At 45.2% G+C, this 144,179-nt stretch overlaps 3 protein-coding genes across 3 annotated transcripts; 1 reads left to right on the top strand and 2 right to left on the bottom strand.

The window, feature by feature from the left end:
• Nucleotides 1-4,935: 4,935 nt before the first annotated feature.
• LOC306752825 (FERM and PDZ domain-containing protein 4-like) lies at nt 4,936-39,091 on the bottom strand (the record flags this gene model as incomplete). Its single annotated transcript, XM_079236632.1, has 16 exons — nt 4,936-8,318; nt 8,759-9,769; nt 10,134-10,272; nt 10,405-10,587; nt 10,696-10,785; nt 13,239-13,365; nt 13,624-13,760; nt 14,132-14,251; nt 15,233-15,364; nt 16,383-16,490; nt 16,754-16,858; nt 17,513-17,558; nt 18,108-18,210; nt 19,033-19,184; nt 23,117-23,239; nt 39,051-39,091. The coding sequence occupies 16 exons, from the start codon at nt 39,089-39,091 to the stop codon at nt 4,936-4,938; spliced, it is 6,000 nt and encodes a 1,999-aa protein (XP_079092758.1).
• Nucleotides 39,092-60,552: 21,461 nt separating this feature from the next.
• Nucleotides 60,553-68,523, bottom strand: LOC306752728 (MSL complex subunit 3-like; the record flags this gene model as incomplete). The annotated part of the gene is made up of 14 exons (XM_079236522.1): nt 60,553-60,798; nt 63,480-63,564; nt 63,698-63,797; nt 64,030-64,139; nt 64,483-64,572; nt 64,742-64,977; nt 65,082-65,240; nt 65,365-65,522; nt 65,660-65,788; nt 65,965-66,062; nt 66,153-66,247; nt 66,576-66,671; nt 66,847-66,929; nt 68,425-68,523. 14 exons carry the CDS (start codon nt 68,521-68,523, stop codon nt 60,699-60,701), a joined length of 1,638 nt encoding a protein of 545 aa, XP_079092648.1. The 3' UTR covers nt 60,553-60,698.
• A 2,742-nt stretch (nt 68,524-71,265) lies between these two features.
• LOC306752774 (rho GTPase-activating protein 6-like) lies at nt 71,266-122,001 on the top strand (the record flags this gene model as incomplete). Its single annotated transcript, XM_079236579.1, has 14 exons — nt 71,266-71,742; nt 110,651-110,810; nt 113,836-113,907; nt 116,163-116,311; nt 116,439-116,567; nt 116,665-116,860; nt 116,957-117,012; nt 117,865-118,015; nt 118,129-118,277; nt 119,262-119,441; nt 120,305-120,396; nt 120,480-120,730; nt 120,832-120,915; nt 121,427-122,001. 14 exons carry the CDS (start codon nt 71,266-71,268, stop codon nt 121,999-122,001), a joined length of 2,721 nt encoding a protein of 906 aa, XP_079092705.1.
• Between the last annotated feature and the right edge of the window lie 22,178 nt (nt 122,002-144,179).

Raw genomic sequence — 144,179 nt, 5'->3', positions numbered from 1 at the left:
AATTGTAGTTACTCATATTGACAAGGCTGACTGGTGACTTACCTGTTTGATGTTTGCAGTTACTGTACATCTAAAAGCAACCATGAAACAAACTACTAGGATCCGAGTACATCAGCATCTGCTGTAAACACAGGACTTTGTCACGTTTGTTGGACTACGTGGAGAAAAATACATGATTAAATACAGAAACCCAAAATACAGCGAGACAAAACAGATGAGTAGTACAAAGTAACATCTTTATTGAAATTAGGAGTCCATTTTATCAAAAAATTCAAGTTTTCAGGATAAATGGCAACAGTGCAATCAGTCACAGACTGTTCTGTCAAGACGTACATATAAAACCACGATAGTCAAAGACGGCAAAGGCCACAGCTTCAAGTATTGGGAACGGTAACACATACATATATACATATATATACATATATATATATATATATATATATATATATATATATATATATATATATATATATATATATATATATATATATATACATACACACACACACACACACACACACACACACACACACACACACACACATCCTGATAAAGCAACAAGAAAGGTAATTTCTTACTTTCAACATGTCAATTCAAAAGTGATTATTTACAAAGTTCTAAAAATATACAAACATTTTAAATATATATTGCTGGCAGCACCAACTGATCGCAACCTCTCAGGATGTGAACGTTCCTCTAAAAAGGAGACTGTTTTTTGGAAGGCAATATATGAAGATAACATTCACCGAGAATAAATACATGTTGAGGTGCTGTGCCACAAACGTTACACTGCAATACTTTCCAGTTGACAGAAAGTTGCGTTGTGATTAAAGTAAGAGGTTTTGTTCCATTGTCAACCACTTAGATGGTGGTTTTCATAACCATTTGAAAACCGTCACATTTCATTTGCTACTCGGTCCTTTGGGCGAATACTGAAGTGGTTTTTCCAAACAAACAGTACCACGAACAAGGTTTTTGGCCCCGTACCACATAAATTATTTATCTACAAAGCACACGTTCAGCTGGTTGGATAGCACGCCTCGTACTATTTTGTGTCCATGGAGTCATCGGCACATCCCATAATCCTCTGCAACTCCTGAATACAAGGCACAATTGACTGGCTGTGCAACTGCGCCATATTCAACCTAGAAATAGAAAACAAAAAAACAAGTCTTCAGTATGACAATTAAAAACACTGTGCACAAGTAAGTAAATTAGGAATATGAACCAATGCATATGATAACATCTTTGCTTCAGAGCTCATCAAGAGGCCAGGTAGTTGGCACCAACAGAGAGCGTAGCTAGCTAGCAGCTAAACTGAGCCGTTTATATGATCATTTCCTTGTTGAGTATTCCCATAATCTAACCAAGCTGCACTGACCGTGCGTCACAAGGCACCATGTTTATATACGTATTGTTTAGGATCTGTACGTGGTACCTTCTGAGCAGCTCGCGTCCTCTGTTGGGGTCGGGATGGTGGTGCTGGAGGGCGGCGAGGCTGTGCGCTGCCAAGATGCCGTAACACTGTTCTCGGAGAGCGTTGTGGTTCGCCGTGTCCCACTGCGGCAGCTCGCTGGTGTAGCGCCACGCCATCAACGTGTGCTCCAACACGGCGTCCCACTCTTTGTTCCTCAGGAGAACTTGGCCCCACTCCTGACAGGAAACCTGAGGTGATGGGATAAGGAGGTAATGGTTTAGGACGACATAATGAAACGCCAAGCTCTCAGAGCCAGGAAAATTATGGAGCACACTTTAATATATCAGTGACAAAGACTTCCCTTTATGAAACCATAACACACAATGAGAGAAGAGTAAGTCCCGAATAAAATACATCACTTAACAGTTAATTTAAATGGGACAGTGTACTAGTAAATTCAATATGTAGTTCTCCCAAAAAAGTGCCTTTATGCAAACAAGTCCCAACCACGATACTCACTTTGAAGGCCACCAGGTGAGGATATGCTTTTCTGTAGCAGCGAGCGTCCCTGTTGGAGCCGAGTCGCGAGTAGGGTATGGACCGGTACACATTCGCTTTCTTTAGTTGCAGGTCTTCCTGGAGGTACTTCAGGTCGGACGCCAGGATCCTGGGCTCTTGGCTCTGGAACGCAACACATCGATATTTCAGATCACACTGTATGTAGCAACGGGCTCAGAGTTGGGTCAAATTTATATCTTTTTTTTTTAATCTCTGCAACTAAAACCGCATCATTGCGCTCAAGTGAAACGGCCAGGATGGGTACCTGCTCAACCAAGATGAGGGATCGGATCAGCTGGACCAGCTGCTGTTTGGAGAGAGGGGTGTGGTGCTCATCCATCTTCTCACATTGCTCCTCTATCCTCCCGCTCCACACACCGCCAATGGACAAGTCCACTGCAAAAAGAATTAGACGATTAGAAAAATGACAAAAAGCATTTGGACTCGTCACAAGGCCGGGAATGTAGTGTCAATATTATAGAAGGACAGGTGAACGCTGCTTTTAAACATCACTTTTAATGGCATTGTTCTCCAAGCTGTTCTGTTAAGTTTCCGCCCAGCATTACAACACAGTAACACCCAGAACCGGCAGTTCTTCCCAGTTATCATACAGGGATTCATTTTGATTCCCAAGTCAAGTCCAAGTACTGGTACTTACGTGAGTGACCCCGCTTTACGTTTGCAGTTGAGTTTCTCCCTCTTGGAAGTGGAGCTGGAGCCAACCGAGCACTCAGGATCTCCAGATAGGACCTCCTCATTCGAGCTGTTAAAGAAAGTCAAGTGGCGGATATTAGATGTAAAAAAAAAAAAAATGAAAGTATGCCATCGTAATTTTAGAAGGTTGACGCAGTTGTCCCGCGTCAAAATGTGTGGAGCACACACACCGCAAACTATACACCGGCCAACCCGAGTGTTTATCCTGTGGGCGCGCGCGCGCTTGCGATGATATTAGCGCGATAGCAAAGCGGCGCGTCCCGCTCAAAAGAACAAAAGTTACAGCGTCAGTTTGAAAAGCCGTCCTGGTTTCGGACTTACCTGCAATTTTGGGTTGTGGAGCGGGTATCTCCACCAAGGCCCGTCGTGGCTGGCACACAGCTGCCATTGTGACCCGGGGGGTCGCGGAGCTAACGACCTGCTAGTAGCTGGTGACGCTGCTGCTAGCTGCACTTTAAACCCAGCGGGGTGCCCAAACAGAAACCTTTACTTTTTTTCCCACGCTAATAATGTTAGTTGGCTTCAGCTGTTGGACTCTGTGGCTCCTTCAAAGGCGTCAGGGAAGCTTTTGAGCTTGCTAATGTCTCCGATAAATACACACTAGCTTTGAATAACTAACTATAACAAGTCCACGCTCGCGCTGGGCATGCAACAGCAGCGGCGGCAAAAAAAAGAGAGACTGACAACTTTTGTCTGCCCCGCGCCGCCAGTACAATGCTGATGAGGCGCGCGCGCGCGACACGAGTTGCCGCGCAGGCGTGGTTTGCTGCATGTGTCGTCCTGATTGGTAAACGTCACCGCACGTGTGGGACAGGCGCCCAATATGCAAATTAGCTGGTCACTGGTCCTCCCCCAACTACTATGCTTAGAGAAGTGGGGGTCACGTGACGACACAAGCTCGTGCACGCATGGACAAAGGTGCACGTCCACCACACACCATACATGAGGTTTAAAAAGGGTATTATTAGTTATGCTTATTAAAATCGGTCACTTGACATGGATAGAGTACTTTTCATACAGATGAACCAACTTTATTAGAAACTGGAGGTTGCTGAAATTTAGTTTCATTCACTTAATGGCTGTTCTAAGATGAATCAACAGCTTATTTATTGTTACAGTGAACAATTCAAACCAAGAGACACATGGTAGGAGACGCAAACATATCTGTAAAATGTTTTTAATACATTGGTGGATTATTGAAAAACAAAAAAAACAGGAATTTAATTTCTTCTCAAGAGACATGACTGCATCTTGATACATGGTGTGGAATAACAAGTCCTTCAAGCACAGAAATAAGTCCAAAACAGATGATAATAAAACACAAAAGCTAAAAAAAAAAAGATTAGATATCATTAACACAGTGGTCAATCTGACATGTTTCATATTAAAACTTTTTTTTCCTCTAAATGATCAATGTTACAGTATTATTATAGATCTATTATAGATATTATTTTTTTCGGGGATAGTTTATTATTGACTGTGTATTACTTTTATCTGAAAATAACCTAGATGGTAAATTATGAAGCAGTGGTAAATGCAGTGCAATGATAGTGTCCCTGTATTTCTCAACATCTCAAACAAACATGTTGTAATACAACAGTGTTATAATCAGTTCACCTTGACACAGTCATTCAGAAATCCAACCCAACAGGTTGAATCATGTGGATAAAATGATGCAACAACTTCCTCACTTGACAGACAGTGACACATTTTTGCTTACATTTCTAAAGGTAAATTCTAAATATCTGTAGTAAAACTGCACTTAATGAACTGATTGAACTGAATGTGAATTCACTCCAGCCCTGTACAATATTGGAGCATATTATGCTGAACACTCAATGGCTTCTTGAAACTGCTACGGCAAATAATATATTTATATTGTATTTATGTACATTATATACACTTTTATTTTGTTAAATAAGTTACATAATGCACAGGTAAAAGGATATCTATTAGGTGCATATCACATTACAAAGGTCTGTGACAGTATGGCTTTGTAAATATACATTACAATATTGTCATCAGAAAAAGCAAGTGCAGTCAGATGGGACTACCTTTCAGCATCATTCTCACTGTTTTCGTTCTGAGTTTTGTGTCTTACACTCCTTTGATTTTGATATGAAGACTGTTCAGACCTTATATGAAAAATATACGACTTCTTCAGCAGAGCCAAAAATAACGAGATGCTTTTAAGACAGACTAATACTGACTGCGTAGGCCACACTATAAAGCATAAAGAGTAGCCTCTACTTGCTAAGCAGCGTTTTAAGGGAGCGGGTGAGTGCGTTAGCAATGGCCGACATGGTGCTGGAGTGGCGGACCAGGGCCTTCACGCTGTGCTCCCCTGGTGCTCCCACGGTGGCAGTCTCGGCCGCCTTGAGCAAACAGATATAGTTCATGACGACCTCGTCGACCTTTGCCACGACCTCTCTCTGTTGGTGCGAGGCTGAGGCTCCGAGCCCCCTGACCAGACACATGCAGGCTTCGCAGAGACAGCATAGCACCTGGAAGCTACATGTTACGGCTAGCAGCATCTCCTCGGGACTTCCGTGGGCCTGCGCCATCCTCCGGCATGCCCGGCCCAATTCTTTGGACTCGACCGAGAGGAGCTGCTTGAACTGCGACACGTCTTGGAGAGGCATCTGGCCTCCACGATCGCAGCGACCAACGCTGGACCTCACCAGGGCAATGAGCTCGCTGGCGTCGCGGCGGACGTCAAAGAAGCCGGAAGGGAAGCAGTACATGCGGTCCTTGAGTGCGTTGATTCGCGCGAGGCGGTCGCTAAAGCTCATGTTATTGAGGACCTCACCGTACAGTTGCTCCCCAGCCACATCCACGGTTGAGCCACAAGGCAATATGGCTGACGCATCCGCACAGCCATTATCCATTTCGTTCCCGCCACGGCTTCGTCGGGGTCTCTCCCACTCAATCTCATCCTCCTCTGCCTCGCTCTTACGTTTGAAGAAACAGTAGCTAAAAGGCCCGTTGCATCTCCAGGGACTGGTGTCCAGTTTTTGGGAGCCCTTCATGTGTTTAGCGTCTTTCTGCAACGGGAATGCCACCGACGCCCTTCTGCTGTCTGCCCGGCAGCCTGTAGACCAGCATGTGTGGGAAGACACAGAGCCTTGGGAGTAGCTCTTGGAGAGCCGCTTCCTTGTCGGCCTCCTTTGGACTTTGGTCTCACCTTGCAGGGGCACAGATGGTGACAAGGGCTGCTGGCTCCGGCACCGAGTGGGCTTATCAAACAGAACCTCCACACTCCCGGAATTGGCGGTCACGTTGCTGGAGCTGCGTTTGAGCTCCCTGCCCCGTTGCAGGCTATTGCAGAAGGGATCTGGGAGCGTCTGGGGTTGGGTTGGGGCAACAGCTTGAATGTGGTTGTGATTTGGCCGGGACTGGATGGAATGGATGGCATCCTGTGTGCATCCTGAGTTGCTGAAGCTAGAGTTGGCTTGCGAGGGAAGAGACAGAGGAGGCGGAGGAGGCGGGGGAGGTGGTGGAGGAGGTGGAGATTGTGGGTTGGGAGTTGGAGATGTAATGCAAGACCTACTACCAGCACATGTCTGCCTGACAAAAGCTGAAGGGTGGTCTCCCCTTCCTAGTGAGATGGTGTTGAGGTCTGCTCGTTGACCACTTACACTGGGGGCGGCAGAGAAACAAAGAGAATCATTAGGACGAGAATGTGGAGACTGACGGACTGCATGCTTTGCCCTCGGGTCTGATCTGAACCAGTCCTCAGTGCTGCTACTAGGCTGGCTTCTTGACCGAGGCGGGAGGCGGATAGAGTTAACCCCACCCTCTCGGTTTCCGCTTGAAATGAATCCCCCGTCACGACTGATACAGCCCTCTCTCTTATACAGTGACAGGAAGTGCTCTGGGTCCATACCACTCCTCTCTAGTTCGCTTTCCAGACCAGAAAAGGAGCTTCTCCTGTCGGCAGTGAAATCTAGACTGTCATTCAGTTTCTGAGCATGCATGTCAGAACTTCTCTTCAGTTTGGCAGGAAGTGTGGCAGAATGGTATGAGTTAGGATTTCTATTTGCCAGCTGCATGGTGTTCGTGTTAGGGGTTACTACATTTGGGCTGAGGAATGGGGATGAAATGGAGGAAGGCATACATGGGCAGCGAGCAATGGTGTTCCCCCTATTCTTTACCATTTCGACAAGCTGAGGGTTACTCGTGATAAAGCGCCTGGAGTCCTTTTTTACTGCCCCTCCCATGCCTGCACTGTGCAGCTTCCCTCCCTGATGCATCTGGCTGACTGTTAGATAGTTAATCAGTTGTCTGTAGGCCTCACTGCCCTCCTTCTGGTTCAGCCCCTTAAAACAGGCCTGTTGTTTAGCATGCAGATCATTGTGGGGCCTCTTGCTCCCAGTACCTGTTGTCTCTTTATGCTTAGACGTTGTGGCTGAGGAGGGACGGCCTGGTTCTGCCCCAGCCGCAGGAGGGTGAATGTTGGGCAGCATTTTCCGAAGGAGGGCAGGGTCTGCATGAGGGTGGAGGTCCTTTCCCTGAGTGCTCTGGCTAGGGGTGCCGCGAGGGTTTCCGGGTTTGTTATCCTCATAGTTTAGCACCCTGAGTAATGAGGAAGAGGAATTGGAGAGTGGGTGCCTTTGCAAATGGTGGTGTTTTAATTCAACTGCACCGGGGCCAAGGGGTGAGTCATTTGGGGTGGCACAGGCACTACTGTTCGTGCTGCCACCAGCATCCAGCGATGAGCACAGGGAACCCTGTAGTGAACTGTGGGCTTCCCCTTGCAAATTTGAAATCCGTTTGGCGAGATGGTACTCACACAACCGTGCGACACTCTGCTGTCTAGATATTGGCTGATGGTCATTTTGTATGTCCGATGTCTGGTCGGGCCCCCCTGATCTGGATTTTTGGGTTGAGGACAGCAATGACGCTACGACCAGATGCTCGTCTTGCTCAACAGCTGTAGCTCCATTATCTGCACCGCATTCCCCCAAGTTGACAACGCCTAACAGGCGCTCAGAGTTAATAGAAGGAGGACGGGGGATTCTGGGATGGTCACGGGGGAGGCTGTTCATTTCAACGGCCTCGGCCGCAGCATTTTCTGCCAAAAAAGAATTCTGTCTTGTTTGACTTTCCCCTCGCTCAGAGAACGAAGTGCGCTGGTCCATTTCAAAATGGCCGTGGCTCCCACTGCTCTCACCTCGATGCCCTTCCCTTGTGCTGAAGGTGTTGTACTTCCCATTGGAATCCGCAGACTTTTTGTGATGCTTGCCTCCTGGTGTGGTCGAACTCGGGCGCTGGAGAGTGGACGAGAGTTGTGTCTGGGATCTCACCACCAAGCTGTCGGACCCTGACGTCGAAGCGGTGTCCAAAAGGGGGCTCCGTCTCGGGGGAACAGCTGGAGGCTGAAGGTGCCGTGATGGACTGCGGGGTTTCTTCTGTATCGTTCCTACGGTGCTGGGCGAGACGGGGAATTCTGTTTTCTCCTCAAGTAAAGGCTGGTACCCTTCCCTTGTGGCCATCAGGAGACGCATGTGGCTCTCATTGAGCCTGTGAGAAGCAGCCAGTTCAGAGATTTCCGTCATCTCTGAGGAGTTGGTCTCATTGCCAGAATCTGAGGACGACTCGGGGCTGAAGCCTCGAGACGTGTAAACACCTAGAAGATAAGAGATAAAAAGTTAAATATGGGTCAATTAGCGAACTAAGCTAGCTGTTGAAGCTGCTACATGGTACAGAATATTACACAGAGCTATGTCCATATTTGCAATTGAGAAGGCCTATTATACAAATAGTTTCTGTTCTGGTGTCATGTAACTGTTTTGAGAGTTTAAAGAAAATGCACCAGAGACAAACAAATATCTACAAAAAGGGCAAATGCTTACAACCCAATAATTGTTTAACTGTTTTAACATGAATAAAATCCCACACATTTGAGTGGTCTGAATGATAAAATGACAGAGACTGAAGACCATAGACAGGGACACTAGATTTATTTGGGGCGTCATTCGGAGCAAGTAAAAAAGGTCTGGAAACCAATGTTAAACAAAGAAATAAATGAAGGTGACGTTACTGTACAAGCATTCATTTTCAACAGACCTGGATTTCTACTGGGTGGTGGCGGGGGAGGCCTCTGTTCAGAGACGGACAGAGCCTCCAGTGCTTGTAGGGTATGCATGACTGCATTCTCCAGCCTGCTCCCTTCCCCTTCTCCCTCCCCATGCGCCAGGACGGCATCGATTAACGACACCGGCATGTCGTCGTTGTCGCACGTGCTTAGCGGCCTTCCCTCGGGCGCCGCGTCCTCGTCTGAACTGTCCCGGAAGCCCGGCGGAGGAGCCGCGATCGCCAGGTTGAGCGTCTGCAGCAGCGAGTCGTCTTCATCCTCGTCGACGCTGTCGTCTCCCTCAGGAGGGGGCAGCGACGTCAGGTCGATGATGTCGTCGGTGGAACTGGAAAACGCAAGGAAGGAAGCCTTGCCGGACGCCGTGGCCAACCCGCCTCCCTGGTTGCCACGGCTTTCATCTCCGCCTCCTCCGTCGTCACCCACCGGTGTCCCCCCGGTGGAGTCTTCCTCGCAGGAAGCATCGTCATCGTCCTCTGCGTCGTCCGTCGTGTCGCGATAAAACAGATCCCTTAGCAGTGGCTCCTCACCACCTTCCTCAGTGATAATGTTACTATAGACGTGCGTCAGATCACCAAACTGAAACGGCAGCCTGTCCTGTGGCCGAAAGTCTGTGTTGTTGTGCATGTAGGGCGGTCTGTGCTCGGGGCCCTCAGGGCTCTCCGACAGTCTTTCATATCCCAAGTTCTTCGGCTGGTTCAAGGGTGGGTCTCCCCCAAATATGAACGACACTTTGGCGCTCCGAGGAGAGTCTTGAGGTTTGTGTCTGGTGGCGGGAGGAAGAGGAGGGGGAATCGGACTCCTCCGTGTCCCGATGTCTCTGTCAGGGTTTGGGGGTTCATGGATGTAAGGAGAGACGCTGTTTTCTCTCTGCCCATTGTTGGAATACTCAGAGGCCCTGTTGTAGACCTCTCCTTGGCCGGGTGACGGCTCCTCGTTGTCCCCCAAAGATGTGCTGTATGGCCATTCCAGGACACGATCCTGACCTGCAGACAGCAGCAGAAATACACGGTCTTATTATTTTATGTGTTTTATATTTCATGTTGATTGAATCTCAAAGTGGCTGCCTTCTCCAGACCTTTGAGTGCTCCACTTCAGGCTTTTTGGTTTTAATGCTGCACCGTGAAGCTTAAATTTTTAAGCTTCAAGCTTTTTTTTCTCGACTTGTTTTAATAATTTCATGTGGAGAGTCGTGCCAGGACAAATATCTTGCCACTTCACTGTGCTGGAAAACGCACATTTTTTACTGTAAACTTTTAACCGTGAATGACAATTTCTACAAAATAAATAAGTAGGTAAATACATACTATTCTGACCGCACACACATGCACGCTCACAATCATGGCTCACCAGTGTCCTCCCCTCCAGTGCTGTTGCTGTGGGGCATGCAGAAGATAGATCTCCTCGAGTCCACTAGGAGGCGGTAGTAGCCTGCTGTTAGACAGGCCAGGTTCATTGCATCACTGGCTTCCATGATCAGTGTGATGGGCTGTGAAAAAAAAGCGAAGGAAAAAAAGGGCGGAAGGAGGGAAGAAAGAAAGAACAAACAACAGATATATCATTCATGCGGGACGAAACGATGCTCACTAGTGCGTCTAGTGTTTTTTTCTCCCGTGCTCACCCTGACATCCAGAACATGCAGCTCCAGTCGGACGTTGGTCTCATCCTCAGTGAGGATCTCGATGCGGTTCACATGGCTGAAGTCGGCCAACAGGGCCACTAGGTTGGTCCGGATGTTGATGACGTGACTGATGCCGTAACGCGGGCCCACTAGCAGCGTCACCTCGGTCTGTTTCTCCCCTTGCTACAGAAAGTAGTGCGGACGCATAGGACAGTTAGAAGTACTTCAAAAACAAGGCATCATGTTTTTTTTAAACTTGTCCAAACCCTTTTACGGATCTAACGTCCTTACCAAAAGTATAGAACAGAACTCCCTCCCTCCATAGAGCCGGAGTTCGCTGAGGTACCTCAGGTAATGCACCTTGGCCTGCAACCCAGTCAGCTGCAGAGACAGAAGAAAAACACATTAGCATTAGAAACCAAATCACCTCAACATGTACGGACACATTTGTCTTCCATAATGTCAGGATGTAAAGCACTCTCAAGCCATTTTGATCTAGACCAGTGATTTTCTATTATGTCCCATCACGTTATCTCAAATCTGATCAACGTCTGAAGCGCCGTTCTCTCCGTGGCTCGCTAGTGCGGATGTGTTTCTCTCCAACCACTTAGCGTCTGTGAGATTTTCAACAATCAATCTTATTAAAGGGACCCGAATTGTATTTTAGCATTAAGAAATAACGCTGCCGAGACTGTAATGAGACATATATATCTACGGCCTGATATGTTTCATGCATCCATTGTTTCTTCGAGCAGATTATGTGTTTTCTTATTCACCTTTTCTACATAACTGCCGTGAGTGTCCTTATATTTCAGCAACATTTTCTCAGGGAGGGTAATTCATCTGTAACGCAGAGGATGCTGAATACAAATGGCAGCAGTTTGTGTATATGTGTCGTACATCAAGCTGCCTTCATCGCCACTTACAATACATCTTCAGACTATCTATCGTACATCCATCTGATGTTGCACCCTAATTTAAAAAGAGCATCAGTCTCAGAAACAAAAGGCTAATGGAGACGTCTGACCTTGACAGACATCCCTATTAAAAATAATTCCGCTTGGATGAAACTCCCACTCCGTCTTAACCACCAAACCGGAGTGAGCAGCCTGTTTTGGTGAAGGGCTAAGCGCTAACTGCAAAGGAATGCTAATTTGGAGCATCGTTTTTTTTAACCGCACGTCAGTTCGCCGGTGTTCCTTGGCCGTATATTTCTCACTAATGAGTTGAGTGGATAGCAACTGTGAATGCAAATGATTAGCCAGCACATTGCAATGCTGGCGGCTGCGAAGGGAAGAGATCGATATGCCTCTAGCACGCCGCACAATTCAAAGACTTTACACACACATACATGGAGTTCAGGGGTGTTTAACGTAAACCACAATCCTTCATCCACAACATGAAGCTGTGTCTGCTGATGAGGAATGTTGCTTTTCAGATTGTACATACACTACTACAGTGGTTCACTCCTGGGGGTACGTGAGATTTTTTAAGAAATATATTTGAAATTAGCATAAATTAAAAAATGCTTAGAAAATAGTTTTTTAATGAACATTCAAGAAAATATAAGTGTATGTTCATAAACTTAATTGTATATATTCTATATTAAATCAGACACTGTTGGCACAGCGCTTTGTGTTACATCTTTTTTTCAACCAAAAAGGGTTTATGCTGGTACTTGGCTGAAAACATAATTCCACAGGGGGTACATCAAAAAAGGTTGAGAACCACTGCACTATTACATCATTTTTTTTTCTGTCATTCTTCTAAACATGTAAACGCTTCGCCCCAATCACAGAGGAACCTGACATCTACAAACATACTCTCTGATGTTACACTGTGTTTGTCAGATGTGAGACGAAAAACTGATATGGGTACCCTGGAAGAAAAAAAAGACTAGATTTACCCAAACTAGATTGCCTAAAGATCCATAAACATATTGTTCTCAATCTTTTTTTACTGTGACAAATAAATCCCTCCCCCTCTCTGCAGCACTCAGCCCCGAGCTCACCCATTACCGCTGAAGATGTAGATCTTAAAAAACGGGCCCAAAAATATATCGTCATTTTAAAAAAGAAAAAGAAAAAAGAGGCCAAGTCATTTCCTAAAACAGCTGGGCTCTGCAGTTCTTAGATTTAAGGAGTCATAACATTCGGCCAGGATGAATCCATATTCGGAGGGAGTATTTATGGCGTAACAGGGATCGACTGGAGATGAACTACAGGGTCCGTGTGCATCGCTGGGAAGCGACACATCTGTGTTTTTAATCACGGCACAGCGCTTTCTTTCCCCTCGTCCACATGCACTGATAATACAGTTTGTGTCTTCTCTGAGATTAACCCCCCCTCCATGTATTCCAACTGTCTAACTGAGATGCACTTGCAGCTAACCGTGTTTGCATGACAGCTGATAGTAAATCAATCGCTTCAAATAGAACTGTTGCACGGGCTAATATTGCTGGTTTATCCCCACATGAACGCCTGCATCATTGAAAGAGCTAAAAAAAGTTGAGCTGAAGTTGTCCGGCGGCCCCTGACCTGTGGAACATGTGCGCGTGAATATGAATATCTCATTATGCACACAGTTTGACGAAGCGCTTCGCTTTTTTTTTTTTTTTATCACATTAGCATTCACAGTCTGGCCCGACTGAGGGTCTTAGGTTGACAAGGGTGAGAACCTTCGCAAGGTCGAGCATGCTATTTTAGGATGTGGCGTCAGAAAAAGAAAAAGAAAGCAGACTGTGCTCGTGCACATGCGTGTGCGTGTGTGTGTGTGTGTGTGTGTGTGTGTTTGTGTCAGAAGTTTGTTTACAAGGGCAGAGGAACACTGCTTACTTTTTTCCCCGGAGGCACGAGGTTCTGGTTGGTTTTGAGGATGTGCGTCAGAGCCTTCTTGATGTTTTTCTCCTTCATGCTGGACAGCACGACGGGAGGCAGGAACAGCGGCAGACCCCACTCCTTTCTGTGGAGAGCAGATTGATGATCAGCGGGCACAGTCACTCCACCGGACCCGGGTTCAATACTGGCAGTCGGAAGCCAGAAATCGGACGCCGTTTACTCTAAAAACCTTTTAGAGGAAAACAGCCCAAACTGTCTCAGTCAAGTCTATTATTTATAACTGATGGAGCCGCTCCGGGCTGTACAACAGTTTTAACATTACAGCTCATGTTGGTAGTGTCAAAAAGCACACGCCACAATGTCCTTTCACACCAAAACTCACTGGATGTATTTCAGGGACACCTTCTGGCTCTGTCTGGTTGTCATGGTGAGGATGTACATCTGCAGAGCAGCCAGTCGCAGCGCGGCGTCGTACTTCAGCTCCGTGCCGAAGCGCTCCAACACCACGTCGTTACAACTCTACGGCAAAAAAAGCAGGAAGCAGCGTTACGCGAGAATCCCAAACTCAGGCCGAGCTTTGTGACTTGAGCTTCCTTCAGAAGGGAGACAGTCCCTGGTGAAGGACTCGGAAGTACAACATGTTCAACTGAAGATTAGCTTTCCTTCTCTCAGGCTATTTCACTTGACTAATTCATCAAAGGAATCCTGTAGGGAGGCAATTTATTATTTGAGGACGTTATTTGCAAATGAAGATTTTGTCTTGACAGGACCCACTCTGTCACTTTGTTAGTTACCATTAGTCATTTCCACGGGAAAAATCGATGCCGTATCGCATCCCGCTCAAAGATGACAAACAATGTCGCGGAATCAGTTTCGGGGATCTCGCTCACCTGCACGTAGAGGTATTCAAATGCCACGGCGTCTCTCCGGAGCAGCTCCACGGGGTCCCGGGGCACAAAGCTGAGCCGGAAGAAACACTTCATCTTGTCACAGCCGGGCCTCTGGGTCACCTGGGGTCACCGAGAGAGAGAGAGAGAGAGAGAGAGAGAGAGAGAGAGAGAGAGAGAGAGAGAGAGAGAGAGAGAGAGAACGCAGTGAACAAACACAAGGTCGGAAACCTGTGTGACACTTTGTTGCCAAAAATGTTCTGTTTGTTTGTTTTTGCTTGCTTTGTCTTTTCATTTTTGTTCTGTTCCACTTGTCTTTGTGTCTCTCGTCCCCAATGTGTATTTAGAAAAGCGCTATAAAAGTTTGAATTATTATTATTATTATAGTAATGGGATTTGTAGGGATTTTTCTGTGAGTCATTCTAAAAAAAAAACATATACACTGATCATAGTACAATCACGATCACAGCTATTGCGCAACAATAGCTGTCAAACTAATACAATGGAGTGAAAAGTACAATATTTCCCTCTGAAATGTATAAATACAATAAAAATGCCATTAAAGTAAAGTACCTCAAAGTAATACTTTAGGGTTAAGTAAATGTACTTGCATTTGATTCCATTTCTTATTGGGGACAACCACGAGACCAGCCCCATCATTCAAATATTGATTAAATCTTATGAAGGATTTACCGTGGTAGTGTGGAGAGGGCGAGGGAGTTTTGTTTTCTATTTCAAGGACTACCCGCCTCCTCCCCTACACCTGTCACGTAAGATTGACGCTCAGCTGAATCAGAGTGTATGTTTCAATGAATCTAGCGACTCTTAAAACTGCCACTGTGCCACGTGCAGAGCTCCACATCTGAATATTAAAGTTGCCCTCATGTGATCCTGCAAACCTGTGCGACACTATGGATGAGTGTGTGTGTGTGTGTGTGTGTGTGGGAGTGTAGGTGTAATGTGAGCTGTCACCCCTTCTGTGCCAGGGCTGATAAATGGTACCAGGCTCCAAATGCTGTGTGAATACTGAGCAGGGATGTGTGTGTGTGTGTGTGTGTGTGCCCATCAGACTAAGGGAGTGACCGAAGAGGAAGCATCTCCTACCTGAGTAAGCATCTCCTGTTCGTGCAGGAGAAGCAGTTTGCTTCCAGAGCCTTCCGTCCTGTGCTCCAACACCAGGGAGAAGTGCTCGATGCCTTTGATGGACAGCTTCTCTTGCAGGGTCAGGATCACGTCCTGGAGGAAATGCACCACATGCTGGTTTAGTTAGAGCAGTCGCTTAAAAAAAGGGATTTATATTTCATTTCGTAAAAAAAAAGAAAGTTGTGCAGCGGAGACAATCCGTATAAATTTAGACGCGTCTCCTCGATTCAGATGGACATTTCTCAGGTGACAAACATGATAGAATCGAGGTCAAAATAAAAAGGTGTTTCGCATTACTTCACACGTTTCGAATTAATGTTTCCCTTTTTGTTTCTCGTACACCTCTTCAAAATGATCTGCCCGTTCGCCTCATATATTTACATATTCTCCTTTTAAAGAGAAATAAATGTTTTAGTAGCTCTACCTTGGAAGAGAAGAGAAAACACGTGTTCTTATTATGTGTATGGCAAGCAAGGTAATTTACAAGGTTGATAGCATATATTTAATATAACAAATTCATTCTAATACAGGTCTTTTTTTCTGCGCTCTTTCTACCATTTATCAGACACTGACATATATGGACGTAAGCAATCATTTCATGAAGGTCATCTTTGACCCACCTATGGAGTAGTGTGTGTTCCAGTGACCTGTGCATCCACGGTTTAAGAGGATAAAGTAAAGGTTTTATTAATCACTACAGAGTGGATCGCTCCAGCCGCGCATGCACGCGTGCACATGTGTGTGTGTGTGTGTGTGTGTGTGTGCGGGAGCTCGTCAGGTGAAGACAACACCAGCCACTCAAGGGAGTGAAGGAGTGACTCAGCTCTCCTTGCATCCTTCCTAGACGACACGCTGGGAGCCGCACTGAATCATACAAACATGAAACATAACAAAATCTACAAGTCAAGCAGATTGAAACGCTCTCTGCCACCTCGCCCAGTGATTGAATTCCGTAGCCTGTGTGTGTGTGTGTGTGTGTGTGTGCAACCGAGACGCCGCACTCATTTGCACTCTGAATGAATTTCTCCCTTTGTAATAATAGATGCAGCAGAGACTGCTAATCTCGCAAAGTGTGCTTGGAGAAAGGGAGGGCCGCGGGGCGAGCACGCACCTTGATGGAAGTGCTGCTGTCGAAGCGAAAAGACTTGGTCTGCCCGTTCTCCAGGTAGACCTTCAGGACATTTGGCATGAACAGGAGAGAGTTGTCCTTCACCGCGTTCTGCAACAGAGGAATATGATCGGCCTTTGTTTCATCCCGCCTGCTAACAGAATGCAGGTGAGGTGTCGTACGTGAGTGGGTTTCATGAGCGTGTCTCCATGTCATAACACATTCTTGTGACTGTCTTCTATCTGGCATCCACTCAACTGTCTGTCTTACGTGGTAACCATCTGTCATTGCCTATATAGGTCATACATAAGTGTGTGTGTGTGTGTGTGTGTGTGTGTGTGTGTGTGTGTGTGTGTGTGTGTGGTAGTACTGACTGGAACCTGGCCGTTTATAATGACCTCCTCTGCAAAGCGCACTTTGACCGGATTGGACTTGAGCATGGCTTTTTTGGCTGCACTGATGAACGCTGATTTAGGGGACTAGGAGGCAACGGTCCAAAGAGAGAGAGAGAGAGAGAGAGAGAGAGACAAGGGAGGGAAAGAGGGAGACAGACAGATGGAGGGGGAGAGATAAAGAGAAGCATGAACAAACACAAGCACAAATAAAGAGGAAAAAAATAAGGTTTCCACATTAGCTGCACATGTAACGCTGGAAAGAGAAAATCAATAAAACTTTAACATAATAACCTCAAGTTTACTGAAATTGGGAAAAGCAATTTTCTAGAAACACGACTCTGTCGCAACACACCCCAAACTTAGGAGACGGATGAATGCATTTAGTCGGAGGAAGACGAGATTATTTCATTCACTTGAAAGGAAAACAGGTTTAACGGGCCTGGAGGAGAGCCACGCAGCGAACCTCCCCAAATATGATCACAAGGACACACAATGTCGATCAAGGGCAGAGTATTTTTTAGAAGAAAGGTGAAGAGAATTCAGTGGAATGCTGGCAGCAACTCTGGACACTAAATCACCAGGTAGTTATGTAAAGGTCTCAATTAGTTGATCAACACATTGCACATACAGAGCAATCCTTTCCCTGGATTTTAATGTTTTAATTTTGTATAAATACATCCGATACAGACACCTTGTAGTGCTTTTTTGTTTGTTCTTTGCAAGAGCTGATCTACTCACGGGATACGGTTGGACGACAGTCAACACGATGGATTCTTTGCAGCTCCTGAAGCGAGAGAATCACAAAGTCAACAGAAACATCAGGAAACCACAATCAGCAGCGAGCAGCGATGGCAGATAAGCGACAGGGAACTTGATCAGCTTTGCTGAAATGGAGTGAGAGTCCTCTGGGAAGTCACCACTTACAAGCAGGCACAGTTAAAACAGACATTTAGTCTCCCATTAAAAGAAAAAAAATGCTTCTTTCTTCTTATTAATTCTAAATATGTATTTATCTGAATGGTTATGTGGTAAGCAAATGGTTTTAAGATTTTAAAAATGGTAATGACTTGGTTTCACTGTGACTGTGCTATGATAAGTGTTCAACCTGCCATTTAGTAGCTTATGACAGGGGCGGTTCCCAAAACGCAGTCTGTTAAAGGGAACTGGCCCTTTAAATTTAGGGTATCCTTAACCTTCAGAATGATTTATTTTTCTTTTTGGGGTGTGCTATTCTTGTATTTCTTTACAAAACCCTCCACAGGATTAACCTGAACTGCCACCATCTTGGATTCTGACAGATCACAGTGGTTGTCCCAGAGGCGTCTGTAGTCACCTGACGAGGTCGATGACTCGCTCCCTGGGAGCCGAGCTGACGGGTTCGTCGTTGATCATGATGATCTCATCGCCTGGCAACAGCTTCCCCTCCGATGGACCACCTACGTGCACAAATGCAAATATTTGTCCGAAATTGAATCACTGCGTACAAAATGTGCCCACTAACAGGTAACGTGGGCGTGTCCCGTCCCTAAGCACATCCTGTGTATTCCTTTCCTTGGCCAACAACTCTGAATAGAATATTCATTGGTTCAATTGTCTGCTTAGAATTCAGCGCTGATTGATTAATCGAGATAATCCCTGTGTGTGTCGTTGCAGCCAGACGGCTGTGAGCAGTGGTTTGGCAGTAATTTGGCAATTGGCCAATTAACCAAAAGCAATCGATACTACCAGGAGAATTCAATTTTATTTACTTTCTTGGTTATCCGGGGTCAATTAAAATGACTGGAGAAGCCAGCAGTCTGCATGGCTTCCTCCTATATAATCTTTAAGGCAACTGTTTGCACTGATAAGCATTCTGCAAACAAGTAAGTAGTAGTACTATGCAAACCCCTCCGGAGGTGTCAGGTCTTGCTTTCCACGCTTTGTTTTGTGATTGTTATTTTATTTTCTCTCGGCCCTTCAGTGGCACCGTATCCCACTGCTGTTCTGCGTCGCTGCTGCAGGCAGCGGATACAGCTCCTCTAGCTGTCAATCATGCAAAAATAATCCCTTTGATTTTCCCTTGAAACCTGATTCACGTGTTGCTCTTTGGTAAAATGCATGCAGTTAAAGGCAGTGTTTGTCACGTGACTCACACAGGAAGCGAGGCTGAATTGAACTACTTGATTTAAAATGTGTTGGATTCAACCATTTCTTCATGACTTTGGCGACTCCTTGTGGTGACACCGTTGCAGCTAGCCAGCGCCGCGATAAACGCCTACCTGGTGTGACCGAGCGGACCACCACCGGTTTCTCGCTGCCCGCCACGAAGCCGAAGCCCAGGACCGGGTCCCGTCTCATCTCCACCAGGCGGGGGGCGGGTGGGACCGCGTCCAGGTGAACCTCCTCCAGGGAGCTGCACTGGGACACTTGGCTGGGAGAAAATAAATAAAAGCAGAGCGGGGGGGATGAGTCAGCAGATCGTTCCACTTCGAGAAGAGATGTAGCAGGTAATGGACTCAATGACTGTCCTGCATATTAAGGGAGAATCTCTTAGAGATTATGATTCAGTATACATTAAAATCCAATCAATTAATTTGCTCCTTCATTAGAAATTAGTTTTAGCTCCCAAAGAAAACATTAAACGCGGAGTGAATGATTTGAGCTATTCGATCAGCTGCTCATAAATCAGAGCCCTGGCTCAGGTCTGGTCATTAAGCACAACATTTTATGCTTAAGAGCTATTTATAAAAGAGAGCATAGGTCCCGCATTCATAAAATACCAAAGATATGCAATCTGGAACCAATTTGCTTCCTGCATCCATTTAAAAGTCTGCGGACTGTTCCAAATTAAAGTGTACTGATCATTTAATCAAGTCACAATCGTTTAAAAAATGAATGTGTAAAGGTCAAAAAAAGGATTGATCTCTTCTTAACGGCTGCTCTTGTAAGCTTTTATCGTCCTGTCATCACAATGTCACGTATGCACAGAAACCTTGAAACCTTGAAAAAAAACAAAAAAACAAAGCAATGTTCATGTGGGTCAACATTGGTGAAGTATCCTTTTCTTTGATTTATTGCAAGTCACTCAGGATGAAAGCTCCACTTAAATGTGAATGCCCCGTATTAAATTAAACCTCCCTGCTTGCCGGACCCCAGGCGTCTGTCCGACCGGGAACGCAGAGTGCCTGTTAATTATGAGGTGATATACGCTTTTCAGTGGGGCTCACTCATTCTCCAAGTCTCAATTTCCACCTCCCTTCCTCTTTCACAGCTTAAAACGCTCCCTTGGCAGCCGTTGCTTCCTTCGCTGCACATTAAGTCCAGTCCGGGCCAGGGTGGGCATTGTTTCCTTGCCAGCATCCATTCCATATTGGCTGCCTCTGCTGTCCATATAGATAAATGTGGGCCTAGTCCATCCTAACCTTTGCATAGTCACGTATGTTTCATTTGTTACTAAACTAACGTCTGTCTTTTAATTCATCAGGTAATATTGATAGTATATATATATATATATATATATATATATATATATATATATATATATACTATATATATATATACTGTATATACCTGCAGCTTTGCCTCAATCTTCCCTGATGATAAAGAAACGTCCCAACAGACTTCATCTCCGACCGATCCGGATCAGTCTCAATCCCCGCCACCTTCTTTCCCCTCTTGCGCTTTCTCATTCTCGCTCTCATTATCACATTGATCTGTACTGTGCATAAGAAGAGGGAGGCTAAATCTGTCTGTAATAAAGCATGTTCCAATCTGCGATGTGGGCCTATGTTCCCTGTCAGGGTCAGAGGGGGTGGGGGTTTAATCCCGCAGGAGGGCAGAGCCGGGATGTCAGGGGGTCAGGGGAAAGCTGAATAAATAAAAAAGGTCAAATCATTGGAAGGATGGGGGAAAGCGTGCAACTCACGGGGGAAACCAATGCAACTCACTCTGACGCTCCTGGTCCTCGTTCGTTGCAATAAAAGGTTTGTATCACTTACCCATAACTGAAATTGTTCTTTAATGTTAACCCAGTGGTGTTAGATGCCCACAACCATCTTTGGTGCAGACTAAGATTATACATAAAAAGGGATAGAAGTGGAAGTTGTCACCGTGAGGTCAACCATTGGTTTATGGACTGCTGTTTTGAAGCCAATTTGGCTGTGGCCATCTTGGTTTTTGGGCGAGGCCATCTTGGTTTTTGGGCGAGGCCATCTTGGTTTTTGGGAGAGGCCATCTTGGTTTTTGGGCGAGGCCATCTTGTTGTTTTGCAACCAGAAGGGACGCAAGAGGGTGGAGCTACGTACAACTGAATGCTGAATTATTATTTTTTTGCCGATTTCTTTAGGCAAGAGCTTCCTTATTTATTGAGATGGTATAAATGCAAAGAATGTGTTCCTATGGGGGTTGAATGCACTCATTGAAAGTGACTTTGAATAAAGGCGCTTGCTAAACGTCTTGATATATGAATGATGTGAGATAATTGCATTCCTACCCCCCCACCTGCACATCCATCCATAGCAATGTAACACCAACACAAAAGGGGAAAAAGAGGACCAGTATAAGGTGTCAGCGGGGAATACTGCACCCAAACAGTTGGCAGGGTTTATAAAGCACACACAAATAAGCCTATGAGCACACACCACAACCAATCCATGGTAATGAGCATCCACACAGGAAGGCATATGCCTACTCTACACACACTGGGAAATCACTCCGGAAATTCTTCAGATAAGGGAAAATATGCTCGATGCAAATGTATAAAAAATTATTTGTTGAGAATAAAACCCAAGCCTAAAAAACAATCGCATTCATCTCATGACAGACACAATAAGACTAAACACACACTACTGTATGAGTTCACGTGTATTTATATCCACATAAATACAGCTCAGTTGCCATTTCACAGGGACTTCAAATCCACTGACACTTGGCAAACCTGCTCAATCATGTTAGGTAAGGTTATTAGGAGATATCTGTCCAATATAGTTAAATCAACTATTGGCTTGAGTCGCTCTCTCTTTCTGTCTCGCTGAAATCCAATCGGGATACTCAATCTGTGTCACCTCCACTAAAGCCACCAGCTTTTCTCTGGGAACAAAGCCACATGACTAGATATGTCTCCCTTGTCATATTTCACTTTCCCATCATGAGGAGAGGAGATGGGGGGGAAGAGGAGTAAAGGGAAGATGCAAGAAAATACAAATATAAGAAGGTATAATAGGATGGAGAGGGTATATGGTAGAGAGGGCAAGAGATGAAATGGAAACAAGAACAAACAATAATGAAATTAATCTTAGTGTGCAAGTGTTGAACGAGTTACTGTTATCAGTGCTGCATTTGTTCACCGAAGCCCTGAAAACCAGCGTTTGAAAAGCACAGACCAAGGGTTGGGAATTGATGTCAAAGGGTCAAAGCGAAGAGGAGGTCGAGAGAGAAGGAAAGGTCGAAAGAGACAAAGGAGGAGGCCAAAGAGAATAGATAAATAGATTGAAGAAAAAAAGATCAAGAGAGGAGATATGAGGAAGGAGGTAAAGTTCAAAAAGTTCGAGAAGAAAATCATCAGAGAGAAGTAGAAGTGCAACCAAGGGGGAAAAGAAAGAAAACATGATGACAAGTGGCAAAGAGATGGAACAAGGAGAGAGAGGTAACCAACCAACAAGACGAACGCAGCCATCAATTAATTCACAGAGCAGTTTTCACCGCCACACATAGCAATTTGTGCATCGAAAAAGTTAATTGGATCACAGCTTATCAGAATCAGACATGTCTGTCTAACAGAGTCTGTTCCGCGGCGCTTGCATAGCGCTGGATTCATCGTGCAGAACGCTCCTGGATGCCAAGGTCTCAACGGCAGTCCAACTGCAGGATTTGTTTACCATGGCTTCCTATTTCTTTCTGCAAAACAAATTTCCACAGGCAGTATCACATTGAACTATCCATTCCTCCATCCACTATCTTGGGCCGCGGGGACAGCAGGCTTGGCAGCCTCTCACCAGCAACGTTTTCCAACTCTTCCTGGGGATCCTAGGCCAGATATAGATCTACCCTGGGGGGTCTCTTACCAGTTGGACGTGCAAAGAAACCCTACCAACCGCCTTACGCGATGGCTGCAAACCGCCCAAGTGCGTGCTGATGGTTACGGCCCAATGGAGCCAATAGAACCACATCATCTGCGTAGTAATTAAACTAGGTGATGCTCTTGGGAATAGGAGCAATTACTCAGCAATACCACTGCTGCTGCTTCTCCATTGAACCTTCTGGATGCAATCATAAGCAACCGCGGGGTCTCTACGGCGGTGATTGTACATCATACAAACATGTGCGCACACGGCGTGCTGCTGTTTATGATCACGCTGTACATACTTGGTGAGGAAGTCCCGTCCGTCCCTGGTGCTGTTCATGCTGTCCCAGCTGTATGGAGGCCCCTGCAGTCCGGTCCAGGAGCCTGGGCCAGGGGGCGGCCAGCCCGACATTTTGTTCTTGTGGCTGAAACACAAAGGACGGGGAAAGTGAGCATTTGATCGCCACATGTGAATCAAAAGTGTGCTTTCATCTGTTGTGGAAGATAGTTGAAGTAAGTGAAGTAAAACCACTATTCATACTTCCTTAGTTGCACTTTTGTTGGAAGGAAATAGAGATAAACAAGGGCCATTATCTTGAGTCATGGCAGAGTGAACCCGGTAAGAGTTTCTCATTCCCGGTGCACTATAGTCACGTCTAAGAAAGTTATTGTCAATATTTCAATGAAACTGTTTTTGACTGTTAATAGCTGCAACACATCTTTAGATTGGAGGTCTTTGACGAAGGGAGAAGATCCACAGAGAACGGAACTCATACATAATCATCATGGCATATGCATCTACTTATTTCAAGAGGTCATCGTTTAACAAAAGCAAGAAAAGGTGAATTTATAACCCCCCCCCTACCCCTCTCTGGATAAAAAACACTCAGAGCTACTCCGTTAAGATCCCTCTCAGCCCAATTAGTGTGACCTCTGGTCTCTCCGTGTGTGGCTTTGCGATGTGACATCGCACTGCTTAGAGCAATCAGCTGCAGTCAAGTAACGGCCCATCGGGTCTGTAAATAGGCGATCGATGGCTGCATGCACGGGCCTGCGGTAGCTGCTCGGCAAAATTGCGCACGTGCGGCGAGGAGAAGCACTGATGTGACGGGCTTGATTCGGTTAGCGCAGATTACTCAAACGATGTCTTTGAGGATCGAGGGAGGCGGTCGGAGGAGAAAGAGCGGTTCTGAAGGGTCACTTAGCTTAAGTTAAAAGCTCTACCTATAAATGAGGATTGAACAGACCGCCCTTCTGAATCAATTGTGGCAAAATAATCCACGCCCTAATCATGCATTATAAACAAACGCACCACGGACATGATCACAAGTGCAATGAAAGGTCATAAAGCCACTGAATCCAAGCGTCTATGCACTTCAGATGTATATTTTATCTATTTTGGAGAACATTCCCTCCCACAGCCATGAACCACGAAGACAAGTTTGGTCGTTCTGACCTCAAATCTATGGCAGCAAACGGATGCATAGCCACAGTAATGATGAATTGAATTTATGGCCTTTCTGTGACAGGACTCGGACTGACATTCTGTCACACAGCATGTTCTCCGCTGTGCGCTTCACATCCCAGTTTCAGCCCTTTCCCCATTGAAAAGCAAAGGCGCCAATGGATCGGGGATGTGCTTAAAATAGAAGAAGACGCGTACTAGAGGAGGACGTCATCGGCGTAACAATCCAGCTGATCGATTCCCATGTTGTGCTGTTGACGGGTGGAATACATCAGTCAGTCATGTCATAGCTTGCGGCGCGTGGGAAAGAGAAAATTGGCCTTGAGATGAGAAGCTCCAAAAACAAGCTCCACTGGTGCTGGTGGAAGTGTCAGAGCCGATCAGTCATCCCGCTGATCAGCTGTCATGCCGTAGTGGACTCGTCGTCTCTCGCTTTTGTTGCCACGCACGCATTTCAGATTTCAGTCAGACGCCTGCGCTTCTGCTGATCCCCAGTCATCCGAAAGGGAAACAACACCCCATCCACCGCCTTCAGAATCCCAATCAGAGGCTCTTGTGCTCAAAACACACAGAGGCCGCGGCGCCGACGGCCGTGCAGATCTCCAGCGGCTGCAGCCAGACATGCATCCGTGCTTGTCGCCGCGCTGCTGCTGGGAGCAGCTCCAAACTGAACTAAACTGCCGTGGACTCGCCTCCTTTATCCCATAATCCCTCTCATCACAGAGAAAACAAATCCATGCTGTGTGTGTGTGTGTGTGTGAGAGAGCGAGAGAGTATGAGTATTTCAGCGTGCGTGTGTGTGTGAGAGAGAAAAAAAGAGAGGGAGAGAGAGTGTATGCAACCGTGTGTGTGTGTGCGGAGTAAGAGGCTTTTCTGAGAGCAACAACGTGTATGGAAACATCGCTCCATCTCCGAGCTGCAGGAAACTGACTCTTAAAGTTCACCTGGATGGCATTAATATTTTACTCTTCACTTTTGGTCCTCTTCCAGCAAAAAATAAGTCCTGTTTTATGTCCATATGAGACAGAAAAGGGCAAATGGTTCTGGCAGCGAGACGGAAAATGATAGTTGAGCGACCGGCCCGGCCGTTATTGCCATCCCTGGCGGAATAAAATACTCTTTAAGGCCCGATTGTAAATGAAATAAGGCATTTAGGGATGGATTTTTTTCTACGCGGTCAAGGTCCTTTGCCTCCATATTATCCAGCATCGCCTCCTGAATGCAAAACGCCGGGATTACAGAGCAGATTCAAGGCCAAATCTCTGTCATTTGCAAGCACAAAATCAGGTAGTTGTGTTTGCCATTCTACAACAGTGACAGTCGCACTGAATTCACAGCTGCACGTTGAAAGAGAAACCCCACGAGTGGCGTTGAAAGCCGCACTCTCTACCCTTTGTTTCTACTTCTCCCGCTTTACTTCCTCCTCCCTCGTGTTTTTCTAAAAGTGCAAAAGGTTACCGGATAAAGAATTCCATAGCGCAGATACTCACCAAAAAAACATCGACAGATCACAACACAAAGAGACGTAACTCATCATGAAAGTCGCCTCCTCGATGAACTACGCTGCAGAGTTTTTTGTCCAACTCAAACTTGCCGTCTTGACACGAGGCCCCCAAAACTAGATGCATTTTCCCTTCAATGAACCAACCAGGGATCTGACTATATGAATTCAAAAGAAGCCGCAGGGAGCTTCGATCTTTGGGCTGCTTTTGCTGAAAAGGCCACTGTATTGACTTCAAAGAGTACTTTTTCTTCCAAACTGATCAATTCATGCCCCCTCTCTTTACCGCCAGGGATTGATCTCTCGCTCTCAACGTCTGTCTGTCATCCGCACTCAAAAGCTGAACTTCATGACACAAACTCAATCAATGTTTTTGTCCCTTGACATAAATGGACCGATGAGAACCATCTTTCTGGAAACGTGTAGCACAGGACTTGAGGGAAATTGGAATTTAAACAAATAAATAAAGAACGTAGTAAATCAGGTTGAAGAAATGAAGACGGTTGTATCTAATTGGCTGAGACAGATTTCTGAGATTTAATTACACATAACTGATTGATTTGACAGGTTGTTGTAGAAGGAGGCGCCGGCCAGTGGTTTCGACCAAATTGGACTCCTGCTGCTCGTTTCCCCCGTTGAAACCTCCCCTGCCTAATTTGATTTTCACAGCCTGTCCCTTATCGACGGCCATTACATGTATTGATGTATTGATCGCCTGTCTTTTTATTATCGTCTGAAACACTATAGGACAAGGGCCCGGATATGTTTTACCACATCGCTCTCATCCTGCTATACGAACAAAGATGGTGGTTACTGGAGCGTTTTTTTTTTTTTTTTTTTGCTGCATCATATGTCAGACCTCCCTCTCACAGAAAGCAGTCGTGCCAGCTGGCACGGACCTCCCCTCTGCTTAGCCGGCGCATGCTCCAGTCAGCAAGAACGCACACAGCCCCCAAACATATGGTCTCTGGGTGCATCGCAACAAATGTTTCCCCTCCCATGCGCTGCAGCTCCGGATTCGGGTCGCTCTCGACCCGGGAGAGTAATCCATCGCATGGGTTCAGCCGAGGAAATGCCTACACTACCACATACATATGAGCCTAATATGTAGGAGTCCATCCACGCAGATTATAATCCCCTCTTTCTCTGACATTTGTTCCATGTCATCAGGAAGTATGATTGCTTTCATAGAGAATTCTGCAACTCAAGTTTTTTTTCCCCGTGTCCAATGATGAGTCTTGTAGTCACAAAATGAATAAGTCATGCTCTCAATTATTCCTTTATATTAATGTCATTAGGTGATCGCATTCATGAAGTCTGCCCTTTTGACCCCCTTATACATGCAGCTGACCACACACACACACACACACACGCACACACGCACACACGCACACACACGCATGCAATGCCTCAAGATCTTTATTCAGACTGACCGGGTTTGCACAAAAAGCGAAGAGCTCTCTTAGCCTACATTATGACAATGCTCACTCCAGCCAGTAGCACAAAGTCCCCTCCCTGCCAATTCTCACCACTTTACACTCTTTTTTTATTTTTCTTCCCCCACATCTTGTTAAAAGCTCAGCCGCTGAGTGTCCTGCATGCTGCTGGAGCTGAGGACGCCTCTCAGCACACAAGGACATGTAGGTTAAGTGGTGTGTGGAGCAGTGAAATATACATCAGGGTTTAGGTCTCTTCTTTCGCCGTTTATTCATTTCAACATGTCAGCTGAGTCTGCAGTAAACAGAAACGTATTCAGTCCCGGGTCTCTCTTTTATAAAGCACGCAGATATATTGACTTTAAGAAAATGGACTCGAATAAAAAAATGGTGTTTCGTCTCCAGAGACTTGAAATAAGAGGCAAAGAGACAACTTTCTGCTGTCATTTCACACTACTGAACATGGAAAGCTCAGAAAAAAAAGTGACTCCATTAAAAAGCCCCCCCAGGTTCTGGTTTAAAAGGCCAAAAAGAAGAAGGAGATAAAAAAAAAAGTACACAATGAATGCAGGGTGTTTTTCCCCTCCGGTTGCAGTTGAAAGACGCTATACAAAAACATCTAGCGCACGGTGGAACTGACTTAAACCCGATAAACACTGCCAGATTACAGCTCACAGGTTAATTGCGTGTCGCACCGTGCGCTAATACAATGTCAGCTGCAATCTGTGTCAGACGGGCGACACACGTTTTTGAAGACGCATTCGATCGGGTGAATCACTGCGCTACGACGCTAGCAGAGGCACATCATCAACTCGTGTCATGAACAGATGGCGCTACAGCGCCAATGATAAATGTATACCAATGTGGCGCTTAAAATGTTGGTGGGCCGGTGTGTATTCTGTATTTGACGGCGCACTCCAATAGCATAGATATCTCAAATGTGGGAAGAAACAATTTAGAAGGCGTGGCCTCGGGCGCCGAGGATTCGTAGCTCGCCGAGGAAAGAATCGGCGGATGAATCTGAAGCTGAAGTAAGTGGATTTGAGATGTTGTCACTACTGTTGTCCAATTTGGCATTGATCTGCCACTAGGGATGTCCTAATTTGCTCGCTAATGGACCTTCTTTCCTCCCAGTCTTCCTCGTTATGCTCATTAATGTTCCAACTTAACACGCTCATAGCTCCTAGCAAGACAACTGCAGCCATCGCACCGACCTTCCTCTTTTCGTCCCCACCCTCGTTCCATTTGTTGGCTTTTCCACTCTCTCAACCTCCCTCAGCCTTTTCTCCGGCTCATAAATGAAACATTGGTGCACGCTGTTCAAAAAGTTGCCCTGGAAGTGCTGTTACTTTATATATAGCTTTACTATCCGAAGACGACATGCTTTGGCTCTCAACAAGCGGGGCACGTGGAAACACGCAAGTACACACTTTGTTTTTTATGTAACACACTTGAAGATTATGCTCCGCTCTGCACGCTCTCTGAACATCTTGCAGAGTGCAGATGTTTGCTAAACAAGCATAAAGAAAAGAGGGGAGAAAAACCAAAACTGCAAGAGTTTCACAAAGTTGCTAATTTGCAAGCAGAGGCTTCTGAAACACTTCGGGAAACAAACAATCTGGAGAACTATCACGTTCGCTCGTGAGCCCCCCATTTGGATGATTCATGCCTGCTTGTCCAGCCGTCTGAAAGTGAGCGTCTACCATTTAAAGACCACTTTGGGGTTTCCTTTCACGAGCACAGCTCCATCGCGGGTCCATCAAGACTTTTGACGGGAGCCGTCATTTACAAATGGACGCATTCGAGATGATTGCACGTCTGAAAATCTGACTGAACTGCCATTTCGCTTCACTTCATTACTCAGACGGACTCATTTCAGCCAATTTCTATCTGCGAGGAGAGTTGCTTTGGTTCATTAGGGCAAAATCAAGTCATGCCAATGGAGTTGGAGCAATCAGTGAATCCACACCATCTTGACAGCCATCTTGACAGCGCTGCAGCTGGAGACCAAAATGGACGCAGCGATCGTAGCTTGTGCGGCACCATCCTTCACTTTTATTTGACCGTCTCCGTTGGGGCATAAGCGGCTCGGCAAAAAGAGGCCGTTTTGAGACACGAATCAGCGGTTTAAATACGCGTTTTGAATTTAACCAGTGAGCTTAATGTCCCATTTAGTTGTTGTCCTTTAAAGTGTCATTCAGTAAAGTGTCACTTCCCAAGGTCGTTGGCTGATAGAGCTTTTTGTACCTCTTCATTCGGTCTTTGTTGAACGAAATGATGAGAACAAATGGCCAGTTAGCCGTTAGCTCACCAGCAACAGTAACCAGCATTTACTAGAGTAGTAGAAAAATGCAACAGTTTTCCACAAGTGTATTTTTAGGCTGAGTCACAGGAAGATAACGTCTCCGCCCCTTTATTCCACGAACAAAGCTCTGAATGGTTGTTGCTTCCTCACCCTGGGACGTCAGCGAGCTCAACACCACAACTATTTGATTTGCTGAAAAGACATCTGCAGTGATTCAGAGGTCTGGAAATCATCTAGCATTCATACTCAGCATGTCATGAAACAAAAAAAAAAGCTGAATATTTCAAAAGGACATTTTGTTAAAGAAAAACTAAAAATTTGCTCACATCTGGTTCAGTCTGCGGTACTCCACCATATGCAATCATTTGTATTTCCCCGTCAGCCAACGAGTTACTAAATCCACAGCCTATCAGCACCGACTGCAGAGCCAGTGAGTCACCGCTATTCTGCTCTTTTATGATTGCGGTTAAATGTTTGTCATGTTGCACTGTGCTGCACTGAGTGTAATAAAGTCTCACCGGCCCTCGGAGATCATAATAAAGGCCAATCCGACTCCTTTCCTTTCAAACGCTGGCTGGTCTCATTGATGTGGAAACGCGCCAACGGCATGCGATGATGGAATCAATTAAAAGCTTACATAAAAAAAAGCTATACTCCGCCCAAAGACATTAAAGTAGGTGAGCAGGGCGAGCTGCTGCATTGAAGCTTTCGTTGAGCTTTGGTTTCAGGACCACGGACAGCTCCCCTTCTATTCTCCAGCGCTGATCAGGGATAAACTGATTGTCTAGTTAACGCTGTGAAATAAAAGGATTTTAATACAAACACTCATTCTTCATCACTTCTTCCTCTTGACTTTTCTCTCGTCCTCTCGCTCTGGTACACTCACTATGGGTGTACCAGACTAGAACCAGCAGGCACACCCTGTCCTTTCCCAATGTGAGGATTTGGACTCCTCCACAGGCTGCCGGCCAGACCCCTTGACCTTGGCAAAACACACACATCTCCGCTCAACGACTGTCCTCAACAGCACTACGAATGGCCTTTAACAGCTTGAGACCAGTTGTGAAGTGTATCTGCAGGGGGGGCAGCCTATGGTTGCAGGACAGCAGATGCAGCTACCAGTATGTTCCTTTATAGGATGAGATCACATCAGATGAAAGCTCAACGTTTGCCAATGGGAGAGTTCAGAATATATAGGATCTGGCGTTGGGATGTAAGCACACAAAGACAGAATATAAATAAGCTGAATACCATAAAAGATTTAAATCGATTAAACAGACGTTCAAAGATTCATGGAGTTACCTGCATGTGTGCACTTACATTGATTGACACTGGAAGACATTAAGATATACATAGAATATAAGGGGAAAAGAGTGTTACATGTTCACCCACGGATGATATAAAGAAGTATTGGACGTAGTCACCGTGAGTGACGTCACAAGTTGCGGACTTCCCTTTTGAAGCCTTTTGAGTTTCTCATTTTGCTGAAGCATACCCTGCTCTAAATGGGACCATCATTTATGAGATGAACATCATGCTGTATTGAAAAATACTTGAAACTAGGGAACGAGACCATAAACTCATGTGTACAATGTTTACTGAAGTAATAAATCAAGTGAGAAGTAGATTCATTGTCTCATAGACTTCTATACAATAAGACTTTATTGCCCCCTGACGTCACACTTTTTCCCAACCGGAGGTTGCCGCCTGCTAAAGACTTACTTGCCATTTCTTCAATCCACTAATTACTTAATACACTTTTTTCATAAATCTGTTTGCAAATGGAAAGTTGCTCTTTTGGGGGACAAGAAAGTCAAAGCTGTGTGGTGAAAACGGGGAAGTGATGATGATGAATGAGTAGCATGGCCCCTCACAATGTCAATGGTTTGTTCAGCTAATAGTATTGTATTAGGTAGTAAATATTTTTACCCTCTAATAATTCGTAATGAAAGGAGTTACAAGGACGGGTCGCAAACATGAGCTGAATGAGGATGAACGTGGTGGAGCATATTTTGCCAAAAGAATAATTTTTCCGGCTTGTAGGTCAGTTCTGTCTACGACCCGTCTCTGGGCACACTGCGTCTGCGTCTGCAGCAGCGGACCTCAACACTGTACGCCGTTGCTTTTCAACCTTTGGCAGCGCAGCAGTACGTCTCTGTTGGACAACACAGTCCACAGCACAACAGCCCATTGATTCTCTGTAAATGTCACGCGAGGCGCAGTGTAACCAGAGGGGCCAGAAAACACAAAAGGGCCGCGGAGCAGAGTTTTAAATTGTGTTTAAAAAAAAAAAAGAAATGTCATAAATAAATCTGACGATCGTCTGTTTGAATTATGTTTACGCTGTTGTCGAATCAACGATTTTTGTATGTGGCCTCGAGCCCCACAGGAACCCACCAGTTGGAATTAATACTAACATTTCTGCGCCTTTGCGCGCTCCATTAATGGATCCAAGAGTAAGCTCTGAGATTCAACTTGAAGACCAGGATCAAACAGATTGATCCGCAGGGACAACCGAAGGCAATTACTCACCAGTCACCGTACTGTCAGTCTGTCATGAAGAAGTCAAGGCTTAGATTTTCCCTTTTACTATTGTTTTCATAAGTATGTACTGCGGTGTCAAAGCCCTTTAATGTTGTTCATACTTGGACTTAAGGTAACACTGTCATGTCAGCTTCTGGTCGGTTGACTGTACTCGCGTGATGTAATGGCGACCGAGCATCGACTACCTCTAGTCCACTCGCCCGAGTCAATTCTAAAGGTTAGAGATAGATAGTAGACGAGTGTGCATGCGTATCTGCTTGCAGCGTGTGAGAGAATCCAGTGTGCGATTTAAACGCCACTTGCCACGTGACTTTATACGAGCCACTTGAAAATCACCACAGCGAGGAGCTGAACATCTGCGCCGCACGTCGAGCGGCGGGTTAAAAATACCACGGCGGGAAACGGACGTCACTGAACGCCCCCCCCCCCCCCTTCTCAATAAGATCACGCAGGAGGATGGTGATCATTCAGTGAATGAGAAACACTCGTGTCTGGATTCTTCAGTCGCAATGGAATGGAGAAGAGTGCAGCAGGGTAGGATATGCCACAGATAGGCAAGTGTTTTGTGAAGCACTTTGAGAAATGATGCACTCACAATTAGTGGAAGTGAAAGCCATGCTCCATCAGGTAGGAATATATATATATATGAATATGCATGTGCGAGTATGCGTGCTGCACTGTATGCAGGTTTGCAGGCTTTGAGAATACACGGCAGCGCATCAGTATTATGCGATAGTATTTGGAGCAGAACTAATCACTCAACTCTTTGGCAAACACACGTATCAGCGACAACGGGACGTCCGTGTGAGCTCGCCAATCCCGTGCCTCGTCACTCAGTAGTCTGGACGCGTCGTTTTTTCGTTGTATTTAGTCCCCTCTTATGTGTCAATTCCAGAAATGTGCAGCGGTGGACGAATGTGTTAGTTAAAAGCTAAAAGTCAATACAAAACGCGAAACAAGCACAATACATTATGCAATGTCAGCACTTGAACAAGAGCCAGTAAAGATAAATGACATGGATTCATCATATACATCTCCCAGAATACCAGTGTGTGTGTGTGAGCGAGAGAGACTATGGTATGCAAGATATTTTTAACTTTCCTTCTGTCCTACAAGGACAGACTTGCCCACTGTATGTAGTAAAAACCAGCCAAAGTGATCCATTATTGAGTATGCACTTCCCTGAGAGTACGACAGTGAAACATCCTCATACACCGGTTCAAATCTGTGGAGACTTCTACGCATTTTAAGCTTGGCCGTCACTTAGAGGAATAGATAAGATATTTAAGCAACATGCTCGTTATATAATGAGAACACAGATGCCAGAATCCCCCATGTGTCCGTGGCATTTCGACACTTCGGCCGTGAGCGTTTATCCGAAAAGGGAACAGCTGTAAAGGGTAAAACGGTGCACCTCGAGACTCGCACTTCATTCTGTAAATGCACACTGGAAGTGTTATGTGTCGGCCATTGTGATTAAAAAGAGTATTTTCTTTTTTTTCTGCACGGATCCTGCCAAACAGAGGCTCAAGACGGACGTGATGCAATCATATGGGGACAAATCTCCAGGCGGTTCCTCTACCTACAGTGTACACGTGTAGGCTTTTTACACTTCACATACTATTGTTTACATTTAATTTGCTTAATTAACGAATACACTGCAGCTGTATATATATTTCATTCCAGTTATTTGTATTCTATGTTATTGTGTATATTTATATATTTTTATTATTTTGTATATATCCTTCATCCCTGTTGCTTCTTTATATAATTTATCTTGTGTGTTTATTTGTATCTTCAAGTTGTAAGCCGCTACTACGACAACAAATTTCCCCTTGGGGATTAATAAAGTATCTATCTATCTATCTATCTATCTATCTATCTATCTATCTATCTATCTATCTATCTATCTATCTATCTATCTATCTATCCCATTCCCAAAGAGGACCCTGAACACACCGGCGACACAGTATACGTTCAGTCAAAAACCCGCTGACTCTGCAAAGTGTGAGGAGGTAGTGAAAACTTCAGAGAGAAGATCAGTCACTCGAGTGAGTCATCTAGGGACGCATCTGTGGGTTTTTCTTTCTTTTTTGATCCCTTTGTTCTCAGGGACTGCTATGGGGTTCAAAGGAGAGGCGAACGCCATTACATGCTTGGTTAGGATGGGCGTCGGAGAGAAGAGAGGTTTGTCTCATCAAAAAAAGAGAAACAAGAACAACTCCAGTTGAACAGCCGTGTTTTTTTTCCTTCATTCATGAAGCAAGAAAAGCCTCTTAAATAATGCACTGAGCAGGTTCCATGCAGAATGCATGAGACGTAAAAGAGGCAAACAGAGAAACACATGCTGCACGTCGAGCTCACTAAAAACTCACAGAACACGTGACGCCTCCCCTCCCCGCGGGCAAGAACTCAACAAGAGCGTGGCTTTTTTTTTGCATCACTGATCAGCTGGCAAATTGTGTCTGAATTCCACCACGCTCGCTGGGGTTGAGAATTAAAGCATAATTGGGAGACGGCACTTGTTCTCACAGTTATTTGCTTTGTCGGAAAGGCGCGGGAAGGAAGCTCAGATGCGAACGGAGCAAAGGAAGAACATGTTTTTTTTTTTTTTTTGCTTTATTTGCATAATTGATGAAATTTGGTCTCTCTTCAAAAAAAAAAAAGGGGAGCGGGAAGCGCGTCGCTCCTGTCTTTCAGTATTATCTTGTGTGAGAGATGATTGTGTGAGGAGAGAAATATGGCAATCGTAACATAAGAGAATATTAGCGCTCACCAGGAAATGAATCGCTGCAGTGAGAAGGGAAGGATTGATTAAAGTATTCCATTTCAGAGCGGATGCGTTTTATCAAATGAGCATCAGGAGATAACAAACGTGTTATTCTGCCGGGCTTAAAGTAAAGTTGCATCTGTGGCTCCAGTGCACATTTATAAACATGTATTTAAATGCTTTTAAACCCGCCTTAAAATCAATTTCTACATCCTTAAACAATCAAAAGTTATAGATGCATCACATCCACGAGGTCGACAGGCAGGGATCGATACACATGGAAGTATGGATGTGCCGCCATATTAAGTGGATGGATAGGTGAGGGGGGAGAGAGAGAGAGAGAGAGAGAGAGAGAGAGAGAGAGAGAGAGAGAGAGAGAGAGAGAGAGAGAGATGTTGTGATGTGATTTCAGATACTGAAGCAGCCGTGTGTTCACCCTGCCAGCCCCTCCTGCAGTGATCACCGACCAAATCCCTTAGGAGGATTATCCAGACGGAAATCAAGAAAATGGTCCAACTTTAAGGGTTACGGGCAGGGAGTGAGAAAGTGAGAGTGGGGTGATTGAGGGTGGGGTGCTTGAGGTTGGGGGGGTGTAGCGCTGCAGCCCTGGTGTTATTTTTCCCCGCCTCTGATTCGTGTTTTCGACACGTGCTCAAAAAAAGTAACTGCAGATTAAAGGTAAAGGGATTTCATGTGTTCATTCATGAGCATTAGTGGTGCATTGGCTCGCTGCCCCGCCCCACCTGATTCTAGTCTATATGCTAAGCTAAGCTAACTGTGCCCCGACTGTAGCTTCGTACTTGGCATACAGACATGCGAGTCATACTCAAGCGTCTCATCTAACTAGCAAGAGAGTGAATAATTGTATTTTCCACATCCGCCTGTGTTTGCAGAAGCCCCTCCCCCACCGTGGGCTCTTTTAGAAAGGTCGATCGCGTGGCCCAGGCTGCTTCCAGAAAACTGTTCTGTACGCCGTGGGTTATATCCGAGGCACCCAAACCCACACACAGAACGACGCTACAATCGTCTGAGATGATCATCGAGCGATTACAGGTGATTTGAAGTAACGAGTGATTCAAATTTTGAAAATTATATATATTTGGTTTTTCAGGACGTCGTGGCTTGTCAGATGGTTCCCGGTAGAGTGGAACTTTGCCATCCGAAGTAGCAGCATGCGTTTGGCAAAAAGCACTAGGCAATTTGGCATGCACTGCTGTATATGCAGAACACAAACAAGCCCTGCTGGCTAGTTTCACTGCCAAATTCCGACACACACGGGGGGAAAAAAACAACCACGCTGACGATTCGCAAAGACAGGACCGTCTTTGCGAATGCAAATGCGTGGATAACAGAGACTCGCCTCCTGGGAAAAGAAAAAAAGGCCAGATGTGTGATAACAAAACTCCCATTAGCCCACAGTCAGAATAAAAACACACAAACACAACAGGAAGGATCGCATACACCCCTCCTCCCCTTACCTGCAGCAGCTGTTTTATTTCCCATCCGACAATGAATGATTCATTACGAGCATTACGAGGTGATAAATTAACCACAACTCCTCATTACAGTTCATGAGGCAAACTTGGCTCGTTGCGGCGTGTGCAAACAGACGGCTGTGAAACTGTATTGTGACAGCTCGTGGAAACACACACCGGCCATCTGGGAACAGGGCAAAGCGCCGCTAACTTGCCAGCAAAGGAAGAAAAAAAAACACTCTCATGGCGCCGGTTAGCGCGACGCCATTATTAATTTTTCCGCCCATTTCACAGTATGTCAACAACGAGGCGGGGCCAAGCGAGTAGAAGTGGGCGTGGCGGACATTTTTCATCAAGCTAACAAGTGGCGTCCGGGGAGGGTAAACAAAGAAAAACTCTTCTTATGACAAATGGAAGCTATTTATTCAAATCAGAAGTCAAATAAAGACAAGACGTGTGAGTATTAGCGACACATGCACACCTGGCTCTGGGACTCACCCGTCTCCGTTTTTTTGTTTTTTTTGGGAGTGCACATTGAAATGATGTTCCCGGGGAGAAACTCATTCAAAGAACACTGACTGTTTATCTCTCAATTTACGATGTGCATGCACGGGTTTTCGAAAGATTAACACCGTGCTTCCCAGGGATCAAAAGCACCGGAGAGCACAGTGTGCTGCTTTTTGGTTTCCTCATATATTTGCATAATTTGGTCATAAAACAGCAGCCTGGCTTTAATTTTTTTGTGAAAAGTGCTTCTTTAAAGCGCAGCGAAGTGAAGATAAGGACAGAAGGATGTAGTGATGCTAACGGAACCACAGATCCGCAATATTCATGAGACGACTGTGATGAGCCAGCGCCAACGAAATGTTCGTTTCGCAGCAGGAGGAAACCCCATCGAAGTGAACAAAGAATGGTACCGATGCCATCGTTCTCACTGGGGGGCGGGGACAGTCTCACCATAGCCAGCTGAACCCTATCAGTTGGTTATTGTTCCACTTCATGTAAATTCTTTATGTGGTTTTAAAGAAAAATATGACCTTTTGCTGAAAAGTCCCTACATGATTGAGCCTAATACAAAGTTCGGAGCAGATTGCCGAGTTTGGAAATAATGTTCAGGAAAAGTAAAAGTTCAAAAACACAAAGGGTTATAACCAAATGTTAAAAAGTTTAGAACATCTATGCACACTAATAGTTATTCAAAATGTACGTCAATGCCTTCCGAGTAGCACGCTAAAATCCCACCTGAAAACCATTTAAACTTTGGTAAAACATGGTTTGTACGAACGTCTTTCCGCGGCACGGAAATGTCGCAAAACGATCGCGGGTTAAAGTCGGGACCCGCCGCGGTTGGCGGTCCCCGGTTTGCGTTCCCCGGTTGGCGGTCCCTGGTTGGCGGTCCCCGGTTGGCGGTCCCCGGTTGGCGGTCCCCGGTTGGCGGTCCCCGGTTGGCGGTCCCCAGCTGGCGGTCCCCGGCTGGCGGTCCCCGGTTGGCGGTCCACGGTTGGCGGTCCCCAGCTGGGGGTCCCCGGTTGGCGGTCCCCTGTTCGGCGGTCCCCGGTCCCCGGTTGGCGGTCCTCTTCCGTTCCTCAGTGGAGAAGCGGAGGATAACGCTCCAGATGCCAACCTCTGGAGTGTGTAGGTTTAAGAGATTTGTCATGAGCCACGTTTAGAGGGCTTAAAGATGTGACCACGCATGAGTCAGGGATCATGCAAACATGTGTCTACATACGCATGTGTGGTGTGCGAAAAAAAGACCTTGCACGGCGCGGCGGGTGATTGTTGTGCGCTGAGCCCTTCATCATTGCTGCCGCTCCGACGTCTTAAAGACTTTTCAGTGTGCCTTCTCATCCCGGGGCGTGTGGTGTTATTCTACCCGAATCAAAGTAATCCTGATTCAAGCGTTTGTGTAAATATTGTTGCCTCTATTGGGTAATTGTAGTACGCGGGCTAGGTTGAGCATCATGGAGGCTGGATGGTGTTGCTCAGGGTAAACCTCCTTCTCTAGACCTCTTGTCTTTTCAAGTACTTAGTAGTCCACTGTGCTCTCCACTGGCTCCCTCTGTGTTTCCCATCCTCTTCAGCAACCATTGTCCGTCCTCTCTCTTTTCTTTATCTCTCCCCTTCATCACCGGCGCTCTCCGGATGCTCCTTGGACTCTCGCGATTGTGCTTCGCCTTTTTTATTTGCCCACATTCGCTGTTCTCGGTGTAGACCAATGTTTCTCCATTCAATGAAATAACACAAATAACAGGACGGGAAAACCACGACGAGGCCTCTACCTGCTCACGTGCAATGCAACGAAGTAGATTTTTACTTCGTATCTGTAGGAAGCGGGTGGTGATTTCTGGGAAGAGTTTTTCAAATGCAAAAATATATTCTTTTTTTATGATCTTATGTGCATGATATATCTGTTTTTTTGTGCATCTTTCTGGATAATTAAACACTGCTGGTTGGTCACAGTGTGATATCGTTACTTTTACTTCAGTAAAGGACCACTGACCACAGGTCACATATACATCTGGTTTTGTGCAACAATCAGACCCTTGATCAAACACTCTTTCGAGCCTCGTCACTGAAGTTTTCTCAATCGAAACCCTTTCACTTCATTCATCGTGAGAGTCATAACACTGTTTGGGTGAAACACGTTCATACCACTTCACCTGGAAAAATCTCTGATGTCTTATCTCGTCTTTCTTCACGAGGAAAGTGGCATGAAGGCCAGAAATAAAAGAGCACTCACCCTGACAGCTTTGCCATCTTGGAGAAACCAAACATGTCCATGTGGTCCTGCTACAGCGCTTTATATCCCAAAGCTCAGCTGCTCCACATCAGTATTCTAATCCACATCCAAAGCCCAGACAATCCAGTGTTCAACCCGGATCCATATCAAGAGTCAACAAAAGCCTTTTGCACACATAATTCAGATTCTCTGAGATCACACTTGGACGGCGTGGCGAAAGTATCGCCCTTGTTGAATGCCCCGTCCGGTGCGCAGACAATCCAATACCTTGTCTGTCCGCAACGCTGCGTCCCGAAGTGATGACATGGACAGTGCGGGTCACCCCCCAGCCCCCTTCCCCTTCGGCTCTCTCTGGGACGAGTCAGCCCTTGCTGCCGCTCTCCACCTGGCTTAGTTGGGCTGCGATAAGCCGCCTGTGTGTGCTCTCCATCGCGGCGCACGGAGTAGTGCGGTGATCCTAGCCGCGGCAAGCAGGGTAGCGGAGGGGAGGGGGGAGGGAGGGAGAGTGAATGGAAGAGGGATGGGATGGGGAGGGGAGGGACAACAAAGCAAACGGATGACGGATGCGCTCTGTCTCCGGTTTTGCCCTCCGTCCGTTCATCTGGGCTGCGAGTCCCTTCGCAGGGCGGAGGAGAGGATGCAGAAGAAGAAGAAGAAGAAGAAGAAGAAGAAGAAGAAGAAGAAGAAGAAGAAGAAAGGAGGGGTACCTGGATGAAAGACGGAGGAGGGACGGAAAGGAGGGTAAAAGTGCTTTGGTTGTAAAGAGGAAGCAACTGAGAGGAGACAGAGAAAGGGGAGAGAGAGAGAGCGGTGATGGGCAGAGGAAAGCTGACTCGGCAGAATGGAAGCGCTGGTGGGAGGCAAGACCCCGGCCCCCCCCCCCCCCCCCCCCCCCCCTCCTAGGCTTGGTTTTACTAAGTGAAAACACACTCGCACGCCATCGGCCCCCAAGATATTTCTTTACACATGACGTCTTCATCCTGTATTTTAATTCGGACAAGAACGTTCAAGGACTCGTATTTTAATTTGATTTTTTGTTGTTGTGCATGTTCACACACACACACACACACATTCCTGTCATCAAACCCCCGACAACAAGTCAGAGCCTCGGGTGTGTGTGTGTGTGTGTGTGTGTGTGTGTGTGTGTGTGTGTGTGTGTGGGCGCACACAGATGGCTCAGCGTCACAAACGGACCTCTGCGACGACAATGAACTTTAATTGAACGCAAAAGGAAGTAAAGTATGTTTGGCATCCGACATATTTCAACTCGACTGGGACGTGCAACGAAAGGAGGTGTGTGTTGTTTTTCTTCATTTGTCTTATGAATGAAGGGAGGACATTATTCTTCCCCTCATTAGTGCGGTGTTATCAAACAGGTAAACAGCACGAGGTAATGGGAAACCCCGTTCAGCACAGCGAGCGGGTTGCTTCATCAACTGGGCCCGTTGTCCCCGACGGCAACAGACAGTCTTACGTGACAAGCACCACTAATTTGGTATCCAGGGCTTTTTCCTTAAATGCGTGGTTACGCCGCTGTCAGATCAGGACAGCGGAGCGGGAGACTTAATGTTAAGCGACATGAGAAATGAGAGGAATGGAGGCAGCTATCAGCCAGTTGAGCACCACTAGAGTTAAGGATTCATAAAAAAAAAAGAAAGAACAAAAAAAGTTATTCTGATGGTTGGGGACAGCCTAATCATTATTTATGAGCACGGGCATTTCTCCAGAGAGCAATGAAAGACTGCACACTACGATCACATTAAAAGTTTCAGACTTTTTTTCAAGAATAGTGCTCAGGCTAGTTATCACCTAGAAACAGGCAGGTCGCCATCCAAAGCCTTAGACACCAGATTTTTCATTGTTTTTGTCAGAGCATCTGATTAAATGAAAGACAATACCAACAACTGGAATCAACCAGTTTGAATGAAATTCAAAACCCGCTGCTAATGAGCTCGCAAAAACATATTTGGAGATCGCGTTTAGGCTCCGTCAGCGACGGCGGAAAGCAGCGGATTTGTGTCAGGCAGCTTCGGCGCGAAGGCTCTTTGATGACCCTCGTCTTCCCCTCAGGCGCACGCTAAAGCGCATGCATCCGCATGCATCAAACGCACTTTGTGAGCGCCAACGTATGAAAGGCCTCGTTGCCCTCTTCCATACTGACTTGCTCACATCCCATCTCATGGCGAGACAAAAGAACGGAGAACCCTTTCATCCGTCAGTACATTCAATTTCCTGTCAGAACTTATTACAGTTGGAAGCTATTTTGGGGTATCTGATTTATACTGCATCACTGGGCTTTTGGATAATAGTTTCCAATCCTCTTTGTTGAGCTTTTGGAAACTAGGCAACTTCCATTTTAATGAGTCATGTTGATGTAAGAACGGTGATATCGAAGTGGGCGGTTCTTAGATGAGTGGTCATCTATAAAGGTAGGGGGACAACATAAAACAACCAAATTGGCTGGAATGAATGAATATTATACTCGATCTAAAACACACCAATTGTATTTAGTTCTTGTTTGAAATATCAAATGTAAAAGTCAGCCTTCATCCCACGGACTAGGAAAACAAAGCCTCCGAACACAAGGAAGAATAATGTAGTCGGCGGCTGGAGGAGCGGGAAGCAGTGCACTTCAGGAGGAGCTGATTGGATTGGCGAAGGAAGCGGTGACTAACGATTGGTCCCTGCGTGAGTAAATGAGCGGGAGTGGTACCTTTAGGTTTAAGAGATTGGATGAAGTGATTGAGGAAGGGAGTTTCCTCGTTTCAAATTGACAGGGTAATAAAGGGAAGCAGGGATCCATGAGAATGGATCGGGGCCAAGAGGCGTGAGGGCCGGGACTGAGTGAGAGTCAGTGACCTTTCGCCAGGGTCCACAAACTCCCATTGTATCTTTATGACTTGTTTCACTAAGGGATGTAAAGGACGGGACACAGAGGGAGTAGAACATGCGGGACTAGCGCCTCCTAAACCGGTTATTTACTTCCACACGTCACTGATTCCACCTGCATGACTTGGCCAGAAATTCAACTTGAACTCATTTCCGTCTCAGTTGGGGACTCAAACAAAGCCAACTTTGGAAAACGGCGAGATAAACGAAAGCTCTACAACAACGGGCAAGAAAAAGAAACACGTGTTTTCTTTCGACAGCTTCTGCGAAGACCGGTGACTTCATCCTTTTGGAATAACTTCCACAGCCCCAAAAGTAAGTTAGAAGTGTCCTTAACTGATGATCAATCCAACAGCACTCACTCATGTGCACTCATGTGAGCAGAAGGGAAAGGTTCAGCCCAGGCTGCAGACTCCAGATGGTACCTAAGATCCTCACTTGGAAAGACTGCCAGTCAAACAGTCTGATTATGACACAGGAACGTATTCATATTGCTTTTAAATATTCACATTTTCTTTCAAAAGGAATGCAAGCCAAATCTAAAAGCATTCATTATTTCTGTACATCTTCTACATCAACTTTTCCCGTGTTAAGAAATTTGAAATGGCAATAGGTTCGGCGGGAAGGTGCACTCTCTCGTTGTAATCCACACAAAGCAAAGCAATAACAGTGGTTATACATTTTTCCACAGAGCAGCGACTGACTGAGGAGTCGGCAGGCGGCCAATGGCACTATAAAGCAGGCGATACACGTTTATTTTGAGAGAGCGTGAGTCACCGCAATCACAACAGGTCCTTGAGCATGCGGCTATAACTGGCCACCCAAAATATGATGCAGTTAGCTGCAGCAGAGTGCGAGCAGTGGACCGACAGAGGCGCTCACACACTCACTCACACACTGCCTCACACACGCGAGTGCATGGTTCTCCTGATGGAGATGACAGTTCCGCAAAAGCATGTATTGTGTTCGGCGTATCGTCGATAAAGAAGTTTATATATTAGCCTTCGGTCTTGTATCCATCACAGCACAAGCATGCATCGCAACAGTCTGTGGGTGTTATCGCTGGGTGCTGGAGGGATTAGGGTGTCGGAGATTGCGAAGCAACAATTCACAGATGTTATTTGAATAGAAAGGTTCACTACTAGAGAAATTACCGTCATTTTTTCTTCTTCTCTATGGGCGATATATAAATCCAGCCCACCAACTGTTTTCCTTTCCCAAATTCTGAGTTAAAATGGTATTTGAAAATGTTGTAATCTTTACACTCCATGAGCACCTGAACAGCAGGACCTTTTTATTTTATCATCTGTTAAGGTGTTCTGCCTGATCTCTCCACTCTTCTTATACAGTGAGGATAGATAGAGACGCGGCTGGTTTGTGTCCCATAGAGATAAGCCTCTGTCCACTAATGAATAACAATACAGCCCAAGGTCGGCGTTTAAGAGAGCGAGAACATGCGCGCTGCTTTGCTACGCGTCTCATTGGCATTCAGCGCTCCTTCGCCCTCTCTATGATGGTTGTCATTAACCTGCCGGTGTGCGTATCTCTTTTGTTTAAAAAGAGCGGGATGTGGCATGTCAATACCCCGTCACAAAAGTGTCCCATAATGGGATTTCCACCAGAGGCTGCTTCAAGAACAAGAAAGTTCATCACGCAGTCAAAACGTGCGGCTGATCAGCCGATAAGATGATGTCTCTTTTTCGCAGGACCGTGATGACTTTGACGTTTCCCCCTGAGTCGCCGAGTGGTGGAGCTCATACATAAATCACTGCCATCTTTGCAACAGCCACTCACACCTTCCCTACTTGTTCTGGATTTCGCAGGCCACTGACGGGTATCCAGAGGTGGCCCATCGGCTACAGCAGTGATTCTTAATCTTTTTCCAGGGATGTTCCCCCTGTAAAATATTTTTCCAGCCAAGTACCTTCTAACCAGCGCAAAGCCTTCTTGGTTGGAAAAAAATGTAATACACAGCGCTGTGCCATCAGTGGCTGATTTAATATAGAATATATACAATTCTGTTTAAGAACTTTATTGAATATTTATTAAATAACAATTTTTAAAGGATTTAAAAAAATTGATGTTTCAATACCATGAAGAAAGAATAAAAAAAGCCAAATTGACCCATGCTATATGAAAGCAACTTAAAACAGATTTCATGTTCACAAATAATATACATTTCACTTAAAGCTTCCTCATGGAGTTTTCCACCACTAGATGTGCTGTGACGCTTTCAACAATGCAACAATAAAAAAAAAGAGAAGAAGAAGACTACACTGTGTGCAAAGAACATAACGACCATAATGTAATTGTTACAGCTGGTGATGTTTTAAACAAATAAATAAATCATACTCTGCTGCACTTTGTCGCAGGACAGGCGTTCAGTATAGGAATATTACCTGATTAATGTTCAAATGAATACGCGATTGCCCAATCCATCACCATATAGTCATTTTACACGGTCACATGCATGACATCCCAGCATGCAACAGCGCGGGGCCAGGCGTTCCCGGCCAGCTCCCTGTCATTACAGGGGATAAAGCATGCACACACACACACACACACACACACACACACACACACACACACACACACACACACACACACACACACACAGCAACTTTATGTGACTCGTCTAAACAACGAGATCATAGAATTTCATTCCTGTCCTCCTTTAATCCAACCGGCAATCTCTCTCTCTCTCTTTCTCTCTTTTCCTTATGAGACAGGCTTAATCTGATAGGGCAGACTACCCTAAAGCAAGGGGGGGAGGAGGGAGGAAGGGAGGGAGGAAGAGGAGAGACGGACTAGATTGATAAAACAAGGGGGGACGAGGGAGGTGTATGTAGGGAGAGATGGGTTTTTTGGGAGAGGCGGGGGTTGGAAGAAAGGTCAAGGAGGATAAATGGATGGAGGGAGAAGATGGATATTTAAAATTGAGGGTTTTTGGAGCAGAAGGTGTGATGTGGGAGTTGATGATGGATCGGGAGAGAAGGAGACTGAAGGATGAAAGAGATGGGAAAGGGCAGAGGGGAGGGGATAAAACGGAGAGAGGAGGCGACGGGACGAGAGAAACGAGGAGGAGGGGGATAAGAGGAGGAGTGAGAAGGCTATTACGAATACAACATTTATGCTATTTGAGATTTGAGTCGAGATTGCTTGCTGGATAATATCTAATCCACCGTGCCAGACATGGATCAAGTACGATTCTTTTAAAAGCGTCCCTTGCTTTTAAACATTATAGACACACAGGTTGAGAGGTTTACAGTGTGAACTTTAACAGAAAAAAAGTCAACGCACAAAAGGGGATTTTGTTCCCCGTGAGTTCGTCTCCAGACAAACACAAAACTGCAAACTTCAGGATATGGCTGATGGATGCTGGCGGCAGTTTGATTAAAAAGGTTGCGCACATAAATAAATCAAATAAATCAATACAAAAAAAAAGGCGGTCTTCCTCAAGATGCTATCCTGTAAAACGTTTCCACACACCGACAATGACTTAAATTAAAATATATATTCATGTACGTTTTTCTAATATTCTCACAGAGCTTTTCATCTGCGACCTGTTGAGTCCTCCACGTGGGGTTTAAACAAACATTTGCCCTGGCTTTTTTTTATTTCGTGCGTCCCTTTTTTCCTCTCGCCTCCTCCTCTGTCGACCCCGCTAAATGTCCCTCATCAATAATGGCCGTAGATAAATAGAGCTTGTCGGAGACACCCGCGAGATAAAGGACGAGTGGGGGGGAAAAGACGGACGCCATCCGTCACCTCGCTGCATATTAGTGAGCTGCTGGCTGCCCCGCCTCCTATAGGCGTGAGTGAGCTGTAAACACACACACACACAAATAATCTTCCCAGCAAGTGTGTTTTCCTCGGGGGTCTGTATTCACCTGCTGAGTGCATGCTAAGCACATATTCTCATCATGCCTGGCGTGCACATGCATATCAAGATGGAGGCCCCTATATGTAGAATTGATCCAATTCTATCAGTCCAGCGTAACATTTAATTACGCACACGCTCACTAAGCTTGAGTGCTGACGAGCAATGTGGGTTTTCTTTTTTCCCCTCTCTCTGTGTGTGAGCCACATCTCTAGAGGCAGGCAGCCCTGCACAGCCAGCAGTCTGACAGTAACACACACACACACACACACACACACACACACACAGACAAGCATTTACATTCAAACGTGCGTGCATAAAACGTGTTGGTAAAACAAACAAAAGTATAATAAATGAGCCGCGGCGTAGAATTAGCAAAACAGCAAAAGCCAAACAACATGAATCAGAGGTGAATGAGAAAATATGGACGCTTTTTACAACCGGTTCCAGTCATTCTAGAGGAGGAAATAGTTAATTTGTGGAAAAACTACTACTTAGAGACTAAGTGTGATTACCAGTGCAAATGATGCCGGACATAACTGGGCAGGATTCCCGGTGATGAGAGAAACAAAGCGAGAGTCAGAGTAATGGCGGAAGTGTTCTGGGCAGGAGTAGCAGTAATAAATAACATCATTCTTTCTTTTCTTTCTTTCTTCCCTGGCACAGAAGCCAAGAGGACTTTATCGGGATGTTTTCTGTGTCGCACTTTTAAAGCGATTCTATTTGGCCTGCACGTTACGCCGTGACAGCAGAAATGAAGGAAACTCTCCACGAGGGTGACATCACGTCACATGCTTCACGCCGTTTCATATTCAGAACGGTTGGATGCGCTCTCAGATACACAGATTGATGCTTTCTTGAGAAGATGCATACCATTATTATGGTATGCAGGTGTGGTGGGGAATGCTGCTCAGTGTCAATGAGGTGTAGGCTGGCTCCTCCCACAATCAGTGCCAGCATATAAAAAGGCCCCTGTTGGCACGGCCTCACTCCTTTTTGGCCTTCTTCTAGGCATCTGTGTGCCTTAACAATAGTTTAACGTTGTGAAGCTTTTTCCTGGGGTGTTCCCTCTCATTTCAATGTTATTACATTCATTTATTTTCTATTACATAGCATTCTAATTGGGGGTGAAGGGAATTGAAGCGTTAGATGTGGTCAGCTAGTAGACCTCGGTCATTACACTTTAGGCTCTTGTTGACAACCAATTAGAATCTCTGATTCACCGGAGGTTCAAGGAGGAAGACCACCTGAATCCGGACAATCAGAATTGAGAAACAGAGCGTGACAGGTTTTTCCCTTCCTGGCTGACTTAATACCACCAGATTTAACTTTTTGTAAAAAAAGATAAACTTGTCCGCCTCTATATTGGCTGAGAAGCAGTTCAATTCACACACACAGTACAAGCATGGTGAAAGGGAAAGGAGAGCCACACTTTATGACTGAGGTCGGTTTCTGTGAATCGCATATCCCATTAATACATTTCAGATAATAATAATACATTTTGAGAACTGGCTGTAAAAAGCCTATAACAGTCTCTGCTGCAGACTTCGTACGGTGCTCTGAATGCTGATAAAAGAAAAGAAAAAACGGAAATTGCATTATTATTTTCCTTTCCCCGGCATATTACTGCAATGAAGCTGAAGCTTATAATAAAAATTCGGTGCAACTCGACTTGAAGAAAAGACAATTTGAAAGTCCGTCCGACCTAAAAGTGAATGTTATTCACAATAGTGATAATCAAAATATCTGTTATGATTTGCACATGACAGGACTTATGCAACTATGGACTTTTTAAAGCTCACACTTCCTCCGGTGCACATGCAGAGATCAACGTCACGGTCGAATGGACACATATATGCATTTAGTCATTAGCGGATTGTGGCTCTGCACATTAGCTCATCGGACATTTTATGAAAAATCCCGGACTGTTTGGAAACAGGCGACGGATTTGCACCACAAATCCCCACTTAGCGTCCAGACACTCACTCACTCACTCACTCACTCACTCACTCACTCACTCACTCACTCACTCACTCACTCACTCACTCACTCACTCACTCAGTCTATTATTCATCCTCGCCTACTTCCGTTGGCTCCTGCGTGAACAACAACGAGGCACAACAACAACAACAACAACCAACCGAGAATAACACGCAAACTACCTGCTGATGCCCTGTCGATACCTGCCAGCGCTCTGCACACACACTCAGACACACACACACACACACACACACGCACAAACAGGGTCTTTGGCTGGTAATGTGGTATTGATGGTTCGGTCTTGTTGGTCAATGGTGTGGTCGGCTGTTTAGGTAACAATGTGTCTTGTCAAGTCTTTCTTTTAACAGCAAGGCACGTACACACATATCAGCACAACTGCAGCAGTACATTGAAGACACATTATCAGAATGAGGTTAGGGTTGGGGAGTAAAAGCATTGGCCATCGCCTTTATGAAGGGAATATTACACATTAACTGGCATAATCCTTAAAAGCAACACAATAAATGACCTAATGGGATTGCTGGGTGACTACTGCATGGCTTTGGCGAGTTGTCAACCATTTCATAAGCATTTACAAATGCACGCCGTTTTAGTCAGCCGCATTCGGCACGGACGGACGCGTACAGCAGCACGTCTAGTTTACGAGACATTTTCTATCAGATCAAAGCGACAAACAGTAGTTTACATGAATTTCCATCCGACAGACAGAAGGAGGACGAGACTTTAAAGCACATGCCGGCAAACTAATCGGTCTCTGACCGATTTGGCCCTCGTGGCCCTACCAGCCTGACCCGAGCATCCTGCAGCGCAGCGGAGCACAGAGGTGGAGCGACAGCAGATTCTAATCAAAGGAGGAGAGATTTAAATATAAACACACATTCTCTTCACTTTCTTTGGAGAGTGAGAGAATTGAGTCTCTAACAAAGCTGCCAGGGTGTATAAAAAAGAGATTTATGTGCACTTTCAACCAAAGATGAAACAGAAAATGAAAATGGAGTTTTTTTTCTTGGGAGGGGAATTATTGAATTGGCTCTTGACATGACATTTTGAGTATTGGTTTTTGCCTTTTGTCTTGTACTGTCTTAATATTAGACTATTGGATGAATAACCAAGGTCCACTTGGTTTCACTTGCATCTCAATGTGTGTCACTCATTCTGCAGCTGCTGAGTCAACATTCAAATATTTGGAATATCAGTGATTTGGAAACCAGGAACAGCAGGTGGAGGGATTGAGGAAAAAAAAAAAAAAAAAAAAGAATAAATCAGTCCACGCCTGACTGCCTGACACAGCATAGCCGAGTCTGATTCAAATTTCATTTGTCTGCTTTCTGGGCCACATGTTTCCCGGCCAATGACCTATCACCTCGTTGCTGTAATCCTTCGACAATGATGCTGCGATCTGGCGCTTCTTCAATCACACGACCAGCAGCTGCATGGGTTTATTATGTTTAGGTAGAAAGAAGAAGAAAAACCGAGACAGGACGGGCAACACTTCTTTTGTTCTCCCCCCAACTGCTGTAGTTGGACAAAAACAGCCCACGAAATGATGTTTTATTGTGTTCTGATATGTAGCCACAAAACGAAGTGATCCATCAAGTCTATAAGTCTTTCACTATGAGACACGTGTGCGCGACTAAATATGCACACAGCTGAGTCAACTGTTTTGTCGTCGAGCTATTCAATCTGCCCATGTACCCCTGGACGGGAGTCAGTGCTGGGCTTTATGGGACGTCTTATTACAAATCAGATACTGTCAAAAAATATATATTTATTGAGCCGAGAAGTCCATCAATCACGTGATCCGAATGTGTGTGTGTCTGTTTGGTGGGTGGGGGGTATAGGTGGATTATCACTCCAAATGACGATCAGTAAACACATCATCCGGCTGTTGAAGGGACGATACTAAAACCACATTTTAACACATTCTGAACATGCAGTGTGGGAAGCGACATGCATAAAATATGAGCGGCATAATAAAATGTTACGGGACCACACCTCACACACTTGCACACACACCCACACCCACACTCTTCCCAGCAGCCAGCGAGCTAAACCCCCTCAATCCATGATGTAATCTCTAAGTGTGTTCAGTAATTACAAGGTCCTGGATTCCTCCGCCGCTTGGAGCCACCTCGGCCCCTTACGTAACCGCCGACTCACGTGCCGTCAATTCACCGAGCAAGATTACAATATGGCTGCTTTAAAGCCCGCGGCAAGAGAGTCGGCCATTACATCCAACCAGCTCGCTCTGATCAGCCACGGCGATGGTCGAGAGGTTGATGGAGAAAAAGAAAAACACGTGGTGACCCCGAGGAGATCCAGAGCAACAACAGGTTCATCTGGTATTTAACGCATCAATAAACAATGATCTTATTAAAACGCTAAAGATCAGCACAGAGAGGCCTGTCGACGCATGGCTGCCACGTTGCATCCCGGCCACTTCAATTTGAGTAAGAGATGCAAAATTGCACATTGAGCACCCTGTAACACATATGAATACAACCCAAAAAATAAATTGAAAACACAGGTTTTTGGCAGGAAAACTCTCCAGAAAGAAATGCTTGTGACGGCAGTTTTCTTCAGTAACCTCATGTACTACGTTTGTGCAACCATGAATAATAAACCAGATAAAAGAGATGGATCAAATTACACCTTGACCAAACGTATCGCCAGAGTACCGCTTACATATTAATATGTCAATAACAATGAGGATCATTTATGGGATGATATAACACAGAGTGTTGCCAACACTTCAATACTCATCCTTCAATACAATATTGAATGTAGGAACTTTACTCGCTGTGGAGTACTTATTTTAAGTGACATTATTATTAGACACAATGCAGAGCTGACTGGCCGTAAAAAAAAAAGTGCAGAAAACTTAATCCATAAAACATTCCATCTGCACGACATGTTTAGGATGAAAACATACAACAACACAGCCATAAGATCAATCACCACAAAAATGGGCCTGAAGCAGAAATAATCTGTGTCCCCACCACACAGGCCCAGGACAGGCTCCAACCACCAGAGATGCAACCCCCCCCAGGAGCTTCATCAACAAAGCCCTCACTAAAGAGCTTCGTCACTCTGATCGGGAAGCACTGAAAGAGGTGGCCAAGGCTGGAAGTGTATCTTGAACTTGGTATAACAATAAGTCCAGCACGGCGACGACGTGCTCTCTGTCCAACGGCCCGCGGCATTGAAAGCAACAAAGACGAGTCGAGGGACGCCGAAAACTTACTGGAAAGCGGTTAACATCCCCAGTTCGTCCTCGTCGTCGCACGGCTCCATCCTGTCAGCCGGCCCCCGGACAGATGAAGGAATGAACGGGTGGAGAGAGAGTGGGATGGACGCCCCGGGCCCCACCACCACCAAAAGGCTCAGAGCGTCGGAGAAACAGCTCCTGTCCCGGTCCCTGAGTCCAACTCCACTAAAAAAGGAAAAAAAGAAATCCACTTCCTCTGAATCTCTTTAAAAAAAAGAAAAATCCCCAAACTCAATGCTGTGTGTGTGTGTGTGTGTGTGTGTGTGCGTGTGTGTGTGTGTGTGTGTGTGTTTGTGTGTGTTCCTGTTTTTCTTCTTCTTTTTTTTTTTCATTCCTAGCTTGGTGCCAAATGTTCCAGCTTAGCACCGCTGTGCAGCACCGCTGGTGATGGATTTAGCCGGGGCATCTGGGCCAGCGGGGATAAACTCCATTCACTCACACACACACACACACACACACACACACACACACACACACACAGAGGCATAAATGCACAGACACCGGCGCGCACACACACACACACACACACACACACACACACAGATGCATGCATGCATGCAGAGAGTGCCAGTGCAGTGTGAGATTGCAGGGGACAATGTTGGGAAACCCCTCCCCCCACACGGCATCATGCGAGGGATGACGAGATGTGTGATATACAGTGTGTCCGGCACACGCTCGTATACACACACACACACACACACACACACGACCCCGTCCTCGCACACAGCTCGCTCACAGAGCGGTCGGATCAATGCATGAACAGATGTGTGCCAACTTTAGAGCTGCTACTAAGCACAGACATCAGCCGCTGTACTTACAACGGGCATGTGTGCGAGTGCGTTCCTCAGACACAAAGATGTCTGAAGCCACTCTTAAACCCCGGCGCCACACAGCGAGGGAGTGAGTGTGTGTGTGTGTGCAGACATTTCGCGTATACGTGTGTGTTGTGTACGTATGTGACCGGATGGGAATCAATAACTGTGCCATGATTCCCCTCCTGTCAGAGCAGGCAGAGGTCAGCTGTGCCCCTCTGGGCATACATTGGTCAGAGAGAGAGAGAGAGAGAGAGAGAGAGAGAGAGAGATTAACGCGACAACAATGCACACACAATAAGAGAAGGACACAACAGAATCGTGCGGTCGTCCTTGCTGACTCGAGAGGAGATAAACAAGCACTGGTGACAATAAAATCTGATTGTGTGGAGCGAGAAAGAAAATGTATTCACACGCCATCACGTAAACTGCTTTCCCCTTCTCCTTTCTCTCTCAGGGAAGATGGGGTGAACAACAGACCGTAAGAAATTTCCTCTCGGAAAAATCAACTGACTGACTGGTTCATACGAGAGGGTGTGCAGGCCTCTGGCCCCCGCCGATAACAGAGGTAGAGGAGGAGCTGATGGTCTCATTTACATGTGGACGAAGAAGAACTCAAGGGCATCGCTTAGAGAGAGACTTTAGAGAGAGCACGTCGTTCTTTCGACTTGCTGAATTGGGCCTCTGTATATTGGCAGCTTTATTTTTTTTTACTGCCAAACGCTTCACAGCGGCGTGATGATATAATGCAAGCGCCGCACATTCCAGTTCAGTGGAGGCCGGCTCCATTTGGTACTGAGAGGCCACCTGGCACTGACTCCTGGCCAAGTATGGCTATGTATAGCCATAGCCATGTCTACAGGGACGTGACTACGGATTTGCACATGCTCATCTCCTGTGTGTGTCATAAATAAATGAATAATTAAAAAAAGAAAAACGTGTATCTGCGGTTACGACATATTGTGTCAATATTAAATGCCAGATGCTCGTGCAACAGTCTGAAAAACAAATAAATCCTATTTCTTTCCTAATTAAACTCCCCAGTCTAGTCACGACAATTTTAAAGTGGAGTTATTCTTACATATTCACCCTGATTATAAATACACGTGTTGGCTCGCCGCCTCAAAGGTTGGGATTTAGAATGAAAGTGAGTTTACGGTGACTGTGAAGGTGAATGCGAGGTTGTGGCAAAGGTGAACACGTCGGGAACAAGTATGGATTAGGAAATAACAATAAGCTCCTATAACTGCCCCGACGAGAAACATGGAAGTGTGCATGCTGGGTAAAATAGCTTCACCTCCGTCGTGTCCATCTGGAGGCTTTGTAGACTTTATGTAACCGTGTTTGTTTACTGGGAAAAGCAAGCAAAAGAGTCTCCTAAGTAAAGGCAATTTATTTTTTCCATCCAGCTCGGTTTTATGTAATATTATGTTATGTTGAATGTCGTGGTGGGGCAGACGATGGGAGGGTGGTGGGAGAGACTGGGAAGGGAGGCGATAACAAGGGGAGAATGGAGAGATAGAAGGAGGGAGGGAGACCCTGTGATGACTCACTGTGTAAAAAATAAAAAAAAGATGATGGATAATAACCCGTCATCAATCCACATCGTCCGTATCGCTCGCATCTCATTGGCAGCTGGTGGATTGGTTGGGAACAGACGGCTTCGCTCCAGAGCGACCAAAAGCCCCGACTGTTTCATTAAAGAAAGAGAGAGAATAGAGATCCGTCCTCTCTTTAATTACACCCTCTCCTATCAGTGATGATAAACCCTGAATGTACTGACCCCGCTACCGGTACAGAAAAACTGTCGCCTCTAAAAAAAGTGTTCTAATGCGGTCGCTCAATTACCCGTGATCCAACCCCCAGTTTCTTTTTACTGCTTAAAGGTCAACATTTTGTCAAAAAGACTAAATGTGCCATCTGAGGTTGCACCGCTCTAGTTTTTAATGAATCTTGCACGTATTATACTTTTTTTTCTTCATTAGCAAATTGATACAGCATAATTCTCGAGTCTGTATTCCACACACATCCAGCCACGCTCCCAAATCCAACTGGTGGTCCATTGAGGGGCAATTAAAGGTCGGCTGATAACACCGGGGTGATTTAGACATATTGGCACTGGGGTTTTCAAATGCATGCGTTCCTATGTGCTGTTGCTGGGCTGCTTCCAGTCCGTCCGACCAATCAATAAATATATAATTTCCTGCACGAGGCCATACTAGGTTTAACCGCGTTACTGTGATGGTGTAACCGTACACTAATTCGAAAAGATACTCACCGTGAAGCTTCTCTACAGGCTACAGAGCTCGTAAAACAGTGAATGCTCCATCACAATGAAATATGACCAAGTGTGAATGATTTGTCTCAATCTAGGCCGTGTGTCCGTGGGTTTTGGCCCAGCGGCACACCTGAAGCACGACTTTAAAACTCTCTCGAGCGTTATGTCAAAACGACAGAGCTTGGGAAAGTAGAAAAATGCAGTTACTGCGGTGAGATAAGTGGGAGGGCTCGGATCAGAGCGCCTCCACCCGACTGTGAAAATGTCCGTCTCTCCACGCTCTGCGTTAGAAACAACTTCCTTCTGAAACTCTCCAGGCGACGACGCGACCATTTGAGGCCTCGGCGCTGGAATATTGGAGCACGCCAAGATATTTCAATTGCATGTGTGATCTGTGCCGTGCCATCAGGAGGTCAAATTGAGTACCGTAGATATAGCATTTAGAGAAGAAAAAAAACTGAAACAAATGAGTTAAATCATTACATTATATAGACATGGAGGATGAGATGTGAGTAAAGAAGTATATTACTTATCCTAACTCAGAACTCAGTGTGCCATCGGGCTGGATCCTAATCCTCTGGCTGCCAACAGCAAAAGTGGGGCAGCTTTCAACAAAAACAATAACCACAATTGCTGCAAAATTACTTTAAGTTTGGGTCGGTGTGGTAATGAATGAAAAAAAAATAAAAAATTGCAGTTGAAATAACAGAAAGTGGGGGTAGAAAAACCGAAATAAGAAGAAAGAGACTAGATGAAAGGTGTGGATCTGAGGCCGACAGAGTGATGATGGGCTCAAGTAGAAAGTCCTTCAATCCAGTTTGATTCCCCTTTCTGTATAGCTCCCTCTGTGGTATGATTCTCAGAGCTGCCTTTTTTTTTTCTCATCTCACCCTCCCTCGCTTGTTTAGTTCAGAAAAACCACAGGGGCAAACGCAGCGAGTCAATGGAACAGTAACGCAAGCTCTTATATTATATCATCTTCATCATCATTCTCACGTGAGGCGGCCCGTCTCGTTCCAGATGGTCCAATCATCGCTAAGCTTCCCCAAATGCGCCGGCCAATAGGGTTTTAGCGCGCTGACCGCCGTAACCTCTTTAGACTTTTAAATGCGGCAGGAGAACATTAACCGCCGAGTCGGAGATCAGCACAGGGGAGAGGAGAGCGCAAATACGAGAAAGACTCGAGTGGCAGGTCCCCAAAAAGATAGCTTGGCAAAATAATAGATTGGTACAAAGACAAAACACAAAAATGTAAATACCGTGTATACATAAGTTTATATACGTTGCACTACCTTTTCAGTAACACTTTCTATGACCCCTGTAGTGCATTATAAAGATACTTACATACTAGAATGGTAGTAAGTGTTGCAAAACTCTGCATTATAATCATATATAATCTGATTTTATGCATTTTAAATGTGACTATAACTTACTCTAAGTGATCTTTGTTAGCTTTATAGACCTTATGCAACGGAACAATGTTCTGCAAAAAAAAATGGTTTTAGCAAGATTTGCATTCCAATATGTCTTTCTCCACATCTGCCATTTCTATTGAGAAATTCCATTGTAAAGTTGGAAACCCAGCTACTGACGGAGATGGATAAAAAGAGCCAAATGTATTTGTAATCCTGGGAAATATTCCTCAACCAGAGTTTAATCAGTCTGTGTAAAGATAGTGAACACTCCACAGGGGTTAGGGGTGATTTAAAGACACGGAGAGAATGTCAGCCAGTGAGCGTGATCAGACTTTTTTCTCAGGCCTGGTGGGTGAAAGAGAGAAAGAAAGGAAGAAAGAAAGAAAGGGGGAAAAGAAAAGGCTTGATGAACAACACTCAGAGTTCTCCCTCTTGCCAGAGAGCGAGATTCCCCGAAGGGTTCGAGGAGAGGTGATTTATGGTCTCCATCCAAAACTAATGCAAGGGCTTGTTTTATCCGCTCCTCACAGTCTTGCTACTGGGACTCGGACTCCCATTACAGAACCACTGGTGATTAAAACCAGATGACACAGATAATCATCGCCACTGTGGGCCTGAAAGCTAAGTCTCAGTGAGAGCACTTGCATTCATGTGCTATTGGCAGAGATCTTTAATCCGCCTTTTCTCTTCCGCCGTTTTCTAGAGAGGTTATTGTTATTTGTCTGGTTGCTAAATTCTCAACCAGATTGAGGGAGGAGAAGAACAAAGCACGCCACCGTCACTCGAGTCATTAATGCCTTTGATGAGAGTGCCGTCGCAACCTCAAAAACTATGCATATTGATATTGGCGGGTTTAAGGAAAACATATTGATCGCACCTCGTGTTTGTATGAAGGGACTCGACTCATTACTTTGCAGTCTATGGCAGTGTATTACATGACCCAGAAGTGATATTTAAGAGCAGTCAACCCACTGAAAAGACTAAGGATGATGAGTCTTGTTTACGAGGACACTTTTAGACATGCAGCCATCTTTCTGTAATCCAACATGTAGAGACAAGGCATATCTTCACCTTGTCCCTGATTGGATGCACGACTTATTACAATAATGGGCTTACTCATCACTTCCGAGAAAGGACGTCTCCCTCCACAGCACCCGCCTGTTTCGCGCTTCGGAAGAGACCCTGGCTGGAGAGGACTTCTTCGGGTGCTGGTCCTCGAGCGGTTTCCAGCCGCTGGGAGCCGCCGGGGGAGTCGAGGCTTGGTCAGAGCCGAGCGACGTGAGGTCAGTGCTCATGTCAAACGATGTCCAAGCAGAGTCAGAGGAGGCGAAGGAGCTGGTGTCCACATTCTCCTCTCGGAATCTACCTCCTAGGTCCATGGTGCAGGGATGAAAAGCTGACGGAGACTTGGATGAAGGAGATCAAACGATGTCTTGACTTGACGCTCGGAATGGGAAGCAGAAAACACTTCAAAAGTTTGATAATGGAACGGAAAGCTAATATGTCTGCGCACTCTTACTCGCAGAAGGCTTTTCACTCTCGTCTCTTCTGCTTCAAAAGAGTTCTGAAGAGAGCGACGGAGAGACAAAAAGACCAATCGGAGGAGACGACGATGTAGATGCGAGGGCGGGAAAAGAAAACCACTCGAGGGACCCGAAAGAGGAAGCCAGACACGGAGAAACCGATGGAAAGATAGGACACGGCCACGGCGGATGGAGGGGAGGAGAGCGCAAACGAAAGAAGAGGATTCGGGTGAAAGGTGCGGGCAGCAGCACTTACATGGTGATAGCTCGCATCTCATTACGTCCCATTTTCCCACCGCAGCAATCGAATCATGCGGTAAGCGGATCGCGGCCGGGGAAATCGATCGGAGAGACGTGGAGCGGATTGTACCGGCGGCTTCTGTGGCAAACATGATATAGCGGCAGGAAGGAGAGTGCCGTCTTGGGTTGCAGCGATGAGCAGTTTATTACAAGAAGTCTGACCCAGTCCAAATACAATTATGGCTCACCACTAAAGCCTATTAGGAACCTGAAATGGGGAAGCCGGGCTAACCGGCCTCCTGAAGGTACACTCTGGGAATAGACTAAGAGCGTTGTTAACGACGATAACGACGTATAGTGGTACAGATCCAGGCGGGCACCTATGGGTCCACTGCACCAGAAGCTTGGGCAACAAATCAGACAAATTTCCGATTTTTTTTTAAAGAAAGTCGGACTTGACGTCAATATGGTTTGTTCGAGCGACAAAACCATATGGTACGGTTAGTAAAAGACTTGTTTTGGCCGATTGTTAAGTAACTTTACGTTAAATAAATCTACGTTGATTTTTTGTTTGACACATAAATGGAGGCAAAGATTTTAGGAAGTGACGTTCAATTTTTTTTTGCGGGGGGGGATTTAGAGTTAGCCTAGCTTAGCATAAAGACTGTTAGCAGGGAGGAAGAGCTCAAAACCTGCATGGCAGCGCCGCTAAAGCTAATTCATGAACAAGCTAGACCCCATTTGTTTAATGTGTACACAAATGGAAACGAAAAAAATAAAAAATGAGCGGCTTTACAGAGAGCCATGTGCTGGAACTAGTTCATTAACAATAACTTATTTATATCGAGCCATAAAAAAGGTGGTGCTAGGTTTATTTTTTAGCTTCAGGCTAGCTCTATTTCCAAGTCTCCGTGCTACGGTAAACTAATGCACTCCAAAGAAATGATTTTTTTTTCTGATGGATGTCAAAATAGATTCTCCAAGTGGAGAATACAACAGTTCCACTGGTCGATAGAAAGCACTTCATATCTACTAGATATTATTGATGTCATAGCACACCTCCCTGAAGCTCACACTCACTGGCAATGCAGTTTGTTAATTTGTCTCCAGGGAAGAGCACAAAGAGACAAGCAGCTCCGATAAAAAGCATCCAAACTTTTATCTCTGCCAAAGACGCGTCCTCCTCTTCTGAGGACAACGAGCCTGAGAAGACTCCCATCCGTCTTCGGCAGACACGAGTATTGATCAGGTCGAAATTCCAACTTTATCACTTACGCTCACCGGGGGGAACTGAGACAGATCCGTCTTTCCACGTCACCTTTTTCTTTAAAAGAAATAAATGAGATTTGATTTAAAATAGTGTCAAAAGTATTGCATAGTTCATCTAAAAGAGAATTAGTTTCAATACGGTTTGGCCTCAAGTGGATCAAAGCCAAAACGGAGTGCTAACGAGGTCGACGGACTGAAAATGTCATGCAGCGGCATAAAAAACATTTTCATGGGTTTTTGAGTTTTAATTAGCTACAATGCGAGGGTGGGGGGGGGGACAGGACATGAAAGGTCAAGGTAGCTGATAAAACTCCTTCTACAATAAACTTTTAATAGAGTGCTTTGTAAAGCACAAAAGCAGTATAAGATGCAGACATGAGCACACCAAAGAAAATGATGGTGCAATTCTACACTGCCATCGTTGAGTCCATCCTCTGCTCCTCCATCTCCGTCTGGCACGCTGCGGCCACTGCCAAGGACAATTTCTCGGACTATTTCTTCTTTCTTTTATTTCTTCTTACCGGTCACTCCCATGCACACTTCATATTTAAACACTCATGCCACTTAACATACACTTACATTCACTTTCTTATACTTGATTTAATACCCATTGCACTGTTGTCGTCGTTGATTGTCTTGTCTAACGTATGCACCTTCCGCCTAGAAGAATTCCTCGTTTGTGTAAACATTCCTGGCAAATAAACAGATTCCGACAACAACCGTAGTTTAGGCGCACACACACACACACACACGCACACACACACACACGCACGCACGCACATTTATGTATACAGGTGTGTGAAGAAGATGGACGTTTTTATTCAAACAGACATCACTGAGTAAACAAAATAGAAAAGTCGACACATTCCACAGGAAACATACAACCATCGTGTCGCACATTGTAAATGTGTGTTTCACGTCACACATTGTGTAACCAATCCAACAGACGTGAACAGGGCTGATCCAGTTGTGTGCAAAGAAAAATAAATAACATACGGATCAACGGGTATTTACATGTCATGACAGTGGCTTCTGTTGCATTCACAAGTGATTCCTAGCATTTGTTTAAATGGTTATTACAAAAAAAATTTAAATTAAAATTGAAAATGGCATCGGCCGTTACGTTGCTTGGACCCGTTCAAGTGCTTGTTTAATCTTTCTGGTGTATTTTTTGCAAATGCTAATAGCGTCAGGTCTTACAATAAGATTACCATGTTGATAAAGATCCCCTTTATTAAATGACATTGCTATATGCACGAGAAGCAACGTCTTTTTCACCATCCTGTTTGCTGGGACCGTCAGAGGAACAGGCACAAAAAAAACAAAAAGGGACATTTATCAGGCATGCACAGGACAACATGAGAAGCAAAACAAACCAAGAACGAGGAGAATCTCTCAGGGGACACTGGGAGGTGTAATGCTACAGAGAGACGTCCACAGGAAAAACAACATTCCTGATCTTTTTTTAAAGCGTCAGTATTTTAGAATTGCGCCGCAAAAAGCAGCAGAGCGCCTCTGGGACAGAAGGCGCAAGTCCGGAAGGGGAGCACTGGCGACGCCACACAGGAAGAAAAAAAAAAAGACACTACAAAAAGAGGATTAAGCTACAAAAAGAGGAGCCAAGCTACCAAAACCAGCAACCATCCAACAAACTTAAGTTTATCAAGCGGGCAGAACAGGAAGGTTTCCTTCTGTGAACGGTCCTCAATGTTCCAAAACACTGTGGCCAAGGACGAGCGGTAAAGCCAGCCTCTAAAAGCTCTTAAAAAAAAAACATGTAGGCCGGGTAACAAATTGGCAGACGAGGATGAGGAACGAGGGGACGAGGACGCAGCAGAAGCTTCTTGAAGCGAGGGGTGGTGACATGGCAGAGGCAACTTGTCCCACAAGGCTTCATGTTAGGCCAGAGGAGAAGGAAGGTTGGTCCGGGAGAACACAACCCAGACTGTTGTTTATTCCTCTGCACACGGGCCCAGACGGGTCGGTCTAGACAGGCTGAAGGGTAAGGTCAGGGGAGAGGCGAGCAAAGAGAGAGAGAGAGAGAGAGAGAAAACACAACGGCCGGCGTCTCCTTCAATAAATCGGCCTCGGCTGCTTCATGCTGTAGTGGGCCTCGGACGCCGACACGTACGACGACTCGGGGAAAAAGTCCTCGTGGAACTCTGCCAGAAACCTGCAAGAGAGAGAGAGAGAGAGAGAGAGGACGGGGAAAAGGGAAGTCGAAGAAGAGGGAAACCGGATGAGGTGGTTTTGGTTGTCATCGGACACGATTTGCTTACATGAAGCAAAAGAAAAAAAATAGAACAAGGAAAGGGTCTCAACTGTCACGACTGTGTTTTTCCTAGATATCCCTGCTCATTCCACATAAATCCCAGACCCCGTGCCCTCTGCCTGGGTGTATACATGTCAGAGACAAAGCCCCCTCATCCATCCTATACCATCACCCCCAGAGAACCAATCGCTCCGACGGAAAGACGGAGAACACAAGGATGACCGACCAGCAGCCAGCGAGGGAAGAGTAAAAGATCCCCCCCCTCCTCCTCCTCCCATCTAATCAGTAGCGGGGAAAACTAATCCGGAATCTTCTTAGTATCCGCTACTCGGCCAAATCCTCTAAATCTTGCCATCTCATTTTAGCTCCACCGGCCTTCCTAATCTCAATGCAAACAAATTATCCTCATCAGAGGAGAACTTAAGAACGCTTTGACGACGAATAACAAACAAGACGACCTAATGGGTGAATCAAAAAAAAGGTGAGCGAGACTTGGTTTCAATTAATTAAAAGTTTATTCAAACCTATTCTTCTTCTTCAAAAGAAAAAAAAAAGGACTCAATGACATTCATTGAGAAGCATCGGACGGGTTTCAATGCATATTTATTGATCGGATTTTGTTCCATTTTATTTTTGGGGGTTCTTTGGTGCCAGAAACTCAGTCGTGTGCTAATCTTTATTGCTGTTAGATCAGTAATAACACAAGGCAAGCCGCTTTCGGCGTACACATTGTAAATCAGCATAACGTGTGGGAACACACACACACACACACACTTAATCATAATCATTCTTGCGGAGAAAGGGAGAGTGAGAGATCAACTGTGGCCAAATCCCAGAATGCACTGCACTTCAGTCTCTGCCGAACATCAATCAGTTTTTGCCCGCTCTGCACAATCTGCCACGAGGCCGATTTTCAGAGCAAACGGCACACAAAAGGCAATCCGTGTTTTAGTTCCGTGTCCCGTGTCCGGCAGAGAGCCTCCGTGTCGGTGAACATATTAATCGGTTACCGAGAAAGAGAGAAGCGTTTCCTGAATTGAACACTATCAATCCCGTCTTTGCGACTTATGGTTCGTCACAGAGCTGGAGAGGAGATTGAAACTGCAAAAAAGTAATTTACTTTTAAGCACTTCGCTCCTCGTGCAAGTTATTGTCTGTGCCATTTTGCGGAAATAATATTCAGGCGCGAGGAGATGCACCAGTGATTTGCAGTCCAGTGCCACTGGAGTGGATTAAAAGACTTTCTCCTCCAACTACTGATGACACTGCAAAATAGGCTTTCGCCAAGAGGAACCGCTAATGCTGCTGAAAAGAACGAGGTATTGGCGTTGTACTTAGTGTGGAGTGTTGCGGTCCCGTGTTGACAATGCCGCTTCACAGCCCTGCTGTCCCGCCGCGAGGGGAAAGAACTAAATCCGTGAAAATCACACAATGCAGTCAAACGGCGTAATCACACACTGCACACCGCTCTCTTCCCACAAACCGACACGAATGCCAGCTGGAGCTATTTTCAGAGGACCACCCCGTGGTGGTCGTGGCACCGAGTGACCGTTTATTTATTTATTTATATATATATACATGGTCCGGTTGAGCAGTGGAATAGAGGTAATTTTGGCTTCCGCGGCTCCGGTTTGGTGCCCACTCCGGCGGGCCAGTTCAGACGTTGCTCCACAGCACGGCTTGGTGGCCGAAGGCGGTACCGCGGGCGCTTGATTAGAGAATGAGAGGACCTAAATCCCCCAGGTTTGGGACCGGCTGAACTGAAGATCGCTCGGGAGGATTTAAAGATTAGACTCCCGCGCTTGTGTAACGCCCACTCATCTCCCTCCCTCCAACACATGCTCTTTCTCACTCCATCGCTCCCTCCCCGCATGTTCTCGTTTAGTTACTCTTCCTGGCTTTGTTTTTTTTTTTTCGGTGTCATTTCGGTACATTAATAATTTCTTCGTTTGTCCGCCATCTTTTAACATCTTGCTTTTACTACGCTTTTGTGAAGCAGGCAAACCGAACACTACATTATGCGACTGTGAGTGAGGAATTAACCGTTTGTCAAGATTGATCGCTTCCAGGTTCTTTGTGGAATGAGAACTTCTTGCAGCTCAACGCTGGCAGTCACCGTTGAGCTTTAACGCTTAGCTCGGTCAAACCGTGGTTAATGGACCGTGCGGGTTATTACCAAGGAGCATTTTAAGTCAAAGTGCTTCCTATTTTATGTCACGGTAATTGAATGCAGCCCCCCCCCCCCCCACCCCCGTCTTTCACTGATTCATCCTTCATGGAAATGCTGCATGATTTAACACCGTTTCTGTCCACCTGATGGCACGATCCATTTTTCCAAGAGGAGGGTGAGATGTCAATATTATCCCATGAATGTTTCAGTGAAGGGACCGTTATGAACGAGTGACCCAAAGATTGGTACTTCCCCATCTGCACAGCGTAAAGAAGCTTGGAACCTGTGCTTTAAGCTCTTGAACCCATTTTAATTAAACCATCGCTGTCCCTTTCTTGCTTACTAAAGCACTTACCGATGAGACCTCTTTTACGTAAACGGATATATTTAATTTAACACAAGAATCACTAACCTGAGAAAGAGTTCCAAATGCTTGACCAGCGCTCGGAGGTTCCTCTCTGGGATCTGCATTTTTCCTAGGATCTCAGGAAGCTTCACTGGAAGAAAAAGAAGAAAAAGCAAGACGGTGACCACGGGAATATGAAGAAGTTGCACACAAAAATGGACAAGAATGCAATCAAAAAGGAAAATTTGTGAACCAGTGTGAGCTACGTGGTACGAGACACCAACCGAAAAGCCGCAAGAGGTGCTGTGCTCCGTACAGGTAGGAGGGTGGAGGAGGCTGGTCATGCAGAGGGTAGTTATCAGGAGTCAGCTTCCAACTTAGGACCTGGTTGAGAGAGGAAAGGAAAAAGCACATTGAACAGAAACTTTGAGGTTGCAACATATTAGATTTTGGCAATAAAACAGGCCAGACTGAATTCATTATCAAACAGTTGCGTCACCTTCTCTCCCTGCAATGAACGAGGCCATTTATGTAACTATCCAAGTGCCCTTGAGCATGCAATTGTTTCCCATCTAGATAATATATAGTAGGTTCACCACACACACAATTTCATCACCTCATTAAGCTCATTGTTTCTCCGGCTCTCAAGGCCGTAGAAAGGCCCACTTCGCTCTTTGCTTGGCGTCAAGGGCAACGGGGAAGATGAGCCACTGTGCACTGGGGTTTCTGGGTAAAATGGGGAAAGAACAGAGAACCTCACAGACATGTTTTAACGCTGATGAAATATAGCGGACAGATGTATGGGAGCAACGAAAAGCTTTGAGAGCACAAAGTATAGTTCTTTGGGCACTTGGAAGGAGATGAATGTGAGAGGAGAGAAGTAGGACACCACCATCTACTGGGCAAAACGGGTTACTACAAATGACAATATTACATTGAATGTTTTATGCAATGCATTGTATGGACATCATTCTGACTGTGTGCATACTCCAATACTAAGAATAAGGTGTCTAATTTTCAGTGAAGGCAAAAAAATAGAAAAAGTATTATTTGAAGTCGTATTTCTTACTTCTGTCGAGGTTGAGGAAGAACTTGGGCTGGGATGAGGTGTCGACCAAACGGCGCTTGAGTAGCGGGGATGCCGTCGCACTGCCTCCACCTTAATCATTACACACATTGTATCAATACGTGCACAAATAGCTCACACGTGTATACATTGTTACAACATGCTGTACAATTATTTATTTTATTTATTTTTTTAAATCACACATATTACAAATAAAGCAGACAAAAACTGTAGTTTCTAAATAAATAAAAAAAGCAATTACCTCCACTGCTTCCTTCAGCGGGCCGGTCGCCTCCAGATGTGTTCCTGGTGGAGCGCCTGAGTGACTGGGACTGGAATGAGATGCAGTCCATGTCAGGGTGGCGCCGGCGCTTCGGGGTGGGGGCTATGGCGGTGGGCGTGGTGGCGGAGATGTCGCTCAGTGCCGGCTGGCTGTCCGTGGACTGCGGGGTGGGGGGGTTGTGCCCCAACGGGCTGGGGCTGCGCTCCCGTTGGGCGCTTCAGAGACACACGGGAGAGAAAAGGGCTCAACAGTCAAATGCAGGCAGTGGGTTTTCTGGGACAGAAAAACAAAAACTTGATTTGTCGGCGCTCACACTTACTTGCTGGAGCAGGGGGAGCTTTCGTTGACGGCCAGGAAAAGCCTGGAGGAGCTGACCTTCTTGAACTGGGCTTGTTCGCAGGGGTAGAGGAGGATCATGGGTAAAGTGAAGTCAAACGTGATCCTCAGGCCGTCGACCATCTCCTTACACAGCTCCTCACTAAAAAAAACAAAAAAGGAAACTAAAGGATTAGTTGATGTGCATAAGGGTGTACGCTGCCTTGGCCAGACGTAGAAATCAATCCTACCACATTTTGGTAGACAACTGCCGTGCGCAGGCTCACCTCTTTTCTGGAGGGACTGGCTGTGGGCTGGTGCTCTGCGTGGTGTTCTGCTGACGCCGGTACCTCTCGTTGGCCATGAAGGCTTTGTTGATGGCAAAGTGCTTGACGTAGGACTCGAGGATGTGCACGACATTCGTCTGACAGGGAACCATGACCAGCTAGGTGGAAGAAAGACATGGGCGATTATGGAAACGCCTGTGAGCAGGCGTCTCCCATCTCCCTGCGCCTACCGGAAGTACCAGTATGCCGATCTTAACAAAGCGTGGAACACCTGTTTGGCATTGGCTGCATGTACCTTCTTCCTCTTGTTGATGTAAAAGCAGTCATCCTCCAGTTTCTTCTTCAGGGGATCGGGGATGCTGATGTCAACGTGGACGATCTTCTCCTCACATTCCCTTTTGACATTAATGTCGGGCTCAACCCTCTGAAACACACGAGATATGACCCTTCAGTTAATGGTCTGTAGAAACCAAGAGGAATATGCTCCAACATTACGAGGGGAACAAAGGAAATAAACAGATAACAGCATCATGTTACGGCCGAACATGCAAATGTTGGTCTATATATGTCTTTGATGGAAACTGAGCTGATCCACTTCACCATTTTGTTAATATCTTCAGAGAAGGTGCTTTCCCCGCTGTTCGACGAATCAGGGTCAGAGTCGTCACCGTCACTGCTCCCTGAAGACGAAATCAAACCTACAGAGCGAAGAATTCGGAGGGATTAATTTGATTGCTTGTGGGAGGCTGGGAGCAAAAAAACACCAACGGCGGAGGAGGCTTCCTCACATGCGTCATCGCTGTCGTCCTCCTTGGGGAGAGGCTTCAGAGACGATTTAGTACCAGACTGACGACGCCGCCTCTTGGCCCATCCTTTTCTCTTCCTACCGCCAGGAAAGAAAAGAACAAAAAAAACAAACAAAAAAAAACACACAGCCTCCGCGTCAGTCTCGTCTAAAGACAGAGCAAACTAGCAGAAAGGTTGAATCCTAAAGCACGTGGACACGGAACAGACGTCGACATGCAGTGCGCCGGACTTGTGGCTGGATTTACAGGCGTCATGTACAGTATGTTTAAAAGTAGCAAAAAGCCATTCTGTGACGCTACTCAGAGACTTAGGTGATACACATGCAAGAAAATACACTCGGCGGTCAAAACATTTTGATGGCGTTGACCTGCGTGGCTGAATGAATGAACATAAGATGAACTTACATGCGACCTAGAGCTTTGCGTGCCAGTTTATGTTGCAATGTACGGTTTTCCTCAGAGTCCCTTAGGACATGATCCTCTGCAGCCCAACGATCCCAGCTACCCAAACACACACACATTTAGAAAATAAAATCACACAGACCTGCATGGGTTGACAGCAGTGTTTCATATCTATTTCATTACACAAGTTGATGAACATGAGATTTTTGCAATGATAAACACTACAATGAGTATGACATCTTTAAGTGGGGGAGGCGACAGCGGCTCGTCTTACCTTCGGTTCCAACCGTTGAAGTGAATCAGGAACTTTGGGATTCTTCTTCCATGTTCATCTGTAGCAATCAAGACATCAAGGACCTGCGATGCAAACGGACACACAATAAGACACACAACAAGACCACACAATAAGACCGGTCTTGTGCCTTCAGTCCAAACTCAGGTAACGTCAAGGTGTATGTGATTTACTCACTAACCCATGCTATGAGACTGATACTTTCAGATCCAGGTAGTATTTTAGTTTTTACACATTTGTTATGCTACCTGATGTACTTCACAAAGTACGATCTTACATAATACAACATTGGTTCCAAATGATATTCTGAATGGTGGAAAAATGGCTATTCTTTAGCTATAATAACCTTAATAACCTTGTGAAATACGACGTGACTGACTTGCAGTTTAGCTCGCTACTGGAAGGTATTTACTGTTAAGAAATATCCCAAAAAGCTGGCCTTAAATAGAGCAAATGTCCAAATACAATCACACAACACGTAACGCTATCACTCGTTAGCGTGTAACAGGCCAGCTTTAGCACTACAACGACGCTAACAGATTTAACGTAACAATTAACGATAAAACTAAGCATTTCTCATCCTCTTGATGGTTTACGTATCATTTTACATTGCTTAAATACTTAAATAAAACACGCAGAGCTTCTCACACCAATGCAAATCACGGACATGCAGTTCGGGCTACAAAGCGTCGATGTAAACAAACCGTCCGTTAGCGTTAGCTTGCTAGCTAGCCGGTGTGGCGGTTTAAAAAGCGACCGTGTTAGCTGGAGACTTTTAGCCGAATGCGCCTGTTGTTGTAATTACATCAGCTGTTGACAAAAATGGGACGAGAACACATAGCTTAGCTGTCCTCGTGAATACCGGATTGTTTAATGTGTCAAAACAATGTCAAACCCTCTCATATATATGTATTAAACAATACAAATCGCCAGTTAACACGGTCGCTTGTTAAACCGTAACACCGGCTGCGACACTACGGTCTGCATCACACACACACACACACACACAAACAACCCACACACACACACACACACACACACACACACACACACACACACACACACACACACACACACACACACACACACACACACACACACACACACACACACACACACACACTGTCGTGTTGCTCCCACGAAATGAACATGAAATTAGTGAGACAGTAAATGCCACAGTACATTTGTTTATTTTGTGTTTATTTTGGTGACTACTTTGGTGAAATACCACTTAACTATTAATGTCATATAAAATGTACCTATGCCTTGGTAATAACCTAGTTAGTTCTCGGCTGAAACAGGACATCATAGTTGTCTTTATTAACGAGCTTAGTCTCACGCTTTCGAGAAGAAACGTGTAATGAACGAACCCGGAAACCAACGCAACACACTGTTGACGTTGTACCGCGGCACATTGTGCACGAACCTGACAGCTAACGTTATTTCACTGAGGCCTAAGTGGTCTTCACACGAACCGACCCGTTTCTTCCTAAATTAAGCATTCGTTTTTGCCAAAAGTCGAAACACTGAAAAGCTACATTACGAATACAAAGTATTTACCTTAGCGTCATACAACACTTTCGCCTTGGTGGGGTCGGGTTCAAAGCACAGGACTCTTTCTCCTTTGCGAAATGAGAACTTGATTCCGCGCGGATTCATTTGTTCATGGCGACGTGTGGGAGAGGGGGCATCAATCTGGACCCTACACACTCCTTAACCCTTTCGTTGCCAGACGCTTTCCTGCGAGGGGTCTCTCACCAAAACACACTTGGAGGGATGGCGCTATTGCGGGATGAATGCAACATCTACGTGCTGCATTCACTGACTCCTCGTAATTTGCACAATCGAGCCTGTGGGGACGGGACTGGGTCGCGGGAAATGGTTGTGAATGCCTTGATAGAATATAAAACATGTATTTTTGCAGTGCAAAACCAAGCTTGAAGCTAAACGTCACGAATGCCATTTTAATATGTGAATTATCACAATGTCAACATTAGTTGTAATATTCATTTAAAACTAACAAAAACCAATTTTAAGAGTTCATTTACATAGTATTCTCATTACAGTCAACGTGTGAGTGCATTAGGCTAAACTCAGCCAAATAAATACATTAATGAATCTATTTCCATCCACTGTGTAGCATTGTATTGACCTATCCCCGATATTCCACAGAGCCCTGAATGCAGCATGGGAAACGCAATTCAATAAGTCTAACTGTTCTCTCACGGACACCGTACTAGTAGTGTAATTTTAAAGGATGGCCAGCAGATGTCAGTATAAAGGCACAAGAAAAGTAAACATGAAACTAATTGGCCTTCATCCAGTTAGTAAATTAGATTGAATATATGTAGTACTTTTTTTAGCATGCATCACGTTTCCACAACAAAGCAACACATGCCTTGACCATGGGGTAGCCTACGTCTGTGTGTACCATGGGTATGATTTACATCATGAATATATAGGTGTATAAACTATATCGCTCAAAGATCCCAACCCTTTACAGGTCTCATGTATTGCCAAACAAGCAAGTGAAACAAATTTTTACTGTAATTCACCTGTGTTCATCCCAATTATAATCACACATTTTACCATTATCTGTATAAACTCTCACTAAAGCCACCTGCGTCCGTTTAGGGTCAATGACAGGAGAATGATTATAACCTGCGGGCAATGTATTGGACTATTGCAAATGGCCTCAATTACAACTCTGCTGATTTTCAAATTAAACTATATACATTAAACAACCTCGGGGTATCAAACACAGTTTAGAAAATGAATATTTGGTTCTGGTTGAACACAATCATGCACATTTGCAAACAAATTCAATTACTTCTCTAATCGCAGAGTTTAATCGCGTTCAGAAATATGATAAAATCTTTTTTTAATGTCATATAATATGGAGTAACGCTGGAGTTAACAGATCAAATTAGACCAATGCATCGCCGATTTATTGTTTCATATTTCAAATCTATCGCCACAAGTAATTTGATTTCCTTTCGATTTATCCGACCACGTGACCTTCTCATTCATATCTGTATAACAGACTCGGACGATGATCCACAGGAAACCACGTCTCTGCAGATGAATCAAGGCTCATTTCGGCCGCTGATTCATCATCTTCTCAATGATGCACTATATTATTTATTCTTCTTCTACAATATCCCGCTTCTTTGTTTTCACTCAGCCTGTGGCTCCACTCCCCCGCGGACTGTTTTTAGAAGGGTCAAATCTATCTCAGCTGTTATCGGTGTCACGTCACGCTGCGCTGTGTGCGCGCGCGTCATGCGGAGCAGCTTCATAAGCTCCTTTATCAGCCGCGCGGCACCTTCCATCTCAGGGGCTCCATGCTGTCCCTTTTCATTTTGCCCATACTTTCACACACTGGGCCACACATGCTATCTCTTTCTCTCTCTCTCTCTCTCTCTCTCTCTCTCTCTCTCTCTCTCTCTCTCTCTCTCTCTCTCACACACACACACACACACACACACACACACACACACACACACACACACACACACACACACACACCTTAAAGCATCTGTGCGCAGGTGCAAGAAAGACATTGATATGAATCCTATATGGCTCACTTATTGTGAGGCTAATAATAGCACGCAGCAGCTTCACTGTTATAGTCCCAGACGGCGAGGTGGATTAATGGGAGACAAGGATTAATATGCCTATTTTCATCACTGGCTAAATCACGTCTGTCTGTCCGCGACCTTCTGCTCCTCTGATTATCGCGTCTGTCTGCTCTGCTAATTATGAAAATGAGCTTATTAATCATAGAAACGTATCTTACTTTCCTTTTTTTCCATTCCAAAGGCAGCAGGAAACTCAACTGAGTTCCACTTCGAACTTCTGAATGGAATTTTGGCGGATGAGATGAGTGAACGCCCACCGCTGGATCATCTGGAGGGCATTTTACATTCGATCAACAAAGTAAAAGAGGAGCCACGGGGGTCTCGAGCTCCACTGGAGAGTTGACCAAATTAAATCAAAGTCGTTTATAATAAACTATTTGGGCAACGAAATCGGTTTATGACACCCAAAAAATGCAGCATGCAAGAGCTGAGAGTTGTTTGAACCCCCTCCCACACACACACACACACACACACACACACACACACACACACACACACGCACACACACACACACGCACGCACGCGCACACTTTAACTGTGTTCTCACTCCACTCTAGTTTGGGAATGACCAACGTGAGAGGAAAAGAAGACTCGCTCTTTCTCCACTTTACGCAGCGCCTGCAGCCGGATGCAGCGCATTCCAGCTCTCCGCCAGCTCGCGCTCGGACCTTTCCCTTCTGCCTTTTTGATGGGGAAACACTGATCGTGTCTTTTTTGAGGAGGGGGTGGGGGCGTGGGGGGCGCATTGAGATAAGGAGACATGTCTGCCGCTCAAGGACTCCTCAACAGCGTCTTCTCCTGCTCCTCTCCTGCCTCCAAAGCCATAACTAAACGGAGGCTACGCCAAACCCGGAGCCTGGACCCGGCTATCATAAGACACTGTGACACGGGAACCGACGGGACAAGCGGGGCCCCGTTCTCCGGAGCGGACTCAGGTGCGTCCCCGGAGCGCAAACCGACTTTACGCACTAGAATCCCGAAGCTCAAGGTGTCCATCGCGCCGTCCCTCTCCTCTCCCTCCATCCCTCTGGATGTGTCTCCGTCCTCCAACTTCCACTTCGACTATGACATCGTGAAGCGCGCCAAAAGGAATACCGCCGGGGATTTACCGTTTCTGGTGAGGGGCCCCGGGGCCACGCCGTCCGGGAGCACCGGCACGCTGTTCTCCCCGCGGAGGTGGCTCCAGAGGAAAGCGCAGCCGTCCAGCTCTCACGCTTACGTCGTGTGGAAATCTGAGGTAAAGTTTTTCTTCTTTTTTTTAAAAACTTGGATTCCAGCACAGTGCGTGCGTTTCTTCTTCTGTGGTTTTTATTTCAGGGTAAACCACCACCTGTTCCTATTTCTCCAGTAAGTCCCTCATTAGTATGGATCCATATTAAAATGCCGTGTCAGTATTAAAAACAGAATTTATGTCCAACTACGCACCACGCCTCCATATGACAGCTCCTGCAGATAAAGCTCTCAGCAAATTGTGTTTATTTCTGCTGGAGCGAGTCAAGCCCCGCATGCCAGCAGACACATATGCTGAAAATCTCCTTTCAGCAGCCAGACTGCATGTTTATTTCCTCCATTCTTGGACCCAGAAATACATCTTTGTGCATCTGGAATGTCCACCGATGTGTCTCATTTGAGATGCTGGAGCCTCAACTGGATGATTTATGGCTTCTTTTTTTTTGTGTATGAAAAAGAGGGAGTGCTGACCCCTGCACTGACATCTGCACCTGGAAGATGTCCGGTATCAAGCCACAGCTGGAGCACGTTGTCTTGGTCTTGCCCAAGGGCACGTGGGTGATTAACAGGGGGGGAAGGGACACCTGAGTTTGTTTCCCCTGTGCTTTTCTCTCCTCACACCTAAAAGCACAAAGTGGGAAAGCTGAAGAAAATCTCATGGAGAGCTGAGGATTAAATTGTCAACATTGGGCTGCTTGGCCTTTATCTTCAAATCGAGTGTGAATGAGGAGATGAAATCCTTACCAAAACATACTTGGGAGACTTACTTATAGCAGGGGGGCTTTATAGGCTGCATAGTTGGCTCCAGTCCACATGCACTGGTGGGAAGGTTTGATAAGTCCACACCGAGTGCAGCGGCTGCGTGCGCTGGGGTGAGGGACTTGAAGGGACTTGAGGACTCATTTGGGACCGGGACTCGGTTCTCACGGCTGCGAGCGGTCTCAGGGTCAAAGCCCGCGCGGCCCAAGCACCAAACAGCTCTCCTATCACGCCCCTGTTGCAAAGAGCTTTCTTTTCTTCTTCTTTGCAGCACGCACAGATGTGGAGAAGCTCTCACTCGGCAGTTTCCCACCGCTGCAGGCCCTGTTTTCCATGCCCCCCCCCCCCACACACACACAGGATAACATGAGGCCATCAGTTTGGAGCCATTAGTACAATCTGGACCGTGACGTTATTGCACCTCACAGTGCTCGTAAAAAGTACCGAGCCGAGACGTGTAGCAGGTCTGCTGGGGAGGTTTCACGCACGGGTTGGTGTGAAGTCAAATCCTTGACACGGGGCGTGAACTCTGGCTTTGTTTATGTTTTGTTGGCTAAACTGAATGGAGCAGAATTTGATTTAGTTGCAATGCATTCCACATCATATACAAGAGGGTTGTTTTTGTTTCTGATATCTTAAAATTAAGAGATTTGCATGTTGTTGTTTTTTTTCCTGTGTTGTAAAAGATCAGACAGGTTAATCATTAGTGGGGAAAGGAGAGAAACTCTTTCTCAGTTTAAACATGGCCGACCCTGTCTCTCCAGCTGAAGTTGCACGTTGACACTTAACATTCCAGTCAGCTGTCAGATGTAATTGGCAACACCCAAAAATAGTGTGAATCAATTGAATGGAGCCAAACTCCAACATAAACAAATGTCTTTTTTTCAAAATTGGGCTCATTAAAATGGTCCGCTAACTAAATGCTCCTATAGCTTTCTGCTCCATAACCACGTGAGGGTTAAATGTGAAAAGTCCATTTTCATGTGGTCCTCACATAAATGGATGCCCAATCTATTCGGTATGTCATTTTAGTAAACTTTATGGAAATGTAATATGACAACTGTAAAAGTACTCCAGTGGTAATGTGTCCCGAACCGCCAGTATTTCAGCTTTCATTTTAAAATGAGAGCAGCTTTCCAAATAGTTTTTGAGCGACAACCAGAATCGACTCAATTTCACTGAACAAAGTAAAACCTAAATAAAGAACCAGCAATAGACGACGAAAGGTCTGAACTGTATCAACAGGTTTCACATGTAGGTGCAAGGCCATGCATCACAATCTATGTCACTTTAAATGATTTGCATGTGTACCACTGTGTGTGTGTGTGTGTGTGTGTGTGTGTGTGTGTGTGTGTGTGTGTGGCAACCTGTGCAGACGCGTCTCGTGCTATATGCCTTTTTAAGGACAGCGAGGTAGAGGGAGAAAAAGCATGGGAGAGGCATGAGACAAAGCGGAGACGCGTAACGGTTTACACACACACACACACACACACACACGGTCCGACAGTTTTATTGGCCGTGATTGCTTCATAGCTATTTTCTTTTTCCACGGTCTGGTTGTGGATGTTGAAAGAAGAATGAAGCAAAAAAAAAAAAAAAAAGCTTCAGAAAGCCAGAGCAGCCTCGGTGTTATTGCAGCATGCAGGGGCCCGGTGACTTCTTGGGGTTTGGCCCCCCTGGAGTTGGTCCTCTTATCAGCATGTTCTTGCAAAATAGCGTAAAAAACTAAAAAACACGTGAAGCGTACACACACTCGCAGCCTTTTCCCCTCCCCGAGGCCACGCAGACACGGGCCTCGGAGAGGAAGCGGCGGTCGGCTAATTCAATCCCGGGTTGTTTATAGGGCGCCACAATGTTGACATTGTGCCGTCTATTTTTAGAGCCACTCTCCCTAATGCTTTAAAAAAAGGGCCCAAAAGTCTCCAAAGTGACCTCACTGCCATACGGAGACAGAGGAGTTTCGTTTGGCTGCTTTCAGAGCAGCTAACTTTGGTTTTCCTGTAAAGCATGTGGAGTGGTGGAGAGAGAGAGAGAGAGAGAGAATGCATAATTTGACTGTTTATTAACGGGTGTCAGGATGTATATCCTCGTGTGGAACGTTTACAATGACAGTCGCTGACATGTTTTTGCCATTCTTCGAATTCTCCGGATGCCCCCGCGTTGATTTGTGTTCACGCGTCATCGCTGAGCCACGTCAGCGCACTCGGGCCGGTCTGCTGTTTGCTTTCTTAGGATCCCTTAACGTTTGGTACCTTCATGGTGCCCAGAGGATGAACCCACACGCCCTTCCCCCTCTCTAGCGCCACCGCGAGGCCAATCACGAGGGAGAGGGTTCAGGGAACGCTCACCTCAAAGACACTGGACTGCATTCATCTGCACGTCCAGTGCTCTTTCCCCTTAAACGGTAACATTTACTACATCATGCAATGTTACCTGAACGCAACCAAATTGACTGTTGACAGTTTGTTGGCTGTTTGGGAGACAACTCCATGTGTAACATTACCGAGAGCTGTTTTTTGATGGAATCCCCCACACGCCATGTGGAATATCTGATATAAATTACATTTGGGTTACTCCCCTCCTCCCCCACCCCCACCGGCTGCTGGGGGTAACACTCCATTGATCAGAAATCATGCATTCCTATTCCGCCCCCTCGTTTTGTCAAACACTTCAACGTGAACTGCTGGAACAGGTCTGCCATCGGCGGTGCTTTAGGCCAGGAGGCGTTGGCCCGGGCCTCTGAAGTGTTTCCTCCACGTTGAAGCGTTTACGACAACGAGAGTCGCATTGGAACGAGACGCTGCGGCAAAAGCCTCCAATCGGAAACTAGGAGGAGGGGCCTTGGGGAGCTTTTAGGGTGGACTAAAGGTCAACGTGCCTTGGCCGTCAGACGCTCATGGAGGATGGGGATTTGATGCTGTAATGGCGAAAAGAAGAAAGGCCAGTGTCCGCCTCTTTGCTCTGTACCAACCCGGACCCAGTAACGAACTGGGAATAGTCTATTACTAGACGATAGGAAACCGAGAGGCCTGAACTTGTGAACCTAACAGCTATCCATTTTGCCTTTTCCTCCCTGGTTCCCTCCCTACGTGAGGAGGCTGCGTTGGAGGAACAAGACCTTGATGGTTCCACCTCCTTGGAATGCTCACCAATAATTCCAAACTGAAAGAAAACAGATCCACACGCTACCTTGGAGGGTTTCGGCCCAAAGATTTGTAAAGTCTCGCTCATCTAGAGAGAGTTTTTCTTACCAGTACCGCAGAGCGAGCGGAGTAGGATGTCATGGCTCCGTCGCGAGAGCTTTTGTCAAAACACTGCAACCGTGATGAAGTGCAGGTGGACTTTCTTGGCTCACAAGCGGCGCTTGTCGTCTTAAAAGTCACGGTGCGAACTGTCGGGAGGATTTCAAGATCATTTCATCCACGGCGTAAAAGAGACGATCTTAAAAGGTGGATTTCCTCGTGCTGCGTTCACAAACACACCATTGAATCGGACGTTTCTAGTCACGGTATAGATGACCTCTGCAGCATGCTGCATAGTGCAGACCCCCTCCTGGGAGCAGTGGGGTCTGCATGGGGCTGTAGTTGGATTACGGCGCTTATTAAGTTTAACGGGCCTGGTTGTTAACGCGTACGACCGACTTTACAGGCCGGACGGATTTCTGCAGAGCAACACGGACGAGCATTACGCTCGCTCTTTACACGCTTAGTTTGTTCAGAGCACAGAACGGCAGCCATATTGTTGTTGCGTGGCCGACAGGATATGACATCAACATTAGCTTCCGATGAGATGTAACTACTCGGGACTCCCCCATACTGTACCATGTGTGTCGTCTCGTTTGTCCACAGACACGCGATACCTTGGGGGGGTTGATCGCTCCGACAACTTTGTGTGTGATATTCCGCTGAAAAGAACCATATGAAACAGCGGGGGTTTGTTTGGCCGTGTTTTTTTTTTTTTTTCTCTCTCCGCAAATCTCACGTCTCCTTTGGGATGTTTTTCGAAACAACGGAGGAGAGCGAGCGCACTTGGAAATGGAGACGGCTGAAAAGTAAACATTAATTTCCGCAGCCAGAATCTCTCTGTCTGGTGCAGATTAAAGCACTCCTCCAGTGAGAAAGCAGCAGTGTTGAGTTACGTCCAGTGAGTGTGTGTGTGTGTGTGTGTGTGTGTGTGTGTGTGTGTGTGTGGGAGAGAATCCGAAAGGCAGTGGGTGGATGATCTAATTGTACATTTTTTAGTCTTGAAGGCAAAAACAATGGCCATCCCCTTGTGTATGTGTGTGTGTGTGTGTGTGTGTGTGTGTGTGTGTGTGTGTGTGTTCCAGTGACCCCTGTGTCCACTAATGTCCTCTCTAATGTGGTTCATCAGGGGCCAGAGGGAAAGCATGGACTAGATCCTCTCACATCTGTCACGGTGTGTGTGTGTGTGTGTGTGTGTTTTTGTGTGTAAGTTGACAACTTCCCGTTTATGCATTTGTCTCAATTAGTGTAAACTCTGGTGATATGATACTCACACTGGGTGGAGTTGTTTGCATAACGTCTCCAACACACCCGCTCTTTGTCTAATCTTGGAACAGTAACAGGGAGATAGAAACTTATTATTTTAAGGCTTTTTTTTTATGCTGTGGATTTAAATTCCCTCTCATACATTTAGTAAGAAACACACAATGAGGAAAATCATAATCAGATTAGAAATGACCTTAGGTGCTCTAATAAACAGCTCACACGTTTATTACAACCATAGTTGACATAGTGACTGTGACGTCACCTGCTGGTGTGTGGATTATAGTTTTGAATAGTTTTTTTGCAACCAGCATGACATGAGAGGGTGGAGCCAAAACAATAATATATATTTATTTCTGCTGATCTCTAGAACAGTTTTCTACAGTTTTTGCAATGGATGCACTTTGGTTCTGTGTTTCTTCAACAATCTTATTGGGGAGTATCCCCAAGAAAAAAAAAATCACATTTTTGATTTTGTCGAGCTTCACTTTCCCCTTGTCTGTCGGTGCAGCCGAGGGCATCTTGCTTCCTGCTTCCCCGTGAACTCTCTGTGTTGTGTTTGGTTACCCCTGACGGACGGCCCAGTCCGTCCTGCGTGTATTAATTACTTGGGCATACCGCAGAGCATTTGACCTCAGTGTCATGCCTCCCTCCCTCATTTGTGACTGACCGTAGTGGTTTCATGCTGTATTGAGTGAGGATTAACGAAATGTTCACATGCAGGATTTAGGCTAGCCCGAGAGCTAAGCTTTTAGAACTAATACTTGTGTACTCACAAATCAAAACCCACCTCTTCAGAACTGCTTTTAATGTGTGACTGTGTGTATTGCGAAGCTTTTAGGATATTTTAAATGTTGTGTAAAGTGACTTTGAGTATTATGAAAAGCGCTATATAAATTAAATGCATTATTATTATTATTATTATTTATTATTACTCACTTCTGGTGCATGCATGCATGTGTGTGTGATGTTACCTCGCAGAATTATGTCCGTTGATCAAGTGGAGCCTGAAATATTTGGAAAATGAGTGATTCTGCATTTTGCTCAGTGCGGCCCCTTCATGTGTGTGTGTGCGTGTGTGTGTGTGTGTGTGTGTGTGTGTGTGTGTGTGTGTGTGTGTGTGTGTGTGTGTGTGTGTGTGTGTGTGTGTGTGTGTGTGTGTGTGTGTGCGTGCGTGAGAGTCTCCTTCAGTCTGGAGGTTTAAATAATTATTTATTTGGAATTCCAGGTCAGAGCTTCATGCCGAGGCCCCGGGGCCCCTATTGAAAAAAGTGGTGGCTACTGACTGAGTGACCCCCCCCCCAACACCAACTTCCTGTCCTCTTCACCCACCCAGCCCTTTTTTTTCCCCTGCCTAGTTTTGTTTTTCATCACAGAAGCTTACTCCTGTCCGTTCTTGACTTTTATTGCCTCACTTTACAAAGACTACACCCCCGCCCCATTCTTTCATAATCTCATGTTTACGCCGAAGCAAAAACAACTAAAAACACGAGATAACACCGGATTGATTTGACATTTGTGGGAAACAAGAACCGAGCTGGGACCGCATCCCTGACCTTCGCCCGTCCAAAGACGGCACTGAAAGCAGTTTTGTTCTCCGCCAATGGAGGCCCCTTGGAACGGACCTGCCCCGGAGGAGCCGAGGGCCAAATCAGTTTCATCTTTCAAACTGCTGCGTAAAACTCCCTTTTCATTTAAGGGTTTAGGTAGTTAACTCAATTTCCCAATCCCCAAAACTAGTCCTCGAGGATGAATCTTCATGTTTTCATGACCTCTCAGGCCAAAGTTCCACTTGCCAATCAAACTTTGGCAGAATTGCATGAAACTTGGATCGAAGGGTAAATTAATGGTTTGGACTGTGAAGAAAAACGTCATCACAGAGATTCACGTCATGTGGAAAAGCAACAACCGTCACATGTCGGGCATGTTTGCTTTGCATGAATATTGAACTCATTATCAAAGCAGATGCAGATGCATCTTTTGTCAATCAACTTATAGATGGATTGATGAATCGCTTCCTCACTCCCATCTCGTATAATATGGAGGAGGAGGAGGATGAGGAAGGCAGATGGAACTAACTAAACACACACAGTGTTCACGTCTTCTTCCCAGCGTCTTGTCTCCTCCCATCGCTCCTCTCACCTCGAGTAACAAACTTGGTTCCCAAACATCTGGCCCAGGCCGACTTCAACTGGACTCGTCTCTGGAGCCGTTGGACTTGCGACGAGGCACGACAGAACCGAGGAGTCAGTCAACTGCGTACATCTGCTGCAAGTTTCTTTAAAAGGGTCAGGAGGTCAGTCGGAGGGTAAGGGTCAGAAGTCGAGGCACGTTTTGAGGAGGGTTCCTCAAGGCTGCACATACACTGTACTGTCTAAGGAATCGACCGCAACGTGAACATCTGTTCAGAATAGAAACAAGACAAATGACCGACACACTCTTATGAAATCCTCGTCAGATATATATATATAAATATATATATATATATATATGACTCCAGGCCCCTGAAAAGCAAAGGGATTGAAAGCAGAGGGCCTCTCTCACCCGGCTCCATCGAGGGAGCAAAACAGAACGACACAGCAGGCATTTTAGACACAGCCGGAGCTCCGTGGCTATAAATAGAAAAATAGCTCAGCGGAGGAACACTCAAGTTCCAAGAGGCGAGGCGGGGAGAGTCATATCGGTTGCAGGTGTGTGTGTGTGTGTGTGTGTGTGTGTGTGTGTGTGTGCGTTGAGGATTGTGCAGCTCACGCGTGTACCTGTATTTGAAACAGGATGCGTGTTTTAAGTTAGAGGGACCTTCAAAGTGCAAAGTGTGTGATCATTTGCATCCATTTATCAGAAAGGCAAGATAATGAGAAAGCTGAATGAGAGTTAGTGTCAAAAACTAATGTTACTGCCATCTAGTGGACATACATCAAATAAAAAAACCTCCAATTGTCCAATTTTTTAAAAAACACAACCAAGTTTTGATTGCATGACTCTCCGTCTTTACTTATAATATGCCAATATCAATATATTAATATGTTCTCAATTTAAGATCTAAGAAGCTGCTATTGTTCAGAAGATATTTCTTTCAATGTAAAATATTGTCATGTAGATTGACAGTTAAATACTGGCAGCAAGGTTACCCGTGGCTTACTGATCATTTTAAAGTAGTTCTAAGGAAATATACTATATTTCACCGTAATAATACCGGGAGGTTTGCCAGTGCATTACTATTTTTTTCCCCACTGTAAATTTATAATAATATTAATATAAATTTGATAGACTAAAACACTATACGGTGCTGTATGTTATTGAATTTAGTGGCAGCACGGCAGCCAAGATAATTAAGTAGAATACAGAAAAGTAAATGTAATGTGTTATTTTGGCCACTAGATGGCGCCAGTCCGTTTCCAATAAACCTCCCATGAGTTGAGAACATTTGACACTATCTGGACACGCGCACACACACACACACACACACACACACACACACGCACATGCACGCACAGACACACACACATGCACGCACACACACACACACACACACACACACACACACACACACACACACACACAATGATGATCAATTACAGTAAAAATGTGGGTGGGCTGCATTGTGGCCCCGTCACAGCTGCACACATCTGCCTGCTCGGCCTCTCCATGTCACAAGTATCTTGTGAAAACATTACAATAGCTGATACCAGCTGCAGGCGGAGCATATTTCACAGCAGCGGGGCCAAATGAAACTGTTTAAAAATGCATTGGACGGGGAGGAGAAACCCAAACAATTTGATCCCGGGCCCTGGAATGTGTTCGCTTTAAAAGGATATTTCAACGGGCCGACAACGCGCTGCGGCCCGCAAACATTTACACTACACAAACCGGGCTGGGACTGCTGTCGTCTGCAGGGCGCTCGCACAACCAATGCATGCACAGATCCCCTCCTCCGTGCACTTTTAAAGCAATTTAACCAATAAAACTGTCTGGTAAATGTTGTTATTATTACACATTTGCAAAAATATTCTCATAAGACGTCTCCAGTGGAGTGGAGTTATTTGTACTGTCACCAACACCCATGTCTCTCTCTCTCTCTCTCTCGCTCTCTCTCTCTCTCACACACACATACACACACACACACACACACACACACACACACACACACACACACACACAAACATAACAATGTGTGTTTGTACTGCTTTAGTAGGGAACAGCGTCACTTCCAAGCAGAGATCAAATTCTCTCCTGCAGAGCACCTTCCCAGAACATTAGTGTGTGTGTGTGTGTGTGTGTGTGTGTGTGTGTGTGTGTTAGAAAGAGAGAGTGTGTACATAAGATATTAGTTTTAAAAAACTAGTCGTCTCCCACATAAAAAAAAAAACTTTATTGTTGGCCCACTTTTTAGTTTAAAGGAAACGTGTGCCATGGAGCTTCTAGTCAAACGTTTCAAGCTCGCTATTAAGAGGCGAAAAGATACTTATGTCACTTTTTTTCCCCCATAAATAAATGCTCATTTCTGTCACATTCTCGCTAAAACACAAATGAGCGGCATCCGCCCGATGCCAGCTCGGGAAGTTTTTTTTTGTTTGTTTTACCTTTCTGGACACCTGGCGTCAAGTAAGTCTTTCCCTGGAAAAAAAAACAAAACATTCCATCGGCGCAGGAAGTGGTGCGTTTTACATTTCCAGCAACAGCAGCGGCGGCTTGTTTGCAATAAACAGAAGAAGAAGCGGGTGGTTGGCATTGAGCAGCGATGGCCGACAACCTGTGAAGAGATTGCCTCACTTGTATTGTCCCCCACGCCAGGATAAAGGCTTCTACCTTTTAAAGTTCACTCTATTCTAGAAGCCCAGATGTCGCCGCGCGTCATCTTTCGGGCCGAACACAAAGCAGATGCTTCGTCTTTTAGGGATCCGTCGTCTCATTCTAGCGGCCTTCCACTCTCAAGACACCTTAAAAGGAACACAAAGGGGCTTCACGGATGGATGTAGCATCCCAGGTGACGATTAGCATGTGCGATAGCCGCTTCAAGAACCAGGAAAGGCCTTTTTTTTTTTACCCGCGAGACAAATCTACTCAAGGAGTAGGACTCTTTGTCTTCTTTCCAGACCGTAGTGTGACTACAGAGATGCCCGTGTGCTTCGGGAGATTAACAATGAGGTGTGTTGGTCTGGTTTCCCCCCCGCTGAGAGCTGCAAATTTGCCGTGATTTGAGCTAATTGGAGGAGGCCGCGGCGCTGCTAGGTTTAAGGGCGTGAGCGTCGGACACGGGAGAAACGAAGGGGGGAGAGAGAGAGAGAGGGGGGGTAGAGGGGAAGAAAGAGACTGAGGGAGCAGTGGAGAGATGGGGTGAAAACACACACACACACATACACACACACACCTGGGTTGGATTAGCTCGGGCTAGCAGGGAGGCTGCGTGTTAATGGAGATTTAATAGGCTCTGAAATGACTACCGCAGTCATACAGTGTGTGTGTGTGTACTTGTATTCTGTATTTTGAATGTTTACCTGCATGTACTCGTGCCTTTTTTGGTTTTATGAAGTTATTAAATCTTTCCAGTTGGCTTTTCCCCGCTGACAGCCGGCCAGCGGGGAAAAGCCAACTCGCCGAGCAATCAAAACATAACGGCACAACATAGGTGTTTGGATTTGGGTCATTGGGTAGCCTCTTTTTGCAGGATTTAGTTGGCTTGAAAGGATGCTTTTATTTGTGTGTGAAAATCTGACAATGGCGCTCAAAGCAACGAGGCACGAGAGGAGACGCGAACGGGTCCAACTGCATCCAGCTTCGGGCCGTCGCCGTGGCGACCGCTCGGGGCGATGTAAACACTGACCCCCCGGCACCACGAGCGGGAACACAGAGAGAGAGAGAGAGCATCCTTCTCCAATTGTAAGCATTCGTGGCATAGTTTATATGTGTTCAAAGGCTCTGACGCAGTTTCTTGCGAATGGAAAAAAACTGAAATTAGTAATAATAATATTAATGGAGAAACAGAGAAACGACGATGTGGACAGGTGCAAAACGCCGTCTGCCTTGAACGCCACTCGCATCACAGCTTTCCTGACGTCATGGCTGTTCTGTAGAGGCTTGATTGATGGGAGTGGCACTTCCATTTATATTTTGGAGTAACACGTTGAGCAATGATTCCTGTGCAACATGTCTGACCTCTATAGGTCAGATATTGTAACTCAAGACACTCCGTGGAGAGTTTGTCACGCTTTTTATGGTGAAAAAAAGCCTAAATCATCTTGAGATCATAACTCTTTTTTTTACCACTGTGGAGAATGGTTGGGTGAATGCAAGTGCAGCAAAAAGTCTGAAATATCAAATAACTCGGTAGAGAAAATGGAGGAATTGGGAATGATTTATGCTGATGTGGAAAAACTCAAAAGGCATTAAAACCCTGCTTCTCAATGCTTCCCAATTTATGCTCAAGTACATTTTTTAGCACATTGTGGTTTCAAAGTTTATAACCACAGATCTGTTGACTGAAATATTGAAAATGCGGAACTTTATACGCTCATGTAAATATGGACAGCTGGCAGGTTGCAGCGTCAAACAGGAAACACAGAATCAGAAACACAGAGGGGATTTTCTTTAAAAATTCCATTTTGAGACAGAATTTTTTTTTTTACTAAATATAAATAAATATAGCAAGCCATGGTTGACCACCTCCAACTGTTTACTTAACTGTCAAGTTTGGGAATCCCTTTCATATAGGGATGGACAACTACTCACTCTCTAGCACTCACACACACACACACACACACACACACACACACACACACACACACACACACACACACACACACACACACACACATTGCTTTGTATCAGTAGGACAGGTTAGAACAGGCACCACTCATTTCATGGTTAAAATGACCGAACGGAGGCAAAAACAGCTGCAAACCCATCTTGTGTGTGTGTGTGTGTGTGTGTGTGTGTGTGTGTGTGTGTGTGTGTGTGTGTGTATGTGTATGTGTGTAGCATGATATGAGGAGGTGGGAGTGTGGGTGGAGCCAAGAGGGGAGTCAAGCTTGGATTCCAGCCGCATTCCAGAGATTGAACAAAAAAAAGAAGAAGGGATGGGATGGATCCGTCAACCCCCACCTCCTGTCTTCCTTCCACCTCTTTTTTCTTCGTCTCATCCCATGCACACACACACACACACACACACACACACACACACACACACACACACACACACACACTGAGCCGGCCTGGTGAAGCTCAAGTTAAATCTCATGATAATACCGTGTGGGAAATAAAAATACAAAAACTCCCTAGGACATAAAACCATTTAGGTTGTTTGTCAATGAAAATCAACTTTAAATGAAGGTTTTTGGGGCGATTACAGGTTTAAGTCAATATTCTTTATGTTTCTTATTGTCATTAAATCCCTTGAAAAACCATAAGTAAAAGTATTGTCTGCGTGGCCCCTGCGGACATGTGTATTCATCCACAGCAGGAAATAGACCCTAAACAATGCTCTACTAACTCCTGCTTGAGTAACATTTGCTCAAGACCACAATGCAATGGATGGACCGCATGACAACACATTGTTGTCTTCTCATTGTTGGTTTTCGATGAGTTTTTCTTTTTGACAATAACAAAAATATAGAATGCACCACCCTTAGACTTTAATTAATATGAGCATAAACATCTAAGTCATGCATTAGCATTAAAGGACCTATCGCTGCCCAATAGGAAAGTAGTTCCTGGGAGTTCTGATCAGCAGACTATTTTTTCAGATGTAATCTACCAATTTCCTTCACACATCGGATGGAATCCTGAACATTCCGCTTCAGAGCTGCTACAAATCCACATTCTATCCCTTTAAAGATAACGGTATCTGGACAGTTTATCAGAGAGAAGGAACTTCGTGGCTGAGCGTGTCGCATATTCGGGCGATTCAACAGTTGTGTCCCTCGGCCACGTTATCGGCGGAGGGATAAAAGGCTGTCATTGGTGCACAGAGCGTTCACAGCTGCTGTGTTTATACCGCACGCTAAATATTTACACCCCCGAAAACCGAGAAGGAACTGAGGCTGCTCAGTTTGACTGATGCGGACCGACCCCCTATGCATGCATACGCGAGTATCCTCGTAAAGATAAAAAACAAATAAGAAAAAACATGTTGGAAGAATCTCGGGAATCCAAAACACACACAAACTGATAAACACAGTTGACAGGGTATGTCCAAGCAATGTCACTGGTGCTGTTTTTTTGTTATGACCCCCGAGAGTTCAAATGAGCGTGCAGTAAGGAGGCCCGACCAAAAGGAAGGGGTGGCGGAGAAGCGATGCAACTCAAGGTTAAAGAAGGACGAGGAGGCGGAGGGCAGAGGTTGTTCCACATTTTCTAAAGATGGCATTTTTTTTAAACATACGTCCTAGAAAACACCTGATGCCTGAAAAAAAAAGCGATTTCAGACGAGTTGATTTGCATCTGAAATGAACGGCGCTGATTATCATAGAAAACAATAGAGGCAGAGGAGTAATGTAATACTCGTCCTCGCCTCTGGTGCTCGAGTGATTTTCGTTTTCGACCTCATTTGCATGAGAAAAAAAAGGGTTTCATACAAAGCGCCGGCGACACGGAGCAAACTAATTTGCATGCGAGCGGGCGATTGGCCGCGGTGGCCCGTGGTGCAAGTCGCCGTCCACAATGTGCCACTGATTGCTGCGGCAATTTGATTGCTCAATGCACAGAGTCCATTATCAAAAGTGGACTAAAGTGTCATTTACCCCACTTCAGAATGCAACATGGTCAGCTGAGCAGAGGTCAAACACGAAGGAAACGGGGGCAAATAGCGAGCGTGGCTCAGTCTAAAGATGATCAAAACCCGCCTACCCACACCTCTAAAGCTCAATATTGCACACGTTATATTGCAAAGACACAATTCGGCCTTCAAAAGTTGCCGATAAAACGGACGCATCCTTAGTTCGTGATGTACTGCAGTGATGGATGTTTGCAGTAAATCATGCCATGATGAAAAAACAATAAAAGAATTGACACACAATCAATCTCGGTGTGGAAACAGAGTGTTTGGACATGAACATGCAGAGAGAGAGAGAGCTGAAGGGAAGGCCGAGCCAGCACACACACACGTCACATCACTCAGTGGACATTTTATTCTGTTGTTCAAGCTATTCCAAACCCCTCTGGAGAGTCGCTCAGTTCTCTGGTCCCAACCCTCTGAGTCAGGCGGCGGAACCAGGAGAAGGAAGACGAAGTGAAGAGTTTTTGCTGAGTGCGGGTCCCCTTGGTGTATTGGAACACGGGTGCTAAGCCACCTAATGACAGAAAAGCGTCCTGCTACGTGGGAAGGCGTTTGTTTGTTGTTTTTTAGCGTGCAAGCGAGAGAAAATGAGTGAGTTGGTGTTCTGGGGAAATATTTAAGTGGCCTAGACAATTCTGTGTCCTGCCCCCCCCTTCCTCCTTAAATCTAACCTCACGTGATCACGTTGATCTCCCTCCCTTTCCCATAATGATCCAGACGCTTTCACTGTGGTGCTATGGCAACAAGTCAAGACTATTTTCTGCATACAAATACAGAAATCTCAGCGATTACTTTTTCCCACGGCCTTTTGCAATGTTTCCTCAGCAGTTTGCCTGGATTTTAAAAATGATTGCCAATGGCAGGAATTGAGGCTGCATTTATTATAATACATGTTTTATAATACATGGTCTCTGAGGGGACAAAAGTGGGTTTAAATGTAAAATACATCAGCGCATCATCGTATTGCACGCTGACACTTTGGTGTATAAACACTTGCGTATACGCACACTAGCACAGAAACACACACGTACTTGTTATTGTGCTGTCCGACACAGCTGGCGAGTGGAGACACCATGGCAACTGTTGTGGCAGAAAACATTAAGGAGGCGTAGGAGGAGGACACTGAGTGTGCTGGTGTGTGTGCGTGTGTGTGTGTGTGTGTGTGTGTGTGTGTGTGTGAGTGCGTGCATTAAGGGGGAGGAGCTGCAGCTGAAAGACAAGATATCTTCACTTAACTCTAAATGAACTTTATTGTACAGGCAACAAAGCCTTTCAGTCGCACTTGAGGCACAAACACACACACACACACACACACACACACACACACACACACACATATATGTATGACTGGTTGGCTGCAAGTTACACAAGCCGACAGAGCGACAGGCAGGAAGACGGATAGATGGGTAGGAGGGTGGAAGGTCAGATCACCACAAATTCATGCGGACGGCGAGACAGACGGATGGTGGACACACACACACACACACACACACACAAAAAGAAGAAGAAAGAAGTACGTTTCAATTGGAATGAGAACAAGAACGTAGTTACGGCCTGCTTTCGCTCGGAGGATAGGCGCTTTATCTTTTTTCCACGTGCTGATGGAGTCAACGTGGAAGTCTCATTCAGTAAATTTCATACCAGGCCAACAAACCAACTGGAGGAAATGACCCAAAACCAAACAAAAGCATTTGTATGAGAGAATGAATGTTGACATATGATAGCAAGCGCTCCCTCGCGGTTAGAGAGCTTAGTGTGACAGAGTGAGCAAACAACGGTGGAACTACAATAAGAGACTGTATCAGGGACTTGCCCAGTTGTTATATTTTACCTCTTTTTTCTTCCCGAATTCCTGACCCACCGATTAAGATCAATCAACAAGAAATAAATGATGGAAGATAATCAAATGAATTTCCTTCATCCTTGTTCCTCAAAGGGGAGATTCCACAAAGCAGATTTGAATACATTCTCATACGTGACACGGTGGTCTTATGGTTGTTGATTCCATACAGCGGCGTCAAGATGCTGCGACTCCACATGATACCCGACGACGTCGCGAATCATTATCGCCGACACACACGGAATGATTCAAATCCAAAAGCATGTCGGGGAGTAAAGTCAAAACTTTGTGTTTCACGGAGAGGTCATCTGCAACATTTTTCTTCAAATGAAAACCTTTTTCTGAGAAAGTGGTTTCCATCCAAAGTGCATCTCCCTACTTTGATACTTTCAACAGCGTAACAATATGTCTCTATATTTTCTCAATGTAGTACGCCTCAGGTCAGGGCCAAGCATTTTCCACTGAAGAGCAGTCTTGACCCGCCTGCCGCCTTGAGCGCGGTCTAATGGAAGACGAAAGCCATATAGCAACACTGCTAGTACCCAGAATTCTTGACTTACACATCCCCCCCCCCCCCCCCCCCCCCCTTCCTCCTCCTCACTGTCGATTGGCCCTCAGGACTGAGTATGGAGATTCAGGACAACTGGGTTGGCCTGTTGATAGAAGCGTCCAGATTGAATCCAGACCCACACTGTCGTCACGTTGCGTGTGTGTGTGTGTGTGTGTGTTTGGTGGATGTTGAGTGATCAGTTCCTCTAAAAAAACATTTCCCCCCGCTGCACGACGGCCGTCTCTGGAGGGAGGCTGTGGTCCAAGACCCTTGACAAGACATAATTCCTTAATATATTTGTTTGCGCGTGTGTGTCTTCTGTATTTACCTCCCAAGTGAAGGAGTGAAGCACCGTCTTTCTCTCTCTCTCTCTGTCTTTTTTTTTTTTTTTACTCACACACACTCACACACACTCACATTCCCCAGTTCTGAGGTCATCCCCCAGAGCTGCTTTGTGCAGCTCCTGCTGTAAATTCGTTTATGTGTGCCCAGTTTTTAACCATTCCTCCACCCCCCCACACCCCCTCTCCCCTTTCTCTCATTTTCTTTCTCTTACACCCCATTCTCCGGGGCTGCGTTGTGAAATCGGGGTCAAAGTTCATCGGATGAAAGAACGGCAGATACAAACGCAGAGACCTGCGAGCTGAAAGGAAGGAAATCAATCCCCAGTTATGCTCTTTTGCCCTTAAAAAAAATATGTTTTAATCAGCTGTGCGATTGTCATTGTTTTTTTCAGCTGTGTCTGATTACGATCACATATTACATACCTCACTCACAAGAAAACTCTTGAGAGTGCTCAAAAAACATAACATCAGGCCGGAAAATGGAGTCATGATTACTGCAGAGACCAGACAGAAGGCCCAAACATGCACGGCAACACATTTTCATATTTAATTCTCGAAGCTTGGGGACGTAGCGAGTTCACTGTGATAAACGTCATCACTTTATTTGTTGTTGTATCGATTATACGCGATCACGTGATGTCAAAATATACAGAAGGTGAACGATGTCGACGATGTATATTGAGAATAACCGTCCCGGCTGATGATATTGAGACCTGATTCCTGACCCCATCTGCTCGTGGTTTTTACCCAGAAGCCTCTGGGAGCGAGGTGAATCTCAACCTGCCTGAACTCCAAGCGGCTCCTCTTCCACATCGACACTCAATAGCGGGGGACGCGATACATCCACGCAAAAAAAAAAAGGGCCGAGCCAAATTCAACAGCGGGAAAATCCCCGAGTGTGCTTTGAAATTGATATACGATGACACAAGGGGCCTCGTTTTGAGCGTCGTTTATTTTTTAACAAATTCAAGATGACATGAGAAGTGATGGCCAGCTGAAGGGACATGGCAGACGTGGCCTTCATAAAACATGCAGCGTAAAAAAACAAACCACCATGTTCCTACTTTCCTCCCTTCTCTACTTCTTCTTGTCCTCCCTCTCCTCCAGCTTTCCCTCCCTCTCCCACAGGCTCAGTGTGTGTGTGAGCCATGGTCATACTGGGACAATTGAAACTCCATTTTAGGAGACAATTGGCTCCTCCTACAGGTCCATAAAACACAGCTTCTATAGCCTCACGACTGAACTCCAGTGTATTGAAGGGGGGAAACGTTTGTCTTGAGGTCTTTCTTTCTTTCTTCCCTCTTCTATATGTTCTCTGCACATCATCCCAAAGGATGTGGTTTGTTCAGCACTGACAAGACACTTCAAATGACTGTATTGGCCAATTTTGTCATTTTGCTATTTCTAAAGGTCTTCTGGTCCACTTAGTAGCTTTTTTTTTACCGTATAACGTCATCTTCATCAACGCTGAGCGCTGCGAATACATGAAGAGTCACAGGAGTACAGTGGAAACGGCTTATAATGGCCACAGTTACAGTGATCAACCGCTCAAAAGGCATGTGACAACCAGTCCTATACAGCCAATGGGATGCAGCTCATATATATATATATATATATATATATATATATATATATGTATATATATATATATATATATATATATATGTATATATATATATATATATATATATATATATATATACATATATATATATATATAGATAGATAGATAGATACACACGTAGAGATAGTTAGATGTTAATCTGCATGAGAAATGAATACAGAAAACATTATTATAGCCACATATAATTATATATGTGGCTATAATAATGTATAATAACATATATTTATTGTATGAATATATATCATTTTGAGTCAGAAAAGATCGCTGTACATGGATAAAATCCTCACCGCCACTGAGCGTGATTATGAACAGAATCATTTCTATAACAACCCCATCTGATGAAGACGACACAATCAGCTGGAAAACATAAGAAATATGTTATTAAGTGGATCTTGGGTTGGGATTCTTTTGTCAAAGATATTTACACTGGGCTCAAATCTAGATGGAATATAAAACGGCCGTGATTATTGGATTATTGACGTGTAAATCCAACGAAGCGGATCTGCAAACTTGCCTGATGGGTTTTTGGACTCTGACTCTCAGGTTCACACACACACAGCTGCTTAAATAACAGTTCTGTCTTCTGTGTTTGGGGGTTTTTGGCCAACGTCAACCCTCATGATCTGATAAGCAGCCGCTCTATCTAATAGATGTTCAGAAGAGGTTTCCTGTAACCATGCAGGGCTGCGATGACGCCCGTGTGAGACGCACACTTACACTGCGCCACCTGACCGCCGCGGTTTATCTGTTCTCTCCAAGTGGTCCTCTTGACGTCTTTGCATTCTTTGAATGGCGAAGGCCTGATCTGATCAGCAGGGAGGAACTCACCGTCTCTCTCTCTCTCAACTCAGTCACACGTTTACTGTTTATTAAATAAAGACAAGAATGTGGTCAGCTTGTGCCCACTCCTGCAGAGCAAAGCAAATGCTTTTCATTAACTCTCACATGTGTGTGTTTGTTTGTGTGTGTGTGTGTGTGTGTGTGTGTGTGTGTGTGTGTGTGTGAGGTCAGCTCATATTCCTCGGCCACTGTGCTCGTTTGATTTGTATGTTGTTTTTTTTATGAGCTTGGATGCGAGACGCAGATTGCCCAACGCTGGTTCCACATTACTTGTTACACAACCCCCCCCCACACTCTTAAGAGCTTTTTTCAAAATGGGGAATGCTAATAAATAAAAGATTTCTTTTTTTTTTTTTTTACAATTGAAGCAAGCGATCACAATTCGGCGGTTCGTCCAGAAAATTCCCTCCTCTGTGATTTATTTGCTGCAGTAATTAGGCCTATATAGAGAAGACTATTTGTCACAGCTGGCAGAAACCTTGTATCTTCAAAATATCAACTTTCCACAAGATAAATGGGTTTGTTTTCAGCTTGAGCATGATGCATTTCTGGATATTTCTGGAGTGCAAAAAAGACTCGAACCCCCCATAAATCATATGGCAATATTAGATTGTTATACTCAATCTTTGTTTTGATGAATTTAAAATTCCACATGACATTGTCCAGAATAAAAGGAGAGGTAATTCATTATTTTGTCATTCATTTATTTCAGTTATGACTTGCAGAATAACATATGTTTAGATACTGTATATATATGTAACTCTCCACTCTGTTTCCTCCTCACCTACAGCAACAACAGTTACAGCTCTTTACTATAAACTATCCAAATAGTATGCTATCCCTATATGGAGTTTCCAGAGTAAAAGCTTATCAACTGTGGAGCTTCATTTGAGGGCCACTGAAAACATTTGAGCAGCACTTCTGTTGATAATCAAAAGCTTCTTCCTCCTTCTTTGGTGCTCCCTGTGCCTCTCAGGATGTCTGTGTCACATAGCGAACGCTTATATCTGTGTAGCTAACATGCTAAACAAAAAACAAACAGGTTCCTGGATGTAAAGAAGTATAAGATGTGTCATGGCTAATACTGTCCAAAGCATTTTTGGTCAGTGTCTGATTTAATATAGAATATACACAATTCAGTTTAATAACTTACACATATAGTATTGACTATTTATGAAATAACTATTTTTAACTTGATGCTAATTTTAAATATATATATATTTAAAATCTCAAGTACCCCCAGGGGTATACCCCCATTTGAGAACCACTGATGTAGAATATATAGCAAGCATACTTTTTTACTCAAAACTCCAAATAAATATGTATTATATATATATATATATATATATATATATATATATATATATATATATATATATATATATATATATATATATATTACTGTATGTTATTGTTGTCCATCATGTCAACATAATATAATTTAACCCTAACCCTAATATCATTTTTCAAGACAATACAATTAAAAAAACTAACATAAATGCGCAGTTTCCATCCTACTTTCTCATATTTGTGGAAGAAAAATACAACCCTGACCGAAAGCTCGTTTTATTTTGAAAACCTCAACCGGAAGCCCGGACTCACACTGTCGACAGCGCTCTCTCTGCCTCTACTGGCTCGCCTCAGCATCTGTCCCCGCACAGAGTGCACGGAGCGCGCAGTATGGACCCGTTACGCATTACGCACTATGGTGTCCTTCCTGGCACGGGCGGCTTTCTGACACGCGCTTCTGACTGGCGCAAAGTCATCACCTCGTAGAAAGCTGCGGCGACCTGCAGTGGAAAGGAAGTCCAAGGTGTCTGTCTGTGCACGTAGAAGAGAAGAGAAGACGCGAGGGATCCGTGGAGACTATTGTTTTCTCCGCTCCGACGCGCGCACACTTTCTTTTTTTTGGAGGGTGAACGGAGAACTTATTTTCTAACGGGATTTCATTTGCTGCATCTACACTTTGGGGTGTTTACTATATGTGGATACTTATTCGGGACCATGGGAGACTCCGTGTTCTTCGACAGGCAAAATTCCTATCTCGTAAGTACTCCGTTTATTGGCCATACATGCATTGGAAAGACTCGGACGCGTGCTGATAAGCTTTACATCTTCTGTTGTCTGGGAGAGCCGCACGCGCGTGCAAGTCCAAAGTGTGCGTGTGGCGCGTGATTGTGGCAGCAGCTGTTTATATCCTGCATGAAGATGCCTTTTTTTCTTGCATGTGGAATTTAAAAGCATGCGTAACTGACATTGTGCAGAATTCTTCTTCTTCTTCTTTTCTGTACTACATCACACATTGGTGCATTTTTTGGACACATAAACACTTGCAACTTTTGAAGTTGTATCTAATTAAACGTCTTTCCCTGTCAAATGTCAGTGACTGTGAAGCAGAGCAAGCCTCCTGTGATGGAACGCTTTCGGTCACATGTGATGTATGGAGCGCGCACACAACGCGGGCCACACAAGACCACACATGTTTCCTGGTTTGAAGAGAGTGGCGAGCCCGCTGCTCTGAGATCAGCTCTGTGAAGACACAGAAGCCTTTCGTAAGACGTCACGTGTTGTGTTCCGACACTCTACACCTCAGAGCTCGGTGCGGCCACATCAGGGCAAAACACGCACATGTGGGTCAAGGACCGATGAGAACCGCACCTTCAAAACGAAACCCTCAGCATTGTTTTTTATTTGGCAGATTGCTTGAACAGGTTCATTCCAATGTGGGAATCGGATTGGTTTGTCTCGTGGACGCAGATTTAATCATCCACACATGCTCGTATTTCTTATATTTGTGTGTTTCCCTTCTGTTTCCATCTCTTCCCCTCCTCCTCCGGGTTGGTGAGGAATCCTGAGTCTGCAATGCTCCTGTGGCTGGAAGCCCTCATAAAGCTGCGAGCACTGATTGGGAAAACAATACGATTGTCTTTGGCTCGGCTGGGCAGCGTGTTGTGGTTCTGGGTTGGTGCTTCGCAGAGTGACTGTGGTGTGAACGCTGTCGCCACATGGCTCATGGAAATGCTGTTTCAAAGGAATCCAAGGCAGGCTGACGGGGCTTCAGCCAACTTGTTCTCGATGCACGTCTAGTGTGAACCTCCCGATGTATCTGGGCTCTCATTTGTTTAATAATGATGCCACTCTTTGACTTACAAGTAAAAAAGTCAGCGAGAGGATTGCCTCTTTTTATATAGTTACTCTAAACGCCGGTCATTAGTGCTCATGCAGGATCCATAGAACACCGTTAGCTCAAGACTCCACCGCGGACAGACTCGCATCCGGCTTCACTGTCACCTGCAGCCGGGCATTGCTAGAAAAATGAGAGAAACAGGCTTATCAATTACCTAAATCGTTGCTGATTTATTGCTCATTGTTGTGTGGTGATGTAGTCGTCTGCAAAGTTCCTGTCGTTGCTCTATTTTATTAGTAAGCAGCAACAAGCTCTTCCTCTTGCAAAGAAGTCACGGTTGGTAGTGTACTTCCTGGAGGCGTTATGAGTTGAGAAATCCATTCAGACGGCATCTATTGATTTGAATACATGACGTATTCCCCTCGGGAAACCTTAAACCAGCAATTTATGACACAAAAAGCCGCAGGTAAAGGCACGAGAGTAATGTCCTGACAGAGCATCAGGAATACTAGCCGACCTCCGACCTCGCCGCCTCATCAATCCTCACGACTTCGTTGGATTTCGGTACAAGAATGCAGCTAAAAATGCGACTTCCGCGTTATTGGAGGGGTTATGCTTATTATATTATGCTTCATGGGTTTCAGATTCTAGGTTCCCAGCCTGGAGGCACACAGGGACGGAGAAGACAGCGAGACGGAGCAGTTGTTGCCAAATGCGTTAGCGTTTAATCCCCTTACCCCTCTTCGTGCTTTTGTTCCACTTGTTAGTGACGTGTTTGGCGTCAGATCGGCGAACTAATGGAACACCATCGCGTTGTAACATGTATCAGTCGGGATTGATCGCTCGGTTTCTATGTCAGGAGGACTTTGTTTCCCAGTATTAGGAGGATTATGAGAGTGATATACGGGCCGTCTTTTTAGTCAACGTAAGCAAGATTCATTGCACGCAAAGGCGATGAAAAGAGGAGCAAATCACTCCTAATATAACAGTTATTTAGACAGAAAATGAGGAATATATCCACGCAGCCGTCGGTTAAGGAATGAGCATCTGCAGACACAGAAATGCCAAACTTGATCCTCCACCAATCAGTCTTAGTCTCTTGTGGATGCTTTGGAGCAGGACACTCGTGAATAATACCTTTATAAGTCCGTACCGTGAGAACAACGGTTGTATGTCGACGTCTGTCACACGATGACGACTGAGAGACGAGTGAACGAGGAAGTCTTAGCACGCGGGGGTTTGATAGCGGTGAGCTAATCCTGGAGGCGAGCCAGCCGGCGCCGTGGCTTCTTGCCAACAGTCAAATAATGACGGTCTGTCTTGAGGTGCTACCTTGTTATGTGCAAACAAGAGCAACTTGTACGCCGCGTATATAGCAAGCCATCATTCGAATGAAGGACTCGTTTGTGGATCCAGGGCTACATTATGCAGAGAGCAACACAAAGGAATTATTGATCCCCTCTTCACCTATTGTTTATATCATCTCCGTCTCTCATCACTGCCCCTCCCCCCCGTCTTTTGTCTCCAATTGTTCTCCACTTTTGCCGTTTGCCTTCCATTGTTTCCACTAGCTCCTAATTCTCCTGTCTCTCCCTCTCCACACTGAGGAGAGCAAACATTTTCCGAGGCGCTTGGCCTTTCCTTACCTGCCGATGTGTGACCTTGTTCTGTGAAAGTAGGTGTGTTTGTTTTGCTCCCCTGCCACTCCCAGCACAAACACGACCCACAAAGCTTTTAGTCTCACGGAAAATCGAAAAGGGCCTTTTTTTTCTTTCTTTTTTTGCAGAATGGATGAATGAATAAATCATTGATTTATCCAAAAGACAAGTGTATTGCATGCCTTTGCTCGATGCTCTGGCGTCTGTAATGAACAGCTGTGCTCATGCATGTGTGTGTGTGTGTGTGGGCGGATGGCATCAACCATCCATGCGGCGTCTTAGTCATCAGCACAGCGAGTTTATTTACATTGACCACAAGCTTTCCTAAGCACACCCTGACCCAGAGGGAGAACTTAGCAGGAGTGGATGTTTTGTTCGCAGGAGTACAGTTACGAGGAATGCACGCAGATACGGTATGGTTTCAATCCAGAGGTCCAATATGAGGGGGAGGGGGAGGGGGGGGCGTCTCTTTTTAAGATCCGCTGTCTTCTGCTCCGTCCTTTCATGACGTTCGTAGGGATCGTCGACCCCTTATCGCGCCCGGCATGTTCTCTGTGTGGCACTTTCCTCAAGGATCCGTGCCCCCGGGTTCTTGCACGTGGGCGGAAAGTCGAATACCGCGTTCCACAGCCGTCACTTCTGGCTCGTCATGACAACACCGCCCTGCCCTTGTTTAGTTTTTCTCTTCTTCTTCTTTCTAGACACTGTCGGGGGAAGGCACTTGTTTTATTATCAACAGCGAAAGAGTGAAAGTCCGCCCTCCCTGTGACTTGTCTTTTTATGGAGATGGCCGAGGGCTGAGCGGAGAGCGCAGCGGAGGAAGCGCAGGGGAGAAAGTTCTGGCAAGATCTGATCCGCCCTCTTGCAGAAGGGAGACGGGGTACCAGAGGCGGGCGTCTTTCTCCGGGCCTGAACCAAATATGTGACGCTTCAAGGAGTGTTTCTTTTATTGGAGTCGGCCAGTCGGTTCAAGAAAAGGTTAGATGTGTTTCCCGACTGAAAGCCGTGAGGGCATGATGTCAACCGTGTGAAGTGTGACATCATAGTTTGGGAATTTGAGGAACATGTTCCTCCCGATTTTCTGCAAAACGGTGCACTGAACTGGGATCATGACGGAACTAATGAAGCCATACCATATTAAAGGTTTTGTTATCCATTACTTCACACACACACACACACACACACACACACACACACACACACACACACATGGGTGCGTCGTGAGTCATGCAAGCAGAACTAGATGCTAAATAGTGAGAATAAGATTGTGCCGTCCGGTGGAGAAACCTTTGCTCTTCGTTTTTCAACACCTCAGCCAGCTGCTGTTCTCAGGGGTTGACCTCAACGACACAGCTACTCCCAAACCAGCCAAAGCTGTTAAAAGCTCAGCAGGATATACACCTCGCGGCACTGCACATCAAGAGCCGTGTGGCTGCTTCTCGTAGCAGCCTTAAAAGGACCAGTGATGCTTGCAGACTGGTTTCTGCACGATTCCAGAAAAAGACAAAAAAAAACATGCTTGTGCTTTGGAAAGAAGTGCAAGCAAACTGAAGCATGCGCGCACTTTTTCTGGACGACACGCTTCGACACTGCTCCGCTTCTCCTTGGGTGGACAGTTTTTTTTTTTTTGTGTGGATGTAGTCTCCACCGCCGTCGCCGCCGCAGCAACAGAGGAGCGATTTTGGCTGACGGAATTAGAGGAAACCACATCAACAACACGGAAAGAAAAGGCCAAGAACAGGTCCTGTGACCAAAAGGAGAAGCTTGGCTCCCGTGATTAGTGAAACGCTCCAGCAATGGCGCCTGCGAAGTGTTTGTTTTATTCCTGACGAGCAAATCCCCCCCAGATTAATTTTTGAATTTAATTGGATGGAATTGGTTGAAAATACACCGTAATAACTTTCCATTTGGAACGCTAGTCATACGTTTGTCCCAACTTTTGTCTAAAAGCTCACTTCCTACTCCTGTTTACGCCGACTGTACGGTTTCCACAGAAGACTTCTACGATAAGGCCACGCCTGCGTACCCGTGCGGTGGAGTCGACTAGAATGCAGGCGATGCTGACCGGCCAGAACAGAGTGCACTTTCAAGGGTTTCACGGCACCTCGTCAAGTTATTACAACAAGCCGGTGTGAACGAGTAGCCTCCAAGTTAAAATTAGCACGCGGCTTTAAAGTAAACGGCCCCATTCTCGGTCAGTGTTGCGACGACGATCGCCGCCTCTCGGAGATTAGCCGATAGCGGCCGCGTTTTTTCCCCGGAGGCACCGATGGAATCAAGCTCAGCACAGGTGAGCGCGGACCGAACTGATGGACAGACAACAAGGGAAGGTGGAGAACAGATTTCCAGTCCGGTTACATCTCAGAGAGCCTGGATGAAGGAAATATCCCAAGTCAGACAAGGAATAACACAGATGAAGCCAGGAATAACACTGCTTCTCTGTGACACACACACACACAGAGCTGGTTCACTGGAGACACTGTTTATGCTCCCAGCAGGTACGTGCGCTCATGTGCCGGCCATGCACATATTTGCACACAGGACAAACCCGTTTTTAATGTGTGTGCCCATGCATTTAACTTTGCAGGCATGTGTGTGTGTGTGTGCGGACGGAGTGTGACACGGGTTCAAGGGGGCCTTTGACTAAGACTGGATTAGCTGCTCTCAAGGCTGCCACTGGAATGTGAGGATCAACAAGTTTGTTGTGGCAGCGCACGCGCAAAAACACACACGGGCGCACATACACACACATTTATTCGTGGTGCACAAACTATTTGAACTTCTTTTCCTCAACCCTCTGTCCTGACCATTTTCTCAATGGGAGTTGAAATTGGCTTTCATGACACCAGCACAGGTGGCTTTATTCATCATTTACATCAGTGCTTGGCTCGATGGGGATAGATAAACGCAGGCTTGTTGAAATTGAGGCTATCTTTTCCTTTCATGAAGTGGCAGAGAGCAGTGAAACAACTATTTTTGTCATGCATATTTTCATTGAGGCATTGCATTTGGAAAAAAAAAGACAGGAACACGTTATCTATGGGAAATCCACAAGGATTGCTATTGCCATGAGGGAAGTGAAAGCGATGAAAGACAGGCAGCCGTCTTGTGTTCCTCCCGTCTCTCCCTGAAGGGGGGTATGGTGGTATTTGGACGGATTAAGTTGTGAAGGTCAACGTTGGAGCATATGTTCCGAGTACCAGCATGTCTTTTTTATTTTTTTGTTTTAATTTCAGTTTGAAAAAATGTGTTCCTGGTTTTCATCTAAGTGGCTGCAGCGATCACGAGGCAGTATTTGTTTATTCCTGAGAACAGGTGGAAAACAGCGGGAACGTTTCAACAGAACCATCTGTGTCCTTTGCAAATAGCTCACTGTGTGGACTGAAACTTGGCATCTATAAGTGGAATTGTCTCAAAGTGGGACTTTTTTTAGTTTTACTAATGGATTTATATTTTTCGAAAAATATTTTCACAAGCCCCGCTATATCTGATGGATTAGGGTTTATTTTCATAACTAGTCCACCGCTTAAGAAAACAGTGAAAAGCAGTTCCTGAAAAGTACCGAGATGTTTTGTGTAAATTGACTTTCTTGCAGTGCCTAAACCGCTACGGACGCTCTCTCCTTTGAGGGATGGTTCCACTCGTCAAAGTGTCAGCGAAGAACCGTGGAGCAAAAATTGTGACTGATTCTGCTGTCATCGCGTTTCAGTGCTGGACCTTATTAGATCCTTGTGGATCGAGTTTCCCCAACGCTCCCAACTAATCAGGCCTACACTGAACAGGACCCGGTGAGAAAAACGGACTCTGTTTGACTTTTGATTGCTCTCGTGGAGCAGTGCCAGTGGGAAGGCGATAAGTAGTTTGCCATGTTAATCAGCCGGTGTTTAAAGTGCTCTCCACCTCGTCGTTGCTGTATTGTTAACACTTTATTATAGTGTTCTTTACTGGCGTGCATTCACACACAAACACACACGTTTCGATCGCTTGTGTTCGGCAGGTCGGCGGCACTAGAGCGCTGCGTTCGTTCTCTTTCTGCCAGGAAATCAATAATAGACCAGCTGACCCGACTATGACCCGTGATGCACACACGCATACGCACGGACACACACACACACACACATGCAGTGTCACATCCACCGTCCTGGAGAGGACAAAGCATTGTGGGGCGGTGACGGGTGTGGCGCGGGTCTCCAGGAAGTCACACTTGGCTAAAACTTCCTGGCCTGAAACGAGGCTGATGGCTTTGTGCGTCCGGCTGGAACGGAGGGTTTTCTCTCGTTAGCTGCGTTTCGGCATTTGTGAATGGTTTACACGTGGTTTACGGAGAACTGTCAGGTTTATGGAAAGATTCAGATGTTTTTTTTAAAGCTATTTCCGAAAGAAAAATCCAAGAATTTCTCTTTTACGTCCCAGTGCACCAAAACACACCAAATCGCAAGAAGCTACGAAGCTATGAAGCTACGAAGCTACGAAGCTAGGAAGCTCCAAAGCTAGGAAGCTACGAAGCTAGGAAGCTGGGAAGCTCTGAAGCTATGAAGCTACGAAGCTACGAAGCTACGAAGCTACGAAGCTGGGAAGCTATGAAGCTACGAAGCTGGGAAGCTACGAAGCTGGGAAGCTACGAAGCTACGAAGCTACAAAGCTATGAATCTACGAAGCTATGAAGCTACGAAGCTATTCAATCTCCACAAACATGAAGAAACAGATGTGCATATAGATGTGATACATGTGACAAAAGCTTTTGGCCACAGGTGCCAAGTAGCAAGCATGAACAACAGACCCAGTGTGGTGTTCACGGTCGATCTCGTCGTGCGCACATGTGCGTCTGCGAGGCGCAAAGGCAACATCGCATTGTAAACGCTGCCATGTGCCTCACGAAGCGACCACGGCTCTGCCTCGACTCTGTCATCTTCATCGTCAACATCATGCGGATTCTGAGGAGCGGACCAGCAGGTTCTAATCCCCGCTCTTTAACTACCGCACAGGATTAACTCGGGAGGGGGGGAGGTTGTCTTGCACCCATGTGGAAAATAAAGAGTCTTATGGAGACTTTGCTCTGATCCCGCTGTGTTAAATGGATACGGTGGAAGAAGCTCACACAGAGAGAGAGACCAAGGGAATGTGCTGTACTTGTGTCGGCTCATGTTCTTGCCACTGGGGTGAAAAATAAACTTACTATTCCCTAATAGGATCAACGTCTTATCTTGCACACGCTTACGTTCATGAAAAAATGTGTTAAATCAACGCACTCCCACTTCTGATCTGTTGTAAAAGGTGTTGATGACAATCGGCTAATGAGGAACAGTTAAACTCCTTTACTGTGGGGTTTGGTAATTAATCTAACCTACATGTATTCGGACTGCGACTCGAATTCTAGAATGCTTCTGAAATGGCTCAGTGACGGCTCTTTTCGGGAGATGGCGAAAGAAAAGAAGAAGAAAAGAGCAACTCATCCGACATGCAGAGTTTATTTGCACGGACGTTTTCAGTGAGGAAATCTTATTAGGCGAGGAGGAGGAGGAGGAGGAGGAGGAAAAGGAGGAGGAGGAGGCACCCTCTGTGGTTGCGAAACTGCCCTGAATCGTCTACAGCCACAATATGTGAAATAATGAGACAAATCAGAGACAAATTTCAAGCTCTACCAAGAGAAAACTTTTTTTTTCAGCTGTTTCAGAAATGACAGATGAGTGACACAAGTTGCTTGGAATTGGAAATTATTATTTTTTGCTTTGGGACATCTTTGAAGACATTTGGAAACATTCTGTGGTTGTTAGGTTGCGTTGAACTCACACTTAATTAAAAAAAACATAGAAACAACAACCTCCCCCTCTTCCAGCGTCGTAGTGGTCATGTGTGCGTCTGGACTGCAGGAAGTAGCGGCACAAAGTCGTCTCGGTCTCTCGCATGCTTGTTGTGTTAAATGAGTGTCTTCGTACGTGGCCCTGTGTGTGTGGGGGGGAACCTGGGGGGCCGTGACGGCAAATGTTTTTTATATTTTGCTCTTCACGGTTGAGGGGAACAAGAGAAGCCGAGTCGCATCATAAGTCGCGTTCTCGCTTTACATCGGAGGCCCGCTGCGTTACGGCCTTTTGTTCTGATCTCACAATCTCTTCAACATTCCAGGATCTATGGAGTGGCACAATATTTCTCTGGGAGTGTTTTTTTCTGCAGCCTGTGCATGTGCATCTGTGTGGTGCGTGTCTGTGTGTGTCTGTGTGTGTGTGTGTCCGTTTTCTCACGGTGCTGACTTAGTAGAGCGCTCAGACTGCAAAAAGGTTTGATGGGAAAGTAATGCTCATGGGGCTACTCACGCAGACATTTGGACTGATTGACAGATAAAGTGCTCACACACAAACACACTGCATTTGTAATGACTGTCAGTCTGTGTTAATGGAGGGACACTGAATTCAACCAATCTATAACAACTGTATCCATATATATATATTTAGCTTTATGATGAAAATAATCTTCTGTGTGTCAACCAGTGGTCATGATTGTGTTAACATTTACAGTAATTAGACACATGCATGAGTGGATGTAGACGGGGTTGAAGGCTGGGGTAGCATGAATCTTTCCAAGGTGTTATTCCCCGATTGGCCGGAGCTGATTACTATCACAGATCACCACTTTTCAGGCCAAACAAGTCTGCAATTCCTCCAGCTGAAATCAGTATTGATGAAGAGATGAATAAACCCACCTATAGCCATCTTGCCACTTGTTTTTTCCTTCCTCCATTTCCCCAGCTGTAAGTGTCTGATGTCTAAAATCACGCTCACCTCTGAGGGCTGAAAGCCGGCATTTGTCATCCGCTGCGTTCTGTTTGGCAGTGGTTAGGCTACCGCTGAGTTGTGACCTTCATTCGAGTTTCAAATCACTCCAGAGCACAGATGGGAGGCCTGGAGGAACTCACATAAACACACACACACACACACATGCATGCAGGTCGCGGCGCTGAGCTCTGATTGCTCAGACCGTCTCCACGGCTGCCATCAGGCCACAATCAGTTTGGTCTCGGTTCAAGTGGACCAGGCCACGCATTTTTTTCCCACTTATTTATGCTGAAAGCGCACATGATCCCCACACTAACCCCCTGATCGGCGCACACACATGCAGCAATCACCCAAAGTGCCCTTACTCTCCATACAGGATTAGCGATGATTAACCAGCTTCATTAGCTCAGATGGCTATAGTCTGTAGACGAGGACTTATAGAGTTGTATACAGTTGAATAAGCCTTGATTTGTGTGTGGCCAACGAAATGCTGGAGGACATATCAGCCCAGGGGTAAGAACAATAGGGTTACTTTATTTCTATGACGTTTATTACGCTAACACAGAGCACATTGTGATGGAATTAGGTCTTGTGGTTTTCTTAGAGGAGCATTATAAATGATAATATGAATTGCTAATTCATTCAACCCAAACCCAGCGATAAAGCAGTATATAGACAGGACTTAGCCATTGAGTTGTGGTCCATCACAAGCAAAGTGAAGGTTTCCCAACATGCCATGTAAGCAAATTAATGGTTTGCAATGCAAAGTAGGGCTGAGCACCAATTACTAGCATGTTAAACACAGCTGTGCTCTCCTCTCCCTCACCCTGGGTTTCCTCGATGAACAAGTTGACCTCATTGTGACCAGAAGAATCAGCGCTATAGCGTTATGGCACATCACTATGGGAGATATGTCACAGGTCTACATGATGCAAAGTGCTGTTCAAGACGTCCTCCACGGAGAAACGTCTTGTTCTTGCGAAGCAGGCGCTGGATTGTTTCAGGGGGAACATAAGTGTGATGTTTCACTTCCCACAATTCACACGGATGCAGAAGAAACCGCGGAGCAACGCAACGTAGAAAGGAGAGTTTGCAACACAGAGACAAACAGCATGACAAATAGGTCATGAAGGGTCATGACAACTATCTGCCAGACAGAAATAGCACTTGCAATTTGGGCCAGAATTGGGGGGAAAAGTTTGCACACACACACACGAATACACACAGACACACACAGTCCTCTCACTTGAGGTTTGTATGAATAAAGTATGCAAACAGGAGTATTATGTCTCTGACAATAACAGTTGGCTGATTTTTAAATGTAATCTGTGGTCAGCCCGTCATCTACACATTGCTTTGAAACAATACCAACCACACACACACACACATTACCTCAACTTCTACTATCAACTGTGGTGTTGACACAATACCTGATTTCCTTCGCCGTTGCAGCTTACGTAACCATTACGCGAGCTCCCAAGTCGTCAAGGTCGGCTTCATTACCGCTGCAGGCCCTTCATATTAATCTGTCTTTAAAATGTTTGAAGTTGGCCCGATGCTTTTGATGTGCCTGCCAATGATTAGGGGGTGGGGGGATATTTGGAGCACACACTCCAAGTTGCTCATTATTGTGCCCGAGCCAGGAAGCCCTCATTAAATGCACAGGCAGACGAAGAAAACAATGTGCAGTGAAAGACGATCCCGACATATTTTGTATTTCCTCACTAATGCGTGGTGGCGCCCGACAGCTAGAAACATTTTAATGTTCATACGTTTACTGCGAATCAAAATAACAAAACCCAAAGTCAACAAATGTAATGCGATTGTTCAAATGGAAGTTCTCGTGAATTTTAACTCAATCAAGCTGCCCATTGTTGGAATAACTTGTATAATATAGCGTGTAACATAGTGTGGAAGTCAACATAAAAGCATAGCTTTGGCTAAACAAGATAACTTGACACCACGATGCGCTGAATCATATAATCACTACTTTTGTTTGTCAGGTGGTAACACTGGACAGACAGGCCCCTGCTGCATGCTGGGAAGGACACAACTGACTGAAAGTGCAATTCTTCCTGTTCTGATTTCATGCGTTTTATTGTATTTCTTGGCCAGACCAAATGCAATTCATGTGACCATAATGTGAATACTTGCTTTAAATCCTTTACAGTGTGTACCATACATCAGTATAGCCATCCAAAATACTAAAAACCCTAATATTTCAAATTTACAATGATATAAGACACAAAACAAAGACAAATATTCAAATTTTAGAAGCTGGAAACACATTTGCCATTTTACTTTACAAATGACTTAATCTAGTTAATATACTACCACAGATATTGATGTGTTTTACTGCACATGTTAATCATTTCAGCACTAGCCGACACATTGTTTGTGTTATAGCTGCATATAGACACAGCCAGTCTGAATCAGCCCTTTCTTTGCATTGGAATGGATGGTATGATAATTGCATTTACAACCACAGCATCTTATTTTCCTCACATACGACTCCATCGGCATGCGCTCCCAATACCGGAGGCTGATAGCCTCACATTTTACAACCAATGATGAGCGTGATATCGCTGAATTGTGTTCGCATCAGGTAATGTTACCTGCGCGTGGAAAACAGGGATCCATAAAATTCGTGGGTTATTATTTCCCCCTCAGGCGGTGTCAGGGAAAAGCCAAAACAGGTGGGGGAGACTATTAATCGTTGCTGTGTGGCAGATACAGATACACAGATGTACAAACACACACACACACACACACACACACAGGCAAGTGAGGATGGTCACTAATTACAAGCAGGTGTGAACCTTCAGGAGGTTCCAGGTCAGCGAAAGCAATCTATTACATGCATGCATGAAGCCAACCTGTAAAACAAAAAAAAAAAAAAAGAAGAGAAAAGTGTTAAAAAATACAAGTGCATTCCTCTGGATCAGTGTTGTGGGACAGCAACTCTGCTCAAGGGCCATTTAAAGCCAGCTGCAACGCAAAAGGGAAAGAAAGCAAACCCCAAAAAATGGGATGTGAAGAATTTGGGAAAGTTTCTTTAGTGTCTGCGTTCAGCAAAAGGGACCTCTTCCTGGGCCTCTGCTACCTTTCCTCGAATATCACTACACACGTCACGTAGTTTACACAAAGCCGGCCAGCCGGCATGATTTAACTATGTGTTCTCTTCGACCATACACACACACACACACACACACACACACACACACACACACACATCTGTAAATCAAGAGACGCTGTCGTGTCCGTCCTGTGTTTTCCTCCCACTGGCAGATTTGTTTCGCGAATGTCTGACTTTGTCCGATTGGCGGCGCGAAATGAAAAGTCAAGGGGGATCGCCAAAGTAATGTTTGTGCAAAATTCCGCGGCAATCCATATGGAAGCCGTTGAGGTATTTCGATTTGTAAAAGCGGTGAACTGATATCCGCAGCACTGGAAGAGAGAAAGTCAGATTGATGGGTCTCTCACTTTGGGTCCTCCAGCAATGGAGAGTATAACATAAAAATAAATCAAAAACTCATGGCTTACCATGGAACACATTGAAAAGCTTGAGTGTTGGTGTTTGTCATACGTGCTTTCTTTAGGGGTCAAGACTCATATGAGTAGTGCACGATTCACCCTGCACTGCTCAAGCCAGTGGATTAAAGGCTTTAATAGCAGATTCTTCTTTATTTAAAGAGGATTTGCTACATTGTTTCTACGTGGCTGTAGTGGATATTTCTAACAGCACTTGAAGGCAGCGTGTGTGTGTGTACATATATTAATTTGAGGCTTGCTTTCTCTTGCTTTCCAACCCATCACACACAGTTGTAAAGTCAGGAATCATCAAATGGGGGACAAACACAGTTTTGTCAATGCCACGACCAATAATGGCCATACGTATGTCTGTATGGAATATTGAGCGGGCTTTATGATCGGTGACATCATCACGTGGCGCTGTCAATAAGTCACCAAGGACTCTGGGGATCCAGAGAGGTCAATCACGTGAAAACACGTTCCCAAATCAGCACGGCGAGAAAAAACCTAGAAGAGGCTTTTCACATTAAATTGAGATTGATTCACGCTGCTTGTGTGTGTGTGTGTGTGTGTGTGTCCCAGGTGCGTTACCATAGTAATATTTCTCTCACTTCCCGGCCCTTTTGATACTGCTGTGTACGCGTTGCCTCGGAAACTGACTCACTTTTGCCCGTGGCTTTTTGCGCCATTGTCCCTTTTGTCTGAAATAGAACAGAAACCACATGCTGCAGTGCCCTGTATGGACATTAGTCATCTAACTGCAGCAGCCCAGTCAGCAAAGACGTGCATCTTTGCACTTTTACATCCGTCAGAAGCAGAAGCAGCGACGACAACACAACGCGTTGAATCCCATAATAGAAGCCTCACATGCCGTGTCACGCGCACAACATGCACGGGTAATATTAACGGTTATTTAAACATTTAATAGCACCCTCATGCACTCTCACCGAGCTGTTTGGCTGTGATGAACTCCACGCTTAAATCACTTTTTGCATACTTTCCTGCGAAGCATATTCATGATTTATTGGAGGTTTATTTCTGCTCGCGCTAAAATTGCATTAAGTGAAGCAAACTGGCCGAAAATACCATTTGTTAAAGTTGGGATTATCTGATTAGATCTGCTCAGCCAGGCCAGCAAACAACATCTGTGGGGGGTTCGACAGTTCTAATAAATACAGCGGCAAACAAATGATGGCAGTTATGTAAAGGCATAGCAACTGACTATATTTTGGAGACAAACAGGAGTTAAAGGATTGTGACAGTCGCTGCATGGCAGATCTGTCTCTATAGAGGCTATTCAAACAGTGCTACGTCTCGCTAAACGTCCGCGTCACACTGAGGTCCCAGATAATGGATGCTTCGGTTGTATGTTCCACAGGCGGTAACATGTGATCTCGTTAACCTCGGTGGGTTTGAGAATAATATTAGGAGATTGGTCACGACACGCTATCGCTCATTAACTCCGCTGCTGGAGCTTTTTTTTTATGGTATATAATAGTAGCCGACTATCATTATCCCCAGAGTGAGATAATGACCTCCTGATTAGATGACTGTTATTGGATGTGAGCCGTTTTCTTACAATTAATCTTTTTTTTTTGTAATTTAATCGTGAACTCACGATGACTTTTCACCAGGGCAATCAGCTGCTGTGTTTGTGTCTGCTGCTGTCGAGGCTTCGGATGTCTGACGAGGTGAAAACTTGGCCGTCGGCTCGAAAAGCTTGAAGGCCAAAGCAAATCCCAAATCTCCGATTTTTTGGAGTGATAATGTGGAAAAAGGGGTTTATTTAAATCTGAAATCAAGTAACTTTCCAAGCACTCTACATCATGTTTAAATCTAAAACAGTTTATGTCTCTCCCTTTTGACAGGGGGCTTATTCTTTTGTTTATATGTTCAAATACACTCTAATAGTTAAGTCATTTTTTATGGGGACACGGGGGTTATGGCAACCTGTGCGAAAGTTATATTCATTCTACTAATGTTTTTAGACAGCATATTAAGACTCAAGATTTGTCTATTTTGAAGCCAAAAAAAGTCAGCATTTCAAGTGTGGAGTAAGCTGTAAGTAAAACATTTAAATAATGAATCATTTATTATAATATATAAATGGACAGTTTAACACAAAAAAAAAAGCTTTTTGGAAAAATCCAAATAATTTAAGAAATATATTTCTGGGGGCGATTTGGGGATCTCAGGATTACGGCTCTGATCTTTGCAGATGATGTGTGTCTGTTGGCGCCATCAGACCGGGACCTTTGTTGTGTATGAGAATCAGTACCTCCAAGTCTGAGGCCTTGGTTCTCCGGATTGTGCCCTCTGGGTTGGGAGTGGGTCACTGCCCTGAGCGAGGAAGTTCAAGTACCTTGGGTCTTGTTCATGAGTGAGGGGAAAAACAGAGCGGGAGAGTTGTACCTGACCCTCAAAGACAAAGCTCTTGACTTACCGGTCCGTCCCTCGCCTATGGTCATGAACTGAGAATGAGATCGTGGATACAAGCAGCTGAAATGAGCTTCTTATGTAGGCCGGCTGGGCTCAGTCTTAGAGATAGGATGAGGAGCTCAGACATCCGTAGAGACAGAGTAGAGACTCTGCTTCTTTGCATCGAAAGGGTCCAGCTGAGGTGGTTCAAGATCCTTTAGAGGTTTTCCGGGCACGTACAACCGGTAAGAGACACCGGATTAGAGCCAGAACACGCAGGGGGGATTATATATCTCGTCCAGGCCGGAAATGCTTTAGGGTTTGGAATACCCTGCCTAAGCCTGCTGCCCCTGCGACCCCGCTCTGTGTAAGCTGAAGAAGCTCATAGATGTGGATTTCAATGGGTGAAACGACACAATTGACATGCGCGACAGCTGTAGTTTGAACACATAGGATCTGCATTGTTAGCCAATGAGAACGCAAGCCAATAACCAGAGGAACGAGACAGAATTGTGGTGCATAAAGACAACACTGTGTTGGTTTTTTGGAACGTCTCGCTCTGTACATTTGAATGGACGTCCCTGCAGGTCACGCGGGCTTTGGGCCAGAATCCAGCAGTGGCACCAGGATTTAGTCCGGCCCCTTTCGCTCGGCTGTCAGCGTTCCACAGGGGGTTCCATCGGTTTGACACTCAAGAACTGAAGCTCATCCATCCCCTTCAGAAGGCCTGCTGGGCAGAACCAGCCCGACCGCGGATGGGCCTCTTATTTAACTTTTCCAACTGTTTGTCTTTGCTTTTGCGGCGTGTGTGAGTGCAGGCATGTGTGTGTGCCCCCTCAAGCTGTGTGTGAGGTCAAGCGGCAGGGGAAAGGGTTTCCTCGGCCAGCGATAAGGCATTGCAAACACACACACACACACAAACAGCTGTGCTGGATGAAATGCTCTGTGTAAAATAAAGAGGGTGGGGGCAATACGCTACTTGCTTTTTGCTGGACTAGTGACACACTCAGGTGGCTCTCCAGGTTGCCTCTGTCCACATTTAGTTTTTCTTCCCACGGCTGAATGACGGCTCTGTTGCTTCGCTGCACTGAGTGGGGTCAAATAACAAGAGGGTCGACAGCGGGAGAAATGACTTCAAGAAAACATTGTTGATGGAGGCCAAATCAGGAAAGGATAAGTGACTTCAGTGTGTCTCAGAGAAGTCCACCGGATTAAATTTTTTTCAAAAGATATAAACTAATGTAAAATGGTTTATCTCCTGCTTGCAGCAGAGGAGAATAAAGACATATATAAACACAGACACATTAGAGTGCACTTGTAAGCCCTCTGTCTGGATAAGGCATTAGATGAACTGCAGCAGTCTGTCCCCCTCTTTCTTAACCTCTCCCTCATCCTGACCTCTCAGTAGACACAGAGGAATGCATGACCAGAGATTCAGATGACTCAAATGTTCATCAAAGCCAAAGCGCTCTCTGGGTCTGCAGCAATTCATTACAATTCACTTCGATTCAATTCCACCTTGATCACGGATTAGAGCCAAAAGCTGCCGCGTAAACCTGTCTGAGGATGAAAAAGGAGCGCGGTGACTCAGGCTGCCTTCTGCTCCTCCACATATGCATTCTCAACGCCGTTTACGTGTGGAAAGCATATTGCAAATCCATCAGTGCGAGGCCACTTCATGTCCTCACTTGCTCCTTTTTTCTTCTTCTCTCTCTCTCCCCATCTACGTCTGTGTACTTTATACGTCCAGTTCTTCTCATGTTGTAAAAGGACCGTGCTGCAGCTGCACACACGTGGTATTTTCACGTAGGCTCTGTATCTTTTTGGACTGCAAGTGTTGGTTTGTACTCCATGATATCTAATATAATCTACTCTCATCATCTATGAGAATCATATAAAAATCTGTGTTTTTTCTTTTCTTTTTCTAATCCTTTTTTTATTACTCAAAGAATGCAGAGGGCAAAGGTTTACTCAGTTTCACATGCATCAAGTCCATGGAACCTTAATGTGCGACTGAAGATTCATAAAAAAACTAAAAAAGGACATTTTTCAAGATGAAAAGCAGTAAGAGAAAGAGAGGGTCATCACGTGACATTAAAGCACACCATCAATTATATTCATACGTTTTATGTTCTGATAGGCTAACCTTTCTGTTCACGTTTGTCCCTCTCCTCAGGGTGATTACACCTGGAGCAGCTTGTCGGGGCGGAGCGTGCGTCTGGCGCCCGTTGCCATCCAAAGCCTGTCGGAGCTGGAGAGGGCCAGGCTGCAGGAAGTAGCCTACACCCGATTACACCAGGACTATGACCTGGGGTGTCAGATCACCATGCCAAAAGGTGGGAGAACGCGTGGGTTCCTTGTTTAAAGCAGTAACACAATTTGCAATGGGCGGGGTTCGGCATTCTTCAGATAGCATCGGCTTTTCAAGCGTGACTCATCTGTGACCGTCTCTGGAGCTGTCCTGTGGAGAAGACGTTCCACATTTGAAATCCTAAACTCGAGTTTTGCTGTGCAAACTTACTTCCAAGTGGCCCATAAAGTAAAGTCAAAGCTCCAGCCTCTGACCACATCCTCTTGTCGTCCGTCAAGTGTATTTAAGGGAAGTCATGTGTGGTCTATGTTTGGGGAAGTAGTGGCAGCACATTTTAGATGTAAACCATACTTCACGTTGGGATCGTGTGCTTCCTGTTACCCTCACTCCCGACACGCGACTCCCTTTCCGCTGCAGCCGAGGCCGAGTGCTGTCACCCCACTTGTAACCATGTACGCTCCATCATCTCACATCTAAACGCCTCTGTTTTGGTCTCGTAAAGCAAACCATTAAGTGAATACGGGTCCGGAAAATTACAAAATTAGACATATTAGCAGGGCATGGGTGGTTTCTTTCCCACCGGGCACGCCCATGCTAAAAATGTCAATTGGATGAGTAGCATTGGAATCAGCAGAGACTCATATATTCCAACGTCTACTCCCTAATACGCCCCAAATGCTATGGATCCTCTTTTTCCCCAAAATGCAACTCGATAGCATCTATTGTTAGGTTTCCCTTTCCTGGTAAATGCCCATATCTCTGCTCCCAGTTTTGTAACAGGCTTGCTTTAAAAAAAAAAGAAAAAAGAAAAGAGGTCTGAAACCAAAACTGAGATGACCTCATCGGCCTTATTTTCTCAGACTTTAGAGAGCTCCCACCAGAGACACAGAAAACATGATTTGACTGTTTTCACAGGTTGAGGAGTTAAGTAAACTCAACTTCATGTTAAATGATGAAACTCTTAGGTTAGCCAGACTCGTTTGGATGAGGAAACCTGCTGTGCACACATTACTTCCTGTGCAAAAAAAAAATTCTCTGCACACTTGTGGTTTTAGCTCCAATACAAAGTATTTGTTTCAGTGGTTCCCAACCTTTTTGGCCTTGTATCTCGAAAAGTATTTTTTATTTATATATATTTGTTTTTTGTTAAGGCGGAGGAGGTACAGTTGTCCAATTAGTCAGATTAGTCGCTGAAAGTCAAGAAATAAACATCCTGTACATTCCTGTCCATCTCATGACCCTCCAGGTCTCTCTCCGACCCCTTGGGGGGTCCTGACCCTCAGGTTTGGATCCAATAATTTTGAAAACCAAAGACTTTTACAACCAACACTTGTTTCTTCCCCCACGATACTTTATTATAGTCATTCATCTGTGTTTTACAGACCTCTGGGTTCAAAGCAATGTTCTCATAAATCGACAGAAAAGAGACCCAAAGTTGTAATAAACCAGAACTCAAGAGTCCGTGCACGCGGATGCACATTGTGCACGTGTGCAGCATTATTCCCCCCGCACTGTATATGAGCGGAGTGGCCGCCGCAGCAGCAGTACAGTGGATTAACCAGGGCCTTGCATTCCTGCTGAAGGTTAAACTTCTCCCTACCATGATTTAATGCGTACTTGTCTGCGTTGCTTATGAATTCCAGAGACCCTAACAGCCCCCATGTGCGAGCTCGGGAAATATTTCAACTCGTGTGTAAGAGTTTCTTGTGCGTGTGCTACTTCAGCGCCGCTAATGTGGGCTTTTTTCTTTTCTTCGGCCCTGCTGTTTCTCATATTCATCCCAGTGCCAGGGGGTCATGTTTCTAGTGTTTCTTCGAGAAGGAGAAGCAGATTGATAGAACCACCCCCCCCCCCCAAAAAAAAGAGAGACAAAGACGGATGGGAGGACGGGCTCACCGGTCACGGCAAAGAAGCAGATCAGTCCGGTTGCACAACCGGTATGGGAGTTAGACTGGGAAGGTTTGGAGGTTCGGGGGATTTCCGTACGGCTTTGGGAGCCATCTGTCAAAAATCCAAACCATTTCCTATCTCTGCTTCTCCCGTCTCTCTCGCGCTGCCTTCACTCTCCATCACAACATCTGCTTTCTTTCTCCCCCCCCCCCCCCCCCCCCCCCCTTTCCTCACCGTTTCCCACCCAGTTCTCCTTCAAACACCCTACGATTTCTCCCCGTGTGCCTCTGACTCCGGGCTGAGAGTCTTAAAACTGCACGAACGTTTCTCGTACATCACCGTGGTGGCAATACATTGACTATCAAAGATCGGCCTTGTTGAACTTGTTCAGATTGGGTGGGACACACGGGGAAACCGAAGCTGCTCCCTGACGTAACGAAACGGAGAGCTGCCACCGCGCGTGCTGTTGGGGTCGGATGAAATTTCCTGGACGCCGCAAGTGACTCATTCGATACAGCTGAAAGGAACATCTGGGGGTTCAAACCGAGGTTGCTAAACCGGGAGACCAAAGCGAAGGCTCTCCCCACGGGTTCACGATGCTCTGATGTGTAAAAGAGTTGGTTTGAGACCCAACAACAAGGACGGCATTAGAAGCTGACATCCTGCACTCGGAGACTTTAAAGTTGCATGTGCCACGGTTTCCAGACTTTCCCTGGTCATCAATCAGCGAGTTCAGGAGCCATTCATCATGCCGACGGCTGACAAGCGGCTTCCCTCCTTTCAGAGCACGGATGTGAAGCATTCACGCTCACACACACACACACACACACACACACACACACACACACACACATTTAAACATGTGTATGGCATCGCGGTGAATTATTTTGTCAAGGAGGAAAGTCCTCACACGTATTAGCCGGCGTAGATAAACAATATGAGTGATTTAATAGATTTTTCCTGCTGCTAATAGCGCGCCTGAACCTGTCTGCCATTTCAGTTCAATGGATTCCAGTTCATAGACAGCCCCCCCACCGTGGCTAATTTATGTCTGCATTCCCGGCATAAGCTTATTAGATATAATAAGCGTGATAAGATGCAGCAGATATGGAAGCCATTTGTTTCAGATGATTTACTTTCTTGTTTTTTTTCCGGCACAGATGGACAGAAGAGGAAAAAGTCGCTGAGGAGGAAGTTGGACTCGCTGGCGAAAGAGAAGAGTAAAGACAAAGGTACGCCAAGTTCTTTTAACGCTTTGCCGGTTCACAGGGTTTTTCCCTCTCTCCATCAGACGGCGGTGGGCTCCGCCCCCTCGGGCAGGTGAACAGCGAGGTTATAAAAACACGCTTTCTGTTTACTGGGCTTTGACAGTTTATATTTAGCCTAAGTGGAGGGACTCCTTGTAAGGGGACTGGCTCTGAGGAGCAGCCACTCTGCTGCACTAAGCAAAGCATATTTGGCAGCAAGAGAATCTCAGTCAAAGAGGAGCGGGAGGCAAAATGAATTGCTGCTGATCCCAGCAACAAATGCATGTGGAAACGTCAGCGCGTTATTACAATTGGATGCTTTTTTTCACGGTCAACTTTGGACACTATGTACTTCTCCAATAAGTATACGAGAAAACAGCTGTCTGTGTTTATATTGGGAAAGATGCCGAGGCTGCTGCTGCAGGACGTCACAGCTGTGTTGTCTGTACATGCATTGGCCAATCGGAGCCATTGCATTGTATTGTACACGGCAACTGAAGCCGAAACTGTGATTATATTTCTCCAGTTTGCGATAATGCCGAAAGGCAAACTTATTACTTATTCCCAGGCCCACATTTCTGTCGGGTGGGGAGATCTCTGAGTCCGGGTGTCGGTGACTCTACCCCTCCGGAGCAGATGGCTCGGATGTAGACGTGGTCTAACCTGCACGAAAAAAAAAAATGGATTCTAAGTTTAAAATTCTCTCATGGTCTCTGAATACAAAGCCCTGCATTTCACTTTGAAGCAGGCTATAAGCCTTTCCTCTGCAAGAGGCACACAGAGAGAGAAGCATGCTGGCTCCTTTGATGCAGCCTCAGTAATATAAGCTGTTGTGACCAGACCTCACTCAAACTGTATTTGCAAATAAGATTTAATATATAATCAGCTTTTGGGGACTTTCTTTTATTCCTCTATCAATTGTCAGTCAACGTTAAGATTTACACGCTGCTCTCTAAAATACTTCTTGGCACTTCTTGGATTGCCCTGTGTGGTAAACTAACGTCAAGTTATTTATACTTTCCTGACTTTCTGCATGGTTTTACAACACATCCAAACCCACTGTGTGGACATGAATAAGAACGACTTCTTAAAATAAAAAATAAAAAAAGAGTACAAACCAACACTGCCGCTGTAGGCCTGGACATTGTAGATTTATGAAAATCTGACATGTGGTCTGGCAGTGGATGCACCGTGAAGAGCTCTGCATTACGCTGGAAAAGTACTGTACGTTATGGGATCCAGATTGTGTATGTGTGTGTGTGTGTGTGTGTGTGTGTGTGTGTGTGTGTGTGGGGGTTACATAAGCCCTGTTAACGCTTTGAGGCTGCAGAGCAAATTCGTTGTGTCACAGCGTTAGTGGTCATGTTGTTCATGAACACAGCCCTCCACTTGTGGTTGTGGAATGCATCTCGCTTTCTTTCCCTGTGTTTTCCTCCAAACACACACACACACACGTATGCACACACATGCGGGCACACATCTACTGAACAGCTGGACTGTTTTTTCTCAGCTCCCGGGAGTCTGTATAATCGAATATATGTGGCCGGCGATGGCCCAGCAGGACACCGTTCTTCTCCGAAAGCATATCTTCGAAACGCTAGCGTCCCTCAGAAGAACAAAACACATTTACACCCAGTCCCAAGTTAATTACAATGGCTTTGCTTCACCATATGTTTGTTTAAACTCAATTGAGAACACGTCTGTTGCAAACTCCGTGCCAAAACAAACGTCATTCTGCCTCTCGTCATGCAAAAAAAAAAAGGAGAGGAAATGGACCAAAGGAATATGATTTGCATACGTGTGCTTCTAAAAACGGAGCGCATTGGCGTTGCTGCTTGTGGGAGCGAGTGATCGGGGTTGTGTTATTTTGGTTAAAGGCACTAGAATTAGTGGTCTGTCATGGTCACGCTTTCCAACTTTCCCTCTGTGATGTCTTATTTTGGAAAACAGATGTGCTGTAGTAGTGCTCTACAGGTTTTAACTGACATGGTGAACTTGTGTTGTGATGCTTTTATCGCATGTAAAAGTCGAGCTCCGACAGAAGTAATGTGTTTAGTTGGATGTGTGTTTGATGTCCATGTTGCTAAGTTCTAAGAGCTATTTTTGGACGTTTCTAATAGAGCTTTATTTTTTCCTTCTGCTCGCAGCGAACTAATGCAGTTTAATTTCTTCTCTTTTTTCCTCATCCCCTTTTCTTTCCTGCCTTTATTTTCTTCTTCTTCTTCTTTTTCTTTTCCCAGAATGCATACCCCAAGCCTTCAGTATAGTGCTCTCCCAGGTCATCGCTAACGACAGAACACACAGGCAGCGTCAGGACAGCTATCGTCAGGACCCTCCGCAGCGCGAGGAGCACAAGGACTCCTCCGACCTCGTCTCGTCCATTTTACAGGTCCATCAGTTCATCTTCCTCTCCCTGGGTTCCATATTCACGTTTGTTTCATGAATATTTAAGGACAAATATCTTAAACTATATAGAATAAGACACAAATCTAACTCTTGGATCATCTGTCTTGCAGTTTGCCACCAAGCGGCCATCCAATAAGGAGTTATCCAGCAGTAACTCCTCTTTGAGTTCCACATCGGAGACGGCCAATGAGTCAACGTCGCCCAACACGCCCGAGGCGGCACCCCGAGCACGCAGGAGGGTGAGAATAACACACAACATAGTCAACCCCAGTGTGAGCCACATGCCTGAGGGTTTTCTCTCCGTCGAACCCGTCTGAATGAACGATTGACTTCCAGGGAGCCATGTCTGTGGACTCCATCACGGACCTGGACGACAACCAGTCCCGCCTGCTGGAGGCCCTGCAGCTCTCTCTGCCGGCCGAAACGCCAAATAAAAAGGAGAAGCACCGGGACAAAAGGCTGAGCCTCAACCCCATCTACCGTCAGGTGCCCCGGGTGGTCGACAGCTGCTGTCAGCACATCGAGAAATACGGTGAGCGCCTACTTCTTCCTGCGGACGCCAACATATATCATCTTCCGTTACGACTACGGCAGGTTTTGAGGTTGTTGTCCCCCTTTTTCCACTCAGGTTTGCAGACTGTGGGGATCTTTAGAGTGGGAAGCTCCAAGAAGAGAGTCCGACAGGTGAGGTCATTCAGTGTTTTGGTGATGGAGAGGGACGATATACCCGCTTCATGTGCATATGTTTGCATTAAGTTCTGGACCTTTCTCTATCTCTCACCCTCGAATCCCTTGAGTGAACGTAAACCAGGGTGAAGCCCAACGGGTCAATCGGTGTGGGCAGCATCGTTGGTACACACTTTTTCATTCATTAAAAAAGTACACGTCTTTAACCTTCAGATGTGTCACTTGATTCATTAGATCGTAATTTAATTATTTAGAAATAGATTGTGCCTACTGACATTTTCAAATGCAGTTTTGTGGCCAGACATTTCAAAGAGGACACAAAGATAGAAGATAATTAAGCAGATCAAATGACCTTTGACATCTTTTCTTTTTTGAACGGTAAACATTTACAGTCGGAATAGACTCCAATAAATATAGTGATACAAATATGTTAATTATGGTTAGATGGACCACTACACACCGGTTTATATTCATCTGTACATTACTTGTCTGTAACAAGTCTCTACCGTCTGTGTTGATACAATCAAAATGTCAACACGTATGCGTTAGCCGCCAGCCTCAGCATATTGTGAAAGCAGCTATAAAAGTGCTGAGCAGACGATCCTTATATATCCATCATCATGGCCGCCACGAATTCCCTGGAAGTCATCCAAAAGTCAGATCTAAGATTACAATGCATGCTGGTTCAACTAGTTTGAGTCTACCAGGTCACTTGGAGGACCAACAGGAAGTTGGTGCGTGTGTGTGTGTGTGTGTGTGCGCTACCCAGAATACAATGCGCATTGTTGTGTTTGGAGGATTGTTTCTGAATCTCCTTCTTCCTCTCTTTTCTTTATTACCCGGCTGCAGCTGCGCGAGGAGTTCGACCGCGGCATCGACGTCCAGCTGGACGAGGAGTACAGCGTTCACGACGTGGCCGCTCTGCTGAAGGAGTTCCTCAGGGACATGCCGGACCCGCTGCTCACCAAGGAGCTCTACACGGCCTTCATCAACACCACATGTGAGCGTCATCCTCCCTTTTTTCATTTTGTATTCCCCCTCTTCTCCTTTTGTTTTCTTCCTCCCTTCCGTTCCTCTGTTCTCACTATTTTTTGTCCGAATATGCGTCTGCAGTGTTGGATCCAGATGAGCAGCAGAATGTCACTCAGCTACTCGTCTACCTGCTCCCAGCATGCAACAGCGATACTCTCCACCGCCTCCTGGAGTTTCTGTCCACCGTTACTGACCACGCCCACGACCGGCAGGATAAACACAGACAGGAGGTGAGCGCCAGGGTATTTATTTTTTTAGCAAGAGTGAATATGCAAACGGCTTACGGACAGCTTACTGGGGCTTTGCTCGCCTTCTGTCTCAACCTCATTGAGCGTAAATTACCAAAGAAGTGATAGGAATCAGTTCCAGTCAGCGTCGGATGATGGCTGGAGTCAGAAATTAAATATGTTGGTTTTGAACCTGTGATAGTAGACACACGGAGGACAGGACACAGGAAGTGACATCATGGCATGTGACTCCCACACTTTATTCGTCGTTAATTCCCCCACCATGTGTGTGTCAATCTTACCACTTTGTGTGTGTGTTGTTCAAGTGTGAGGGAGAAGTGTGTTTGTGCACAGTTGGTAGTGTGTCTTTTGGGGGGGTTTGCAACTCTGTGTGTATGAGAACGGACTCAAACATCGATGTGTGTGTGTGTGTGTGTGTGTGTGTGTTTATTCCCCTTCACGACTCCATGACTCCTCTGTATCTGAGATCGTGACAGGAAGTCGGAGCGTACTTTTGGCCCCTTGTGGCTCCCGTCTCTCCCCTCGGGGCTGGGAGTAAAAAAAAAAAAAGTTGTTTCAAGCTTTGAAGGGCTTGTAACTTTCGGTGCCAATTGCGTCACAGGATGTACACCATCACCCAACCCTGGTACAATCAGACTCAGCTGTCATACGCTCCATCACTTGTAGTGTTACCAAACCCCAATGTGCCACTCTGTATCCATCTTCTGCTCAAAGTGACAAAGAAAAAAAGAGAGAGATGGGAGGGATGTGCCAAGAGAGACAGAATGTTGGAGGGCGAGGTGAGGGAATGAACATGAACGGATGGATGGAGGCTGGAGGAGGAAAGGGAGAGAAGAAGAGTCAGGAGGGAGGAAAGGGAACGTCTCAGAGGGCGGTGTGATGTCATTTCATTTCTGTATTGCCATTTGCAGAAAGCACCTGATCTAGCATCACGGACTGTTTGTTTCTTTGTCCGTCCGACGGCAGATCACAGGGAACAAGATGACCTCTCTGAACCTGGCCACCATCTTCGGCCCCAACCTGCTCCACAAGCAGAAGAGCTCGGACAAGGAGTTCAGCGTCCAGAGCTCGGCCAGAGCCGAGGAGAGCACGGCCGTCATCGCCGTGCTGCAGAGGATGATCGCCAGCTTCCAGACCCTCTTCATGGTCAGTCTCTGGGCATTCTTACGCACATACACACACACACACACACACACACACACACACGGAACCCTTAGCAACAACGCTTGTGTCTTAGGTAATGAAAACAGTTTAGCGGACAGAAAGAAGGCACAGCAACGGAGTCAATAAAGGAAGTGAGAAAATACTAAATAGAGTGCAAGATGACAGCTGTATGAGGTGGGTTTTTGGTCCAAAGACGTACCTGAATTCTTGCGAGTGAATGTCAGATGAAAGTAAGCCACCGCCAGTTCGCCGGCAATAAAATCAAGAACTTTCCGTTACGATGCGGGATTCTTTCAGGCTCGAAGAGGTACCAGTTTTCTCGTTTCCAGATCTGAAACCGTGATGTTTTGCAGTCTGACGCTGCCGTTCAACCGAGGCTCACATTCCTGCAGTAAGCCCAATGGAGAGCTATTAATCGCTTATAGTGAATTGGAACCGACTTGCTCGGTCTTGGTGAGTAAAAACAGATTTGTAGGCAGCTCGGGTTCTGTGAATGGCATCTGAAAGTTGTTTCGTAACTTCTTTTCACAGCATTTGACAGTGCGTGCTTGGGGCCGTGGTCCTCATCATAATCCACGTGTTTAACAAGCAGAAAATGATGGTTATTACCTGGGGATCGGATTAAGACGTGCCCTGGCAAAAGAGATTTGTTTTTCGATGAGGTTGGATTTGCATATTAGTTCGTGGAACAGGTGGCGTTTTATTTACTCGAAATCAAGTACAGGCTGATGCAATTTATGAAAAAAAAACACTGTGTGGTAATTGTTAAGTTGTCTTAAGCAGCTTAACCGTGTAGGTATGATCTAAAACAGGCGTTGTTTTGCTAATAGTTCACGTCTTTTTAGGTGCCTCCTGACCTTCAGAACGAGGTTTTGATGAATCTGTTGGAGACGGATCCAGATGTGGTCGACTACCTTCTGAGAAGAAAAGCCTCACAGTGAGTTCCACACACACATTGAACACATGAGCCATCCGTTCGCATTGCCGCTTGCCTCTCACGCTTTCCGTAATCGACCGCAGGAGTCCCGACCTGTTGCAGTCGGAGGAGTCTTTCTCCCTGAGCGAGCGCCGTTCCTCCAGCGACTCCAACAAGGTGTCCAGCGGCGAGGTGTCCCCTTACGACAACAACTCCCCGATCATGAGTGAGCGGAGAGGGGAGCCGGGGAGCCCCGGCAGCGAGCCGCTGTTCTGCGTCCCGGAACAGTACACTCTGGTGGGGCAGGTGGCCGGCTGGGGCGGGGAACCCGGGGGCGACACCTGGGGCAGCAAAGGTGAAGGGTCGGATTCTTCATATCTGATCTTGCATTTTTTTCTGCTTACCGTGCCAGGAGGAATTTGACCTCTCTTTTCTTTTTTTTTTTTCTTCCGTCAGATGCTATATCAGAGGAGCACGCCAACATTTGGGGGACGTGGCACACCACGCTGAAACCAACCCTCAAGGACCACGCACACACAGGTAAACCGACTTTTATCGCGGTTGAAGAGCCACAGCAGCGAGTGCCCGACACCCGCTGCGCTGGTTATTTAACTTCCGTTTCACTGGGACTTTGAGCTTCGTTTAGCTTCTGAACCGCGACGTATTCCCCAGTGACGGGGGAATGTTTTGGAATAAAAATGGACTTTTTCCATTTTGTCTCGACTAAACTATTTTTATGGCATCTGATTCCACACTGTCTGAATAAAGACCTGACAGTGTTGAAATGATATGAAAAATCTTGCAGGAGATGTATTCTATTCAGCCCAAATCATTCCAAAGAGTTTCTAGTTAAATTAAACTTGCAGTGCATCCTCTCTCTATCTCTATCTCTACATTGAGGACACAGTAAAGACGCCGAAAGGTTCGTCAATCAGAGCATTTCTTTGTACTTATTTTTTTTATGTCAAGCACAAACTAGTGACGCGTGTATCCCTTGTTATTCAACAAACTATAATTAAATCCGCTGATGTAGTTGATGCTCCGTTTCCAGGTTCCCATGGCAACATGTCAGAGGGAAGCTCCCGCAGCTCACAGGAAGGTCTCGACGGACTCCATGGCGACGGCAGGCATCAAGCGATGCTGAAACGGCCTCAGACGGCGCCTGGCACCGGCGAGTGCAGGCCCCACCCGCCGGTCACCAGGGTGTGCGGCGGCCCCCACGTGGAGCCGCCGCCGCCGCCGTTGCCGCGCCTGCAGCTCAACGCCAACCCCGCGGCGACGCCGCACCTCAACAGCACGCGGGGGCTCCATCGAGCGAGCGGACACGCACTGAACCCGACCTCCAGACCTCAAGGCGGGCTGAGCGGCGGCGACGGCGGCGGCGGCCCGCCCCCTTACGCCGCCCACCACCGGCTGGCCAGTTCGCACAGTTCACCTCAGCTCGCGGCGACGCCCCCGCCGCAGCACGGGAGGCTGAGCGCGGCGCAGAGTAACTCGGCCTCGACGGTAGAGAGCCAAATGGTGCCGCAGAGCCCGGAGTGGCAGGACTGGCAGAGGGACCGGTGGCAGATCTGGCAGCTGCTGTCCTCGGACAGCTCTGACACACTGCCTGAGACGCTGGTGTGATCTCAGAGACTCTGATGGCATGATGGCATGATCAAACACCCTCCAACGACCATCAGCCCTCACCTCCCCCCGGCCTTCATTTCATGTTTCCTCTCAGCCCGCCTTTCATCCATCCACGGATTTCATCCTTTCCATGAACCCTCCGTGCTTCTCCTGCATCCCAGCGCCGCGGCGTTGTTGTTTACGTGTGCAGCTGCTGCCTTGTACAGACTTCTACATCCAAGAGCCACTAGTATTTCTTGTTTAAAATGGATGTTGCTTCTGTATTTCTTTTTGCCCATTATGTTTTTGATTTGATGCCCACCAGAAATACCTCAAAAAACTAGCCTCTCCCAACTCCTCAGTGTTGCCACGCCCCTTATTTTATATTTACAGTGACTTCAGTCTTCATATCTCAATGGAGAACAATTTTTTTTGGAGAACATTTGTTTCTTTCGTTTGTTATACTTTCATAACTTCCACACTAACATGAACCCATTAGTAATTGCTGCTAAGTGTAGAGTTTCTGTGTTCATACCTGTATTGCAGTTCAGCCACTCCTGTCTAAAAAGATCAAATGTTGGAGTACTTTACCGTCAGATTGCATTTTTTATGTATATATACAAACATACTATGATATATATGTAAATTGACATGTACAAATATATAAATTGCCAATCTGCTAAAAGTAAGTCAGCCCTTTAACTGCCAGTCAAAATGTTGGTGTTTATCAGACTGCTGAATTGTCTTTAATATTTCACGTATGGCAAAAAATGCTTAGACCGAATTATAAAGCACTTGGCTGTAAGTTTGCTAAATATGTGCTCTTGCCACCTGCTGCACGGCGGGAACAATGTGCCAAAGTCTCTTCTGTTACTTCAGGATATTTATCGTAGAGTTGTGGTCATTTCCTCCAGTTATTCACTTTGGGAAAACAAAAGACTCACAAGCTTGTGACATTTGCAGGTGTTTGTATGGAATGTCAGCATACATAGTACTTCTAAATAATTCCTAGCCTTTCAAAATCCTTTCTGAAAGGCCAGAGGTGAAGAATGTATCATATGTTTTATTAAGTTGCCAAGATTTTATATAGCAAACTCCGTCCATTTGGTTTCCTCAGATTGAGCCTTATTTGAATGTATCATGTGTCCTACGTCATAACAAAGTAGGAACTACAGTATGGAACTACATTTCCCAAGTTCAGTGTAAACACGGCTGTGAATTCGCACTACAAGTATGCTTTTGTTCTAAGCTTTGCAATCGCTGACCCAATACAGTGGGATGATATCAACAGTATACGTTCACACGACTGACTCATGTTATTATATATATTATAATATCTCAATGTCCTACCTGAAGCCGTCGAAAAAAAAAGTTTGAGGCTATTTTCTAGCAATCAATCAAAAAGATTGTGGTGCTCATAAATAAAAGAAAAGAAGGTTTACTAACATATTTTTCTCATTTCAATTCCAGTATTGATGCTAAATCAGATTTGGGGGAAAAAATAAAATGAATACACCTACAGCCGACCAGTCCAAATCCTCCCCAATGTCAGTCAAGTGGGTATTTGCTGGCAAATATTTCACATTTTCTCAATGTTATGGTGTAATATTTCAAGCCACGTCAGCATTATGTCGATTTCCGACGTCTTCTTTGTCTTTGTAACGCGGCCACTACCGTGCAACTTTGTCAGTGGAAGAGAGCCAAACAAGTGCAAGAAGTGGAAGGATGGTGTTCAGGCTCGCGGCGCCATCTATTGACGGACCAGGCATGGTGTTGCTTCCCACACGTCTCCATGGAGATCCATCTGAGCCCAGTTTAAAAACAATTAGCTCGAGATTATGTGCACCTTTTGTTTCGTGAAAATCTGTAAATCCTTGTGAGGAAATAAACGTGCTCCAGGTCTTGCTTTTAAAAGTTGTTTCTCCGTGCATTGCTCAAGGTTCATATTTTGTGAATTTCTTTTTTTTGTATTACTTTGTTTTCTGTTGAGTGTTGTAATATATAAATACAGTATAACAATTTGTATTCAAGAAGTAAAAAAAGAGGAGAGAATAATCCTAATGGTCCTAGCTTTGTCTCTCCAAAACCAAGACCGTGTTTGTCTTGTTGACCTCACTATGAAACTAAGAGAAACTTAGTATAATGGTGTTTTATTGTGGATATTTTTCGGTGGGATTTACTGGGTCCAAGTTGTAATGTCTGGTAATTGCTTTTGTACTGCGTGTCATCTTCAATATGCTAAAATGGAATTAAATATGATCCAGTTTACACGTGCTGTTGAAGTCAATGCTTTGGGGGAAACGCTTGCATACACTGCATCAAATTATATTGTTATTGTACAGCATGTAATATCCAACAAAGTCACGTTCCCATACAACTAAACCGCACCCTCAATTACGTTCCAATGGGAATGTGTTTCCCCCTGATAACAGTCACAGTTTTAAACTGTTAGATTTAACAGTTCAGTTAACATCGTCCGTAAATATATATATATATATATATATATATATATATATATATATATATATATATATATATATATATATATATATATATATACATATGTGTACATTGAAAAAAAAGGTATATTCAAACAATACAAAGCACAAAAGTACCTCATTTAGTTTAGGCCTGGTGTTTTCTAATCCATCCACAACCTCATCCCAATGCAGACTTCTGTAGACTCATTTAAATCTTATTTGTGATACAATTTTAGGACACAGGGCTGGTAATATACTATAGTATTATGACAAGGTTTTCTTTTGTTATGTTACAAGTGTTGTAGTATGTTGTCGTATGACAAGAGGTCTTAAGAGGTCTCAGGCTAATTGAAAACACCTGTGCAGGAACGCCAGGACGCCATGTCAACGAGCCAGCATGCACGACACAGACGCAGAGCAAATCTGGCCATCGTTGATCGTCCTGGAGCTGAACTTTTCATGGTTCGTAAAGGAGCGGCGTATGTAGAGTTCTACAAGTCTTGTCTCTACAAGCTTTTTAAGCCAAAGGTCACCAGTTAAGTGTTTATGTGTACAGAGTTCCCTCGCCTACTCCGTTACACACACACACACACACACACACACACACACACACGCACACAAATCAGGTTTTGCTCCCATGAAAGATGAATGGAACACTACTTTTTGTTTACGTTATGAATTGAAGAGATATTTCGTTGCAATTCAATTTGCAACTCCAACTGAAAGAGTAACACAACCTCATGAATTCAAAGACTCCCTTCTGTACAGTATGTGTGTCTTGTCTCCATTATTTTGGCCGTCTGGCTCCAAGGGGAGACCAAAGCGACATATAGATACTGCTGATAGTTAGGAGGTAGGAGATAGACGAGGAGATAGGGAGCTCCATAGGATCGGTGACAAAAGCAACGTAAGCCTGATGTGTGTGTGTGTGTGTGTGTGTGTGTGTGTGTGTGTGTGTGTGTGTGTGAGGGTAGGATGTCATTCTCTGTCAAAAAAAGTCACTGGACTGGAAATGTCAAAGTGAGGCAGGCGGTTTCAAACTCAGTGCGTGAATCCCTTTAGCACACCTGAAAAATACAGGCCTGCGAGGGAAGTGGGGCAAAGAATAGAGGCGGTGGTCTAGCGAGCAACGTGGAAATGTCAAGATTGTCAGATGAGTCATCTCCAAAAAAATAAAATAAAAATGAGGCAGAAAAGTACATGCAGGTCTCGGGCCAAAAGCAAGTCAACAAGTCTCGGACTGTTCCTTTTTAACTCCTGAACAGGAAAGGTGCGCGCTAATATTTCGACCATAAGTCAACAGATTCCTGCTATTAGAGCCTCCCGTGGAATAATGATGTCACAGTCCTGCAGGGAAACTGCAAGCTGAGAACCTCCTGTAGCTGTCAAGGCGGTCCTGCACAGGCTGTGTTGATTTTTTGGCACTTCACTGGAGTATCTTTTTTCAGTCCTTGAGCATATGTCCTTAATCAAATGTGTGTAGTACTGAAAATAAAAGGAAAATCCCAGGAATATTTTACAGCTCAGATAATGTGTTGAGGGTAACTTCCCAATTTATTCCACTAGAGGTCAGTCGAGAGCCTTGGATAGCTTTTTGAAGCAGATACATGGCTTGAGAACAAGGCCTAATTTTTTTTGCCTTTCATATCACCACAACTGATGAAGACTGAATTATACAAAACTAGTTATGGGAGCGACAAATACAGGTAAGTCTATAACAAAGAAGAATAAACGTTCGGTGATGGTTTGAGGAAGGAGAGTTAAAAGGAAAAGGAAATCAGGGAAATAAAAAGAGGGAGATTAAAAAGATTTCATGGCTTTTGGTTTCAATCCTCCTCAGCCCTGCCTGATAGCGTATTAAATCACCTTACAGACCCCCAGAGAAGTGGAATTAGCTTCTAGCAGACCATTAGACACACTGGTAAAGGTAATGGATGAGCATTTGGGCATCTATACTCTCACGGACTGAGAGTGTACGAGACTGGCAGACGGGAGTGAGCTAATAATTGAAATAGAGATGATGTGCAGTACGAACACTTTCTCTCAATCCTCGTGATGAACTCGGGGGGGAATAATGAGAATAAAGGCAATTCAGTCGATCCTCTGCGAGCAGCTTATCAGAGTTCTAATCAGGTCTGGAAACTTTGGAAAGTAATTAGAATCGTTTCATGGATGTCACGACGAGATACAGGCAGCACACCGAAAGCACAGGACTTTTGAATTAGTTGCATTCTTCTTCCCTTCTGCTCCTCCCGCCCCGAATATGTATCGGAGGAAATGCCCCTCCCTCCAGCGTCCATCACTCACAGCACCAATTAAAGCTTTTGCTGTGCACTGTGTGCCAGTGATGTTCAGAAACGAGCATGTCATGTCCTGCTCAAGGAGGTTCTGATTAATTGTGATCAACGAAAGCGCCGAGGCACTTTGTTTAAGATACTGTACTCTGAGTGCGCTTCTTCCATTTCCTTTTGTCCCCTTTTGTCGGTTCCTGGACGGGTGCCTGGATTTTAAATAGAATTTTGTGGACCATGACAACAAAACAAAGCCTCCTTATTTCAGCGGCTAATGACTTGGCCCGGAGTAACGTTATCCAGTTGGCTGAGCTAAAAAGACAATTTGCCAGAAAAAGGCACATGCTCAAAAAGGTATGCATGAACTCATCCACAGAGAGACACTTGTAATTGACAGTACAATAGTTCAGCCCCACTCCTGGAGGGAGTTAGGAACCCATGCATATCAGTAAACAAAATGTGGTCTGTTCTTAGTGATAGAAGACTGTGGGAAATATGGCAGCTTGCTTTTATTCAATTAAGTGTAGTTCATGAGAAATGTTCTGATTGCCAAAAAGCCAAACCATCTAGCAATAATTTGGCTTCCCCACACCGTCTTTAACACTGAGCCCATCCCATAATGCATGTTAGAGGGTTCAAATTAATTATTGGTTTTGGAGTTTTCATGTGATTCGTTAATAGGGAAGACACCCCAAGCAAGAGCGTTGTCTTTGCATTATTCAGGTGTTTGTCTATTTGTGTCTGTGGATTTCTCCTAAATTCACCACAAGCTAGCATTGGGTATTTCCTCATATGCACACTGAAGTGCAACATTTCCTAACTTTCAACTAAATGTCATGAAAATATGATCTACTGTCGCTAGCACAATAGATAAAACAAAGCAAAATACCAAATGGGACCCAACCTACGACCTCATTGGTGGAGGTAATGAGTTCCATCTCAACCTAGGTATTGGTTCTTAATTGAATTTACCCCCGGTTTATCTTCATGTATCAATCAACAAGGAGGTGTTGCCATAGATGAAAATGAACAAAGATCTATTGATAACAATCAAATATCAGTTCAGATGAGTCAAGTTGACTGCGATGACATAAAAACACAAATGTCAAAACGATGGCAAAACAAAATGACTAAACTCTGCATGTGCATGCGTTGTTATACCTCAGCAAGGGCCCAGAAGATGCTTTACGATCCCCAGTGTTTGTATATTCATGCATGTCACTAGTGCGGCCATGTGACAGTAGGACACTGCCCACCCAACCACGGTTGATCTGCCCTCAGGAGCGTTCTGGCATGCTGTACACATGTCCACATGCACATCAACACCCACACACGGCCTCTCTCAGCGGCTCATACTTATAGAAAGTAATTGACCAATCAACTACCCACATCTGCCTGTTCTATAAAAAGAAAATACTGACATATTCACAGTCAATTCGTTAATTCCAGTCCGCTGGATTCCGAACGAGGTCACGCTTCACGGTTGCTGTCCGTGTTGATCTGGTCATGCAACTGATTTCTTTGCCATTGATTCTGATCGCTGTGTTGCAAACATTCCTGTACATTCCTGTACGTCAGACGGACCAACCTCCCTCAGTGCTTACAGACTCGTGATTCAAGATGTTTTAAATATACCAGGTGCAATCAGAACGCTGAAACGGGCCCGACAAGGGTATTGATAGTCTGCAAGTGGTTGTGCCTCACAGTGAAAAGTCCCAAACTGCACAGCACAAGCTGCTTTTAGACACACGCGTGTTGCACCCATGCATAACATAAGGGCACATGCAGAGCATACTTGAAGCCAGATGTGAAGGACATCACACTGCCGTCCTTGACGGCTGTAATTTCACCCCATATCCTGTCAAATCTGCGTGGCTGGTGACTCACACGGTGTGTCGGAGAGAGAAACTGGGGGATCTTTGTTAGTCATTCATAAATCTACTTGAATAAATTATAGTAGCTGAATAAATCATTTGGATTATAAATTGCAGATGAGGAGTCCGCTTTTGGGGCTTTTAAATTAGTCTGCTAAATCAGCGCAGTTTAAAATGTGTAGTGGTGTAAACGAACAGAAGCGTCTTCATTGATGAACCTTAAATTGCCCTTTTAATCCATCTCCAGCTGTGTTTGCAGGAGGTGCATTTCTACAAATATTTCTTTTAGCCCTGTTTGGTCTGTTACAGAAATGTTGTCAGGCAGATTTTTTTTTGAAGGAGTCTCTGAAAGGGCCCTTTTGAAAATCTCGATGAACTGAGCATCCAAGTGGGCTTTTAACGGATCAGCCTCCGAGCGTGGTTGCCAGCTGGTTCCTGTCGAACCCTCCGCTGGGCTGTGTGCAGAGCTGCGATAGCGAGAAGGCCCCCTCTGTAGTTGGTCTCTGGCACATCATCACAGCTGGCCACTTGGTTTTCGATTGGCGCATTCGAGTCCTGCGATACCGCCGTCCAAAGAGAGCCCTGCTGAGGTCCCGTCACCTCTCTTTCAGGGAGCAGGGACCTATTCTGTGTTTCCTCCCGGTCTCCCTGTGCTTGTTTGGCTCTGGAGGAGTTTGATTTCTCATGGCAACATGTGTCCAACTTTCACCAGCAGGTGTTGCTCATGCTGTAGTGGCCTTGCAGTGAGGCCAGGACAGAGACAAATAACAAAATGCTGATGCTTCTGCAGGCGTAGAAGTGTAACGGCTTCTCCATTGCATCTTTCTTTCTCCACTTCTTAAGTCCTAGGGTGCTATTTTACATAAAGGTGATCAGTGGAAAGATTTCAGCACTCGTGAGGTGAATGTGTATGTGGGTCTGTTTGTTCCTGCCCTCCCATCTTTGACTGAAGAGACCTCCAGAGAGACGTAAGGTGCTTTAATTGTGGTCGGACCTTACTTTTACAATAAACATTGTAAGATTAGGTTAAGTTAACGGAACACAGTTAATGGGGAAAATACATCCTGACACATCTTTGCATTTACAAAATCTCCCCACGCTCTTTAAAGTCTTTTTGGATGTTTGCGATCGACATCCCATTGCCCTCATTCACTTATAATCAATGCGCAATCAGCTCCACATCTAATTCTGAGGCTATTAGATCGCCAGCTTTGGTAATGGTCTGCAGCAGAGATAATACACTGATTGAGGCTGTTATCCTCATCTCCTCTGTTAGGAACCTTTGCACGCACACATTATTTAAAGTCCGTGCCTAATTACACGTTATGAAAAGACATTAGTGGAAACCAACTAAAAGCCATGAAGCATTTAATGTCAAGTTCATTAAAAATCTGCTGGCAGTATTTCAGCCGTTTTGTAATAACTGAGTTACGCTGATTGGATCCCCAAAGTTAGATTTTATGATGATTGGAGTACTTCTAAATATAGATCTGTATCTCTGACTGATGTGAGATGGATTTTTACACATTCCCGATACAATTGGATTTGTTTGCAAACTTGGTCCATGGTGTTTGTTTTGACCAGCAACTGGAAAATAAATCACAATAGATTTGTAAATCCCCATTGAATTTGGTTTGCGTTACACATTGACATTCGGTGGAACCGAGAGGCTTCTGTCATGACCCGACTGTGAGGAATGAACCAGCGATGCATTATTCAACGTGGTTTAACATTATTAGGGATGGTACAAGGCCACTCCAAAATACCACGGAGATTGGAGGATGGAGGGGCAGATGTTTTGAAAGGTTTTCCTATCTGAAGTTTAGTTTGGGGAAGTTGAATTCCCCGGTGTGTCCGAGTCAGAGAGGAGTGAATGAGTGAGGGATGAATAATGCAGGTCAGGATCCTATTGTTTGGTGAAGGCCCTCTGAAGCCCGGGGAGACATTGTGAAATATTGATTCACCACCGAAAAGTTGTTGTGGGATGTGAATGGAGATTTTTTTTTCCTGGATAGACGGACACACCACGTGAGGTGAGAAAGCTGCAGGTGTGAGTATGGTTCCAAAACAAGACAAACCAGCAGTGACGCATTGGAAATGTGAAGCCTGGAAGTGAGGGCGAGACGCGAATAATCGTGTTGGGTATTTGGTTTTCAATTTTGATATTCGGGTACCGGTATTCACTTTCTTTTTTCACTGTTTGGTTTTTGTCTCAAGTTGCACATACTTGCACAAGACTCTAAAGAAGTGACCTGGACTGGTGCATCGGATTTGATTTATTGCGAATATTATGCCACATGGAGATATTATTGGGCGTAGTCAAGTCACAAGGGGTCCTTTACGTCAAGACTGGTTTTCCGAACTTGGAATAGCTGAATACTAACAGGCAGGAAAGACTTCAACAGTAAATGGGGCAATATTTGATGTCAGCGGAAAGTTGAGCTTGACTTTTCATTCCTAAAATGTTGTATGTCTGCTTTAAAATGTGTCACATAGAATCTTGAAAAACTACAAAATAACATGTCCCAACAGAGAGATTACAATCCCCGAGCTACCAACATCTCTCAGCTGGAATTCAGTTGGAGTTTTGCCTTGCAAGAGCAGTTGTGTGTGACAAAACAGCGGCCCTTCTGCCGTCTGGAGATGGACTTGACCCGCAGAGCTTTCCCCATGGGTGAGCACAAACGTCAAGTGGCCCGATTCCCTCCAGGAGGAGCATGGGGAGGCAAAGGGAAGAGTAGTATGGGAATTACAGATGACAGGGCACGAGTGGAGGGAAAGGGAGAGCAACTGTGCGAGAGGAGAGCTATAATTATAGGATATGAGAACCTGGCTGTCACTTCTGATGCTCTTTGAGCTTGGTGCTATCTCACTCCTCTGCACCTCCTTCCACCTCCAGAGCCTCTTCCGTCATTTTTAAGGATATACCTTGTTGCCTTTCTTCTCCTATACCCCTTAATTGTCTTGGTCTTGGAGTGATGGAACCTTTAACATATGCTGCTGTTGTCAGAGTGTAAAATAATTCCCGAATAGTAATTTGGTAACACATATGACTTGTGCTTCTCCTCCCTGTACGCCTCCATTTCTGCAACTCAATATCTTTCCACCTCCATGTCATCCCATTCCTCCCACTCTGTGCCCAGCATATCAGAAGAATCAAGCATCACCAAACATTCCAGCACACGGCTGCTGAATTCACTGCTGCTTTTCCAGGGGGAAGTGTCTGCCTTTGCTTTTCTTCGGAAGGGGAAACTTACTTACATTTTCATTGTCCCGCAGCCAGTAAGCCTTGTGTTTATGAAGCCTGAGGAAATTGTACAAAAATGTACGTGCCTGCAGTAAAAAAAATGGGTTTGTGAGAATGTATTTAACGGATTCATACATAGAGTGCAATATAAGCATGCTTCTGTTTTTTACAACGGAAAATGAGTCCGACAGAAAAGTGCAGAGATGCCCATACCAATACGCAGTGGGCATATTAATATTTCATTGCTGAACTGTGTGTCGTCTGTTCTCCACTTCTTCCATCTTTGCCAACCTCAACTTTTCATTTTCATTTTTCTCCAAGTGTCTTCCTCCAGGTTCTCACTGAAGAGAAGAAAAGGATTCCTCATGAATTACTCAACCGTAAGGCATGGAAACCACGGAAGCCTGTAATCTACAGTCGAGCTTTTTTGGTTACGGCACGTCTCGCTTTACATGGGCTTTCCCCCACCGAGACATGATCTCCTATACGATCCTTTGCTTTTATTTTTAGCCTCAATAGTGGTAAGGCTATTAGAGGCAGCGAAGTCGGTCATTCTGTCTATCAGTTCCACACTTTGGCCGAGGGTGAAATAGTTCAACTATTGTACCCATGATCATGAACCTTAAACACTTTGGTGATCCTTTGACTTTGCAAATTTACAGGCAAAATGTATTGGATGAACCTGCAGGGCAAGATTTATGTCCAATGCCAACATTCGTCACTTTTAGTTGTCTCTGGTTAGAAGCCTTGCCATGCTGGGATTCAGATAATTCATATAATCAAGCTATCAAGACAAAATGTTTTTGTTTTTGCAATTCCCATTAATTCTCTTCTTATATGCACACCGAGTGAGATATCTGCAACCGGCTTTTTGTTCAAGGAGCAAGAGCAAGGTCTATAAATGACAAGGGCCTTTGGCAGTAGATTTGCAAGGACAAGGTCAGCTAATGCGAGGCTGAAACTCTGCAGCGATCGAGCAAGCAATCTTCTTTTCAGGCAATCAATAAAGCGGGCCGATTTCAGCGAGATGACTAATGTCTGCTGATCTTCTCGGCCAGAGCGCTATTTGTTTACAGCTATATTACAAATGTCTCAGAATTAATGTCTTGACATTAAAATGCCCTGCACAGCACCATATAAATGACAAGTTACGGCTCTCATGGACAGCTAGCTCTTCTGTGTCACTAAGACAGGTTTTTAGCAGGAGATGAGGACTCCAAAAGCACGGAAGCACACAGTGTGAATTCAGATAAAAATCCCTTTAAAGTCATCATCAAATACATCCCGTGGCTTGATCTCAATTGTTTTACTTTAAAAAAGATTCTAACCTCAAACCTATTCTTGCATTCTCTTTAACAGCTTTATGAAAAAGCCCTGTCTGTCCTTGGATAGATAGCTCTCAAAGAGCCTGCAGGATAAGTCAAAATGCTTGGACGTTCCAACAAGTGTGATAGAGTGGTATTTGCTAGAGCACACAAAGGTTCTCTAAAAGAATGAAGGTCCAAGGCACTAACACCTCCAGCATAACATTAAAAAAGCCTTTCATCATGTGTTAAGACAGCTTGGTAATAACTCACGCAAATCGGGCACAAACAGCCTTCTTCAAGGTGCGGGGTAAAGTCTGCAGTCATACCTGAAATGCAGCTTATAAGGAATTAGTGTTCATGGCTGATGGAGGGAGACATAGTGTTCATATTCAGACTTTTTAAATATTTTGTTGCCACGTTCCCGAGCAAAGTGTTTGGTCGTTAGATGATACATGACAGGAAAGCAGAGCCGATTTAAGAATGTTGTCGACTACTACTGTATGAAAACCCTGTTTGCAAAAGGCACAGATACTTTTCTCTTTGCACCAGGTTGCTTTTAGAAAAACCTAGCTTGTAATACCTTAAGAGCATTACAAGAACACTGCTGCATTATTTATTCCCCTTAGGCATCAAAGCAAAAGACGTACGATCAATGTTAGATACAATCCTGCTCCTTTACTTTTTCAGGTTAGCCTGTAGTAGTCAAGTTTAAATTCTCCATGTCCTCAGTGAGTGGAAATATCCAGCGTGTGGTTTTTTTAGCAGGGTGTGTCGACCACATCTGTGGTCTTTCACCGAAACGACTGCGTCAGCATCCAGGCCTTTCCATTTCCCCGACAGAGCGCGAGCGTCTCATTGTTTACCATATGATGATCGCAAGTTGCCGTAGCCATGCATGTGTCAAACATTCAGTCTGTCAATTTGTGATGGAAATTCAAGGTGATCATTTGGTCAGAGTTTAAGAGGGCGAGCCCACTGATTTCAAGTCACATCTGCCAACAATTTGTGTCCGACGGGCTTTTTCCCAGGACCTCAGTATGCTGTGTCACTCTGTATCTGAATGAAGTGCCAAAGAATGGGATACAGTCTTTGTGGGCTCCCACACAAGCTGCAATTCCATGCAAATGTATATTTTTTCTGCGATAGTTCAAGCTTTTATTTAACCAAATTATACATGCTGAGACAAACGTTCTCGGATAGAATTACAGCAAAGGTTTTCTTGCTTTCTAGGTCACAAAGCCGACTGTTACAGACAACATATTTTTGTGCTTACTTTGAGTTCTGATACAATACATCAGACCATAATTGGGTGGCTACAGCTATGCCACTGGCTCGGTGAGGCTGGAGCCACGGCGTTGGTTTGAGGTAAATGACAACGTCAGCATTCTGAGACTATATGCTGACGATGACAAAGCTGACAAGACTGTTGTGGAATGACATTGGCTCATGGGCACATACCTCAAAAACGAACGTATTGGGCAAATAAACTTGTCGCTAGATGGAAAGTGAAGGGATCACCAAAGTGCTGAGACTGTACAACATTTCATGACAATCCAACATTGCCCTCCTTAGAGCCTAGAAATGTCGCAACATTTACCGTTAACTTGTGTTGCTTAAGCCTACATAAGAACGTAAATTAACTTACCTCAGTGCCACCAGTGCCCAGTGGATTAAAAAGTAATGCCAAGGGGTCCTGACCAAGGGTCTGTATGTGACGGGTTGGGTATTCCCCTCATGCTTAAGACTCTATATGTTTAGACAGAATATGACTCCTGGAAAAGTTGGTGAAGATTGTTCGTGAATAGTTGCCGGTAAACTGCTTAAGACAGCCAGAGGCTCCTGGAAATCCAGTGGAAAAAGTGACTAACATGGTGTGTGTGTGTGTGTGTGTATTTGAGTCTTGCCCAACAAACCAAAAAGCCCCCCCCCCCCAAAAAAGGATTAGCCTTTTTCTTCATGAGCTTAAACGTGTGTGTCTGATCACTGAAGGTATAATTAAAAGGTTTTACCTTTCATTCAGAAATGTTTTTTTGTCCCTTCATGTTTCACAGATTGGAAGTGTTTGAGGGATAAAGCTTCGCATGACATCCTCTGCGCTGCGGGTCCACATGCTTCAGAGGAGCAGAAGGCCAATAGTGGAACAAACAGATGTTTTGCCTCTCTCCTAACAGATCTGAACATCAGTTCCACATTTACCAAAGTTATGCATTTGCTTCAAACGGGCCGCCTATCTGACCTGTGGCATGTTCACATGCAGAAGAAGTGCCCTGGCATGTGTGCGGCGTCTTCATTAGCGGTGGGAACAGCCCGTTGCGACGTTGTACCGGATCTGCATGCCCGGAGAAAGTGCAGCGGGTGAGGATGCAACATCTGCCAAAGACATTTCCATATCGGGGGCAACGGCCCAAAAATATAAGCTCATTAAATCAACACTCGCAAGAAGATTTTGAGCAAACTTTGTGGTGGAGCTAATTTTAGGACAGGTTTGAATACATTGCCCTGTGAATGACCTGCCAGACATGTTTGAAAGATATTTTCAGTATTTCAAAGGATTTTTGGATTCAACAGCTTAACGCGGATGGTGGGAAGGTTGAGTTCAAGAAAGGCATGCTGGGATCAGTTCCATTGTAAACATCCTTCAGTTTATGAAGCTTTTAAAGAAAAACACAAAGGGGTTATGGATAGAAAAGGTTTGATGCGTCTCATGTGTTCTACTATTATAACAGAGTGTGTGAATGACCTTGCTGTGTCTACCAACTGCGCTTTTTAACAAGTTGTGGTTTACTCAAAATTGGGCAGCACACACTTTAACAGGCCAAATACCAAATTGCAGCGCTTAAAACAGCCAAAGAAGATTAAGCACCTCATAAGGTCCACTGAGTTGGCACAAAGTAGGTAAGACACCATCCAACCCAACTTTATATTTTCAAGCACAGAAGTGAAGACAGGTGGAAAATCTAGGTGGAGAATAATGTGACAGTGATGCAGGATTTTTATCTCTGTAAAGTGCAAGATTTTCACATGAGTCGACCTGGACCTCAATTTACTTGGAGTGCCTTCTCCAGCGGGGAAAAAATACAACATTTCTCTGAGGCATCAATGTGACAAAAGTGCAATCTTTAACTTATTCATACCACCGTGCATATTCACCGCTTTTCACGCATTCTAAGCGACAAAACCGAACTCCTTTCATTCGACGCTAACTTCTAAACTGTGTTCACACTTTGACTGTCAGCGGGGCGACGCCCCACGCTTCTGACCGATCTGAAGCAACAAACAGAAACCAAGTATTGTATACACACACAGAGCGAGACCTTCAAGTTTGTTTCAATGCTAGCGCCGCTCTCCGAATAAAAAGAGGAGAAAAAAAGCTCTGAAAAAGTGTTTAAGATTTCATGTGGCTTTTGAGAGCTTTTCATTCCCTCTCCAAGCGTGATTTTTCCGATTCATCTGACAGACCTTAATGCTTCCTAAGAGCCAGAGGCTGCATTGTTCGGAGGACCTGCTTGGTGAGAGTAGAAAAATAGACTTATACAGATGTAGAAATACAGTACAGGAATCAGAGAACATGAAATATACATGCGGGGAAGTGGATGCCCTGGTTGGCTTTTTATTTGAGAAGCTCTCAACATGATCTCAATTGGGAATTTAGAGGTGGACGATAAAGCAAATATAGAAATGCTATTTTATGCTGTGGCAACAGAATACCTTTATGTTTTGTTGACCTACTACAGAAAACGAAGCGTTGAACGTCGAGTGCAGTTGAAATCATATGATGGATAATAATAGCTGTTATATAATCAATAACAATCAAAGGAAGTAAACCAGTCGCAGTTACAATAAAAAAACGACTATATCTGTAAATATAGAAGCTACTTCTGTATATAGAACATTCATTTTGCGCTGACTTTGGCGGTCCCTGTGGACAGAAGTGGTCGTGTCTCAGAGAACCTCTCATTTTATTGCAGCAATTGGTCTGACAGTCTACCCCCCATGCAGTCCTGGTTCCGGTTCTCCAGCGCCTCCCTTCCCTCCAGCTGGGGCTCCAGCGGCGTGGATGTCGGCGTTGGCTCCCAGCGTGGACCCGGCGGGGCAGCGCAGCGGAAGCTGCTGCCGTCTGAACTAATCCTGCAGCTCGGATTCATAAACCTCCCAAGGACTGATTAACAAGCTTAAAATTAGAACCGACTGCTGTCACTTTAAATAATGAATTGGAAATGCAAATGAAGTACACAAGTGACCTCCTCATGGACTACAACATAAAAAATTGACTTACCTGCTGAGAGACACACACACACAGCCTTATGTACTGTGCATGCTTGCAAAGCAGGTGAGAGGAGATACAAAATTGAAGACACGCGATGGAAAACAGATGTTGGTTTATACAGCGAGGTTGGCAGACTAATAATCCTCCCAGCATGTGTGTCAACAGTGCCACACATGTGCGGCGTATAGACTCAAAAAACAAGATGATGAAATGTACAGCAACGCACGACAAGACCACGAATAAAGTAATGTGCGCTCATGTTAATAACTGACCACACATACACAAACCACCCACACACACACACACACACACACACACACACAGAGCATATTTTCTGTTCCTGTCTCTGTGTGTGTGCTTGTTCTATGTTTGACCTTAGAACCTCTCTCTTTACCGCCGTGGGGAACCTGACCTTCTACTGGTGGCTGCATGAACAGTGTATCCTCAAAACACCCCTTATGGACCTCTGTGTGTGTGTGTGTGTGTGTGTGTGTGTGTGTGTGTGTGTGTGTGTGTGTGTGTGTGTGTGTGTGTGTGTCATGCAGTGCTTTCTGGCTGGATTCTGTTGTATAAATGTTGATGTATCAGTCACGGAGATCCAGATCTGATTTTTTCCACATTCTAACAGCGTTTGCCCTTTTTGTGCATCGACCTCTGCATTTTAGCTTCATGTGATATATTAGCCGATGTCTTAGGGGTAATAAAAAGTTGGAGAGTAGTTCAGCCTTGACAGAGAATCACACAATAACTTAACTATTAATGCCATATGTGTGTGCATGTGTGTGTGTGTGTGTGTGTGTGAGAGAGAATAAAAGGTGCAATAATTCATGTCTAATACGGATAACAGAATATTTTTTTTTATCAGAGAAAACAGTACTTGTAATCTATCATTTTCATCAGATCCGGATTTGATTTTTAGAATTTTATATTGTTATGTTTTAAGACACAGTACAAAGAAATATCACTTTCAGGAATCACCAAAATATTAGCCTACTTTAGATGAAAAATAACTGTATTGTTTGACTTATAGTTCTTAAATTAACAAGTTATGAATCACCCACACATCTTAAACTGTATATTATGAGTAGTTTTCTTTAGTCTAGGTCGTGTTCTTGCTAATTAACCTCATTACACTTTGAACTGTCCTATGGGAGCTCCGCGCCGTCTATGATCCGCAGCCAGCCTGCTAATAACCCGCACTTTTAGAGACAAATCCCAAAGAGGAGCGACCATTTTGGAAGCGACATCATCAGTTTAACGCTGACATTTGAGAAGGATAAGTCGACTCCTGGAGGACCGCGGCGGTGTCAGAGACACATTCTAACACGCCAGCATTTACACCGCCGCTCGTCATTGAGCCAAATGCTGTAGACCGTGCCGTAGAGCCACTCAAATGAGCCAATAAAGATGATTTGCATACGAATGATTCCTGCACTAAATTCACAAAAGAGACGCTTTGTCAGAACTCCACTTGCGGTATTCTTCATGTTCCTATTTACTTTGTACTTAAAGTTTATGAATAATTAAAGGGCGAGAAGTCAGATTTGACTTTTCTAAATGCAAATCAAGTCGGAGGGGCCGTGAGAGGGAATTGTGCCGGGCCACGGAAATGAGGAAAGGGGAACAAAGAGCAACAGAGAGCAGAGGAGTCACCCATTTTATTAATTGCGTTGGTTCTAGCAGTTGCCCTTTAAAAAAGCCAGTGGACTTAATTAAATTACCGCGCACGCTCCGAGAAGGAAGCAGTAGGATGTAGCCCTTTAAAACAGAGCCTTGCAAGTGTTCAGTTATCTAATGAGATCGAGAGCCATGGGGACGCTCGTAGGTCTTTAAGTGTCCTCCGAGTCCTTCACTTACTATTATAATATCTGGGTTTAGTCTGGAGGAAAGCAAAATCTTTGTGCAAAACCGCAGCACAGCTACTGTCTTCTGTGTGTGTGGGCTGGCGTCTGAGTTCCTGCACATCGGATTTAAAACAGCAGTGCGTGTTGAGCAAACACAACCGGGGCTGATGGGTAGCGATGCTGCCGATGCGTTCAGCCCTGCCAGCCGCCCCGCTATACAGTGCCCTTTAAACCCTGTGGGCCCCTCAGAGTAAAGGCATTCTTTTTCCAGGTCAGCTCGCTTGTTCGCTCCTCACAGCTGAGTCTCGCCGCCTGCTCTTACAGGCGGACTCGTGGGTTGAGGGAGTCGGGCATGGGAAGCTGGCACACTGTAAGCGGCCATGACATGTTCGCCCTTCCCCCTACACATGTTCCGAAAGCCCCGAGGCGTCGCCCGCAGCCCTGGAGGCTCAGGGAAGGAGGCAGATGCATGCAGAGCAATGCGGCATGTGGTAAAGCCACATGAGGACCGGGCATTGGACAGGCAGAGTGCAAATGGCAGCTTCTTCTGTGGCTGTTGCATTGCAGCTACGATGCCGAATATCCAGGACACGGAGGGCTCAGGACGAAACAGCCTGTCGATGATTAGCGAAGACACAAGTGACAAATGTTAACAAACAGAAAGGTCCGTCTTTTATTTATTTTCACATAGTTTGAAGAGGCGGGGCCGACGCATTGCGTGTAATACAGTAGAACTGGAACAAGCTGCTCTTTGATGCTCACGCTGTGCAGCCACACTGCTCAAAAGCCACGGGACACGTTTCTATAGGCACCAAATTTAAAAAACGTGGCGGACACCTGTGTTATTTTCTGACCGCCTAAAAGCATTTTACCCCAATTTACTTCTTTTTAACAAAGTCATCCTTTTTCTGTTTTTGGCAGTGGAGTTTAATGGGAATTTATCAGTCCAACTATGTGGCTTTGAATATAATGATCTCCCTGTGAAAACCTTCCAGGCTTTCATGTTAATACAAAATATTATGGCGCTGGATTCATACGCTTCAACATAATACAATAAACTTAGACATGTTGCACTAATAGGAGCAAATAGGTCACCCAGGCATCGGTCCATGGACTACAGGCAATAAATATCTGGGAGTTAAACTAATTTTCCCTTTGCTATGATAATGTACTTATTATGACGATGAGTGCCTGAGGACATTCTGTGCTTTGCGTCATCCCTCAGCAACTGCATGCTGATTTCTCCCGAGTTATTTAAGGAGACCCCTTGTGTGGGAGAGACTGAGGAAACGGGAGAGTTTGTTTGTCCCACGCTGTTGACCGAGGTCCGACTGCCTCTGTTCAAACATATGATGCAAAAAGCATCACTTTCTTTGTTCCCAAATATGTATGAACAAAACATTTCATTTCCTTTTGGGCGGCCCTTTCGTCGCTCTCGGCAGCCCTGTAGCCGTGACGCTCCGGGCCAGAACGCGGCAGAATGCTTGTTGTTAGCGGTTCAGCTGATACGCTATGTGAAATATTTATGCAATGACTCATGCGATCCTTCCATATTTAAATGCATATGACAATAACAAGTTAGTGTGCATTCTCCTCATGCCCTGAAGACAGTAAAAGGAACATCTGTCTGCAGTGGAGCCTTGATTGCTTTTTATTTCGGCTGCAAGGAAGTGAACAATAAACATTATCATTAAAATCCATTCCTGAAAAAACCCAGTCATAAAAGTTATAAGAGTAATAAAAGGTTGAAACCTGTCGCCATCATGTTCTCCCTTTACTGTCTCTTTCCCTTTTCAGCTAAAATGTAACTCTCCAACACTTTGAAAACCAAACCTATTTTTAGGCATCTGCTCGAAAATTGCATACCCAAACTTAAAAGGGTGTATCTCTGCAACCAATAGGGCTATTTGAATAATTTTGGTGTTATAATAAAAGGTACATGTGAGATTTTGTTCAGATGTGTAAATATCAGTCGATATGTTACTGGTTAAGAGTAAATGAAGATGACACAGAAAAAAAAATTAAAAGTTTCAGGTCTGCCTAGAAAAAAATCACTTTCAGGATGATTATTTATTTGAAATAATTCAGCAGTCAGATGTAAACTTCTCCCAAATCATAGCACAACATGTGAACATTCTCTCTGCAAAGGTTGACTTTGATGAAGTGAAGCAGAACAAAGTTAGAGACAATTCAGGCGAGGTCTTCAAAATGTGCATTGGGGCACATTTGTGACATTTGAATTTGCTCATGTACCAAACCAAATATTTCACTTCTATATTACTTACGGTGTTCAATACATCCAAGTACAGCATTTTTCGAGCTTTCTTTTCATAAAACAAGCTATGATTTACAGTTGTATATAGCGATCACTCAGTCTGCCCCCCCGAAGGGGGGATTGGTTTTGAAGTGGTTAAGGGCGATGTCTTTTTTTTTCGTTGCAGGTAAAATAGCAGTAGTAGCTCGGACATGATGTCAACGACAGTGAAGTCACCAGCGACATTGTCTTTGTCTTTTCCTCCTGTACGGACGGGCTAAATGGGTCAACAGACGGTGGATGTGTGTCAGTGATTCCCTCCTGGTACAGCGCTGACCTCCTGCCTGTGGAGATTGGGCAGGGAACACAAAGCTGCTGACGCTCACTTAAACGCAGCCTTGACCCGCTTGTTTCACTTTCAAGCTGTGTACAGTGAACAGTGTGTGTGTGTGTGTGCACGGGAACATATCAACCACATTCATTATTCTCTTTGATGTCCAGTACTTTTGGAGGTTATAAGCCAAACCCCGGCTGTATATGAGGGGCGGTTGCGCTCCTTGACGCAGCGAGGCAGCTGTAACACTTGAGTGGCCGCACGTCATTCGGCAAGATGTAATTAATCTGCAGCTTCCTTTGGGGTTCTTCTTAGTGACTGGTGGCGGTTCCTGACCTTGCAACTTTAGTTTTGCTCTTAAACTTCACACCATGTTCACACTCAGTTGGGGGGAAAAGACTGTCCAGGGTGCATTCATTTCACACCAACAAGTATAGTGGATCAACTTGTTATTTAGGTGTAGAAATGTATGGAGACATTTAATCAAACCAGGTCACCTGGATGTATTTCAAACACACATCTTGTTTTTGTTCACATGTGCATGAGTCATAGGTGTTTTTCCTCACCATTTCCATCGGAACTGGATGTGTGACAAAAGTTTAAACTACAACAGCCCGACTCAGCTGCTACACTGCCCCGCTCACCTCTTAGGTAGAAGTAATGTAAGACACAACAGGTCTTTTGTGATGTTCCGCCGCAGCAAAGAAAGCATGAAGGCATTAAAAAGTGCCAGAGGTTGGCATGGAACATATTAGGACTGGTCCTTGAGCTCCGGGGAGAAATAGAGACAGCTGCAACCCACACAAACAAGCTTTGAAAAATGTCTTTGAACGTCTCATGAGAACTACGCTGTACCTCCAATCCAGCAAGAAAGGCCATCTGGGTGGGTTGTCCTGTCAGCGAAAATACAAAAAAGGGATGCACATGCATAACCCAACCAAGATGATACACAAAGAGAACCAAACACCTTCTTCTGGGTGGCTTGTAAGATTATCCCACCACTTCCCTAGCAAGCCAGCACATCTCAAGATTATCTCCCCACATGCCCGTATTGGCATGAGGGAGACGCAATACAGACATGAATATCAGCTCTACATCCTCTGTAATCTTCACGGAGTATGAAGAAGTTCTCTCGTAGCACATTCAATATTCACTTTAATCTGTTTTTCCCCCCTCCTCCCACTTGCACTGAAGCAGATGATTAGCCATGCCAGCCCTCATCAGCAGGTCTTATGCTCCCTGGTGGAGCTTGACTGAGCTGCTGATCATGTTGTTAGGGACTGTTGGAACAGCTTAGGTCATCCAAATCCTAACCACTGTCAGCAGGAGGGGGGGGCTCCAAATTTGCTTTCCTTACTCACACTGTGGGTAAATGGGTTCATCTTTGCGATACGCATTCCTCTTCCAGACATGTTGGTTCTGGCTGCATAATGACCGTAAGATGATGCAAACCGAAAAGAAAAGGATCCTTCGCGGATTTGAGTTCCATTTCATGTCACTGGCCCGTGCTTCCTGCAGCGTACTGACCCGCCTTGTCGTCAGAGACATCAGAGTAAAGCGGTGTGTGAGCCCAAAATACATCTTTTCTGCCACAGACTGGAGAGAAATGTTTTGAAGTCTTGACATTTTTCAGGTTTAAATGTTTTTGAAGCTTGGATTCATCTGTTCTCGCCACCTTTAGCTGGAGCTACTAAAATAATCCGAATGCTGGGGGAAGCGGAGGTGGGGGTAAATGTCACACTTGAGTGTGAACGTCTGAGACAACTGTCAGTCAAGCAAACATGCCCACACAGTTCTACTTAACCCTTGCTATGCTATTAACTTGAGAAAGCCCTTCACCGAGACACTCCTTTCACAAGCAGTTACATCTGTTTGTAACATGTTAACCTAATGATGGTAAAGGAATTGCAATGTATTGCCACAAGGTTCCACATGGCTGTTGACTCCGAAGGCAATCCTCGGTTTACATTAGGGGTTACGATCTTTCCCCGTACAGTATACAACAACCTGTTACCATGACGACGGAGGGTCCACACTTGGGTACCATGATGAATCTAAACCAGCTACATTAAGGCATCCTCCATATTTTATTTATGTGTTTACGCGGTGGTGGAACATTCTGCTCATCCTTTTTCTGAGTCAGTTCTAAATGGTCTTCTTTCCTGTGTTTATGATTTAAGAACAGATGACAATAGGATCATATATCTAGATCGTTTTTTCCATCTGTGAAACAAAAGGTTAGCCAGCATTGTGCTAGCACACAATAAATAACTTAGCAAAACGATGTTGGCTAAACTC

Source organism: Taurulus bubalis, assembly GCF_910589615.1.
Source record: "Taurulus bubalis genome assembly, chromosome: 21".
NCBI lineage: Eukaryota > Metazoa > Chordata > Actinopteri > Perciformes > Cottidae > Taurulus > Taurulus bubalis.
This window is presented reverse-complemented; position numbering and strand designations above follow the sequence as displayed.